Genomic DNA, 144,179 nt, shown 5'->3' with positions numbered 1-144,179 from the left:
TCTCACAGGGAAGCATGTCTTGAAGCCAGCTGTCAACTAGCTTCACTCCTATGGCAGTGAGAAGGTAGCAGTATTCTGAGTCAGGAGGTTCCAAGATTACCAGTCGACTGCACCTGGGGATACCCTCCAGGTCTGCATTGTTACCCTGCGTCTCAGAAGCCTCTGGCAAACGTCTCTACTGAAGACCTGCGAAACTCACTCTGCAGGCAGTGTCGAACTGTGAGGGACTGAGGCTGAGCTCAACTCTCAGAAGTAAGATGGTTTTGGACAAGGCGTTCAGCTACCCTCTCACATATGGAACTTAGTATGTAGCACCTGTCTACAACAAGAATTACTGGGAAATCGTGAATTGAGCTTGGAGCACTCGTCTTGTGTGCCGGGTGATTCCAATTACCTCTCCCAGCACTTCCGTCAAACAGCGAGCCTAGGCCTTTTAGAAGCCAAGGGTACCAGCAGGCTGGATGTGGAGGTATAGGCCATAAGCTCAACTCTCAGAAGTGTGTATCCATGGGAGGCAGATGTCTGCTACCCACTCGGACATGGGAGTTGGAACCTAGCTACACTGTGATTGAAGAAGGCCATTGGAAATCGCTGTATTCAACTCAGATACACGGGAGTTCAGGCCCAGTGCTCACACATGCTTTTCCCGGAACCTCTCCCAGCCACTAACTTTAGGATATTAGCAGCTACTCCTACAGTCAGGCAGGATGCGGGAGGGTTCTGCCCTGTCCTCAGCTCTCACAGGGAAGCATGTCTTGAAGCCAGCTGTCAACTAGCTGCATTCCTATGGCAGTGAGAAGGTATCAGTACTCTGAGTCAGGAGGTTCCAAGATTACCACTCTACTGCACCTGGAGATACCCTCCAGGTCTGCATTGTTAACTTGTACTCAGAAGCCTCTGGCAATCGTCTCTGGTGAAGACGTGTGAAACTCACTCTGCAAGCAGTGTGGAAGTGTGAGGGACTTAGGGTGTGCTCAACTCTCAGAAGTAAGATGCTTTTGGACAAGGCGTTCAGCTACCTTCTCACATATGGAACTTAGTATGTAGCACCTGTCTACCACAAGAATTACTGGAAAATCGTGAATTGAGCTTGGAGGCACTCGTCTTGTGTGCCGGGAGATTCCAATTACCTCTCGCAGCACTTCCGTCAAACAGCGAGCCTAGGCCTTTTAGAAGCCAAGGGTACCTGCAGGCTGGATGTGGAGGTACAGGCCATAAGCTCAACTCTCAGAAGTGTGTATGCATGGGAGGCAGATGTCTGCTACCCGCTCGTACATGGGATTTGGAACCTAGCTACACTCTGGTTGAGGAAAGCCGATGGAAATCGCTGTATTCAACTCAGATACACGGGAGTTCAGACCCAGTGCTCACACATGCTTTTCCCGCAACCTCTCCAAGCCACTAACATAAGGATATTAGCAGCTACTCCTACAGTCAGGCAGGATGCGGGAGGGTTCTGCCCTGTCCTCAGCTCTCACAGGGAAGCATGTCTTGAAGCCAGCTGTAAACTAGCTGCATTGCTATGGCAGTGCGATGGTAGCAGTACTCTGAGTCAGGAGGTTCCAAGATTACCACTCTACTGCACCTGGAGATACCCTCCAGGTCTGCATTGTTAACTTGTACTCAGAAGCCCCTGGCAATCGTCTCTGGTAAAGACGTGTGAAACTCACTCTGCAGGCAGTGTGGAAGTGTGAGGGACTGAGGGTGTGCTCAAGTCTCAGAAGTAAGATGCTTTTGGACAAGGCGTTCACCTACCTTCTCACATATGTAACTTAGTATGTAGCACCTGTCTCCCCCAAGAATTACTTGGAAATCGGGAATTGAGCTTGGAGGCACTCGTCTTGTGTGCCGGGAGATTCCAATTACCTCTCCCAGCACTTCCGTCAAACAGCGAGCCTAGGCCTTTTAGAAGCCAAGGGTACCAGCAGGCTGCCTGTGGAGGTACAAGCCATAAGCTCAACACTCAGAAGTGTGTATGCATGGAGGCAGATGTCTGCTACCCGCTCGTACATGGGATTTGGAACCTAGCTACACTCTGGTTGAGGAAAGCCGTTGGAAATCGCTGTATTCAACTCAGGTACACGGGAGTTCAGGCCCAGTGCTCACACATGCTTTTCCCGCAACCTCTCCCAGCCACTAACATAAGGATGTTAGCAGCTACTCCTACAGTCAGGCAGCATGCGGGAGGGTTCTGCCCTGTCCTCAGCTTCACAGGGAAGCATGTCTTGAAGCCAGCTGTCAACTAGCTGCATTCCTATGGCAGTGAGAAGGTAGCAGTATTCTGAGTCAGGAGGTTCCAAGATTACCAGTCGACTGCACCTGGGGATACCCTCCAGGTCTGCATTGTTACCCTGCGTCTCAGAAGCCTCTGGCAAACGTCTCTGCTGAAGACCTGCGAAACTCACTCTGCAGGCAGTGTGGAACTGTGAGGGACTGAGGCTGAGCTCAACTCTCAGAAGTAAGATGGTTTTGGACAAGGCGTTCAGCTACCCTCTCACGTATGGAACTTAGTATGTAGCAGCAGTCTACCACAGGAATTACTAGGAAATCGCTGAACTGAGCTTGGAGGCACTAGTCTTGTGTGCCGGGTGATTCCAATTACCTCTCCCAGCACTTCCGTCAAACAGCGAGCCTAGGCCTTTTAGAAGCCAAGGGTACCAGCAGGCTGGATGTGGAGGTACAGGCCATAAGCTCAACTCTCAGAAGTGTGTATGCATGGGAGGCAGATGTCTGCTACCCACTCGGACATGGGAGTTGGAACCTAGCTACACTGTGATTGAAGAAGGCCATTGGAAATCGCTGTATTCAACTCAGATACACGGTCGTTCAGGCCCAGTGCTCACACATGCTTTTCCCGCAACCTCTCCCAGCCACTAACATTAGGATGTTAGCAGCTATTCCTACAGTCAGGCAGGATGCGGGAGGGTTCTGCCCTGTCCTCAGCTCTCACAGGGAAGCATGTCTTGAAGCCAGCTGTCAACTAGCTGCATTCCTATGGCAGTGAGAAGGTAGTAGTACTCTGAGTCAGGAGGTTCCAAGATTACCACTCTACTGCACCTGGAGATACCCTCCAGGTCTGCATTGTTAACTTGTACTCAGAAGCCTCAGGCAATCGTCTCTGGTGAAGACGTCTGAAACTCATTCTGCAGGCAGTGTGGAAGTGTGAGGGACTGAGGGTGGGCTCAACTCTCAGAAGTAAGATGCTTTTGGATAAGGCGTTCAGCTACCTTCTCACATATGGAACTTAGTATGTAGCACCTGTCTACCACAGGAATTACTAGGAAATCGCTGAACTGAGCTTGGAGGCACTAGTCTTGTGTGCCGGGAGATTCCAATTACCTCTCCCAGCACTTGCGTCAAACAGCGAGCCTAGGCCTTTTAGAAGCCAAGGGTACCAGCAGGCTGCCTGTGGATGTACAGGCCATAAGCTCAACTCTCAGAAGTGTGTATGCATGGGAGGCAGATGTCTGCTACCCGCTCGTACAAGGGATTTGGAACCTAGCTACACTCTGGTTGAGGAAAGCCGTTGGAAATCGCTGTATTCACCTCAGATACACGGGAGTTCAGGCCCAGTGCTCACACATGCTTTTCCCGCAACCTCTCCCAGCCACTAACATAAGGATGTTAGCAGCTACTCCTACAGTCAGGCAGCATGCGGGAGGGTTCTGCCCTGTCCTCAGCTCTCACAGAGAAGCATGTCTTGAAGCCAGCTGTCAACTAGCTTCATTCCTATGGCAGTGAGAAGGTAGCAGTATTCTGAGTCAGGAGGTTCCAAGATTACCAGTCGACTGCACCTGGGGATACCCTCCAGGTCTGCATTGTTACCCTGCGTCTCAGAAGCCTCTGGCAAACGTCTCTGCTGAAGACCTGCGAAACTCACTCTGCAGGCAGTGTCGAACTGTGAGGGACTGAGGCTGAGCTCAACTCTCAGAAGTAAGATGGTTTTGGACAAGGCGTTCAGCTACCCTCTCACGTATGGAACTTAGTATGTAGCACCAGTCTACCACAGGAATTACTAGGAAATCGCTGAACTGAGCTTGGAGGCACTAGTCTTGTGTGCCGGGTGATTCCAATTACCTCTCCCAGCACTTCCGTCAAACAGCGAGCCTAGGCCTTTTAGAAGCCAAGGGTACCAGCAGGCTGGCTGTGGAGGTACAGGCCATAAGCTCAACTCTCAGAAGTGTGTATGCATGGGAGGCAGATGTCTGCTACCCACTCGGACATGTGAGTTGGAACCTAGCTACACTGTGATTGAAGAAGGCCATTGGAAATCGCTGTATTCAACTCAGATACACGGGAGTTCAGGCCCAGTGCTCACACATGCTTTTCCCGCAACCTCTCCCAGCCACTAACATAAGGATGTTAGCAGCTACTCCTACAGTCAGGCAGGATGCGGGAGAGTTCTGCCCTGTCCTCAGCTCTCATAGGGAAGCATGTCTTGAAGCCAGCTGTCAATTAGCTGCATTCCTATGGCAGTGAGAAGGTAGCAGTACTCTGAGTCAGGAGGTTCCAAGATTACCACTCTACTGCACCTGGAGATACCCTCCAGGTCTGCATTGTTAGCTTGTACTCAGAAGCCTCTGGTAATCGTCTCTGGTGAAGACGTGTGAAACTCAATCTGCAGGCAGTGTGGAACTCTGAGGGACTGAGGGTGGGCTCAACTCTCAGAGTAAGATGCTTTTGGACAAGGCGTTCAGCTACCATCTCACATATGGAACTTAGTATGTAGCACCTGTCTACCACAAGAATTACTGGGAAATCGTGAATTGAGCCTGGAGGCACTCGTCTTGTGTGCCGGGAGATTCCAATTACCTCTCGCAGCACTTCCGTCAAACAGCGAGCCTAGGCCTTTTAGAAGCCAAGGGTACCAGCAGGCTGGCTGTGGAGGTACAGGCCATAAGCTCAACTCTCAGAAGTGTGTATGCATGGGAGGCAGATGTCTGCTACCCGCTCGTACATGGGATTTGGAACCTAGCTACACTGTGGTTGAGGAAAGCCGTTGGAAATCGCTGTATTCAACTCAGATACACGGGAGTTCAGTCCCAGTGCTCACACATGCTTTTCCCGCATCATCTCCCAGCCACTAATATTAGGATGTTAGCAGCTACTCCTACAGTCAGGCAGCATGCGGGAGGGTTCTGCCCTGTCCTCAGCTCTCTCAGGGAAGCATGTCTTGAAGCCAGCTAGCTGTCAACTAGCTGCATTCCTATGGCAGTGAGAAGGTAGCAGTATTCTGAGTCAGGAGGTTCCAAGATTACCAGTCGACTGTACCTGGGGATACCCTCCAGGTCTGCATTGTTACCCTGCGTCTCAGAAGCCTCTGGCAAACGTCTCTGCTGAAGACCTGCGAAACTCACTCTGCAGGCAGTGTCGAACTGTGAGGGACTGAGGCTGAGCTCAACTCTCAGATGTAAGATGGTTTTGGACAAGGCGTTCAGCTACCCTCTCACGTATGGAACTTAGTATGTAGCACCAGTCTACCACCGGAATTACTAGGAAATCGCTGAACTGAGCTTGGAGGCACTAGTCTTGTGTGCCGGGTGATTCCAATTACCTCTCCCAGCACTTCCGTCAAAAAGCGAGCCTAGGCCTTTTAGAAGCCAAGGGTACCAGCAGGCTGGATGTGGAGGTACAGGCCATAAGCTCAACTCTCAGAAGTGTGTATGCATGGGAGGCAGATGTCTGCTACCCACTCGGACATGGGAGTTGGAACCTAGCTACACTGTGATTGAAGAAGGCCATTGGAAATCGCTCTATTCAACTCACATACGCGGGAGTTCAGGCCCAGTGCTCACACATGCTTTTCCCGCAACCTCTCCCAGCCACTAACATTAGGATATTAGCAGCTACTCCTACAGTCAGGCAGGATGCGGGAGGGTTCTGCCCTGTCCTCAGCTCTCACAGGGAAGCATGTCTTGAAGCCAGCTGTCAACTAGCTGCATTCCTATGGCAGTGAGAAGGTAGCAGTATTCTGAGTCAGGAGGGTCCAAGATTACCAGTCGACTGCACCTGGGGATACCCTCCAGGGCTGCATTGTAACCCTGCGTCTCAGAAGCCTCTGGCAAACGTCTCTGCTGAAGACCTGCGAAACTCACTCTGCAGGCAGTGTGGAACTGTGAGGGACTGAGGCTGAGCTCAACTCTCAGAAGTAAGATGGTTTTGGACAAGGCGTTCAGCTACCCTCTCACGTATGGAAATTAGTATGTAGCACCAGTCTACCACAGGAATTACTAGGAAATCGCTGAACTGAGCTTGGAGGCACTAGTCTTGTGTGCCGGGTGATTCCAATTACCTCTCCCAGCACTTCCGTCAAACAGCGTGCCTAGGCCTTTTAGAAGCCAAGGGTACCAGCAGGCTGGATGTGGAGGTACAGGCCATAAGCTCAACTCTCAGAAGTGTGTATGCATTGGAGGCAGATGTCTGCTACCCGCTCGTACATGGGATTTGTAACCTAGCTACACTCTGGTTGAGGAAAGCCGTTGGAAATCGCTGTATTCAACTCAGATACACGGGAGTTCAGGCCCAGTGCTCACACATGCTTTTCCCGCAACCTCTCCCAGCCACTAACATTAGGATGTTAGCAGCTACTCCTACAGTCAGGCAGGATGCGGGAGGGTTCTGCCCTGTCCTCAGCTCTCACAGGGAAGCATGTCTTGAAGCCAACTGTCAACTAGCTGCATTCCTATAGCAGTGAGAAGGTAGCAGTATTCTGAGTCAGGAAGTCCAAGATTACCACTCTACTGCACCTGGAGATACCCTCCAGGTCTGCATTGTTAACTTGTACTCAGAAGCCTCTGGCAATCGTCTCTGCTGAAGACCTGCGAAACTCACTCTGCAGGCAGTGTGGAACTGTGAGGGACTGAGGCTGAGCTCAACTCTCAGAAGTAAGATGATTTTGGACAAGGCGTTCAGCTACCTTCTCACGTATGGAACTTAGTATGTAGCACCTGCCTACCACAAGAATTACTGGGAAATCGTGAATTGAGCTTGGAGGCACTAGTCTTATGTGCCGTGTGATTCCAATTACCTCTCCCAACATATCCGTCAAACAGCGAGTCTAGGCCTTTTAGAAGCCAAGGGTACCAGCAGGCTGGATGTGGAGGTACAGGCCACAAGATCAACTCTCAGAAATGTGTATGCATGGGAGGCAGATGTCTGCTACCCACTCGGACATGGGAGTTGGAAACTAGCTACACTGTGATTGAAGAAGGCCATTGGAAATCGCTGTATTCAGCTCAGATACACGGGAGTTCAAGCCCAGTGCTCACACATGCTTTTCCCGCAACCTCTCCCAGCCACTAACATAAGGATGTTAGCAGCTACTCCCAGAGTCAGGCAGGATGCGGGAGGGTTCTGCCCTGTCCTCAGCTCTCACAGGGAAGCATGTCTTGAAGCCAGCTGTCAACTGGCTGCATTCCTCTGGCAGTGAGAAGGTAGCAGTACTCTGAGTCAGGAGGTTCCAAGATTACCACTCTACTGCACCTGGAGATACCCTCCAGGTCTGCATTGTTAACTTGTACTCAGAAGCCTCTGGCAATCGTCTCTGGTGAAGACGTGTGGAACTCACTCTGCAGGTAGTGTGGAACTATGAGGGACTGAGGGTGAGCTCAACTCTCAGAAGTAGATGCTTTCGGACAAGGCGTTCAGCTACCTTCTCACATATGGAACTTAGTATGTAACACCTGTCTACCACAAGAATTACTGGGAAATCGTGAATTGAGCTTGGAGGCACTCGAATTGTGTGCCGGGAAATTCCAATTACCTCTCCCAGCACTTCAGTCAAACAGCGAGCCTAGGCCTTTATAAGCCAAGGGTACCAGCAGGCTGGATGTGGAGGTACAGGCCATAAGCTCAACTCTCAGAAGTGTGTATGCATGGGAGGCAGATGTCTGCTACCCGCTCGTACATGGGATTTGGAAACTAGCTACACTCTGGTTGAGGAAAGCCGTTGGAAATCGCTGTATTCAACTCAGATACACGGGAGTTCAGGCCCAGTGCTCACACATGCTTTTCCCGCAACCTCTCCCAGCCACTAACATTAGGATGTTAGCAGCTACTCCTACAGTCAGGCAGGATGCGGGAGGGTTCTGCCCTGTCCTCAGCTCTCACAGGGAAGCATGTGTTGAAGCCAGCTGTCAACTAGCTGCATTCCTATGGTAGTGAGAAGGTAGCAGTATTCTGAGTCAGGAGGTTCCAAGATTACCAGTCTACTGCACCTGGGGATACCCTCCAGGTCTGCATTGTTACCCTGCGTCTCAGAAGCCTCTGGCAAACGTCTCTGCTGAAGACCTGCGAAACTCACTCTGCAGGCAGTGTAGAACTGTGAGGGACTGAGGGTGAGCTCAACTCTCAGAAGTAAGATGCTTTTGGACAAGGCGTTCAGCTACCCTCTCACGTATGGAACTTAGTATGTAGCACCAGTCTACCACAGGAATTACTAGGAAATCGCTGGACTCAGCTTGGAGGCACTAGTCTTGTGTGCCGGTTGATTCCAATTACCTCTCCCAACACTTCCGTCAAACAGCGAGGCTAGGGCTTTTAGAAGCCAAGGGTACCAGCAGGCTGGATGTGGAGGTACAGGCCATAAGCTCAACTCTCAGAAGTGTGTATGCATGGGAGGCAGATGTCTGCTACCCGCTCGTACATGGGATTTGTATCCTAGCTACACTCTGGTTGATGAAAGCCGTTGGAAATCGCTGTATTCAACTCAGATACACGGGAGTTCAGGCCCTGTGCTCACACACGCTTTTCCCGCAACCTCTCCCAGCCACTAACATTAGGATGTTAGCAGCTACTCCTACAGTCAGGCAGGATGCGGGAGGGTGCTGCCCTGTCCTCAGCACTCACAGGGAAGCATGTCTTGAAGCCAGCTGTGAACTAGCTGCATTCCTATGGCAGTGAGAAGGTAGCAGTATTCTGAGTCAGGAGGTTCCAAGATTACGAGTCTACTGCACCTGGGGTTATACTCCAGGTCTGCATTGTTGCCCTGCGTCTCAGAAGCCTCTGGCAAACGTCTCTGCTAAAGACCTGCGAAACTCACTCTGCAGGCAGTGTGGAACTGTGAGGGACTGAGGATGAGCTCAACTCTCAGAAGTAAGATGCTTTTGGACAAGGCGTTCAGCTAACTTCTCACATATGGAACTTAGTTTGTAGCACCTGTCTACCACAAGAATTACTGGGAAATCGTGAATTGAGCTTGGAGGCACTCGTCTTGTGTGCCGGGAGATTCCAATTACCTCTCCCAGCACTTCCGTCAAACAGCGAGCCTAGGCCTCTTAGAAGCCAAGGGTACCAGCAGGCTTGATGTGGAGGTACAGGCCATAAGCTCAACACTCAGAAGTGTGTATGCATGGGAGGCAGATGTCTGCTACCCGCTCGTACATGGGATTTGGACCCTAGCTACACTCTGGTTGAGGAAAGCCGTTGGAAATCGCTGTATTCAACTCAGATACACGGGAGTTCAGGCCCAGTGCTCACACATGCTTTTCCCGCAACCTCTCCCAGCCACTAACATTAGGATGTTGGCAGCTACTCCTACAGTCAGGCAGGATTTGGGAGGGTTTGCCCTGTCCTCAGCTCTCACAGGGAAGCATGTCTTGAAGTCAGCTGTCAACTAGCTGCATTCCTATGGCAGTGAGACGGTAGCAGTACTCTGAGTCAGGAGGTTCCAATATTACCACTCTACTGCACCTGGAGATACCCTCCAGGTCTGCATTGTTACCCTGCGTCTCAGAAGCCTCTGGTAATCGTCTCTGGTGAAGACGTGTGAAACTCACTCTGCAGGCAGTGTGGAACTGTGAGGGACTGAGCCTGAGTTCAACTCTCAGAAGTAAGATGCTTTTGGACAAGGCGTTCAGCTACCTTCTCACATATGGAATTAGTATGTAGCACCTGTCTACCACAAGAATTACTGGGAAATCGCTGGACTGTGCTTGGAGGCACTAGTCTTGTGTGCCGGGTGATTCCAATTAGCTCTCCCAGCACTTCCGTCAAACAACGAGGCTAGGCCTTTTAGAAGCCAAGGGTACCAGCAGGCTGGCTGTGGAGGTACAGGCCATAAGCTCAACTCTCAGAAGTGTGTATGCATGGGAGGCAGATATCTGCTACCCACTCGGACATGGGAGTTGGAAACTAGCTACACTGTGATTGAAGAAGGCCATTGGAAATCGCTGTATACAACTCAGATACACGGGAGTTCAGGCCCAGTGCTCACACATGCTTTTCCCGCAACCTCTCCCAGCCACTAACATAAGGATATTAGCAGCTACTCCTACAGTCAGGCAGGATGCGGGTGGGTTCTGCCCTGTCCTCAGCTCTCACAGGGAAGCATGTCTTGAAGCCATCTGTCAACTAGCTGCATTCCTATGGCAGTGAGAATGTAGCAGTATTCTGAGTCAGGAGGTTCCAAGATTACCACTCTACTGCACCTGGAGATACCTCCAGGTCTGCATTGTTAACTTGTACTCAGAAGCCTCTGGTAATCATCTCTGGTGAACACGTGTGAAACTCACTCTGCAGGCAGTGTGGAACTGTGAGGGACTGAGGCTGAGCTCAACTCTCAGAAGTAAAATGCTTTTGGACAAGGCGTTCAGCTACTTTCTCACATATGGAACTTAGTATGTAGCACCTGTCTACCACAAGAATTACTGGGAAATCGTGAATTGAGCTTGGAGGCACTCGTCTTGTGTGCCGGGAGATTCCAATTACCTCTCCCAGCACTTCCGTCAAACAGCGAGCCTAGGCCTTTTAGAAGCCAAGGGTACCAGCAGGCTGGATGTGGAGGTACAGGCCATAAGCTCAACTCTCAGAAGTGTGTATGCATGGGAGGCAGATGTCTGCTACCCGCTCGTACATGCGATTTGGAAACTAGCTACCCTCTGGTTGAGGAAAGCCGTTGGAAGTCGCTGTATTCAACTCAGATACACGGGAGTTCAGGCCCAGTGCTCACGCATGCTTTTCCCGCAACCTCTCCCAGGCACTAACATTAGGATGTTAGCAGCTACTCCTACAGTCAGGCAGGATGCGGGAGGGTTCTGCCCTGTCCTCAGCTCTCACAGGGAAGCATGACTTGAAGCCAGCTGTCAACTAGCTGCATTCCTATGGCAGAGAGAAGGTAGCAGTATTCTGAGTCAGGATGTTCGAAGATTACGAGTCTACTGCACCTGGGGATACTCTCCAGGTCTGCATTGTTACCCTGCGTCTCAGTAGCCTCTGGCAAACGTCTCTGCTGAAGACCTGCGAAACACACTCTGCAGGCAGTGTGGAAATGTGAGGGACTGAGGCTGAGCTCAACTCTCAGAAGTAAGATGCTTTTGGACAAGGCGTTCAGCTACCCTCTCAAATATGGAACTTAGTATGTAGCACCAGTCTACCACAGGAATTACTAGGAAATCGCTGGACTGAGCTTGGAGGCACTAGTCTTGTGTGCCGGGTGATTCCAATTACCTCTCCCAACACTTCCGTCAAACAGCGAGCCTAGGCCTTTTAGAAGCCAAGGGTACCAGCAGGCTGGCTGTGAAGGTACAGGCCATAAGCTCAACTCTCAGAAGTGTGTATGCATGGGAGGCAGATGTCTGCTACCCACTCGGACATGGGAGTTGAAACCTAGCTACACTGTGATTGAAGAAGGCCATTGGAAATCGCTGTATTCAACTCAGATACAGGGGAGTTCAGGCCCAGTGCTCACACATGCTTTTCCCGCAACCTCTCCCAGCCACTAACATTAGGAGGTTAGCAGCTACTCCTACAGTCAGGCAGCATGCGGGAGGGTTCTGCCCTGTCCTCAGCTCTCACAGGGAAGCATGTCTTGAAGCCAGCTAGCTGTCAACTAGCTGCATTCCTATGGCAGTGAGAAGGTAGCAGTATTCTGAGTCAGGAGGTTCCAAGATTACCACTCTACTGCACCTGGAGATACGCTCCAGGTCTGCATTGTTAACTTGTACTCAGAAGCCTCTGGCAATCGTCTCTGCTGAAGACCTGCGAAACTCACTCTGCAGGCAGTGTGGAACTGTGAGGGACTGAGGCTGAGCTCAACTCTCAGAAGTAAGATGCTTTTGGACAAGGCGTTCAGCTACCTTCTCACATATGGAACTTAGTTTGTAGCACCTGTCTACCACAGGAATTACTGGGAAATCGTGAATTGAGCTTGGAGGCACTCGTCTTGTGTGTCGGGAGATTCCAATTACCTCTCCCAGCACTTCCGTCAAACAGCGAGCCTAGGCCTTTTAGAAGCCAAGGGTACCAGCAGGCTTGATGTGGAGGTACAGGCCATAAGCTCAACACTCAGAAGTGTGTATGCATGGGAGGCAGATGTCTGCTACCCGCTCGTACATGGGATTTGGACCCTAGCTACACTCTGGTTGAGGAAAGCCGTTGGAAATCGCTGTATTCAACTCAGATACACGGGAGTTCAGGCCCAGTGCTCACACATGCTTTTCCCGCAACCTCACCCAGCCACTAACATTAGGATGTTGGCAGCTACTCCTACAGTCAGGGAGGATTTGGGAGGGTTTGCCCTGTCCTCAGCTCTCACAGGGAAGCATGTCTTGAAGTCAGCTGTCAACTAGCTGCATTCCTATGGCAGTGAGACGGTAGCAGTACTCTGAGTCAGGAGGTTCCAATATTACCACTCTACTGCACCTGGAGATACCCTCCAGGTCTGCATTGTTACCCTGCGTCTCAGAAGCCTCTGGTAATCGTCTCTGGTGAAGACGTGTGAAACTCACTCTGCAGGCAGTGTGGAACTGTGAGGGACTGAGCCTGAGTTCAACTCTCAGAAGTAAGATGCTTTTGGACAAGGCGTTCAGCTACCTTCTCACATATGGAACTTAGTATGTAGCACCTGTCTACCACAAGAATTACTGGGAAATCGCTGGACTGTGCTTAGAGGCACTAGTCTTGTGTGCCGGGTGATTCCAATTAGCTCTCCCAGCACTTCCGTCAAACAACGAGGCTAGGCCTTTTAGAAGCCAAGGGTACCAGCAGGCTGGATGTGGAGGTACAGGCCATAAGCTCAACTCTCAGAAGTGTGTATGCATGGGAGGCAGATGTCAGCTACCCGCTCGTACATGGGATTTGGATCCTAGTTACACTCTGGTTGAGGAAAGCCGTTGGAAATCGCTGTATTCAACTCAGATACACGGGAGTTCAGGCCCAGTGCTCACACATGCTTTTCCCGCAACCTCTCCAAGACACTAACATTAGGATGTTAGCAGCTACTCCTACAGTCAGGCAGGATGCGGGAGGGTTCTGCCCTGTCCTCAGCTCTCACAGGGAAACATGTCTTGAAGCCAGCTGTCAACTAGCTGCATTCCTATGGCAGTGAGAAGGTAGCAGTACTCTGAGTCAGGAGGTTCCAAGATTACCACTCTACTGCACCTGGAGATACCCTCCAGGTCTGCATTGTTAACTTGTACTCAGAAGCCTCTGGCAATCGTCTCTGGTGAAGACGTGTGAAACTCACTCTGCAGGCAGTGTGGAACTGTGAGGGAGTGAGGGTGGGCTCAACTCTCAGAGTAAGATGCTTTAGGACAAGGCGTTCAGCTACCTTCTCACATATGGAACTTAGAATGTAGCACCTGTCTACCACAAGAATTACTGGGAAATCGTGAATTGAGCTTGGAGGCACTCGTCTTGTGTGCCGGGAGATTCCAATTACCTCTCGCAGCACTTCCGTCAAACAGCGAGCCTAGGCCTTTTAGAAGCCAAGGGTACCAGCAGGCTGGATGTGGAGGTACAGGCCATAAGCTCAACTCTCAGAAGTGTGTATGCATGGTACGCAGTGTCTGCTACCCGCTCGTACATGGGATTTGGAACCTAGCTACACTGTGGTTGAGGAAAGCCGTTGGAAATCGCTGTATTCAACTCAGATACACGGGAGTTCAGGCCCAGTGCTCACACATGCTTTTCCCGCAACCTCTCCCAGCCACTAACATAAGGATGTTAGCAGCTACTCCTACAGTCAGGCAACATGCGGTAGGGTTCTGCCCTTTCCTCAACTCTCACAGGGAAGCATGTCTTGAAGCCAGCTGTCAACTAGCTGCATTCCTATGGCAGTGAGAAGGTAGCAGTATTCTGAGTCAGCAGGGTCCAAGATTACCAGTCGACTGCACCTGGGGATACCCTCCAGGTCTGCATTGTTACCCTGCGTCTCAGAAGCCTCTGGCAAACGTCTCTGCTGAAGACCTGCGAAACTCACTCTGCAGGCAGTGTCGAACTGTGAGGGACTGAGGCTGAGCTCAACTCTCAGAAGTAAGATGGTTTTGGACAAGGCGTTCAGCTACCCTCTCACGTATGGAAATTAGTATGTAGCACCAGTCTACCACAGGAATTACTAGGAAATCGCTGAACTGATCTTGGAGGCACTAGTCTTGTGTGCCGGGTGATTCCAATTACCTCTCCCAGCACTTCCGTCAAACAGCGTGCCTAGGCCTTTTAGAAGCCAAGGGTACCAGCAGGCTGGATGTGGAGGTACAGGCCATAAGCTCAACTCTCAGAAGTGTGTATGCATGGGAGGCAGATGTCTGCTACCCACTCGGACATGGGAGTTGGAACCTAGCTACACTGTGATTGAAGAAGGCCATTGGAAATCGCTCTATTCAACTCAGATACACAGGAGTTCAGGCCCAGTGCTCACACATGCTTTTCCCGCAACCTCTCCCAGGCACTAACATTAGGATGTTAGAGGCTACTCCTACAGTCAGGCAGGATGCGGGAGGCTTCTGCCCTGTCCTCAGCTCTCACAGGGAAGCATGTCTTGAAGCCAGCTGTCAACTAGCTGCATTCCTATGGCAGTGAGAAGGTAGCAGTACTCTGAGTCAGGAGGTTCCAAGATTACCACTCTACTGCACCTGGAGATACCCTCCAGGTCTGCATTGTTAACTTGTACTCAGAAGCCTCTGGCAATCGTCTCTGGTGAAGACGTGTGAAACTCACTCTGCAGGCAGTGTGGAAGTGTGAGGGACTGAGGGTGTGCTCAACTCTCAGAAGTAAGATGCTTTTGGACAAGGCGTTCAGCTACCTTCTCACATATGGAACTTAGAATGTAGCACCTGTCTACCACAAGAATTACTGGGAAATCGTGAATTGAGCTTGGAGGCACTCGTCTTGTGTGCCGGGAGATTCCAATTACCTCTCCCAGCACTTCCGTCAAACAGCGAGCCTAGGCCTTTTAGAAGCCAAGGGTATCAGCAGGGTGGATGTGGAGGTAAAGGCCATAAGCTCAACTCTCAGAAGTGTGTATGCATGGGAGGCAGATGTCTGCTACCCACTCGGACATGGGAGTTGGAAACTAGCTACACTGTGATTGAAGAAGGCCATTGGAAATCGCTGTATTCAACTCAGATACACGGGAGTTCAGGCCCAGTGCTCACACATGCTTTTCCCGCAACCTCTCCCAGCCACTAACATTAGGATGTTAGCAGCCTTCCTACAGTCAGGCAGGATGCGGGAGGGCTCTGCCCTGTCCTCAGCTCTCACAGGGAAGCATGTCTTGAAGCCAGCTGTCAACTAGCTGCATTCCTATGGCAGTGAGAAGGTAGCAGTATTCTGAGTCAGGAGGTTCCAAGATTACCAGTCTACTGCACCTTGGGATACCCTCCAGGTCTGCATTGTTACTCTGCGTCTCAGAAGCCTCTGGCAAACGTCTCTGCTGAAGACCTGCGAAACTCACTCTGCAGGCAGTGTGGAACTGTGAGAGACTGAGGCTGAGCTCAACTCTCAGAAGTAAGATGCTTTTGGACAAGGCGTTCAGCTACCCTCTCACGTATGGAACTTAGTATGTAGCACCAGTCTACCACAGGAATTACTAGGAAATCGCTGGACTGAGCTTGGAGGCACTAGTCTTGTGTGCCGGGTGATTCCAATTAACTCTCCCAACACTTCCGTCAAACAGCGAGCCTAGGCCTTTTAGAAGCCAAGTGTACCAGCAGGGTGGATGTGGAGGTAAAGGCCATAAGCTCAACTCTCAGAAGTGTGTATGCATGGGAGGCAGATGTCTGCTACCCACTCGGACATGGGAGTTGCAACCTAGCTACACTGTGATTGAAGAAGGCCATTGGAAATCGCTGTATTCAACTCAGATACACGGGAGTTCATGCCCAGTGCTCACACATGCTTTTCCCGCAACCTCTCCCAGCCACTAACATTAGGATGTTAGCAGCTACTCCTACAGTCAGGCAGGATGCGGGAGGGTTCTGCCCTGTCCTCAGCTCTCACAGGGAAGCATGTCTTGAAGCCAGCTGTCAACTGGCTGCATTCTTCTGGCAGTGAGAAGGTAGCAGTACTCTAGTCAGGAGGTTCCAAGATTACCACTCTACTGCACCTGGAGATACCCTCCAGGTCTGCATTGTTACCCTGCGTCTCAGAAGCCTCTGGTAATCGTCTCTGGTGAAGACGTGTGTAACTCACTCTGCAGGTAGTGTGGAACTGTGAGGGACTGAGGCTGAGCTCAACTCTCAGAAATAAGATGCTTTTGGACAAGGCGTTCAGCTACCTTCTCACATAAGGAACTTAGTATGTAGCACCTGTCTACCACAAGAATTACTGGGAAATCGCTGGACTGAGCTTGGAGGCTCTAGTCTTGTGTGCAGGGTGATTCCAATTACCTCTCCCAGCACTTCAGTCAAACAGCGAGCCTAGGCATTTTAGAAGCCAAGGGTACCAGCAGGCTGGATGTGGAGGTACAGGCCATAAGCTCAACTCTCAGAAGTGTGTATGCATTGGAGGCAGATGTCTGCTACCCGCTCGTACATGGGATTTGGAACCTAGCTACACTCTGGTTGAGGAAAGCCGTTGGAAATCGCTGTATTCAACTCAGATACACGGGAGTTCACGCCCAGTGCTCACACATGCTTTTCCCGCAACCTCTCCCAGCCACTAACATTAGGATGTTAGAGCTACTCCTACAGTCAGGCAGCATGCGGGAGGGTTCTGCCCTGTCCTCAGCTCTCACAGGGAAGCAGGTCTTGAAGCGAGCTGTCAACTAGCTGCATTCCTATAGCAGTGAGAAAGTAGCAGTTTTCTGAGTCAGGATGTCCAAGATTACCACTCTACTGCACCTGGAGATACCCTTCAGGTCTGCATTGTTAACTTGTACTCAGAAGCCTCTGGCAATCGTCTGCTGAAGACCTGCGAAACTCACTCTGAAGGCAGTGTGGAACTGTGAGGGACTGAGGCTGAGCTCAACTCTCAGAAGTAAGATGCTTTTGGACAAGGCGTTCAGCTACCTTCTCACGTATGGAACTTAGTATGTAGCACCTGTCTACCACAAGAATTACTGGGAATCGTGAATTGAGCTTGGAGGCACTAGTCTTTTTTGCCGGGTAATTCCAATTACCTCTCCCAACACTTCCGTCAAACAGCGAGCCTAGGCCTTTTAGAAGCCAAGGGTACCAGCAGGCTGGATGTGGAGGTACAGGCCATAAGCTCAACTCTCAGAAGTGTGTATGCATGGGAGGCAGATGTCTGCTACCCGCGCGTACATGGGATTTGGAACATAGCTACACTCTGGTTGAGGAAAGCCGATGGAAATCGCTGTATTCAACTCAGATACACGGGAGTTCAGGCCCAGTGCTCACACATGCTTTTCCCGCAACCTCTCCCAGCCACTAACATAAGGATGTTAGCAGCTACTCCTACAGTCAGGCAGGATGCGGGAGGGTTCTGCCCTGTCCTCAGCTCTCCCAGGGAAGCATGTCTTGAAGTCAGCTGTCAACTAGCTGCATTCCTATGGCAGTGAGAAGGTAGCAGTACTCTGAGACAGGAGATTCCAAGATTACCACTCTACTGCACCTGGAGATACCCTCCAGGTATGCATTGTTACCCTGCGTCTCAGAAGCCTCTGGTAATCGTCTCTGGTGAAGACGTGTGAAACTCACTCTGCAGGCAGTGTGGAACTGTGAGGGACTGAGGCTGAGCTCAACTCTCAGAAGTAAGATGCTTTTGGACAAGGCGTTCAGCTACCTTCTCACGTATGGAACTTAGTATGTAGCACCTGTCTACCACAAGAATTACTGGAAAATCGTGAATTGAGCTTGGAGGCACTCGTCTTGTGTGCCGGGATATTCCAATTACCTCTCCCAGCACTTCCGTCAAACAGCGAGCCTAGGCCTTTTAGAAGCCAAGGGTACCAGCAGGGTGGATGTGGAGGTAAAGGCCATAAGCTCAACTCTCAGAAGTGTGTATGCATGGGAGGCAGATGTCTGCTACCCACTCGGACATGGGAGTTGGAACCTAGCTACACTGTGATTGAAGAAGGCCATTGGAAATCGCTGTATTCAACTCAGATACACGGGAGTTCAGGCCCAGTGCTCACACATGCTTTTCCCGCAACCTCTCCCAGCCACTAACATTAGGATGTTAGCAGCTACTCCTACAGTCAGGCAGGATGCGGGAGGGTTCTGCCCTGTCCTCAGCTCTCACAGGGAAGCATGTCTTGAAGCCAGCTGTCAACTAGCTGCATTCCTATAGCAGTGAGAAGGTAGCAGTATTCTGAGTCAGGAGGTGCCAAGATTACCACTCTACTGCACCTGGAGACACCCTCCAGGTCTGCATTGTTAACTTGTACTCAGAAACCTCTGGCAATCATCTCTGCTGAAGACCTGCGAAACTCACTCTGCAGGCAGTGTGGAACTGTGAGTTACTGAGGCTGAGCTCAACTCTCAGAAGTAAGATGCTTTTGGTCAAGGCGTTCAGCTACCTTCTCACGTATGGAACTTAGTATGCAGCACCTGTCTACCACAAGAATTACAGGGAAACCGTGAATTGAGCGCGGAGGCACTAGTCTTGTGTGCCGGGTGATTCCAATTACCTCTCCCAACACTTCCGTCAAACAGCGAGCCTAGGCCTTTTAGAAGCCAAGGGTACCAGCAGGCTGGATGTGGAGGTACAGGCCATAAGCTCAACTCTCAGAAGTGTGTATGCATGGGAGGCAGATGTCTGCTTCCCGCTCGTACATGGGATTTGGAACCTAGCTACACTCTGGTTGAGGAAAGCCGTTGGAAATCGCTGTATTCACCTCAGATACACGGGAGTTCAGGCCCAGTGCTCACACATGCTTTTCCCGCAACCTCTCCCAGCCACTAACATAAGGATGTTAGCAGCTACTCCTACAGTCAGGCAGGATGCGGGATGCTTCTGCCCTGACCTCAGCTCTCACAGGGAAGCATGTCTTGAAGCCAGCTGTCAACTAGCTGCATTCCTATGGCAGTGAGAAGGTAGCAGTATTCTGAGTCAGGAGGTTCCAAGATTACCAGTATACTGCACCTGGGGATACCCTCCAGGTCTGCATTGTTACTATGCGTCTCAGAAGCCTCTGGCAAACGTCTCTGCTGAAGACCTGCGAAACTCACTCTGCAGGCAGTGTGGAACTGTGAGGGACTGAGGCTGAGCTCAACTCTCAGAAGTAAGATGCTTTTGGACAAGGCGTTCAGCTACCCTCTCACGTATGGAACTTAGTATGTAGCACCAGTCTACCACAGGAATTACTAGGAAATCGCTGGACTGAGCTTGGTGGCACTAGTCTTGTGTGCCGGGTGATGCCAATTAACTCTCCCAACACTTCCGTCAAACAACGAGCCTAGGCCTTTTAGAAGCCAAGGGTACCAGCAGGCAGGCTGTGGAGGTACAGGCCATCAGCTCAACTCTCAGAAGTGTGTATGCATGGGAGGCAGATGTCTGCTACCCACCCGGATATGGGAGTTGGAATCTAGATACACTGTGATTGAAGAAGGCCATTGGAAATCGCTGTATTCAGCTCAGATACACGGGAGTTCAGGCCCAGTGCTCACACATGCTTTTCCCGCAACCACTCCCAGCCACTAACATAAGGATGTTAGCAGCTACTCCTACAGTCAGGCAGGATGCGGGAGGGTTCTGCCCTGTCCTCAGCTCTCACAGGGAAGCATGTCTTGAAGCCAGCTGTCAACTAGCTGCATTACTATGGCAGTTAGAAGGTAGCAGTACTCTGAGTCAGGAGGTTCCAAGATTACCACTCTACTGCACCTGGAGATACCCTCCAGGTCTGCATTGTTAACTTGTACTCAGAAGCCTCTGGCAATCGTCTCTGGTGAAGACGTGTGAAACTCACATTGCAGGCAGTGTGGAAGTGTGAGGGACTGAGGGTGGGCTCAACTCTCAGAAGTAAGATGCTTTTGGACAAGACGTTCAGCTACAATCTCACATATGGAACTTAGTATGTAGCACCTGTCTACCACAAGAATTACTGGGAAATCGTGAATTGAGCTTGGAGACACTCGTCTTGTGTGCCGGGAGATTCCAATTACCTCTCCCAGCACTTCCGACAAACAGCGAGCCTAGGCCTTTTAGAAGCCAAGGGTACCAGCAAGCTTGCTGTGGAGGTACAGGCCATAAGCTCAACTCTCAGAAGTCTGTATGCATGGGAGGCAGATGTCTGCTACCCGCTCGTACATGGGATTTGGAACCTAGATACACTTTGGTTGAGGTAAGCCGTTGGAAATCGCTGTAATAAACTCAGATACACGGGAGTTCAGGCCCAGTGCTCACACATACTTTTCCCGCAACCTCTCCCAGCCACTAACATAAGGATGTTAGCAGCTACTCCTACAGTCAGGCAGCATGCGGGAGGGTTCTGCCCTGTCCTCAGCTCTCACAGGGAAGCAGGTCTTTAATCCAGCTGTCAACTAGCTGCATTCCTATGGCAGTGAGAAGGTAGCAGTATTCTGAGTCAGGAGGTTCCAAGATTACCAGTCGACTGCACCTGGGGATACCCTCCAGGTCTGCATTGTTACCCTGCGTCTCAGAAGCCTCTGGCAAACGTCTCTGCTGAAGACCTGCGAAACTCACTCTGCAGGCAGTGTGGAAGTGTGAGGGACTGAGGCTGAGCTCAACTCTCAGAAGTAAGATGGTTTTGGACAAGGCGTTCAGCTACCCTCTCACGTATGGAACTTAGTATGTAGCACCAGTCTACCACAGGAATTACTAGGAAATCGCTGAACTGAGCTTGGAGGCACTAGTCTTGTGTGCCGGGTGATTCCAATGACCTCTCCCAGCACTTCCGTCAAACAGCGAGCCTAGGCCTTTTATAAGCCAAGGGTACCAGCAGGCTGGCTGTGGAGGTACAGGCCATAAGCTCAACTCTCAGAAGTGTGTATGCATGGGAGGCAGATATCTGTTACCCGCTTGTACATGGGATTTGGAACCTAGCAACACTCTGGTTGAGGAAAGCCGTTGGAAATCGCTGTATTCAACTCAGATACACGGGAGTTCAGGCCCAGTGCTCACACATGCTTTTCCCGCAACCTCTCCCAGCCACTAACATAAGGAGGTTAGCAGATACTCCTACAGTCAGGCAGCATGCGGGAGGGTTCTGCCCTGTCCTCAGCTCTCACAGGGAAGCATGTCTTGAAGCCAGCTGTCAACTAGCTTCATTCCTATGGCAGTGAGAAGGTAGCAGTATTCTGAGTCAGGAGGTTCCAAGATTACCAGTCGACTGCACCTGGGGATAACCTCCAGGTCTGCATTGTTACCCTGCGTCTCAGAAGCCTCTGGCAAACGTCTCTGCTGAAGACCTGCGAAACTCACTCTGCAGGCAGTGTGGAACTGTGAGGGACTGAGGCTGAGCTCAACTCTCAGAAGTAAGATGGTTTTGGACAAGGAGTTCAGCTACCCTCTCACGTATGGAACTTAGTATGTAGCACCAGTCTACCACAGGAATTACTAGGAAATCGCTGAACTGAGCTTGGAGGCACTAGTCTTGTGTGCCGGGTGATTCCAATTACCTCTCCCAGCACTTCCGCCAAACAGCGAGCCTAGGCCTTTTAGAAGCCAAGGGTACCAGCAGGCTGGATGTGGAGGTACAGGCCATAAGCTCAACTCTCAGAAGTGTGTATGCATGGGAGGCAGATGTCTGCAACCCACTCGGACATGGGAGTTGGAACCTAGCTACACTGTGATTGAAGAAGGCCATTGGAAATCGCTGTATTCAACTAAGATACACGGGAGTTCAGGCCCAGTGCTCACACATGCTTTTCCGCAACCTCTCCCAGCCACTAACATTAGGATGTTAGCAGCTACTCCTACAGTCAGGCAGCATGCGGGAGGGTTCTGCCCTGTCCTCAGCTCTCACAGGGAAGCATGTCTTGAAGCCAGCTGTCAACTAGCTGCATTCCTATGGCAGTGAGAAGGTAGCAGTACTCTGAGTCAGGAGGTTCCAAGATTACCACTCTACTGCACCTGGAGATACCCTCCAGGTCTGCATCGTTAACTTGTACTCAGAAGCCTCTGGCAATCGTCTCTGGTGAAGACGTGTGAAACTCACTCTGCAGGCAGTGTGGAACTGTGAGGGTCTGAGGGTGAGCTCAACTCTCAGAAGTAAGATGCTTTTGGACAAGGCGTTCAGCTACCTTCTCACATATGGAACTTAGAATGTAGCACCTGTCTACCACAAGAATTACTGGGAAATCGTGAATTGAGCTTGGAGGCAACTCGTCTTGTGTGCCGGGAGATTCCAATTACCTCTCCCAGCACTTCCGTCAAAGAGCGAGCCTAGGCCTTTTAGAAGCCATAGGTACCAGCAGGCTGGATGTGGAGGTACAGGCCATAAGCTCAACTCTCAGAAGTGTGTATGCATGGGAGGCAGATGTCTGCTACCCGCTCGTACATGGGATTTGGAACCTAGCTACACTCTGGTTGAGGAAAGCCGTTGGAAATCGCTGTATTCAACTCAGATACACGGGAGTTCAGGCCCAGTGCTCACACATGCTTTTCCCGCAACCTCTCCCAGCCACTAACATTAGGATGTTAGCAGCTACTCCTACAGTCAGGCAGGATGCGGGAGGGTTCTGCCCTGTCCTCAGCTCTCACAGGGAAGCATGTCTTGAAGCCAGCTGTCAACTAGCTGCATTCCTATGGCAGTGAGAAGGTAGCAGTATTCTGAGTCAGGAGGTTCCAAGATTACCAGTCTACTGCACCTGGGGATACCCTCCAGGTCTGCATTATTACCCTGCGTCTCAGAAGCCTCTGGCAAACGTCTCTGCTGAAGACCTGCGAAACTCACTCTGCAGGCAGTGTGGAACTGTGAGGGACTGAGGGTGAGCTCAACTCTCAGAAGTAAGATGCTTTTGGACAAGGCGTTCAGCTACCCTCTCACGTATGGAACTTAGTATGTAGCACCAGTCTACCACAGGAATTACTAGGAAATCGCTGGACTGAGCTTGGAGGCACTAGTCTTGTTTGCCGGTTGATTCCAATTACCTCTCCCAACACTTCCGTCAAACAGCGAGCCTAGGCCTTTTAGAAGCCAAGGGTACCAGCAGGCTGGATGTGGAGGTACAGGCCATAAGATCAACTCTCAGAAGTGTGTATGCATGGGAGGCAGATGTCTGCTACCCACTCGTACATGGGAGTTGGAAACTAGCTACACTGTGATTGAAGAAGGCCATTGGAAATCACTGTATTCAACTCAGATACACGGGAGTTCAGGCCCAGTGCTCACACAGGCTTTTCCCGCAACCTCTCCCAGCCACTAACATAAGGATGTTAGCAGCTACTCCTACAGTCAGGCAGGATGCGGGAGGGTTCTGCCCTGTCCTCAGCTCTCACAGGGAAGCATGTTTTGAAGCCAGCTGTCAACTGGCTGCATTCCTATGGCAGTGAGAAAGTAGCAGTATTCTGAGTCGATAGGTTCCAAGATTACCAGTCTACTGCACCTGGGGATACCCTGCAGGTCTGCATTGTTACCCTGCGTCTCAGAAGCCTCTGGCAAACGTCTCTGCTGAAGACCTGCGTAACTCACTCTGCAGGCAGTGTGGAACTGTGAGGGACTGAGGCTGAGCTCAACTCTCAGAAGTAAGATGCTTTTGGACAAGGTGTTCAGCTACCCTCTCACGTATGGAACATAGTATGTACCACCAGTCTACCACAGGAATTACTAGGAAATCTCTGGACTGAGCCTGGAGGCACTAGTCTTGTGTGCCGGGTGATTCCAATTACCTCTCCCAACACTTCCGTCAAACAACGAGCCTAGGCCTTTTAGAACCCAAGGGTACCAGCAGCTGGATGTGGAGGTACAGGCCATAAGCTCAACTCTCAGAAGTGTGTATGCATGGGAGGCAGATGTCTGCTACCCACTCGGACATGGGAGTTGGAAACTAGCTACACTGTGATTGAAGAAGGCCATTGGAAATCGCTGTATTCAACTCAGATACACTGGAGTTCAGACCCAGTGCTCACACATGCTTTTCCCGCAACCTCTCCCAGCCACTAACATAAGGATGTTAGCAGCTACACCTACAGTCAGGCAGGATGCGGGAGGGTTCTGCCCTGTCCTCAGCTCTCACAGGGAAGCATGTCTTGAAGCCAGCTGTCAACTGGCTGCATTCCTACGGCAGTGAGAATGTAGAAGTACTCTGTGTCAGGAGGTTCCAAGATTACCACTCTACTGCACCTGTAGATACCCTCCAGGTCTGCATTGTTAACTTGTACTCAGAAGCCTCTGGCAATCGTCTCTGGTGAAGACGTGTGAAACTCACTCTGCATGCAGTGTAGAACTGTGAGGGACTGAGGGTGAGCTCAACTCTCAGAAGAAAGATGCTTTTGGACAAGGCGTTCAGGTACCTTCTCACATATGGAACTTAGTATGTAGCACCTGTCTACCACAAGAATTACTGGGAAATCGTGAATTGAGCTTGGAGGCACTCGTCTTGTGTGCCGGGAGATTCCAATTACCTCTCCCAGCACTTTCGTCAAACAGCGAGCCTAGGCCTTTTAGAAGCCAAGGGTACCAGTAGGCTGGATGTGGAGGTACAGGCCATAAGCTCAACTCTCAGAAGTGTGTATGCATGGGAGGCAGATGTCTGCTACCCACTCGGACATGGGAGTTGGAACCTACCTACACTGTGATTGAAGAAGGCTATTGGAAATCGCTGTATTCAACTCAGATACACGGGAATTCAGGCCCAGTGCTCACACATGCTTTTCCCGCAACCTCTCCCAGCCACTAACATTAGGATGTTAGCAGCTACTCCTACAGTCAGGCAGGATGCGGGACGGTTCTGCCCAGTCCTCAGCTCTCACAGGGAAGCATGTCTTGAAGTCAGCCTTCAACTAGCTGCATTCCTATGGCAGTGAGAAGGTAGCAGTACTCTGAGTCAGGAGGTTCAAAGATTACCACTCTACTGCACCTGGAGATACCCTCCATGTCTGCATTGTTAACTTGTACTCAGAAGCCTCTGGCAATCGTCTCTGATGAAGACGTGTGAAACTCACTCTGCAGCAGTGTGGAACTGTGAGGGACTGAGGCTGAGCTCAACTCTCAGAAGTAAGATGCTTTTGGACAAGGCGTTCAGCTACCTTCTCACATATGGAACTTAGTTTGTAGCACCTGTCTACCACAAGAATTACTGGGAAATCGTGAATTGAGCTTGGAGGCACTCGTCTTGTGTGCCGGGAGATTCCAAATACCTCTCCCAGCACTTCCGTCAAACAGCGAGCCTAGGCCTTTTAGAAGCCAAGGGTACCAGCAGGCTTGATGTGGAGGTACAGGCCATAAGCTCAACACTCAGAAGTGTGTATGCATGGGAGGCAGATGTCTGCTACCCGCTCGTACATGGGATTTGGACCCTAGCTACACTCTGGTTGAGGAAAGCCGTTGGAAATCGCTGTATTCAACTCAGATACACGGGAGTTCAGGCCCAGTGCTCACACATGCTTTTCCCGCAACCTCTCCCAGCCACTAACATTAGGATGTTGGCAGCTACTCCTACAGTCAGGCAGGATTTGGGAGGGTTTGCCCTGTCCTCAGCTCTCACAGGGAAGCATGTCTTGAAGTCAGCTGTCAACTAGCTGCATTCCTATGGCAGTGAGACGGTAGCAGTACTCTGAGTCAGGAGGTTCCAATATTACCACTCTACTGCACCTGGAGATACCCTCAAGGTCTGCATTGTTAACATGTACTCAGAAGCCTCTGGCAATCGTCTCTGGTGAAGACGTGTGAAACTCACTCTGCAGGCAGTGTGGAACTGTGAGGGACTGAGGGTGGGCTCAACTCTCAGAAGTAAGATGCTTTTGGACAAGGCGTTCAGCTACCATCTCACATATGGAACTTAGTATGTAGCACCTTTATACCACAAAAATTACTGGGGAATCGTGAATTGAGCTTGGAGGCACTCGTCTTGTGTGCCGGGAGATTCCAATTACCTCTCGCAGCACTTCCGTCAAACAGCGAGCCTAGGCCTTTTAGAAGCCAAGGGTACCAGCAGGCTGGATGTGGAGGTACAGGCCATAAGCTCAACTCTCAGAAGTGTGTATGCATGGGAGGCAGATGTCTGCTACCCGCTCGTACATGGGATTTGTATCCTAGCTACACTCTGGTTGAGGAAAGCCGTTGGAAATCGCTGTATTCAACTCAGATACACGGGAGTTCAGGCCCTGTGCTCACACACGCTTTTCCCGCAACCTCTCCCAGCCACTAACATTAGGATGTTAGCAGCTACTCCTACAGTCAGGCAGGATGCGGGACGGTTCTGCCCAGTCCTCAGCTCTCACAGGGAAGCATGTCTTGAAGTCAGCCTTCAACTAGCTGCATTCCTATGGCAGTGAGAAGGTAGCAGTACTCTGAGTCAGGAGGTTCCAAGATTACCACTCTACTGCAACTGGAGATACCCTCCAGGTCTGCATTGTTAACTTGTACTCAGAAGCCTCTGGCAATCGTCTCTGATGAAGACGTGTGAAACTCACTCTGCAGGCAGTGTGGAACTGTGAGGGACTGAGGCTGAGCTCAACTCTAAGAAGTAAGATGCTTTTGGACAAGGCGGTCAGCTACCTTCTCACATATGGAACTTATTATGTAGCACCTGTCTACCACAAGAATTACTGGGAAATCGCTGGACTGAACTTGGAGGCACTAGTCTTGTGTGCCGGGTGATTCCAATTACCTCTCCCAGCACTTCCGTCAAACAGCGAGGCTAGGGCTTTTAGAAGCCAAGGGTACCAGCAGGCTGGATGTGGAGGTACAGGCCATAAGCTCAACTCTCAGAAGTGTGTATGCATGGGAGGCAGATGTCTGCTACCCGCTCGTACATGGGATTTGTATCCTAGCTACACTCTGGTTGAGGAAAGCCGTTGGAAATCGCTGTATTCAACTCAGATACACGGGAGTTCAGGCCCTGTGCTCACACACGCTTTTCCCGCAACCTCTCCCAGCCACTAACATTAGGATGTTAGCAGCTACTCCTACAGTCAGGCAGGATGCGGGAGGGTGCTGCCCTGTCCTCAGCTCTCACAGGGAAGCATGTCTTGAAGCCAGCTGTGAACTAGCTGCATTCCTATGGCAGTGAGAAGGTAGCAGTATTCTGAGTCAGGAGGTTCCAAGATTACGAGTCTACTGCACCTGGGGATATACTCCAGGTCTGCATTGTTGCCCTGCGTCTCAGAAGCCTCTGGCAAACTTCTGTGCTGAAGACCTGCGAAACTCACTCTGCAGGCAGTGTGGAACTGTGAGGGCCTGAGGCTGAGCAAAACTCTCAGAAGTAAGATGCTTTTGGACAAGGCGTTCAGCTACCTTCTCACATATGGAACTTAGTTTGTAGCACCTGTCTACCACAAGAATTACTGGGAAATCGTGAATTGAGCTTGGAGGCACTCATCTTGTGTGCCGGGAGATTCCAATTACCTCTCCCAGCACTTCCGTCAAACAGCGAGCCTAGGCCTTTTAGAAGCCAAGGGTACCAGCAGGCTTGATGTGGAGGTACAGGCCATAAGCTCAACACTCAGAAGTGTGTATGCATGGGAGGCAGATGTCTACTACCCGCTCGTACATGGGATTTGGACCCTAGCTACACTCTGGTTGAGGAAAGCCGTTGGAAATCGCTGTATTCAACTCAGATACACGGGAGTTCAGGCCCAGTGCTCACACATGCTTTTCCCGCAACCTCTCCCAGCCACTAACATTAGGATGTTGGCAGCTACTCCTACAGTCAGGCAGGATTTGGGAGGGTTTGCCCTGTCCTCAGCTCTCACAGGGAAGCATGTCTTGAAGTCAGCTGTCAACTAGCTGCATTCCTATGGCAGTGAGACGGTAGCAGTACTCTGAGTCAGGAGGTTCCAATATTAGCACTCTACTGCACCTGGAGATACCCTCAAGGTCTGCATTGTTAACATGTACTCAGAAGCCTCTGGCAATCGTCTCTGGTGAAGACGTGTGAAACTCACTCTGCAGGCAGTGTGGAACTGTGAGGGACTGAGGGTGGGCTCAACTCTCAGAAGTAAGATGCTTTTGGACAAGGCGTTCAGCTACCATTTCACATAGGGAACTTAGTATGTAGCAACTTTATACCTCAAAAATTACTGGGAAATCGTGAATTGAGCTTGGAGGCACTCGTCTTGTGTGCCGGGAGATTCCATTTACCTCTCGCAGCACTTCCGTCAAACAGCGAGCCTAGGCCTTTTAGAAGCCAAGGGTACCAGCAGGCTGGATGTGGAGGTACAGGCCATAAGCTCAACTCTCAGAAGTGTGTATGCATGGGAGGCAGATGTCAGCTACCCGCTCGTACATGGGATTTGGAACCTAGCTACACTCTGGTTGAGGAAAGCCTTTGGAAATCGCTGTATTCAACTCAGATACACGGGAGTTCAGGTCCAGTGCTCACACATGCTTTTCCCGCAACATCTCCCAGCCACTAACATTAGGATGTTAGCAGCTACTCCTACAGTCAGGCAGCATGCGGGAGGGTTCTGCCCTGTCTTCAGCTCTCTCAGGGAAGCAGGTCTTGAAGCCAGCTAGCTGTCAACTAGCTGCATTCCTATGGCAGTGAGAAGGTAGCAGTATTCTGAGTCAGGAGGTTCCAAGATTAACAGTCGACTGCACCTGGGGATACCCTCCAGGTCTGCATTGTTACCCTGCGTCTCAGAAGCCTCTGGCAAACGTCTCTGCTGAAGACCTGGGAAACTCACTCTGCAGGCAGTGTGGATCTGTGAGGGCCTGAGGCTGAGCTCAACTCTCAGAAGTAAGATGGTTATGGACAAGGCGTTCACCTACCCTCTCACGTATGGAACATAGTATGTACCACCAGTCTACCACAGGAATTACTAGGAAATCTCTGGACTGAGCCTGGAGGCACTAGTCTTGTGTGCCGGGTGATTCCAATTACCTCTCCCAACACTTCCGTCAAACAGCGAGCCTAGGCCTTTTAGAACCCAAGGGTACCAGCAGCTGGATGTGGAGGTACAGGCCATAAGCTCAACTCTCAGAAGTGTGTATGCATGGGAGGCAGATGTCTGCTACCCACTCGGACATGGGATTTGGAAACTAGCTACACTGTGATTGAAGAAGGCCATTGGAAATCGCTGTATTCAACTCTGATACACGGGAGGTCAGACCCAGTGCTCACACATGCTTTTCCCGCAACCTCTCCCAACCACTAACATAAGGATGTTAGCAGCTACACCTACAGTCAGGCAGGATGCGGGACGGTTCTGCCCAGTCCTCAGCTCTCACAGGGAAGCATGTCTTGAAGTCAGCCTTCAACTAGCTGCATTCCTATGGCAGTGAGAAGGTAGCAGTACTCTGAGTCAGGAGGTTCCAAGATTACCACTCCTCTGCACCTGGAGATACCCTCCAGGTCTGCATTGTTAACTTGTACTCAGAAGCCTCTGGCAATCGTCTCTGGTGAAGACGTGTGAAACTCACTCTGCAGGCAGTGTGGAACTGTGAGGGACTGAGGCTGAGCTCAACTCTAAGAAGTAAGATGCTTTTGGACAAGGCGGTCAGCTACCTTCTCACATATGGAACTTATTATGTAGCACCTGTCTACCACAAGAATTACTGGGAAATCGCTGGACTGAACTTGGAGGCACTAGTCTTGTGTGCCGGGTGATTCCAATTACCTCTCCCAGCACTTCCGTCAAACAGCGAGGCTAGGGCTTTTAGAAGCCAAGGGTACCAGCAGGCTGGATGTGGAGGTACAGGCCATAAGCTCAACTCTCAGAAGTGTGTATGCATGGGAGGCAGATGTCTGCTACCCGCTCGTACATGGGATTTGTATCCTAGCTACACTCTGGTTGAGGAAAGCCGTTGGAAATGGCTGTATTCAACTCAGATACACGGGAGTTCAGGCCCTGTGCTCACACACGCTTTTCCCGCAACCTCTCCCAGCCACTAACATTAGGATGTTAGCAGCTACTCCTACAGTCAGGCAGGATGCGGGAGGGTGCTGCCCTGTCCTCAGCTCTCACAGGGAAGCATGTCTTGAAGCCAGCTGTGAACTAGCTGCATTCCTATGGCAGTGAGAAGGTAGCAGTATTCTGAGTCAGGAGGACCCAAGATTACGAGTCTACTGCACCTGGGGATATACTCCAGGTCTGCATTGTTGCCCTGCGTCTCAGAAGCCTCTGGCAAACGTCTCTGCTGAAGACCTGCGAAACTCACTCTGCAGGCAGTGTGGAACTGTGAGGGACTGAGGCTGAGCTCAACTCTCAGAAGTAAGATGCTTTTGGACAAGGCGTTCAGCTACCTTCTCACATATGGAACTTAGTTTGTAGCACCTGTCTACCACAAGAATTACTGGGAAATCGTGAATTGAGCTTGGAGGCACTCGTCTTGTGTGCCGGGAGATTCCAATTACCTCTCCCAGCACTTCCGTCAAACAGCGAGCCTAGGCCTTTTAGAAGCCAAGGGTACCAGCAGGCTTGATGTGGAGGTACAGGCCATAAGCTCAACACTCAGAAGTGTGTATGCATGGGAGGCAGATGTCTGCTACCCGCTCGTACATGGGATTTGGACCCTAGCTACACTCTGGTTGAGGAAAGCCGTTGGAAATCGCTGTATTCAACTCAGATACACGGGAGTTCAGGCCCAGTGCTCACACATGCTTTTCCCGCAACCTCTCCCAGCCACTAACATTAGGATGTTGGCAGCTACTCCTACAGTCAGGCAGGATTTGGGAGGGTTTGCCCTGTCCTCAGCTCTCACAGGGAAGCATGTCTTGAAGTCAGCTGTCAACTAGCTGCATTCCTATGGCAGTGAGACGGTAGCAGTACTCTGAGTCAGGAGGTTCCAAGATTACCACTCTACTGCACCTGGAGATACCCTCCAGGTCTGCATTGTTACCCTGCGTCTCAGAAGCCTCTGGTAATCGTCTCTGGTGAAGACGTGTGAAACTGACTCTGCAGGCAGTGTGGAACTGTGAGGGACTGAGCCTGAGTTCAACTCTCAGAAGTAAGATGCTTTTGGACAAGGCGTTCAGCTACCTTCTCACATATGGAACTTAGTATGTAGCACCTGTCTACCACAAGAATTACTGGGAAATCGCTGGACTGTGCTTGGAGGCACTAGTCTTGTGTGCCGGGTGATTCCAATTAGCTCTCCCAGCACTTCCGTCAAACAGCGAGCCTAGGCCTTTTAGAAGCCAAGGGTACCAGCAGGCTGGCTGTGGAGGTACAGGCTATAAGCTCAACTCTCAGAAGTGTGTATGCATGGGAGGCAGATATCTGCTACCCACTCGGACATGGGAGTTGGAAACTAGCTATACTGTGATTGAAGAAGGCCATTGGAAATCGCTGTATACAACTCAGATACACGGGAGTTCAGGCCCAGTGCTCACACATGCTTTTCCCGCAACCTCTCCCAGCCACTAACATAAGGATGTTAGCAGCTACTCCTAAGTCAGGCAGGATGCGGGTGGGTTCTGCCCTGTCCTCAGCTCTCACAGGGAAGCATGTCTTGAAGCCATCTGTCAACTAGCTGCATTCCTATGGCAGTGAGAATGTAGCAGTATTCTGAGTCAGGAGGTTCCAAGATTACCAATCTACTGCACCTGGAGATACCTCCAGGTCTGGATTGTTAACTTGTACTCAGAAGCCTCTGGTAATCATCTCTGGTGAAGAAGTGTGAAACTCACTCTGCAGGCAGTGTGGAACTGTGAGGGACTGAGGCTGAGCTCAACTCTCAGAAGTAAGATGCTTTTGGACAAGGCGTTCAGCTACCTTCTCACATATGGAACTTAGTATGTAGCACCTGTCTACCACAAGAATTACTGGGAAATCGTGAATTGAGCTTGGAGGCACTCGTCTTGTGTGCCGGGAGATTCCAATTACCTCTCCCAGCACTTCCGTCAAACAGCGAGCCTAGGCCTTTTAGAAGCCAAGGGTACCAGCAGGCTGGATGTGGAGGTACAGGCCATAAGCTCAACTCTCAGAAGTGTGTATGCATGGGAGGCAGATGTCTGCTACCCGCTCGTACATGCGATTTGGAAACTAGCTACACTCTGGTTGAGGAAAGCCGTTGGAAGTCGCTGTATTCAACTCAGATACACGGGAGTTCAGGCCCAGTGCTCACGCATGCTTTTCCCGCAACCTCTCCCAGGCACTAACATTAGGATGTTAGCAGCTACTCCTACTGTCAGGCAGGATGCGGGAGGGTTCTGCCCTGTCCTCAGCTCTCACAGGGAAGCATGACTTGAAGCCAGCTGTCAACTAGCTGCATTCCTATGGCAGAGAGAAGGTAGCAGTATTCTGAGTCAGGATGTTCGAAGATTACCAGTCTACTGCACCTGGGGATACTCTCCAGGTCTGCATTGTTACCCTGCGTCTCAGTAGCCTCTGGCAAACGTCTGTGCTGAAGACCTGCGAAACACACTCTGCAGGCAGTGTGGAAATGTGAGGGACTGAGGCTGAGCTCAACTCTCAGAAGTAAGATGCTTTTGGACAAGGCGTTCAGCTACCCTCTCAAGTATGGAACTTAGTATGTAGCACCAGTCTACCACAGGAATTACTAGGAAATCGCTGGACTGAGCTTGGAGGCACTAGTCTTGTGTGCCGGGTGATTCCAATTACCTCTCCCAACACTTCCGTCAAACAGCGAGCCTAGGCCTTTTAGAAGCCAAGGGTACCAGCAGGCTGGCTGTGAAGGTACAGGCCATAAGCTCAACTCTCAGAAGTGTGTATGCATGGGAGGCAGATGTCTGCTACCCACTCGGACATGGGAGTTGAAACCTAGCTACACTGTGATTGAAGAAGGCCATTGGAAATCGCTGTATTCAACTCAGATACACGGGAGTTCAGGCCCAGTGCTCACACATGCTTTTCCCGCAACCTCTCCCAGCCACTAACGTTAGGATGTTAGCAGCTACTCCTACAGTCAGGCAGCATGCGGGAGGGTTCTGCCCTGTCCTCAGCTCTCACAGGGAAGCATGTCTTGAAGCCAGCTAGCTGTCAACTAGCTGCATTCCTATGGCAGTGAGAAGGTAGCAGTATTCTGAGTCAGGAGGTTCCAAGATTACCAGTCGACTGCACCTGGGGATACCCTCCAGGTCTGCATTGTTACCCTGCGTCTCAGAAGGCTCTGGCAAACGTCTCTGCTGAAGACCTGCGAAACTCACTCTGCAGGCAGTGTGGAACTGTGAGGGACTGAGGCTGAGCTCAACTCTCAGAAGTAAGATGGTTTTGGACAAGGCGTTCAGCTACACTCTCACGTATGGAACTTAGTATGTAGCACCAGTCTACCACAGGAATTACTAGGAAATCGCTGAACTGAGCTTGGAGGCACTAGTCTTGTGTGCCGGGTGATTCCAATTACCTCTCCCAGCACTTCCGTCAAACAGCGAGCCTAGGCCTTTTAGAAGCCAAGGGTTCCAGCAGGCTGGATGTGGAGGTACAGGCCATAAGCTCAACTCTCAGAAGTGTGTATGCATGGGAGGCAGATGTCTGCTACCCACTCGGACATGGGAGTTGGAACCTAGCTACACTGTGATTGAAGAAGGCCATTGGAAATCGCTATATTCAACTCAGATATACGGGAGTTCAGGCCCAATGCTCACACATGCTTTTCCCGCAACCTCTCCCAGCCACTAACATTAGGATGTTAGCAGCTACTCCTACAGTCAGGCAGGATGCGGGAGGGTTCTGCCCTGTCCTCAGCTCTCACAGGGAAGCATGTCTTGAAGCCAGCTGTCAACTAGCTGCATTCCTATGGCAGTGAGAAGGTAGCAGTACTCTGAGTCAGGAGGTTCCAAGATTACCACCCTACTGCACCTGGAGATACCCTCCAGGTCTGCATTGTTAACTTGTACTCAGAAGCCTCTGGCAATCGTCCTGGTGAAGACGTGTGAAACTCACTCTGCAGGCAGTGTGGAAATGTGAGGGACTGAGGCTGAGCTCAACTCTCAGAAGTAAGATGGTTTTGGACAAGGCGTTCAGCTACCCTCTCACGTATGGAACTTAGTATGTAGCACCAGTCTACCACAGGAATTACTAGGAAATCGCTGAACTGAGCTTGGAGGCACTAGTCTTGTGTGCCGGGTGATTCCAATTACCTCTCCCAGCACTTCCGTCAAACAGCGAGCCTAGGCCTTTTAGAAGCCAAGGGTACCAGCAGGCTGGCTGTGGAGGTACAGGCCATAAGCTCAACACTCAGAAGTGTGTATGCATGGGAGGCAGATGTCTGCTACCCGCTCGTACATGGGATTTGGACCCTAGCTACACTCTGGTTGAGGAAAGCCGTTGGAAATCGCTGTATTCAACTCAGATACACGAGAGTTCAGGCCCAGTGCTCACACATGCTTTTCCCGCAACCTCTCCCAGCCACTAACATAAGGATGTTAGCAGCTACTCCTACAGTCAGGCAGCATGCGGGAGGGTTCTGCCCTGTCCTCAGCTCTCACAGGGAAGCATGTCTTGAAGCCAGCTGTGAACTAGCTGCATTCCTATGGCAGTGACAAGGTAGCATTATTCTGAGTCAGGAGGTTCCAAGATTACCAGTCGACTGCACCTGGGGATACCCTCCAGGTCTGCATTGTTACCCTGCGTCTCAGAAGCCTCTGGCAAACGTCTCTGCTGAAGACCTGCGAAACTCACTCTGCAGGCAGTGTCGAACTGTGAGGGACTGAGGCTGAGCTCAACTCTCAGAAGTAAGATGGTTTTGGACAAGGCGTTCAGCTACCCTCTCACGTATGGAACTTAGTATGTAGCACCAGTCTACCACAGGAATTACTAGGAAATCACTGAACTGAGCTTGGAGGCACTAGTCTTGTGTGCCGTGTGATTCCAATTACCTCTCCCAGCACTTCCGTCAAACAGCGAGCCTAGGCCTTTTAGAAGCCAAGGGTACCAGCAGGCTGGATGTGGAGGTACAGGCCATAAGCTCAACTCTCAGAAGTGTGTATGCATGGGAGGCAGATGTCTGCTACCCACTCGGACATGGGAGTTGGAACCTATCTACACTGTGATTGAAGAAGGCCATTGGAAATCGCTCTATTCAACTCAGATACACAGGACTTCAGGCCCAGTGCTCACACATGCTTTTCCCGCAACCTCTCCCAGGCACTAACATTAGGATGTTAGAGGCTACTCCTACAGAAAGGCAGGATGCGGGAGGGTTCTGCCCTGTCCTCAGCTCTCACAGGGAAGCATGTCTTGAAGCCAGCTGTCAACAAGCTGCATTCCTATGGCAGTGAGAAGGTAGCAGTACTCTGAGTCAGGAGGTTCCAAGATTACCACTCTACTGCACCTGGAGATACCCTCCAGGTCTGCATTGTTAACTTGTACTCAGAAGCCTCTGGCAATCGTCTCTGGTGAAGACGTGTGAAACTCACTCTACAGGCAGTGTGGAAGTGTGAGGGACTGAGGGTGTGCTCAACTCTCAGAAGTAAGATGCTTTTGGACAAGGCGTTCAGCTACCTTCTCACATATGGAACTTAGAATGTAGCACCTGTCTACCACAAGAATTACTGGGAAATCGTGAATTGAGCTTGGAGGCACTCGTCTTGTGTGCCGGGAGATTCCAATTACCTCTCGCAGCACTTCCGTAAAACAGCGAGCCTAGGCCTTTTAGAAGCCAAGGGTACCAGCAGGGTGGATGTGGAGGTACAGGCCATAAGCTCTACTCTCAGAAGTGTGTATGCATGGGAGGCAGATGTCTGCTACCCGCTCGTACATGGGATTTGGAACCTAGCTACACTCTGGTTGAGGAAAGCCGTTGGAAATCGCTGTGTTCAACTCAGATACACGGGAGTTCAGGCCCAGTGCTCACACATGCTTTTCCCGCAACCTCTCCCAGCCACTAACATAAGGATGTTAGCAGCTACTCCTACAGTCAGGCAGCATGCGGGAGGGTTCTGCCCTGTCCTCAGCTCTCACAGGGAAGCATGTCTTGAAGCCAGCTAGCTGTCAACTAGCTGCATTCCTATGGCAGTGAGAAGGTAGCAGTATTCTGAGTCAGGAGGTTGCAAGATTACCAGTCGACTGCACCTGGGGATACCCTCCAGGTCTGCATTGTTACCCTGCGACTCAGAACCCTCTGGCAAACGTCTCTGCTGAAGACCTGCGAAACTCACTCTGCAGGCAGTGTGGAACTGTGAGGGACTGAGGCTGAGCTCAACTCTCAGAAGTAAGATGGTTTTGGACAAGGCGTTCAGCTACCCTCTCACGTATGGAACTTAGTATGTAGCACCAGTCTACCACAGGAATTACTAGGAAATCGCTGAACTGAGCTTGGAGGCACTAGTCTTGTGTGCCGGGTGATTCCAATTACCTCTCCCAGCACTTCCGTCAAACAGCGAGCCTAGGCCTTTTAGAAGCCAAGGGTACCAGCAGGCTGGCTGTGGAGGTACAGGCCATAAGCTCAACACTCAGAAGTGTGTATGCATGGGAGGCAGATGTCTGCTACCCGCTCGTACATGGGATTTGGACCCTAGCTACACTCTGGTTGAGGAAAGCCGTTGGAAATCGCTCTATTCAACTCAGATACACGGGAGTTCAGGCCCAGTGCTCACACATGCTTTTCCCGCAACCTCTCCCAGCCACTAACATAAGGATGTTAGCAGCTACTCCTACAGTCAGGCAGCATGCGGGAGGGTTCTGCCCTGTCCTCAGCTCTCACAGGGAAGCATGTCTTGAAGCCAGCTGTCAACTAGCTGCATTCCTATGGCAGTGAGAATGTAGCAGTATTCTGAGTCAGGAGGTTCCAAGATTACCAGTCGACTGCACCTGGGGATACCCTACAGGTGTGCATTGTTACCCTGCGTCTCAGAAGCCTCTCGCAAACGTCTCTGCTGAAGACCTGCAAAACTCACTCTGCAGGCAGTGTCGAACTGTGAGGGACTGAGGCTGAGCTCAACTCTCAGAAGTAAGATGGTTTTGGACAAGGCGTTCAGCTACCCTCTCACGTATGGAACTTAGTATGTAGCACCAGTCTACCAAAGGAATTACTAGGGATCGCTGGACTGAGCTTGGAGGCACTAGTATTGTGTGACTTGTGATTCCAATTACCTCTCACAACACTTCCGTCAAACAGCGAGCCTAGGCCTTTTAGAAGCCAAGGGTACCAGCAGGCTGGCTGTGGAGGTACAGGCTATAAGCTCAACTCTCAGAAGTGTGTATGCATGGGAGGCAGATATCTGCTACCCACTCGGACATGGGAGTTGGAAACTAGCTATACTGTGATTGAAGAAGGCCATTGGAAATCGCTGTATACAACTCAGATACACGGGAGTTCAGGCCCAGTGCTCACACATGCTTTTCCCGCAACCTCTCCCAGCCACTAACATAAGGATGTTAGCAGCTACTCCTAAGTCAGGCAGGATGCGGGTGGGTTCTGCCCTGTCCTCAGCTCTCACAGGGAAGCATGTCTTGAAGCCATCTGTCAACTAGCTGCATTCCTATGGCAGTGAGAATGTAGCAGTATTCTGAGTCAGGAGGTTCCAAGATTACCAATCTACTGCACCTGGAGATACCTCCAGGTCTGGATTGTTAACTTGTACTCAGAAGCCTCTGGTAATCATCTCTGGTGAAGACGTGTGAAACTCACTCTGCAGGCAGTGTGGAACTGTGAGGGACTGAGGCTGAGCTCAACTCTCAGAAGTAAGATGCTTTTGGACAAGGCGTTCAGCTACCTTCTCACATATGGAACTTAGTATGTAGCACCTGTCTACCACAAGAATTACTGGGAAATCGTGAATTGAGCTTGGAGGCACTCGTCTTGTGTGCCGGGAGATTCCAATTACCTCTCCCAGCACTTCCGTCAAACAGCGAGCCTAGGCCTTTTAGAAGCCAAGGGTACCAGCAGGCTGGATGTGGAGGTACAGGCCATAAGCTCAACTCTCAGAAGTGTGTATGCATGGGAGGCAGATGTCTGCTACCCGCTCGTACATGCGATTTGGAAACTAGCTACACTCTGGTTGAGGAAAGCCGTTGGAAGTCGCTGTATTCAACTCAGATACACGGGAGTTCAGGCCCAGTGCTCACGCATGCTTTTCCCGCAACCTCTCCCAGGCACTAACATTAGGATGTTAGCAGCTACTCCTACTGTCAGGCAGGATGCGGGAGGGTTCTGCCCTGTCCTCAGCTCTCACAGGGAAGCATGACTTGAAGCCAGCTGTCAACTAGCTGCATTCCTATGGCAGAGAGAAGGTAGCAGTATTCTGAGTCAGGATGTTCGAAGATTACCAGTCTACTGCACCTGGGGATACTCTCCAGGTCTGCATTGTTACCCTGCGTCTCAGTAGCCTCTGGCAAACGTCTGTGCTGAAGACCTGCGAAACACACTCTGCAGGCAGTGTGGAAATGTGAGGGACTGAGGCTGAGCTCAACTCTCAGAAGTAAGATGCTTTTGGACAAGGCGTTCAGCTACCCTCTCAAGTATGGAACTTAGTATGTAGCACCAGTCTACCACAGGAATTACTAGGAAATCGCTGGACTGAGCTTGGAGGCACTAGTCTTGTGTGCCGGGTGATTCCAATTACCTCTCCCAACACTTCCGTCAAACAGCGAGCCTAGGCCTTTTAGAAGCCAAGGGTACCAGCAGGCTGGCTGTGAAGGTACAGGCCATAAGCTCAACTCTCAGAAGTGTGTATGCATGGGAGGCAGATGTCTGCTACCCACTCGGACATGGGAGTTGAAACCTAGCTACACTGTGATTGAAGAAGGCCATTGGAAATCGCTGTATTCAACTCAGATACACGGGAGTTCAGGCCCAGTGCTCACACATGCTTTTCCCGCAACCTCTCCCAGCCACTAACGTTAGGATGTTAGCAGCTACTCCTACAGTCAGGCAGCATGCGGGAGGGTTCTGCCCTGTCCTCAGCTCTCACAGGGAAGCATGTCTTGAAGCCAGCTAGCTGTCAACTAGCTGCATTCCTATGGCAGTGAGAAGGTAGCAGTATTCTGAGTCAGGAGGTTCCAAGATTACCAGTCGACTGCACCTGGGGATACCCTCCAGGTCTGCATTGTTACCCTGCGTCTCAGAAGGCTCTGGCAAACGTCTCTGCTGAAGACCTGCGAAACTCACTCTGCAGGCAGTGTGGAACTGTGAGGGACTGAGGCTGAGCTCAACTCTCAGAAGTAAGATGGTTTTGGACAAGGCGTTCAGCTACACTCTCACGTATGGAACTTAGTATGTAGCACCAGTCTACCACAGGAATTACTAGGAAATCGCTGAACTGAGCTTGGAGGCACTAGTCTTGTGTGCCGGGTGATTCCAATTACCTCTCCCAGCACTTCCGTCAAACAGCGAGCCTAGGCCTTTTAGAAGCCAAGGGTTCCAGCAGGCTGGATGTGGAGGTACAGGCCATAAGCTCAACTCTCAGAAGTGTGTATGCATGGGAGGCAGATGTCTGCTACCCACTCGGACATGGGAGTTGGAACCTAGCTACACTGTGATTGAAGAAGGCCATTGGAAATCGCTATATTCAACTCAGATATACGGGAGTTCAGGCCCAATGCTCACACATGCTTTTCCCGCAACCTCTCCCAGCCACTAACATTAGGATGTTAGCAGCTACTCCTACAGTCAGGCAGGATGCGGGAGGGTTCTGCCCTGTCCTCAGCTCTCACAGGGAAGCATGTCTTGAAGCCAGCTGTCAACTAGCTGCATTCCTATGGCAGTGAGAAGGTAGCAGTACTCTGAGTCAGGAGGTTCCAAGATTACCACCCTACTGCACCTGGAGATACCCTCCAGGTCTGCATTGTTAACTTGTACTCAGAAGCCTCTGGCAATCGTCCTGGTGAAGACGTGTGAAACTCACTCTGCAGGCAGTGTGGAAATGTGAGGGACTGAGGGTGTGCTCAACTCTCAGAAGTAAGATGGTTTTGGACAAGGCGTTCAGCTACCCTCTCACGTATGGAACTTAGTATGTAGCACCAGTCTACCACAGGAATTACTAGGAAATCGCTGAACTGAGCTTGGAGGCACTAGTCTTGTGTGCCGGGTGATTCCAATTACCTCTCCCAGCACTTCCGTCAAACAGCGAGCCTAGGCCTTTTAGAAGCCAAGGGTACCAGCAGGCTGGCTGTGGAGGTACAGGCCATAAGCTCAACACTCAGAAGTGTGTATGCATGGGAGGCAGATGTCTGCTACCCGCTCGTACATGGGATTTGGACCCTAGCTACACTCTGGTTGAGGAAAGCCGTTGGAAATCGCTGTATTCAACTCAGATACACGAGAGTTCAGGCCCAGTGCTCACACATGCTTTTCCCGCAACCTCTCCCAGCCACTAACATAAGGATGTTAGCAGCTACTCCTACAGTCAGGCAGCATGCGGGAGGGTTCTGCCCTGTCCTCAGCTCTCACAGGGAAGCATGTCTTGAAGCCAGCTGTGAACTAGCTGCATTCCTATGGCAGTGACAAGGTAGCATTATTCTGAGTCAGGAGGTTCCAAGATTACCAGTCGACTGCACCTGGGGATACCCTCCAGGTCTGCATTGTTACCCTGCGTCTCAGAAGCCTCTGGCAAACGTCTCTGCTGAAGACCTGCGAAACTCACTCTGCAGGCAGTGTCGAACTGTGAGGGACTGAGGCTGAGCTCAACTCTCAGAAGTAAGATGGTTTTGGACAAGGCGTTCAGCTACCCTCTCACGTATGGAACTTAGTATGTAGCACCAGTCTACCACAGGAATTACTAGGAAATCACTGAACTGAGCTTGGAGGCACTAGTCTTGTGTGCCGTGTGATTCCAATTACCTCTCCCAGCACTTCCGTCAAACAGCGAGCCTAGGCCTTTTAGAAGCCAAGGGTACCAGCAGGCTGGATGTGGAGGTACAGGCCATAAGCTCAACTCTCAGAAGTGTGTATGCATGGGAGGCAGATGTCTGCTACCCACTCGGACATGGGAGTTGGAACCTATCTACACTGTGATTGAAGAAGGCCATTGGAAATCGCTCTATTCAACTCAGATACACAGGACTTCAGGCCCAGTGCTCACACATGCTTTTCCCGCAACCTCTCCCAGGCACTAACATTAGGATGTTAGAGGCTACTCCTACAGTCAGGCAGGATGCGGGAGGGTTCTGCCCTGTCCTCAGCTCTCACAGGGAAGCATGTCTTGAAGCCAGCTGTCAACAAGCTGCATTCCTATGGCAGTGAGAAGGTAGCAGTACTCTGAGTCAGGAGGTTCCAAGATTACCACTCTACTGCACCTGGAGATACCCTCCAGGTCTGCATTGTTAACTTGTACTCAGAAGCCTCTGGCAATCGTCTCTGGTGAAGACGTGTGAAACTCACTCTACAGGCAGTGTGGAAGTGTGAGGGACTGAGGGTGTGCTCAACTCTCAGAAGTAAGATGCTTTTGGACAAGGCGTTCAGCTACCTTCTCACATATGGAACTTAGAATGTAGCACCTGTCTACCACAAGAATTACTGGGAAATCGTGAATTGAGCTTGGAGGCACTCGTCTTGTGTGCCGGGAGATTCCAATTACCTCTCGCAGCACTTCCGTAAAACAGCGAGCCTAGGCCTTTTAGAAGCCAAGGGTACCAGCAGGGTGGATGTGGAGGTACAGGCCATAAGCTCTACTCTCAGAAGTGTGTATGCATGGGAGGCAGATGTCTGCTACCCGCTCGTACATGGGATTTGGAACCTAGCTACACTCTGGTTGAGGAAAGCCGTTGGAAATCGCTGTGTTCAACTCAGATACACGGGAGTTCAGGCCCAGTGCTCACACATGCTTTTCCCGCAACCTCTCCCAGCCACTAACATAAGGATGTTAGCAGCTACTCCTACAGTCAGGCAGCATGCGGGAGGGTTCTGCCCTGTCCTCAGCTCTCACAGGGAAGCATGTCTTGAAGCCAGCTGTCAACTAGCTGCATTCCTATGGCAGTGAGAATGTAGCAGTATTCTGAGTCAGGAGGTTCCAAGATTACCAGTCGACTGCACCTGGGGATACCCTACAGGTGTGCATTGTTACCCTGCGTCTCAGAAGCCTCTCGCAAACGTCTCTGCTGAAGACCTGCAAAACTCACTCTGCAGGCAGTGTCGAACTGTGAGGGACTGAGGCTGAGCTCAACTCTCAGAAGTAAGATGGTTTTGGACAAGGCGTTCAGCTACCCTCTCACGTATGGAACTTAGTATGTAGCACCAGTCTACCACAGGAATTACTAGGAAATCGCTGAACTGAGCTTGGAGGCACTAGTCTTGTTTGCCGGGTGATTCCAATTACCTCTCCCAGCACTTCCGTCAAACAGCGAGCCTAGGCCTTTTAGAAGCCAAGGGTACCAGAAGGCTGGCTGTGGAGGTACAGGCCATAAGCTCAACTCTCAGAAGTGTGTATGCATGGGAGGCAGATGTCTGCTACCCGCTCGTACATGGGATTTGGAACCTAGCTACAATCTGGTTGAGGAAAGCCGTTGGAAATCGCTGTATTCAACTCAGATACACGGGAGTTCAGGCCCAGTGCTCACACATGCTTTTCCCGCAACCTCTCCCAGCCACTAACATAAGGATGTTAGCAGCTACTCCTACAGTCAGGCAGCATGCGGGAGGGTTCTGCCCTGTCCTCAGCTCTCACAGGGAAGCATGTCTTGAAGCCAGCTGTCAACTAGCTGCATTCCTATGGCAGTGAGAAGGTAGCAGTATTCTGAGTCAGGAGGTTCCAAGATTACCAGTCGACTGCACCTGGGGATACGCTCCAGGTCTGCATTGTTACCCTGCGTCTCAGAAGCCTCTGGCAAACGTCTCTGCTGAAGACCTGCGAAACTCACTCTGCAGGCAGTGTCGAACTGTGAGGGACTGAGGCTGAGCTCAACTCTCAGAAGTAAGATGGTTTTGGACAAGGCGTTCAGCTACCCTCTCACGTATGGAACTTAGTATGTAGCACCGGTCTACCACAGGACTTACTAGGAAATCGCTGAACTGAGCTTGGAGGCACTAGTCTTGTGTGCCGGGTGATTCCAATTACCTCTCCCAGCACTTCCGTCAAACAGCGAGCCTAGGCCTTTTAGAATCCAAGGGTACCAGCAGGCTGGCTGTGGAGGTACAGGCCATAAGCTCAACTCTCAGAAGTGTGTATTCATGGGAGGCAGATGTCTGCTACCCACTCGGAAATGGGAGTTGGAACCTAGCTACACTGTGATTGAAGAAGGCCATTGGAAATCGCTGTATTCAACTCAGATACACGGGAGTTCAGGCCCAGTGCTCACACATGCTTTTCCCGCAACCTCTCCCAGCCACTAACATAGGGATGTTAGCAGCTACACCTACAGTCAGGCAGCATGCGGGAGGGTTCTGCCCTGTCCTCAGCTCTCACAGGGAAGCATGTCTTGAAGCCAGCTGTCAACTAGCTGCATTCCTGTGGCAGTGAGAAGGTAGCAGTACTCTGAGTCAGGAGGTTCCAAGATTACCACTCTACTGCACCTGGAGATACCCTCCAGGTCTGCATTGTTAACTTGTACTCAGAAGCCTCTGGCAATCGTCTCTGGTGAAGACGTGTGAAACTCACTATGCAGTCAGTGTGGAAGTGTGAGGGAAAAAGGGTGTGCTCAACTCTCAGAAGTAAGATGCTTTTGGACAAGGCGTTCAGCTACCTTCTCACATATGGAACTTAGTATGTAGCACCTGTCTACCACAAGAATTACTGGGAAATCGTGAATTGAGCTTGGAGGCACTCATCTTGTGTGCCGGGAGATTCCAATTACCTCTCGCAGCACTTCCGTCAAACAGCGAGCCTAGGCCTTTTAGAAGCCAAGGGTACCAGCAGGCTGGATGTGGAAGTACAGGCCATAAGCTCAACTCTCAGAAGTGTGTATGCATGGGAGGCAGATATCTGCTACCCGCTCGTACATGGGATTTGGAACCTAGCTACACTCTGGTTGAGGAAAGCCGTTGGAAATCGCTGTATTCAACTCAGATACACGGGAGTTCAGGCCCAGTGCTCACACATGCTTTTCCTGCAACCTCTCCCAGCCACTAACATAAGGATGTTAGCAGCTACTCCTACAGTCAGGCAGCATGCGGGAGGGTTCTGCCCTGTCCTCAGCTCTCACAGGGAAGCATGTCTTGAAGCCAGCTGTCAACTAGCTGCATTCCTATGGCAGTGAGAAGGTAGCAGTATTCTGAGTCAGGAGGTTCCAAGATTACCAGTCGACTGCACCTGGGGATACCCTCCAGGTCTGCATTGTTACCCTGCGTCTCAGAAGCCTCTGGCAAACGTCTCTGCTGAAGACCTGCGAAACTCACTCTGCAGGCAGTGTGGAACTGTGAGGGACTGAGGCTGAGCTCAACTCTCAGAAGTAAGATGGTTTTGGACAAGGCGTTCAGCTACCCTCTCACGTATGGAACTTAGTATGTAGCACCAGTCTACCACAGGAATTACTAGGAAATCGCTGAACGGAGCTTGGAGGCACTAGTCTTGTGTGCCGGGTGATTCCAATTACCTCTCCCAGCACTTCCGCCAAACAGCGAGCCTAGGCCTTTTAGAACCCAAGGGTACCAGCAGCTGGATGTGGAGGTACAGGCCATAAGCTCAACTCTCAGAAGTGTGTATGCATGGGAGGCAGATGTCTGCTACCCACTCGGACATGGGAGTTGGAATCTAGCTACACTGTGATTGAAGAAGGCCATTGGAAATCGCTGTATTCAACTCAGATACACGGGAGTTCAGGCCCAGTGCTCACACATGCTTTTCCCGCAACCTCTCCCAGCCACTAACATAAGAATGTTAGCAGCTACACCTACAGTCAGGCAGGATGCGGGACGGTTCTGCCCAGTCCTCAGCTCTCACAGGGAAGCATGTCTTGAAGTCAGCCTTCAACTAGCTGCATTCCTATGGCAGTGAGAAGGTAGCAGTACTCTGAGTCAGGAGGTTCCAAGATTACCACTCTACTGCACCTGGAGATACCCTCCAGGTCTGCATTGTTAACTTGTACTCAGAAGCCTCTGGCAATCGTCTCTGGTGAAGACGTGTGAAACTCACTCTGCAGGCTGTGTGGAACTGTGAGGGACTGAGGCTGAGCTCAACTCTAAGAAGTAAGATGCTTTTGGAAAAGGCGGTCAGCTACCTTCTCACATATGGAACTTATTATGTAGCACCTGTCTACCACAAGAATTACTGGGAAATCGCTGGACTGAACTTGGAGGCACTAGTCTTGTGTGCCGTGTGATTCCAATTACCTCTCCCAGCACTTCCGTCAAACAGCGAGGCTAGGGCTTTTAGAAGCCAAGGGTACCAGCAGGCTGGATGTGGAGGTACAGGCCATAAGCTCAACTCTCAGAAGTGTGTATGCATGGGAGGCAGATGTCTGCTACCCGCTCGTACATGGGATTTGTATCCTAGCTACACTCTGGTTGAGGAAAGCCGTTGGAAATCGCTGTATTCAACTCAGATACACGGGAGTTCAGGCCCTGTGCTCACACACGCTTTTCCCGCAACCTCTCCCAGCCACTAACATTAGGATGTTAGCAGCTACTCCTACAGTCAGGCAGGATGCGGGAGGGTGCTGCCCTGTCCTCAGCTCTCACAGGGAAGCATGTCTTGAAGCCAGCTGTGAACTAGCTGCATTCCTATGGCAGTGAGAAGGTAGCAGTATTCTGAGTCAGGAGGATCCAAGATTACGAGTCTACTGCACCTGGGGATATACTCCAGGTCTGCATTGTTGCCCTGCGTCTCAGAAGCCTCTGGCAAACGTCTCTGCTGAAGACCTGCGAAACTCACTCTGCAGGCAGTGTGGAACTGTGAGGGACTGAGGCTGAGCTCAACTCTCAGAAGTAAGATGCTTTTGGACAAGGCGTTCAGCTACCTTCTCACATATGGAACTTAGTTTGTAGCACCTGTCTACCACAAGAATTACTGGGAAATCGTGAATTGAGCTTGGAGGCACTCGTCTTGTGTGCCGGGAGATTCCAATTACCTCTCCCAGCACTTCCGTCAGACAGCGAGCCTAGGCCTTTTAGAAGCCAAGGGTACCAGCAGGCTTGATGTGGAGGTACAGGCCATAAGCTCAACACTCAGAAGTGTGTATGCATGGGAGGCAGATGTCTGCTACCCGCTCGTACATGGGATTTGGACCCTAGCTACACTCTGGTTGAGGAAAGCCGTTGGAAATCGCTGTATTCAACTCAGATACACGGGAGTTCAGGCCCAGTGCTCACACATGCTTTTCCCGCAACCTCTCCCAGCCACTAACATTAGGATGTTAGCAGCTACTCCTACAGTCAGGCAGGATTTGGGAGGGTTTGCCCTGTCCTCAGCTCTCACAGGGAAGCATGTCTTGAAGTCAGCTGTCAACTAGCTGCATTCCTATGGCAGTGAGACGGTAGCAGTACTCTGAGTCAGGAGGTTCCAAGATTACCACTCTACTGCACCTGGAGATACCCTCCAGGTCTGCATTGTTACCCTGCGTCTCAGAAGCCTCTGGTAATCGTCTCTGGTGAAGACGTGTGAAACTCACTCTGCAGGCAGTGTGGAACTGTGAGGGACTGAGCCTGAGTTCAACTCTCAGAAGTAAGATGCTTTTGGACAAGGCGTTCAGCTACCTTCTCACATATGGAACTTAGTATGTAGCACCAGTCTACCAGAAGAATTACTGGGAAATCGCTGGACTGTGCTTGGAGGCACTAGTCTTGTGTGCCGGGAGATTCCAATTAGCTCTCGCAGCACTTCCGTCAAACAGCGAGGCTAGGCCTTTTAGAAGCCAAGGGTACCAGCAGGCTGGATGTGGAGGTACAGGCCATAAGCTCAACTCTCAGAAGTGTGTATGCATGGGAGGCAGATGTCAGCTACCCGCTCGTACATGGGATTTGGATCCTAGCTACACTCTGGTTGAGGAAAGCCGTTGGAAATGGCTGTATTCAACTCAGATACACGGGAGTTCAGGCCCAGTGCTCACACATGCTTTTCCCGCAACCTCTCCCAGCCACTAACATTAGGATGTTAGCAGCTACTCCTACAGTCAGGCAGGATGCGGGAGGGTTCTGCCCTGTCCTCAGCTCTCACAGGGAAGCATGTATTGAAGCCAGCTGTCAACTAGCTGCATTCCTATGGCAGTGAGAAGGTAGCAGTATTCTGAGTCAGGAGGTTCCAAGATTACGAGTCTACTGCACCTGGGTATACCTTCCAGGTCTGCATTGTTTCCTTCGTCTCAGAAGCCTCTGGCAAACGCCTCGGCTGAAGACCTGCGAAACTCACTCTGCAGGCAGTGTGGAACTGTGAGGGACTGAGGCTGAGCTCAACTCTCAGAAGTAAGATGCTTTTGGACAAGGCGTTCAGCTACCCTCTCACGTATGGAACTTAGTATGTAGCACCAGTCTACCAAAGGAATTACTAGGGAATCACTGGACTGAGCTTGGAGGCACTAGTATTGTGTGACTTGTGATTCCAATTACCTCTCACAACACTTCCGTCAAACAGCGAGCCTAGGCCTTTTAGAAGCCAAGGGTACCAGCAGGCTGGCTGTGGAGGTACAGGCCATAAGCTCAACTCTCAGAAGTGTGTATGCATGGGAGGCAGATATCTGCTACCCACTCGGACATGGGAGTTGGAAACTAGCTATACTGTGATTGAAGAAGGCCATTGGAAATCGCTGTATACAACTCAGATACACGGGAGTTCAGGCCCAGTGCTCACACATGCTTTTCCCGCAACCTCTCCCAGCCACTAACATAAGGATGTTAGCAGCTACTCCTACAGTCAGGCAGGATGCGGGTGGGTTCTGCCCTGTCCTCAGCTCTCACAGGGAAGCATGTCTTGAAGCCATCTGTCAACTAGCTGCATTCCTATGGCAGTGAGAATGTAGCAGTATTCTGAGTCAGGAGGTTCCAAGATTACCACTCTACTGCACCTGGAGATACCTCCAGGTCTGGATTGTTAACTTGTACTCAGAAGCCTCTGGTAATCATCTCTGGTGAAGACGTGTGAAACTCACTCTGCAGGCAGTGTGGAACTGTCAGGGACTGAGGCTGAGCTCAACTCTCAGAAGTAAGATGCTTTTGGACAAGGCGTTCAGCTACCTTCTCACATATGGAACTTAGTATGTAGCACCTGTCTACCACAAGAATTACTGGGAAATCGTGAATTGAGCTTGGAGGCACTCGTCTTGTGTGCCGGGAGATTCCAATTACCTCTCCCAGCACTTCCGTCAAACAGCGAGCCTAGGCCTTTTAGAAGCCAAGGGTACCAGCAGGCTGGATGTGGAGTTACAGGCCATAAGCTCAACTCTCAGAAGTGTGTATGCATGGGAGGCAGATGTCTGCTACCCGCTCGTACATGCGATTTGGAAACTAGCTACACTCTGGTTGAGGAAAGCCGTTGGAAGTCGCTGTATTCAACTCAGATACACGGGAGTTCAGGCCCAGTGCTCACGCATGCTTTTCCCGCAACCTCTCCCAGGCACTAACATTAGGATGTTAGCAGCTACTCCTACTGTCAGGCAGGATGCGGGAGGGTTCTGCCCTGTCCTCAGCTCTCACAGGGAAGCATGACTTGAAGCCAGCTGTCAACTAGCTGCATTCCTATGGCAGAGAGAAGGTAGCAGTATTCTGAGTCAGGATGTTCGAAGATTACCAGTCTACTGCACCTGGGGATACTCTCCAGGTCGGCATTGTTACCCTGCGTCTCAGTAGCCTCTGGCAAACGTCTGTGCTGAAGACCTGCGAAACACACTCTGCAGGCAGTGTGGAAATGTGAGGGACTGAGGCTGAGCTCAACTCTCAGAAGTAAGATGCTTTTGGACAAGGCGTTCAGCTACCCTCTCAAGTATGGAACTTAGTATGTAGCACCAGTCTACCACAGGAATTACTAGGAAATCGCTGGACTGAGCTTGGAGGCACTAGTCTTGTGTGCCGGGTGATTCCAATTACCTCTCCCAACACTTCCGTCAAACAGCGAGTCTAGGCCTTTTAGAAGCCAAGGGTACCAGCAGGCTGGCTGTGAAGGTACAGGCCATAAGCTCAACTCTCAGAAGTGTGTATGCATGGGAGGCAGATATCTGCTACCCACTCGGACATGGGAGTTGAAACCTAGCTACACTGTGATTGAAGAAGGCCATTGGAAATCGCTGTATTCAACTCAGATACAGGGGAGTTCAGGCCCAGTGCTCACACATGCTTTTCCCGCAACCTCTCCCAGCCACTAACGTTAGGATGTTAGCAGCTACTCCTACAGTCAGGCAGCATGCGGGAGGGTTCTGTCCTGTCCTCAGCTCTCACAGGGAAGCATGTCTTGAAGCCAGCTAGCTGTCAACTAGCTGCATTCCTATGGCAGTGAGAAGGTAGCAGTATTCTGAGTCAGGAGGTTCCAAGATTACCAGTCGACTGCACCTGGGGATACCCTCCAGGTCTGCATTGTTACCCTGCGTCTCAGAAGGCTCTGGCAAACGTCTCTGCTGAAGACCTGCGAAACTCACTCTGCAGGCAGTGTGGAACTGTGAGGGACTGAGGCTGAGCTCAACTCTCAGAAGTAAGATGGTTTTGGACAAGGTGTTCAGCTACACTCTCACGTATGGAACTTAGTATGTAGCACCAGTCTACCACAGGAATTACTAGGAAATCGCTGAACTGAGCTTGGAGGCACTAGTCTTGTGTGCCGGGTGATTCCAATTACCTCTCCCAGCACTTCCGTCAAACAGCGAGCCTAGGCCTTTTAGAAGCCAAGGGTTCCAGCAGGCTGGATGTGGAGGTACAGGCCATAAGCTCAACTCTCAGAAGTGTGTATGCATGGGAGGCAGATGTCTGCTACCCACTCGGACATGGGAGTTGGAACCTAGCTACACTGTGATTGAAGAAGGCCATTGGAAATCGCTTTATTCAACTCAGATATACGGGAGTTCAGGCCCAATGCTCACACATGCTTTTCCCGCAACCTCTCCCAGCCACTAACATTAGGATGTTAGCAGCTACTCCTACAGTCAGGCAGGATGCGGGAGGGTTCTGCCCTGTCCTCAGCTCTCACAGGGAAGCATGTCTTGAAGCCAGCTGTCAACTAGCTGCATTCCTATGGCAGTGAGAAGGTAGCAGTACTCTGAGTCAGGAGGTTCCAAGATTACCACCCTACTGCACCTGGAGATACCCTCCAGGTCTGCATTGTTAACTTGTACTCAGAAGCCTCTGGCAATCGTCCTGGTGAAGACGTGTGAAACTCACTCTGCAGGCAGTGTGGAAATGTGAGGGACTGAGGCTGAGCTCAACTCTCAGAAGTAAGATGGTTTTGGACAAGGCGTTCAGCTACCCTCTCACGTATGGAACTTAGTATGTAGCACCAGTCTACCACAGGAATTACTAGGAAATCGCTGAACTGAGCTTGGAGGCACTAGTCTTGTGTGCCGGGTGATTCCAATTACCTCTCCCAGCACTTCCGTCAAATAGCGAGCCTAGGCCTTTTAGAAGCCAAGGGTACCAGCAGGCTGGCTGTGGAGGTACAGGCCATAAGCTCAACACTCAGAAGTGTGTATGCATGGGAGGCAGATGTCTGCTACCCGCTCGTACATGGGATTTGGACCCTAGCTACACTCTGGTTGAGGAAAGCCGTTGGAAATCGCTGTATTCAACTCAGATACACGAGAGTTCAGGCCCAGTGCTCACACATGCTTTTCCCGCAACCTCTCCCAGCCACTAACATAAGGATGTTAGCAGCTACTCCTACAGTCAGGCAGCATGCGGGAGGGTTCTGCCCTGTCCTCAGCTCTCACAGGGAAGCATGTCTTGAAGCCAGCTGTGAACTAGCTGCATTCCTATGGCAGTGACAAGGTAGCATTATTCTGAGTCAGGAGGTTCCAAGATTACCAGTCGACTGCACCTGGGGATACCCTCCAGGTCTGCATTGTTACCCTGCGTCTCAGAAGCCTCTGGCAAACGTCTCTGCTGAAGACCTGCGAAACTCACTCTGCAGGCAGTGTCGAACTGTGAGGGACTGAGGCTGAGCTCAACTCTCAGAAGTAAGATGGTTTTGGACAAGGCGTTCAGCTACCCTCTCACGTATGGAACTTAGTATGTAGCACCAGTCTACCACAGGAATTACTAGGAAATCACTGAACTGAGCTTGGAGGCACTAGTCTTGTGTGCCGTGTGATTCCAATTACCTCTCCCAGCACTTCCGTCAAACAGCGAGCCTAGGCCTTTTAGAAGCCAAGGGTACCAGCAGGCTGGATGTGGAGGTACAGGCCATAAGCTCAACTCTCAGAAGTGTGTATGCATGGGAGGCAGATGTCTGCTACCCACTCGGACATGGGAGTTGGAACCTAGCTACACTGTGATTGAAGAAGGCCATTGGAAATCGCTCTATTCAACTCAGATACACAGGACTTCAGGCCCAGTGCTCACACATGCTTTTCCCGCAACCTCTCCCAGGCACTAACATTAGGATGTTAGAGGCTACTCCTACAGTCAGGCAGGATGCGGGAGGGTTCTGCCCTGTCCTCAGCTCTCACAGGGAAGCATGTCTTGAAGCCAGCTGTCAACAAGCTGCATTCCTATGGCAGTGAGAAGGTAGCAGTACTCTGAGTCAGGAGGTTCCAAGATTACCACTCTACTGCACCTGGAGATACCCTCCAGGTCTGCATTGTTAACTTGTACTCAGAAGCCTCTGGCAATCGTCTCTGGTGAAGACGTGTGAAACTCACTCTACAGGCAGTGTGGAAGTGTGAGGGACTGAGGGTGTGCTCAACTCTCAGAAGTAAGATGCTTTTGGACAGGCGTTCAGCTACCTTCTCACATATGGAAATTAGTATGTAGCACCTGTCTCCCACAAGAATTACGGGGAAATCGTGAATTGAGCTTGGAGGCACTCGTCTTTTGTGCCGGGAGATTCCAATTACCTCTCCCAGCACTTCCGTCAAACAGCGAGCCTAGGCCTTTTAGAAGCCAAGGGTACCAGCAGGCTGGCTGTGGAGGTACAGGCCATAAGCTCACCTCTCAGAAGTGTGCATGCATGGAGGGCAGATGTCTGCTACCCGCTCGTACATGGGATTTGGAACCTAGCTACACTCTGGTTGAGGAAAGCCGTTGGAAATCGCTGTATTCAACTCAGATACACGGGAGTTCAGGCCCAGTGCTCACACATGCTTTTCCCGCAACCTCTCCCAGCCACTAACATAAGGATGTTAGCAGCTACTCCTACAGTCAGGCAGCATGCGGGAGGGTTCTGCCCTGTCCTCAGCTCTCACAGGGAAGCATGTCTTGAAGCCAGCTAGCTGTCAACTAGCTGCATTACTATGGCAGTGAGAAGGTAGCAGTATTCTGAGTCAGGAGGTTGCAAGATTACCAGTCGACTGCACCTGGGGATACCCTCCAGGTCTGCATTGTTACCCTGCGACTCAGAACCCTCTGGCAAACGTCTCTGCTGAAGACCTGCGAAACTCACTCTGCAGGCAGTGTGGAACTGTGAGGGACTGAGGCTGAGCTCAACTCTCAGAAGTAAGATGGTTTTGGACAAGGCGTTCAGCTACCCTCTCACGTATGGAACTTAGTATGTAGCACCAGTCTACCACAGGAATTACTAGGAAATCGCTGAACTGAGCTTGGAGGCACTAGTCTTGTGTGCCGGGTGATTCCAATTACCTCTCCCAGCACTTCCGCCAAACAGCGAGCCTAGGCCTTTTAGAAGCCAAGGGTACCAGCAGGTGGCTGTGGAGGTACACGCCATAAGCTCAACTCTCAGAAGTGTGTATGCATGGGAGGCAGATGTCTGCTACCCGCTCGTACATGGGATTTGGAACCTAGCTACACTCTGATTGAGGAAAGCCGTTGGAAATCGCTGTATTCAACTCAGGTACACGAGAGTTCAGGCCCAGTGCTCACACATGCTTTTCCCGCAACCTCTCCCAGCCACTAACATAAGGATGTTAGCAGCTACTCCTACAGTCAGGCAGCATGCGGGAGGGTTCTGCCCTGTTCTCAGCTCTCACAGGGAAGCATGTCTTGAAGCCAGCTGTCAACTAGCTTCATTCCTATGGCAGTGAGAAGGTAGCAGTACCCTGAGTCAGGAGGTTCCAAGATTACCACTCTACTGCACCTGGAGATACCCTCCAGGTCTGCATTGTTAACTTGTACTCAGAAGCCTCTGGCAATCGTCCTGGTGAAGACGTGTGAAACTCACTCTGCAGGCAGTGTGGAATGTGAGGGACTGAGGGTGTGCTCAACTTCAGAAGTAAGATGCTTTTGGACAAGGCGTTCAGCTACCTTCTCACATATGGAACTTAGTATGTAGCACCTGTCTACCACAAGAATTACTGCGAAATCGTGAATTTAGCTTGGAGGCACTCGTCTTGTGTGCCGGGTGATTCCAATTACCTTTCCCAGCACTTCCGTCAAACAGCGATCCTAGGCCTTTTAGAAACCAAGGGTACCAGCAGGCTGGCTGTGGAGGTACAGGCCATAACCTCAACTCTCAGAAGTGTGTATGCATGGGAGCCAGATGTCTGCTACCCGCTCGTACATGGGATTTGGAACCTTGCTACACTCTGGTTGAGGAAAGCCGTTGGAAATCGCTGTATTCAACTCAGATACACGGGAGTTCAGGCCCAGTGCTCACACATGCTTTTCCCGCAACCTCTCCCAGCCACTAACATAAGGATGTTAGCAGCTACTCCTACAGTCAGGCAGCATGCGGGAGGGTTCTGCCCTGTCCTCAGCTCTCACAGGGAAGCATGTCTTGAAGCCAGCTGTCAACTAGCTGTATTCCTATGGCAGTGAGAAGGTAGCAGTATTCTGAGTCAGGAGGTTCCAAGATTACCAGTCGACTGCACCTGGGGATACCCTCCAGGTCTGCATTGTTACCCTGCGTCTGAGAAGCCTCTGGCAAACGTCTCTGCTGAAGACCTGCGAAACTCACTCTGCAGGCAGTGTGGAACTGTGAGGGACTGAGGCTGAGCTCAACTCTGAGAAGTAAGATGGTTTTGGACAAGGCGTTCAGCTACCCTCTCACGTATGGAACTTAGTATGTAGCACCAGTCTACCACAGGAATTACTAGGAAATCGCTGAACTGAGCTTGGAGGCACTAGTCTTGTGTGCCGGGTGATTCCAATTACCTCTCCCAGCACTTCCATCAAACAGCGAGCTTAGGCCTTTTAGAAGCCAAAGGTACCAGCAGGCTGGATGTGGAGGTACAGGCCATAAGCTCAACTCTCAGAAGTGTGTATGCATGGGAGGCAGATGTCTGCTACCCACTCGGACATGGGATTTGGAACCTAGCTACACTGTGATTGAAGAAGGCCATTGGATATCGCTGTATTCAACTCAGATACACGGGAGTTCAGGCCCAGTGCTCACACATGCTTTTCCCGCAACCTCTCCCAGCCACTAACATAAGGATGTTAGCAGCTACTCCTACAGTCAGGCAGGATGCGGGAGGGTTCTGCCCTGTCCTCAGCTCTCACAGGGAAGCATGTCTTGAAGCCAGCTGTCAACTAGCTGCATTCCTATGGCAGTGAGAAGGTAGCAGTACTCTGAGTCAGGAGGTTCCAAGATTACCACTCTACTGCACCTGGAGATACCCTCCAGGTCTGCATTGTTAACTTGTACTCAGAAGCCTCTGGCAATCGTGTCTGGTGAAGACGTGTGAAACTCACTCTGCAGGCAGTGTGGAAGTGTGAGGGACTGAGGGTGTGCTCAACTCTCAGAAGTAAGATGCTTTTGGACAAGGCGTTCAGCTACCTTCTCACATATGGAACTTAGTATGTAGCACCTGTCTACCACAAGAATTACTGGAAATCGTGAATTGAGCTTGGAGGCACTCGTCTTGTGTGCCGGGAGATTCCAATTACCTCTCCCAGCACTTCCGTCAAACAGCGAGCCTAGGCCTTTTAGAAGCCAAAGGTACCAGCAGGCTGGCTGTGGAGGTACAGGCCATAAGCTCAAATCTCAGAAGTGTGTATGCATGGGAGGCAGATGTCTGCTACCCGCTCGTACATGAGATTTGGAACCTAGCTACACTCTGGTTGAGGAAAGCCGTTGGAAATCGCTGTATTCACCTCAGATACACGGGAGTTCAGGCCCAGTGCTCACACATGCTTTTCCCGCAACCTCTCCCAGCCACTAACATAAGGATGTTAGCAGCTACTCCTACAGTCAGGAAGCATAAGGGAGGGTTCTCCCCTGTCCTCAGCTCTCACAGGGAAGCATGTCTTGAAGCCAGCTGTCAACTAGCAGCATTCCTATGGCAGTGAGAAGGTAGCAGTATTCTGAGTCAGGAGGTTCCAAGATTACCAGTCGACTGCACCTGGGGATACCCTCCAGGTCTGCATTGTTACCCTGCGTCTCAGAAGCCTCTGGCAAACGTCTCTGCTGAAGACCTGCGAAACTCACTCTGCAGGCAGTGTCGAACTGTGAGGGACTGAGGCTGAGCTCAACTCTCCGATGTAAGATGGTTTTGGACAAGGCGTTCAGCTACCCTCTCACGTATGGAACTTAGTATGTAGCACCAGTCTACCACAGGAATTACTAGGAAATCGCTGAACTGAGCTTGGAGGCACTAGTCTTGTGTGCCGGGTGATTCCAATTACCTCTCCCAGCACTTCCGTCAAACAGCGAGCCTAGGCCTTTTAGAAGCCAAGGGTACCAGCAGGCTGGATGTGGAGGTACAGGCCATAAGCTCAACTCTCAGAAGTGTGTATGCATGGGAGGCAGATGTCTGCTACTCACTCGGACATGGGAGTTGGAACCTAGCTACACTGTGATTGAAGAAGGCCATTGGAAATCGCTGTATTCAACTCAGATACACGGGAGTTCAGGCCCAGTGCTCACACATGCTTTTCCCGCAACCTCTCCCAGCCACTAACATTTGGATGTTAGCAGCTACTCCTACAGTCAGGCAGCATGCGGGAGGTTTCTGCCCTGTCCTCAGCTCTCACAAGGAAGCATGTCTTGAAGCCAGCTGTCAACTGGCTGCATTCCTATGGCAGTGAGAAGGTAGCAGTACTCTGAGTCAGGAGGTTCCAAGATTACCACTCTACTGCACCTGGAGATACCCTCCAGTTCTGCATTGTTAACTTGTACTCAGAAGCCTCTGGCAATCGTCTCTGGTGAAGACGTGTGAAACTCACTCTGCAGGCAGTGTGGAAGTGTGAGGGACTGAGGGTGTGCTCATCTCTCAGAAGTAAGATGCTTTTGGACAAGGCCTTCAGCTACCTTCTCACATATGGAACTTAGTATGTAGCACCTGTCTACCACAAGAATTACTGGGAAATCGTGAATTGAGCTTGGAGGCACTGGTCTTGTGTGCCGGGAGATTCCAATTACCTCTCCCAGCACTTCCGTCAAACAGCGAGCCTAGGCCTTTTAGAAGCCAAGGGTACCAGCAGGCTGGCTGTGGAGGTACAGGCCATAAGCTCAACTCTCAGAAGTGTGTATGCATGGGAGGCAGATGTCTGCTACCCGCTCGTACATGGGATTTGGACCCTAGCTACACTCTGGTTGAGGAAAGCCGTTGTAAATCGCTGTATTCAACTCAGATATACGGGAGTTCAGGCCCAGTGCTCACACATGCTTTTCCCGCAACCTCTCCCAGCCACTAACATAAGGATGTTAGCAGCTACTCCTACAGTCAGGCAGCATGCGGGAGGGTTCTGCCCTGTCCTCAGCTCTCACAGGGAAGGATGTCTTGAAGCCAGCTGTCAACTAGCTGTATTCCTATGGCAGTGAGAAGGTAGCAGTATTCTGAGTCAGGAGGTTCCAAGATTACCAGTCGACTGCACCTGGGGATACCCTCCAGGTCTGCATTGTTACCCTGCGTCTCAGAAGCCTCTGGCAAACGTCTCTGCTGAAGACCTGCGAAACTCACTCTGCAGGCAGTGTCAAACTGTGAGGGACTGAGGCTGAGCTCAACTCTGAGAAGTAAGATGGTTTTGGACAAGGCGTTCAGCTACCCTCTCACGTATGGAACTTAGTATGTAGCACCAGTCTACCACAGGATTTACTAGGAAATCGCTGAACTGAACTTGGAGGCACTAGTCTTGTGTGCCGGGTGATTCCAATTACCTCTCCCAGCACTTCCGTCAAACAGCGAGCCTAGGCCTTTTAGAAGCCAAGGGTACCAGCAGGCTGGATGTGGAGGTACAGGCCATAAGCTCAACTCTCAGAAGTGTGTATGCATTGGAGGCAGATGTCTGCTACCCACTCGGACATGGGAGTTGGAACCTAGCTACACTGTGATTGAAGAAGGCCATTGGAAATCGCTGTATTCAACTCAGATACACGGGAGTTCAGGCCCAGGGCTCACACATGCTTTTCCCGCAACCTCTCCCAGCCACTAACATAAGGATGTTAGCAGCTACTCCTACAGTCAGGCAGGATGCGGGAGGTTTCTGCCCTGTCCTCAGCTCTCACAGGGAAGCATGTCTTGAAGCCAGCTGTCAACTAGCTGCATTCCTATGACAGTGAGAAGGTAGCAGTACTCTGAGTCAGGAGGTTCCAAGATTACCACTCTACTGCACCTGGAGATACCCTCCAGGTCTGCATTGTTAACTTGTACTCAGAAGCCTCTGGCAATCGTGTCTGGTGAAGACGTGTGAAACTCACTCTGCAGGCAGTGTGGAAGTGTGAGGGACTGAGGGTGTGCTCAACTCTCAGAAGTAAGATGCTTTTGGACAAGGCGTTCAGCTACCTTCTCACATATGGAACTTAGTATGTAGAACCTGTCTACCACAAGAATTACTGGGAAATCGTGAATTGAGCTTGGAGGCACTCGTCTTGTGTGCCGGGAGATTCCAATTACCTCTCCCAGCACTTCCGTCAAACAGCGAGCCTAGGCCTTTTAGAAGCCAAAGGTAACAGCAGGCTGGCTGTGGAGGTACAGGCCATAAGCTCAACTCTCAGAAGTGTGTATGCATGGGAGGCAGATGTCTGCTTCCCGCTCGTACATGGGATTTGGAACCTAGCTACACTCTGGTTGAGGAAAGCCGTTGGAAATCGCTGTATTCAACTCAGATACACGGGAGTTCAGGCCCAGTGCTCACACATGCTTTTCCCGCAACCTCTCCCAGCCACTAACATAAGGATGTTAGCAGCTACTCCTACAGTCAGGCAGCATAAGGGAGGGTTCTGCCCTGTCCTCAGCTCTCACAGGGAAGCATGTCTTGAAGCCAGCTGTCAACTAGCTGCATTCCTATGGCAGTGAGAAGGTAGCAGTATTCTGTGTCAGGAGGTTCCAAGATTACGAGTCGAATGCACCTGGGGATACCCTCCAGGTCTGCATTGTTACCCTGCGTCTCAGAAGCCTCTGGCAAACGTCTCTGCTGAAGACCTGCGAAACTCACTCTGCAGGCAGTGTGGAACTGTGAGGGACTGAGGCTGAGCTCAACTCTCAGAAGTAAGATGGTTTTGGACAAGGCGTTCAGCTACCCTCTCACGTTTGGAACTTAGTATGTAGCACCAGTCTACCACAGGAATTACTAGGAAATCGCTGAACTGAGCTTGGAGGCACTAGTCTTGTGTGCCGGGTGATTCCAATTACCTCTCCCAGCACTTCCGTCAAACAGCGAGCCTAGGCCTATTAGAAGCCAAGGGTACCAGCAGGTTGGCTGTGGAGGTACAGGCCATAAGCTCAACTCTCAGAAGTGTGTATGCATGGGAGGCATATGTCTGCTACCCGCTCGTACATGGGATTTGGAACCTAGCTACACTCTGGTTGAGGAAAGCCGTTGGAAATCGCTGTATTCACCTCAGATACACGGGAGTTCAGGCCCAGTGCTCACACATGCTTTTCCCGCAAACTCTCCCAGCCACTAACATAAGGATGTTAGCAGCTACTCCTACAGTCAGGCAGCATAAGGGAGGGTTCTCCCCTGTCCTCAGCTCTCACAGGGAAGCATGTCTTGAAGCCAGCTGTCAACTAGCTGCATTCCTATGGCAGTGAGAAGGTAGCAGTATTCTGAGTCAGGAGGTTCCAAGATTACCAGTCGACTGCACCTGGGGATACCCTCCAGGTCTGCATTGTTACCCTGCGTCTCAGAAGCCTCTGGCAAACGTCTCTGCTGAAGACCTGCGAAACTCACTCTGCAGGCAGTGTGGAACTGTGAGGGACTGAGGCTGAGCTCAACTCTCAGAAGTAAGTTGGTTTTGGACAAGGCGTTCAGCTACCCTCTCACGTATGGAACTTAGTATGTAGCACCAGTCTACCACAAGAATTACTAGGAAATCGCTGAACTGAGCTTGGAGGCACTAGTCTTGTGTGCCGGGTGATTCCAATTACCTCTCCCAGCACTTCCGCCAAACAGCGAGCCTAGGCCTTTTAGAAGCCAAGGGTACCAGCAGGCTGGCTGTGGAGGTACAGGCCATAAGCTCAACTCTCAGAAGTGTGTATGCATGGGAGGCAGATGTCTGCTACCCGCTCGTACATGGGATTTGGAACCTAGCTACACTCTGGTTGAGGAAAGCCGTTGGAAATCGCTGTATTCAACTCAGATACACGGGAGTTCATGCCCAGTGCTCACACATGCTTTTCCCGCAACCTCTCCCAGCCACTAACATAAGGATGTTAGCAGCTACTCCTACAGTCAGGCAGGATGCGGGAGGTTTCTGCCCTATCCTCAGCTCTCACAGGGAAGCATGTCTTGAAGCCAGCTGTCAACTAGCTGCATTCCTATGGCAGTGAGAAGGTAGCAGTACTCTGAGTCAGGAGGTTCCAAGATTACCACTCTACTGCACCTGGAGATACCCTCCAGGTCTGCATTGTTAACTTGTACTCAGAAGCCTCTGGCAATCGTCTCTGGTGAAGACGTGTGAAACTCACTCTGCAGGCAGTGTGGAAGTGTGAGGGACTGAGGGTGTGCTCAACTCTCAGAAGTAAGATGCTTTTGGACAAGGCGTTCAGCTACCTTCTCACATATGGAACTTAATATGTAGCACCTGTCTACCACAAGAATTACTGGGAAATCGTGAATTGAGCTTGGAGGCACTCGTCTTGTGTGCCGGGAGATTCCAATTACCTCTCCCAGCACTTCCGTCAAACAGCGAGCCTAGGACTTTTAGAAGCCAAGGGTACCAGCAGGCTGGATGTGGAGGTACAGGCCATAAGCTCAACTCTCAGAAGTGTGTATGCATGGGAGGCAGATGTCTGCTACCCGCTCGTACATGGGATTTGGAAACTAGCTACACTCTGGTTGAGGAAAGCCGTAGGAAATCGCTGTATTCAACTCAGATACACGGGAGTTCAGGCCCAGTGCTCACACATGCTTTTCCCGCAAACTCTCCCAGCCACTAACATAAGGATGTTAGGAGCTACTCCTACAGTCAGGCAGCATGCGGGAGGGTTCTGCCCTGTCCTCAGCTCTCACAGGGAAGCATGTCTTGAAGCCAGCTGTCAACTAGCTGCATTCCTATGGCAGTGAGAAGGTAGCAGTATTCTGAGTCAGGAGGTTCCAAGATTACCAGTCGACTGCACCTGGGGATACCCTCCAGGTCTGCATTGTTACCCTGCGTCTCAGAAGCCTCTGGCAAACGTCTCTGCTGAAGACCTGCGAAACTCACTCTGCGGGCAGTGTGGAACTGTGAGGGACTGAGGCTGAGCTCAACTCTCAGAAGTAAGATGGTTTTGGACAAGGCGTTCCGCTACCCTCTCACGTATGGAACTTAGTATGTAGCACCAGTCTACCACAGGAATTACTAGGAAATCGCTGAACTGATCTTGGAGGCACTAGTCTTGTGTGCCGGGTGATTCCAATTACCTCTCCCAGCACTTCCGTCAAACAGCGAGCCTAGGCCTTTTAGAAGCCAAGGGTACCAGCAGGCTGGATGTGGAGGTACAGGCCATAAGCTCAACTCTCAGAAGTGTGTATGCATGGGAGGCAGATGTCTGCTACCCACTCGGACATGGGAGTTGGAAGCTAGCTACACTGTGATTGAAGAAGGCCATTGGAAATCGCTGTATTCAACTCAGATATACGGGAGTTCAGGCCCAGTGCTCACACATGCTTTTCCCGCAACCTCTCCCAGCCACTAACATTAGGATGTTAGCAGCTACTCCTACAGTCAGGCAGGATGCGGGAGAGTTCTGCCCAGTCCTCAGCTCTCACAGGGAAGCATGTCTTGAAGCCAGCTGTCAACTAGCTGCATTCCTATGGCAGTGAGAAGGTAGCAGTACTCTGAGTCAGGAGGTTCCAAGATTACCACTCTACTGCACCTGGAGAAACCCTCCAGGTCTGCATTGTTAACTTGTACTCAGAAGCCTCTGGCAATCGTCCTGGTGAAGACGTGTGAAACTCAATCTGCAGGCAGTGTGGAAGTGTGAGGGACTGAGGGTGTGCTCAACTCTCAGAAGTAAGATGCTTTTGGACAAGGCGTTCAGCTACCTTCTCACATATGGAACTTAGTATGTAGCACCTGTCTACCACAAGAATTACTGGGAAATCGTGAATTGAGCTTGGAGGCACTCGTCTTGTGTGCCGGGAGATTCCAATTACCTCTCCCAGCACTTCCGTCAAACAGCGAGCCTAGGCCTTTTAGAAGCCAAGTGTACCAGCAGGCTGGCTGTGGAGGTACAGGCCATAAGCTCAACTCTCAGAAGTGTGTATGCATGGGAGGCAGATGTCAGCTACCCGCTCGTACATGGGATTTGGAACCTAGCTACACTCTGGTTGAGGAAAGCCGTTGGAAATGGCTGTATTCAACTCAGATACACGGGAGTTCAGGCCCGTGCTCACACATGCTTTTCCCGCAACCTCTCCCAGCCACTAACATAAGGATGTTAGCAGCTACTCCTACAGTCAGGCAGCATGCGGGAGGGTTCTGCCCTGTCCTCAGCTCTCACAGGGAATCATGTCTTGAAGCCAGCTGTCAACTAGCTGCATTCCTATGGCAGTGAGAAGGTAGCAGTATTCTGAGTCAGGAGGTTCCAAGATTACCAGTCGACTGCACCTGGGGATACCCTCCAGGTCTGCATTGTTACCCTGCGTCTCAGAAGCCTCTGGCAAACGTCTCTGCTGAAGACCTGCGAAACTCACTCTGCAGGCAGTGTGGAACTGTGAGGGACTGAGGCTGAGCTCAACTCTCAGAAGTAAGATGGTTTTGGACAAGGCGTTCACCAACCTCTCACGTATGGAACTTAGTATGTAGCACCAGTCTACCACAGGAATTACTAGGAAATCGCTGAACTGAGCTTGGAGGCACTAGTCTTGTGTGCCGGGTGATTCCAATTACCTCTCCCAGCACTTCCGTCAAACAGCGAGCCTAGGCCTTTTAGAAGCCAAGGGTACCAGCAGGCTGGCTGTGGAGGTACAGGCCATAAGCTCAACTCTCAGAAGTGTGTATGCATGGGAGGCAGATGTCTGCTACCCACTCGGACATGGGAGTTGGAACCTAGCTACACTGTGATTGAAGAAGGCCATTGGAAATCGCTGTATTCAACTCAGATACAAGGGAGTTCAGGCCCAGTGCTCACACATGCTTTTCCCGCAACCTCTCCCAGCCACTAACATAAGGATGTTAGCAGCTACTCCTACAGTCAGGCAGCATGCGGGAGGGTTCTGCCCTGTCCTCAGCTCTCACAGGGAAGCATGTCTTGAAGCCAGCTGTCAACTAGCTGCATTCCTATGGCAGTGAGAAGGTAGCAGGACTCTGAGTCAGGAGGTTCCAAGATTACCACTCTACTGCACCTGGAGATACCCTCCAGGTCTACATTGTTAACATGTACTCAGAAGCCTCTGGCAATCGTCTCTGGTGAAGACGTGTGAAACTCACTCTGCAGGCAGTGTGGAACTGTGAGGGACTGAGGGTGGGCTCAACTCTCAGAAGTAAGATGCTTTTGGACAAGGCGTTCAGCTACCATCTCACATATGGAACTTAGTATGTAGCACCTTTCTACGACAAAAATTACTGGGAAATCGTGAATTGAGTTGGAGGCACTCGTCTTGTGTGCCGGGAGATTCCAATTACCTCTCGCAGCACTTCCGTCAAACAGCGAGCCTAGGCCTTTTAGAAGCCAAGGGTACCAGCAGGCTGGATGTGGAGGTACAGGCCATAAGCTCAACTCTCAGAAGTGTGTATGCATTGGAGGCAGATGTCAGCTACCCGCTCGTACTTGGGATTTGGAACCTAGCTACACTCTGGTTGAGGAAAGCCATTGGAAATCGCTGTATTCAACTCAGATACACGGGAGTTCAGGCCCAGTGCTCACACATGCTTTTCCCGCAACATCTCCCAGCCACTAACATTAGGATGTTAGCCGCTACTCCTACAGTCAGGCAGCATGCGAGAGGGTTCTGCCCTGTCCTCAGCTCTCTCAGGGAAGCATGTCTTGAAGCCAGCTACCTGTCAACTAGCTGCATTCCTATGGCAGTGAGAAGGTAGCAGTATTCTGAGTCAGGAGTGTCCAAGATTAACAGTCGACTGCACCTGGGGATACCCTCCAGGTCTGCATTGTTACCCTGCGTCTCAGAAGCCTCTGGCAAACGTCTCTGCTGAAGACCTGCGAAACTCACTCTGCAGGCAGTGTGGATGTGTGAGGGCCTGAGGCTGAGCAAAACTCTCAGAAGTAAGATGGTTTTGGACAAGGCGTTCACCTACCCTCTCACGTATGGAACTTAGTATGTAGCACCAGTCTACCACAGGAATTACAAGAAATCGCTGAACTGAGCTTGAAGGCACTAGTCTTGTGTGCCGGGTGATTCCAATTACCACTCCCAGCACTTCCGTCAAACAGCGAGCCTAGGCCTTTTAGAAGCCAAGGGTACCAGCAGGCTGGATGTGGAGGTACAGGCCATAAGCTCAACTCTCAGAAGTGTGTATGCATGGGAGGCAGATGTCTGCTACCCACTCGGACATGGGAGTTGGAACCTAGCTACACTGTGATTGAAGAAGGCCATTGGAAATCGCTGTATTCAACTCAGATACACGGGAGTTCAGGCCCAGTGCTCACACATGCTTTTCCCGCATCCTCTCCCAGCCACTAACATTAGGATGTTAGCAGCTACTCCTACAGTCAGGCAGGATGCGGGAGGGTTCTGCCCTGTCCTCAGCTCTCACAGGGAAGCATGTCTTGAAGCCAGCTGTCAACTAGCTGCATTCCTATGGCAGTGAGAAGGTAGCAGTACTCTGAGTCAGGAGGTTCCAAGATTACCACTCTACTGCACCTGGAGTACCCTCCAATTCTGCATTGTTAACTTGTACTCAGAAGCCTCTGGCAATCGTCTCTGGTGAAGACGTGTGAAACTCACTTTGCAGGCAGTGTGGAAGTGTGAGGGACTGAGGGAGGGCTCAACTCTCAGAAGTAAGATGGTTTTGGACAAGGCGTTCAGCTACCTTCTCACATATGGAACTTAGTATGTAGCCCCTGTCTACAACAAGAATTACTGGGAAATCGTGAATTGAGCTTGGAGGCACTCGTCTTGTGTGCCGGGAGATTGCAATTACCTCTCCCAGCACTTCCGTCAAACAGCGAGCCTAGGCCTTTTAGAAGCCAAGGGTACCAGCAGGCTGGATGTGGAGGTACAGGCCATAAGCTCAACACTCAGAAGTGTGTATGCATGGGAGGCAGATGTCTGCTACCCGCTCGTACATGGGATTTGGAACCTAGCTACACTCTGGTTGAGGAAAGCCGTTGGAAATCGCTGTATTCAACTCAGATACACGGGAGTTCAGGCCCAGTGCTCACACATGCTTTTCCCGCAACCTCTCCCAGCCACTAACATAAGGATGTTAGCAGCTACTCCTACAGTCAGGCAGCATGCGGGAGGGTTCTGCCCTGTCCTCAGCTCTCACATGGAAGCATGTCTTGAAGCCAGCTGTCAACTAGCTGCATTCCTATGGCAATGAGAAGGTAGCAGTATTCTGAGTCAGGAGGTTCCAAGATTACCAGTCGACTGCACCTGGGGATACCCTCCAGGTCTGCATTGTTACCCTGCGTCTCAGAAGCCTCTGGCAAACGTCTCTGCTGAAGACCTGCGAAACTCACTCTGCAGGCAGTGTGGAACTGTGAGGGACTGAGGCTGAGCTCAACTCTCAGAAGTAAGATGGTTTTGGACAAGGCGTTCAGCTACCCTCTCACGTATGGAACTTAGTATGTAGCACCAGTCTACCACAGGAATTACTAGGAAATCGCTGAACTGAGCTTGGAGGCACTAGTCTTGTGTGCCGGGTGATTCCAATTACCTCTCCCAGCACTTCCGTCAAACAGCGAGCCTAGGCCTTTTAGAAGCCAAGGGTACCAGCAGGCTGGCTGCGGAGGTACAGGCCAAAAGCTCAACTCTCAGAAGTGTGTATGCATGGGAGGAATATGTCTGCTACCCGCTCGTACATGGGATTTGGAACCTAGCTACACTCTGGTTGAGGAAAGCCGTTGGAAATCGCTGTATTCACCTCAGATACACGGGAGTTCAGGCCCAGTGCTCACACATGCTTTTCCCGCAACCTCTCCCAGCCACTAACATAAGGATGTTAGCAGCTACTCCTACAGTCAGGCAGCATGCGGGAGGGTTCTGCCCTGTCCTCAGCTCTCACAGGGAAGCATGTCTTGAAGCCAGCTCTCAACTAGCTGCATTCCTATGGCAGTGAGAAGGTAGCAGTATTCTGAGTCAGGAGGTTCCAAGATTACCAGTCGACTGCACCTGGGAATACCCTCCAGGTCTGCATTGTTACCCTGCGTCTCAGAAGCCTCTGGCAAACGTCTCTGCTGAAGACCTGCGAAACTCACTCTGTGGGCAGTGTGGAACTGTGAGGGACTGAGGCTGAGCTCAACTCTCAGAAGTAAGATGGTTTTGGACAAGGCGTTCCGCTACCCGCTCACGTATGGAACTTAGTATGTAGCACCAGTCTACCACAGGAATTACTAGGAAATCGCTGAACTGATCTTGGAGGCACTAGTCTTGTGTGCCGGGTGATTCCAATTACCTCTCCCAGCACTTCCGTCAAACAGCGAGCCTAGGCCTTTTAGAAGCCAAGGGTACCAGCAGGCTGGATGTGGAGGTACAGGCCATAAGCTCAACTCTCAGAAGTGTGTATGCATGGGAGGCAGATGTCTGCTACCCACTCGGACATGGGAGTTGGAAGCTAGCTACACTGTGATTGAAGAAGGCCATTGGAAATCGCTGTATTCAACTCAGATATATGGGAGTTCAGGCCCAGTGCTCACACATGCTTTTCCCGCAACCTCTCCCAGCCACTAACATTAGGATGTTAGCAGCTACTCCCACAGTCAGGCAGGATGCGGGAGGGTTCTGCCCAGTCCTCAGCTCTCACAGGGAAGCATGTCTTGAAGCCAGCTGTCAACTAGCTGCATTCCTATGGCAGTGAGAAGGTAGCAGTACTCTGAGTCAGGAGGTTCCAAGATTACCACTCTACTGCACCTGGAGAAACCCTCCAGGTCTGCATTGTTAACTTGTACTCAGAAGCCTCTGGCAATCGTCCTGGTGAAGACGTGTGAAACTCAATCTGCAGGCAGTGTGGAAGTGTGAGGGACTGTGGGTGTGCTCAACTCTCAGAAGTAAGATGCTTTTGGACAAGGCGTTCAGCTACCTTCTCACATATGGAACTTAGTATGTAGCACCTGTCTACCACAAGAATTACTGGGAAATCGTGAATTGAGCTTGGAGGCACTCGTCTTGTGTGCCGGGAGATTCCAATTACCTCTCCCAGCACTTCCGTCAAACAGCGAGCCTAGGCCTTTTAGAAGCCAAGTGTACCAGCAGGCTGGCTGTGGAGGTACAGGCCATAAGCTCAACTCTCAGAAGTGTGTATGCATGGGAGGCAGATGTCAGCTACCCGCTCGTACATGGGATTTGGAACCTAGCTACACTCTGGTTGAGGAAAGCCGTTGGAAATGGCTGTATTCAACTCAGATACACGGGAGTTCAGGCCCGTGCTCACACATGCTTTTCCCGCAACCTCTCCCAGCCACTAACATAAGGATGTTAGCAGCTACTCCTACAGTCAGGCAGCATGCGGGAGGGTTCTGCCCTGTCCTCAGCTCTCACAGGGAAGCATGTCTTGAAGCCAGCTGTCAACTAGCTGCATTCCTATGGCAGTGAGAAGGTAGCAGTATTCTGAGTCAGGAGGTTCCAAGATTACCAGTCGACTGCACCTGGGGATACCCTCCAGGTCTGCATTGTTACCCTGCGTCTCAGAAGCCTCTGGCAAACGTCTCTGCTGAAGACCTGCGAAACTCACTCTGCAGGCAGTGTCGAACTGTGAGGGACTGAGGCTGAGCTCAACTCTCAGAAGTAAGATGGTTTTGGACAAGGCGTTCACCTACCCTCTCACGTATGGAACTTAGTATGTAGCACCAGTCTACCACAGGAATTACTAGGAAATCGCTGAACTGAGCTTGGAGGCACTAGTCTTGTGTGCCGGGTGATTCCAATTACCTCTCCCAGCACTTCCGTCAAACAGCGAGCCTAGGCCTTTTAGAAGCCAAGGGTACCAGCAGGCTGGCTGTGGAGGTACAGGCCATAAGCTCAACTCTCAGAAGTGTGTATGCATGGGAGGCAGATGTCTGCTACCCACTCGTACATGGGAGTTGGAAGCTAGCTACACTGTGATTGAAGAAGGCCATTGGAAATCGCTGTATTCAACTCAGATACAAGGGAGTTCAGGCCCAGTGCTCACACATGCTTTTTGCGCAACCTCTCCCAGCCACTAACATAAGGATGTTAGCAGCTACTCCTACAGTCAGGCAGCAAGCGGGAGGGTTCTGCCCTGTCCTCAGCTCTCACAGGGAAGCATGTCTTGAAGCCAGCTGTCAACTAGCTGCATTCCTATGACAGTGAGAAGGTAGCAGGACTCTGAGTCAGGAGGTTCCAAGATTACCACTCTACTGCACCTGGAGATACCCTCCAGGTCTACATTGTTAACATGTACTCAGAAGCCTCTGGCAATCGTCTCTGGTGAAGACGTGTGAAACTCACTCTGCAGGCAGTGTGGAACTGTGAGGGACTGAGGGTGGGCTCAACTCTCAGAAGTAAGATGCTTTTGGACAAGGCGTTCAGCTACCATCTCACATATGGAACTTAGTATGTAGCACCTTTCTACGACAAAAATTACTGGGAAATGTGAATTGAGTTGGAGGCACTCGTCTTGTGTGCCGGGAGATTCCAATTACCTCTCGCAGCACTTCCGTCAAACAGCGACCCTAGGCCTTTTAGAAGCCAAGGGTACCAGCAGGCTGGATGTGGAGGTACAGGCCATAAGCTCAACTCTCAGAAGTGTGTATGCATGGGAGGCAGATGTCAGCTACCCGCTCGTACATGGGATTTGGAACCTAGCTACACTCTGGTTGAGGAAAGCCATTGGAAATCGCTGTATTCAACTCAGATACACGGGAGTTCAGGCCCAGTGCTCACACATGCTTTTCCCGCAACATCTCCCAGCCACTAACATTAGGATGTTAGCAGCTACTCCTACAGTCAGGCAGCATGCGAGAGGGTTCTGCCCTGTCCTCAGCTCTCTCAGGGAAGCATGTCTTGAAGCCAGCTACCTGTCAACTAGCTGCATTCCTATGGCAGTGAGAAGGTAGCAGTATTCTGAGTCAGGAGGTTCCAAGATTAACAGTCGACTGCACCTGGGGATACCCTCCAGGTCTGCATTGTTACCCTGCGTCTCAGAAGCCTCTGGCAAACGTCTCTGCTGAAGACCTGCGAAACTCACTCTGCAGGCAGTGTGGATCTGTGAGGGCCTGAGGCTGAGCAAAACTCTCAGAAGTAAGATGGTTTTGGACAAGGCGTTCACCTACCCTCTCACGTATGGAACTTAGTATGTAGCACCAGTCTACCACATGAATTACAAGAAATCGCTGAACTGAGCTTGAAGGCACTAGTCTTGTGTGCCGGGTGATTCCAATTACCACTCCCAGCACTTCCGTCAAACAGCGAGCCTAGGCCTTTTAGAAGCCAAGGGTACCAGCAGGCTGGATGTGGAGGTACAGGCCATAAGCTCAACTCTCAGAAGTGTGTATGCATGGGAGGCAGATGTCTGCTACCCACTCGGACATGGGAGTTGGAAACTAGCTACACTGTGATTGAAGAAGGCCATTGGAAATCGCTGTATTCAACTCAGATACACGGGAGTTCTGGCCCAGTGCTCACACATGCTTTTCCCGCATCCTCTCCCAGCCACTAACATTAGGATGTTAGCAGCTAATCCTACAGTCAGGCAGGATGCGGGAGGGTTCTGCCCTGTCCTCAGCTCTCACAGGGAAGCATGTCTTGAAGCCAGCTGTCAACTAGCTGCATTCCTATGGCAGTGAGAAGGTAGCAGTACTCTGAGTCAGGAGGTTCCAAGATTACCACTCTACTGCACCTGGAGTACCCTCCAAGTCTGCATTGTTAACTTGTACTCAGAAGCCTCTGGCAATCGTCTCTGGTGAAGACGTGTGAAACTCACTTTGCAGGCAGTGTGGAAGTGTGAGGGACTGAGGGAGGGCTCAACTCTCAGAAGTAAGATGCTTTTGGACAAGGCGTTCAGCTACCTTCTCACATATGGAACTTAGTATGTAGCACCTGTCTACAACAAGAATTACTGGGAAATCGTGAATTGAGCTTGGAGGCACTCGTCTTGTGTGCCGGGAGATTGCAATTACCTCTCCCAGCACTTCCGTCAAACAGCGAGCCTAGGCCTTTTAGAAGCCAAGGGTACCAGCAGGCTGGATGTGGAGGTACAGGCCATAAGCTCAACACTCAGAAGTGTGTATGCATGGGAGGCAGATGTCTGCTACCCGCTCGTACATGGGATTTGGAACCTAGCTACACTCTGGTTGAGGAAAGCCGTTGGAAATCGCTGTATTCAACTCAGATACACGGGAGTTCAGGCCCAGTGCTCACACATGCTTTTCCCGCAACCTCTCCCAGCCACTAACATAAGGATGTTAGCAGCTACTCCTACAGTCAGGCAGGATGCGGGAGGGTTCTGCCCTGTCCTCAGCTCTCACAGGGAAGCATGTCTTGAAGCCAGCTGTCAACTAGCTGCATTCCTATGGCAGTGAGAAGGTAGCAGTACTCTGAGTCAGGAGGTTCCAAGATTACCACTCTACTGCACCTGGAGATACCCTCCAGGTCTGCATTGTTAACTTGTACTCAGAAGCCTCTGGCAATCGTGTCTGGTGAAGACGTGTGAAACTCACTCTGCAGGCAGTGTGGAAGTGTGAGGGACTGAGGCTGAGCTCAACTCTCAGAAGTAAGATGGTTTTGGACAAGGCGTTCAGCTACCCTCTCACGTATGGAACTTAGTATGTAGCACCAGTCTACCACAGGAATTACTAGGAAATCGCTGAACTGAGCTTGGAGGCACTAATCTTGTGTGCCGGGTGATTCCAATTACCTCTCCCAGCACTTCCGTCAAACAGCGAGACTAGGCCTTTTAGAATCCAAGGGTACCAGCAGGCTGGATGTGGAGGTACAGGCCATAAGCTCAACTCTCAGAAGTGTGTATGCATGGGAGGAAGATGTCTGCTACCCACTCGGACATGGGAGTTGGAACCTAGCTACACTGTGATTGAAGAAGGCAATTGGAAATCGCTGTATTCAACTCAGATACACGGGAGTTCAGGCCCAGTGCTCACACATGCTTTTCCCGCAACCTCTCCCAGCCACTAACATAGGGATGTTAGCAGCTACTCCTACAGTCAGGCAGCATGCGGGAGGGTTCTGCCCTGTCCTCAGCTCCCACAGGGAAGCATGTCTTGAAGCCAGCTGTCAACTAGCTGCATTCCTATGGCAGTGAGAAGGTAGCAGTACTCTGAGTCAGGAGGTTCCAAGATTACCACTCTACTGCACCTGGAGATACCCTCCAGGTCTGCATTGTTAACTTGTACTCAGAAGCCTCTGGCAATCGTCCCTGGTGAAGACGTGTGAAACTCACTCTGCAGGCAGTGTGGAAGTGTGAGGGAATGAGGGTGTGCTCAACTCTCAGAAGTAAGATGCTTTTGGACAAGGCGTTCAGCTACCTTCTCACATATGGAACTTAGTATGTAGCACCTGTCTACAACAAGAATTACTGGGAAATCGTGAATTGAGCTTGGAGGCACTCGTCTTGTGTGCCGGGAGATTCCAATTACCTCTCCCAGCACTTCCGTCAAACAGCGAGCCTAGGCCTTTTAGAAGCCAAGGGTACCAGCAGGCTGGCTGTGGAGGTACAGGCCATAAACTCAACTCTCAGAAGTGTGTATGCATGGGAGGCAGATGTCTGCTACCCGCTCGTACATGGGATTTGGAAACTAGCTACACTCTGGCTGAGGAAAGCCGTTGGAAATCGCTGTATTCACCTCAGATACACGGGAGTTCAGGCCCAGTGCTCACACATGCTTTTCCCGCAACCTCTGCCAGCCACTAACATAAGGATGTTAGCAGCTACTCCTACAGTCAGGCAGCATAAGGGAGGGTTCTCCCCTGTCCTCAGCTCTCACAGGGAAGCATGTCTTGAAGCCAGCTGTCAACTAGCTGCATTCCTATGGCAGTGATAAGGTAGCAGTATTCTGAGTCAGGAGGTTCCAAGATTACCAGTCGACTGCACCTGGGGATACCCTCCAGGTCTGCATTGTTACCCTGCCTCTCAGAAGCCTCTGGCAAACGTCTCTGCTGAAGACCTGCGAAACTCACTCTGCAGGCAGTGTCGAACTGTGAGGGACTGAGGCTGAGCTCAACTCTCCGAAGTAAGATGGTTTTGGACAAGGCGTTCAGCTAACCTCTCACGTATGGAACTTAGTATGTAGCACCAGTCTACCACAGGAATTACTAGAAAATCGCTGAACTGAGCTTGGAGGCACTAGTCTTGTGTGCCGGGTGATTCCAATTACCTCTCCCAGCACTTCCGCCAAACAGCGAGCCTAGGCCTTTTAGAAGCCAAGGGTACCAGCAGGCTGGCTGTGGAGGTACAGGCCATAAGCTCAACTCTCAGAAGTGTGTATGCATGGGAGGCAGATGTCTGCTACCCGCTCGTACATGGGATTTGGAACCTAGCTACACTCTGGTTGAGGAAAGCCGTTGGAAATCGCTGTATTCAACTCAGGTACACGGGAGTTCAGGCCCAGTGCTCACACATGCTTTTCCCGCAACCTCTCCCAGCCACTAACATAAGGATGTTAGCAGCTACTCCTACAGTCAGGCAGCATGCGGGAGGGTTCTTCCCTGTCCTCAGCTCTCACAGGGAAGCATGTTTTGAAGCCAGCTGTCAACTAGCTGCATTCCTATGGCAGTGAGAAGGTAGCAGTATTCTGAGTCAGGAGGTTCCAAGATTACCAGTCGACTGCACCTGGGGAATACCCTCCAGGTCTGCATTGTTACCCTGCGTCTCAGAAGCCTCTGGCAAACGTCTCTGATGAAGACCTGCGAAACTCACTCTGCAGGCAGTGTCGAACTGTGAGGGACTGAGGCTGAGCTCAACTCTCAGAAGTAAGATGGTTTTGGACAAGGCGTTCAGCTACCCTCTCACGTATGGAACTTAGTATGTAGCACCAGTCTACCACAGGAATTACTAGGAAATCGCTGAACTGAGCTTGGAGGCACTAGTCTTGTGTGCCGGGTGATTCCAATTACCTCTCCCAGCACTTCCGTCAAACAGTGAGCCTAGGCCTTTTAGAAGCCAAGGGTACCAGCAGGCTGGATGTGGAGGTACAGGCCATAAGCTCAACTCTCAGAAGTGTGTATGCATGGGAGGCAGATGTCTGCTACCCGCTCGTACATGGGATTTGGAACCTAGCTACACTCTGGTTGAGGAAAGCCGTTGGAAATCGCTGTATTCAACTCAGATACACGGGAGTTCAGGCCCAGTTCTCACACATGCTTTTCCCGCAACCTCTCCCAGCCACTAACATAAGGATGTTAGCAGCTACTCCTACAGTCAGGCAGCATGCGGGAGGGTTCTGCCCTGTCCTCAGCTCTCACAGGGAAGCATGTCTTGAAGCCAGCTGTCAACTAGCTGCATTCCTATGGCAGTGAGAAGGTAGCAGTATTCTGAGTCAGGAGGTTCCAAGATTACCAGTCGAATGCACCTGGGGATACCCTCCAGGTCTGCATTGTTACCCTGCGTCTCAGAAGCCTCTGGCAAACGTCTCTGCTGAAGACCTGCGAAACTCACTCTGCAGGAAGTGTCGAACTGTGAGGGACTGAGGCTGAGCTCAACTCTCAGAAGTAAGATGGTTTTGGACAAGGCGTTCAGCTACCCTCTCAAGTATGGAACTTAGAATGTAGCACCAGTCTACCTCAGGAATTACTAGGAAATGGCTGAACTGAGCTTGGAGGCACTAGTCTTGTGTGACCGGTGATTCCAATTACCTCTCCCAGGACTTCCGTCAAACAGCGAGCCTAGGCCTTTTAGAAGCCAAGGGTACCAGCAGGCTGGCTGTGGAGGTACAGGCCATAAACTCAACTCTCAGAAGTGTGTATGCATGGGAGGCAGATGTCTGCTACCCGCTCGTACATGGGATTTGGAAACTAGCTACACTCTGGCTGAGGAAAGCCGTTGGAAATCGCTGTATTCACCTCAGATACACGGGAGTTCAGGCCCAGTGCTAACACATGCTTTTCCCGCAACCTCTGCCAGCCACTAACATAAGGATGTTAGCAGCTACTCCTACAGTCAGGCAGCATAAGGGAGGGTTCTCCCCTGTCCTCAGCTCTCACAGGGAAGCATGTCTTGAAGCCAGCTGTCAACTAGCTGCATTCCTATGGCAGTGATAAGGTAGCAGTATTCTGAGTCAGGAGGTTCCAAGATTACCAGTCGACTGCACCTGGGGATACCCTCCAGGTCTGCATTGTTACCCTGCCTCTCAGAAGCCTCTGGCAAACGTCTCTGCTGAAGACCTGCGAAACTCACTCTGCAGGCAGTGTTGAACTGTGAGGGACTGAGGCTGAGCTCAACTCTCCGAAGTAAGATGGTTTTGGACAAGGCGTTCAGCTAACCTCTCACGTATGGAACTTAGTATGTAGCACCAGTCTACCACAGGAATTACTAGGAAATCGCTGAACTGAGCTTGGAGGCACTAGTCTTGTGTGCCGGGTGATTCCAATTACCTCTCCCAGCACTTCCGCCAAACAGCGAGCCTAGGCCTTTTAGAAGCCAAGGGTAGCAGCAGGCTGGCTGTGGAGGTACAGGCCATAAGCTCAACTCTCAGAAGTGTGTATGCATGGGAGGCAGATGTCTGCTACCCGCTCGTACATGGGATTTGGATCCTAGCTACACTCTGGTTGAGGAAAGCCGTTGGAAATCGCTGTATTCAACTCAGGTACACGGGAGTTCAGGCCCAGTGCTCACACATGCTTTTCCCGCAACCTCTCCCAGCCACTAACATAAGGATGTTAGCAGCTACTCCTACAGTCAGGCAGCATGCGGGAGGGTTCTTCCCTGTCCTCAGCTCTCACAGGGAAGCATGTTTTGAAGCCAGCTGTCAACTAGCTGCATTCCTATGGCAGTGAGAAGGTAGCAGTATTCTGAGTCAGGAGGTTCCAAGATTACCAGTCGACTGCACCTGGGGATACCCTCCAGGTCTGCATTGTTACCCTGCGTCTCAGAAGCCTCTGGCAAACGTCTCTGCTGAAGACCTGCGAAACTCACTCTGCAGGCAGTGTCGAACTGTGAGGGACTGAGGCTGAGCTCAACTCTCAGAAGTAAGATGGTTTTGGACAAGGCGTTCAGCTACCCTCTCACGTATGGAACTTAGTATGTAGCACCAGTCTACCACAGGAATTACTAGGAAATCGCTGAACTGAGCTTGGAGGCACTAGTCTTGTGTGCCGGGTGATTCCAATTACCTCTCCCAGCACTTCCGTCAAACAGCGAGCCTAGGCCTTTTAGAAGCCAAGGGTACCAGCAGGCTGGATGTGGAGGTACAGGCCATAAGCTCAACTCTCAGAAGTGTGTATGCATGGGAGGCAGATGTCTGCTACCCAGTCGGACATGGGAGTTGGAACCTAGCTACACTGTGATTGAAGAAGGCCATTGGAAATCGCTGTATTCAACTCAGATACACGGGAGTTCAGGCCCAATGCTCACACATGCTTTTCCCGCAACCTCTCCCAGCCACTAACATTAGGATGTTAGCAGCTACTCCTACAGTCAGGCAGGATGCGGGAGGGTTCTGCCCTGTCCTCAGCTCTCACAGGGAAGCATGTCTTGAAGCCAGCTGTCAACTAGCTGCATTCCTATGGCAGTGAGAAGGTAGCAGTACTCTGAGTCAGGAGGTTCCAAGATTACCACTCTACTGCACCTGGAGATACCCTCCAGGTCTGCATTGTTAACTTGTACTCAGAAGCCTCTGGCAATCGTACTGGTGAAGACGTGTGAAACTCACTCTGCAGGCAGTGTGGAAGTGTGAGGGACTGAGGGTGTGCTCAACTCTCAGAAGTAAGATGCTTTTGGACAAGGCGTTCAGCTACCTTCTCACATATGGAACTTAGTATGTAGCACCTGTCTACCACAAGAATTACTGGGAAATCGTGAATTGAGCTTGGAGGCACTCGTCTTGTGTGCCGGGAGATTCCAATTACCTCTCCCAGCACTTCCGTCAAACAGCGAGCCTAGGCCTTTTAGAAGCCAAGGGTACCAGGAGGCTGGATGTGGAGGTACAGGCCATAAGCTCAACTCTCAGAAGTGTGTATGCATGGGAGGCAGATGTCTGCTACCCGCTCGTACATGGGATTTGGAACCTAGCTACACTCTGGTTGAGGAAAGCCGTTGGAAATCGCTGTATTCAACTCAGATACACGGGAGTTCAGGCCCAGTGCTCACACATGCTTTTCCCGCAACCTCTCCCAGCCAATAACATAAGGAGGTTAGCAGCTACTCCTACAGTAAGGCAGCATGCGGGAGGGTTCTGCCCTGTCCTCAGCTCTCACAGGGAAGCATGTCTTGAAGCCAGCTGTCAACTAGCTGCATTCCTATGGCAGTGAGAAGGTAGCAGTATTCTGAGTCAGGAGGTTCCAAGATTACCAGTCGACTGCACCTGGGGATACCCTCCAGGTCTGCATTGTTACCCTGCGTCTCAGAAGCCTCTGGCAAACGTCTCTGCTGAAGACCTGCGAAACTCACTCTGCAGGCAGTGTGGAACTGTGAGGGACTGAGGCTGAGCTCAACTCTCAGAAGTAAGATGGTTTTGGACAAGGCGTTCAGCTACCCTCTCACGTGTGGAACTTAGTATGTAGCACCAGTCTACCACAGGAATTACTAGGAAATCGCTGAACTGAGGTTGGAGGCACTAGTCTTGTGTGCCGGGTGATTCCAATTACCGCTCCCAGCACTTCCGTCAAACAGCGAGCCTAGGCCTTTTAGAAGCCAAGGGTACCAGCAGGCTGGCTGTGGAGGTACAGGCCATAAGCTCAACTCTCAGAAGTGTGTATGAATGGGAGGCAGATATCTGCTACCCTCTCGTACATGGGATTTGGAACCTAGCTACACTCTGGTTGAGGAAAGCCGTTGGAAATCGCTGTATTCAACTCAGATACACGGGAGTTCAGGCCCAGTGCTCACACATGCTTTTCCCGCAACCTCTCCCAGCCACTAACATAAGAATGTTAGCAGCTACTCCTACAGTCAGGCAGCATGCGGGAGGGTTCTGCCCTGTCCTCAGCTCTCACAGGGAAGCATGTCTTGAAGCCAGCTGTCAACTAGCTGCATTCCTATGGCAGTGAGAATGTAGCAGTATTCTGAGTCAGGAAGTTCCAAGATTACCAGTCGACTGCACCTGGGGATACCCTCCAGGTCTGCATTGTTACCCTGCGTCTCAGAAGCCTCTGGCAAACGTCTCTGCTGAAGACCTGCGAAACTCACTCTGCAGGCAGTGTGGAACTGTGAGGGACTGAGGCTGAGCTCAACTCTCAGAAGTAAGATGGTTTTGGACAAGGCGTTCAGCTACCCTCTCACGTATGGAACTTAGTATGTAGCACCAGTCTACCACAGGAATTACTAGGAAATCGCTGAACTGAGCTTGGAGGCACTAGTCTTGTGTGCCGGGTGATTCCAATTACCTCTCCCAGCACTTCCGTCAAACAGCGAGCCTAGGCCTTTTAGAAGCCAAGGGTACCAGCAGGCTGGATGTGGGGGTACAGGCCATAAGCTCAACTCTCAGAAGTGTGTATGCATGGGAGGCAGCTGTCTGCTACCCCCTCGGACATGGGAGTTGGAAGCTAGCTACACTGTGATTGAAGAAGGCCATTGGAAATCGCTCTATTCAACTCAGATACACGGGAGTTCAGGCCCAGTGCTCACACATTCTTTTCCCGCAACCTCTCCCAGCCACTAACATTAGGATGTTAGCAGCTACTCCTACAGTCAGGCAGGATGCGGGAGGGTTCTGCCCTGTCCTCAGCTCTCACAGGGAAGCATGTCTTGAAGCCAGCTGTCAACTAGCTGCATTCCTATGGCATTGAGAAGGTAGCAGTACTCTGAGTCAGGAGGTTCCAAGATTACCACTCTACTGCACCTGGAGATACCCTCCAGGTCTGCATTGTTAACTTGTACTCAGAAGCCTCTGGCAATCGTCTCTGGTGAAGACGTGTGAAACTCACTCTGCAGGCAGTGTGGAATTGTGAGGGACTGAGGGTGTGCTCAACTCTCAGAAGTAAGATGCTTTTGGACAAGGCGTTCAGCTACCTTCTCACATATGGAACTTAGTATGTAGCACCTGTCTACCACAAGAATTACTGGGAAATCGTGAATTGAGCTTGGAGGCACTCGTCTTGTGTGCCGGGAGATTCCAATTACCTCTCCCAGCACTTCCGTCAAACAGCGAGCCTAGGCCTTTTAGAAGCCAAGGGTACCAGGAGGCTGGATGTGGAGGTACAGGCCATAAGCTCAACTCTCAGAAGTGTGTATGCATGGGAGGCAGATGTCTGCTACCCGCTCGTACATGGGATTTGGAACCTAGCTACACTCTGTTTGAGGAAAGCCGTTGGAAATCGCTGTATTCAACTCAGATACACGGGAGTTCAGGCCCAGTGCTCACACATGCTTTTCCCGCAACCTCTCCCAGCCAATAACATAAGGAGGTTAGCAGCTACTCCTACAGTCAGGCAGCATGCGGGAGGGTTCTGCCCTGTCCTCAGCTCTCACAGGGAAGCATGTCTTGAAGCCAGCTGTCAACTAGCTGCATTCCTATGGCAGTGAGAAGGTAGCAGTATTCTGAGTCAGGAGGTTCCAAGATTACCAGTCGACTGCACCTGGGGATACCCTCCATGTCTGCATTGTTACCCTGCGTCTCAGAAGCCTCTGGCAAACGTCTCTGCTGAAGACCTGCGAAACTCACTCTGCAGGCAGTGTTGAACTGTGAGGGACTGAGGCTGAGCTCAACTCTCAGAAGTAAGATGGTTTTGGACAAGGCGTTCAGCTACCCTCTCACGTATGGAACTTAGTATGTAGCACCAGTCTACCACAGGAATTACTAGGAAATCGCTGAACTGAGAAGGAGGCACTAGTCTTGTGTGCCGGGTGATTACAATTACCTCTCCCAGCACTTCCGTCAAACAGCGAGCCTAGGCCTTTTAGAAGCCAAGGGTACCAGCAGGCTGGCTGTGGAGGTACAGGCCATAAGCTCAAATCTCAGAAGTGTGTATGCATGGGAGGCAAATATCTGCTACCCGCTCGTACATGGGATTTGGTACCTAGCTACCCCCTGGTTTAGGAAAGCCGTTGGAAATCGCTGTATTCAACTCAGATACACGGGAGTTCAGGCCCAGTGCTCACACATGCTTTTCCCGCAACCTCTCCCAGCCACTAACATAAGGATGTTAGCAGCTACTCCTACAGTCAGGCAGCATGCGGGAGGGTTCTGCCCTGTCCTCAGCTCTCACAGGGAAGCATGTCTTGAAGCCAGCTGTCAACTAGCTGCATTCCTATGGCAGTGAGAAGGTAGCAGTACTCTGAGTCAGGAGGTTCCAAGATTACCACTCTACTGCACCTGGAGATACCCTCCAGGTCTGCATTGTTAACTTGTACTCAGAAGCCTCTGGCAATCGTCCTGGTGAAGACGTGTGAAACTCACTCTGCAGGCAGTGTGGAACTGTGAGGGACTGAGGGTGGTCTCAACTCTCAGAAGTAAGATGCTATTGGACAAGGCGTTCAGCTACCATCTCCCATATGGAACTTAGTATGTAGCACTTGTCTACCACAAGAATTACTGGGAAATCGTGAATTGAGCTTGGAGGCACTCGTCTTGTGTGCCGGGAAATTCCAATTACCTCTCCCAGCACTTCCGTCAAACAGCGAGCCTAGGCCTTTTAGAAGCCAAGGGTACCAGCAGGCTGGCTGTGGAGGTACAGGGCATAAGCTCAACTCTCAGAAGTGTGTATGCATGGGAGGCAGATGTCTGCTACCCGCTCGTACATGGGATTTGGAACCTAGCTACACTCTGGTTGAGGAAAGCCGTTGGAAATCACTGTATTCAACTCAGATACACGGGAGTTCAGGCCCAGTGCTCACACATGCTTTTCCCGCAACCTCTCCCAGCCACTAACATTAGGATGTTAGCAGCTACTCCTACAGTCAGGCAGCATGCGGGAGGGTTCTGCCCTGTCCTCAGCTCTCTCAGGGAAGCATGTCTTGAATCCAGCTAGCTGTCAACTAGCTGCATTCCTATGGCAGTGAGAAGGTAGCAGTATTCTGAGTCAGGAGGTTCCAAGATTACCAGTCGACTGAACCTGGGGATACCCTCCAGGTCTGCATTGTTACCCTGCGTCTCAGAAGCCTCTGGCAAACGTCTCTGCTGAAGACCTGCGAAACTCACTCTGCAGGCAGTGTGGAACTGTGAGGGACTGAGGCTGAGCTCAACTCTCAGAAGTAAGGGTTTTGGACAAGGCGTTCAGCTACCCTCTCACGTATGGAACTTAGTATGTAGCACCAGTCTACCACAGGAATTACTAGGAAATCGCTGAACTGAGCTTGGAGGCACTAGTCTTGTGTGCCGGGTGATTCCAATTACCTCTCCCAGCACTTCCGTCAAACAGCGAGCCTAGGCCTTTTAGAAGCCAAGGGTACCAGCAGGCTGGATGTGGGTGTACAGGCCATAAGCTCAACTCTCAGAAGTGTGTATGCATGTGAGGCAGATGTCTGCTACCCACTCGGACATGGGAGTTGGAACCTAGTTACACTGTGATTGAAGAAGGCCATTGGAAATCGCTGTATTCAACTCAGATACACGGGAGTTCAGGCCCAGTGCTCACACATGCTTTTCCCGCAACTTCTCCCAGCCACTAACATTAGGATGTTAGCAGCTACTCCTACAGTCAGGCAGGATGCGGGAGGGTTCTGCCCTCTCCTCAACTCTCACAGGGAAGCATGTCTTGAAGCCAGCTGTCAACTAGCTGCATTCCTATGGCAGTGAGAAGGTAGCAGTACTCTGAGTCAGGAGGTTCCAAGATTACCACTCTACTGCACCTGGAGATACTCTCCAGGTCTGCATTGTGAACTTGTACTCAGAAGCCTCTGGCAATCGTCTCTGGTGAAGACGTGTGAAACTCACTCTGCAGGCAGTGTGGAAGTGTGAGGGACTGAGGGTGTGCTCAACTCTCAGAAGTAAGATGCTTTTGGACAAGGCGTTCAGCTACCTTCTCACATATGGAACTTAGTATGTAGCACCTGTCTACCACAAGAATTACTGGGAAATCGTGAATTGAGCTTGGAGGCACTCGTCTTGTGTGCCGGGAGATTCCAATTACCTCTCCCAGCACTTCCGTCAAACAGCGAGGCTAGGCCTTTTAGAAGCCAAGGGTACCAGCAGGCTGGCTGTGGAGGTACAGGCCATAAGCTCAACTCTCTGAAGTGTTTATGCATGGGAGGCAGATGTCTGCTACCCGCTCGTACATGGGATTTGGAAACTAGCTACACTCTGGTTGAGGAAAGCCGTTGGAAATCGCTGTATTCAACTCAGATACACGGGAGTTCAGGCCCAGTGCTCACACATGCTTTTCCCGCAACCTCTCCCAGCCACTAACATAAGGATGTTAGCAGCTACTCCTACAGTCAGGCAGGATGCGGGAGGGTTCTGCCCTGTCCTCAGCTATCACAGGGAAGCATGTCTTGAAGCCAGCTGTCAACTAGCTGCATTCCTATGGCAGTGAGAAGGTAGCAGTATTCTGAGTCAGGAGGTTCCAAGATTACCAGTCGACTGCACCTGGGGATACCCTCCAGGTCTGCATTGTTACCCTGCGTCTCAGAAGCCTCTGGCAGACGTCTCTGCTGAAGACCTGCGAAACTCACTCTGCAGGCAGTGTGGAACTGTGAGGGACTGAGGGTGAGCTCAACTCTCAGAAGTAAGATGCTTTTGGACAAGGCGTTCAGCTACCCTCTCACGTATGGAACATATTATGTAGCACCAGTCTACCACAGGACTTACTAGGAAATCGCTGAACTGAGCTTGGAGGCACTAGTCTTGTGTGCCGGGTGATTCCAATTACCTCTCCCAGCACTTCCGTCAAACAGCGAGCCTAGGCCTTTTAGAAGCCAAGGGTACCAGCAGGCTGGATGTGGAGGTACAGGCCATAAGCTCAACTCTCAGAAGTGTGTATGCATGGGAGGCAGATGTCTGCTACCCACTCGGACATGGGAGTTGGAACCTAGCTACACTGTGATTGAAGAAGGCCATTGGAATTCGCTGTATTCAACTCAGATACACGGGAGTTCAGGCCCAGTGCTCACACATGCTTTTCCCGCAACCTCTCCCATCCACTAACATTAGGATGTTAGCAGCTACTCCTACAGTCAGGCAGGATGCGGGAGGGTTCTGCCCTGTCCTCAGCTCTCACAGGGAAGCATGTCTTGAAGCCAGCTGTCAACTAGCTGCATTCCTATGGCAGTGAGAAGGTAGCAGTACTCTGAGTCAGGAGGTTCCAAGATTACCACTCTACTGCACCTGGAGATACCCTCCAGGTCTGCATTGTTAACTTGTACTCAGAAGCCTCTGGCAATCGTCTCTGGTGAAGACGTGTGAAACTCACTCTGCAGGCAGTGTGGAAGTGTGAGGGACTGAGGGTGTGCTCAACTCTCAGAAGTAAGATGCTTTTGGACAAGGCGTTCAGCTACCTTCTCACATATGGAACTTAGTATGTAGCACCTGTCTACCACAAGAATTACTGGGAAATCGTGAATTGAGCTTGGAGGCACTCGTCTTGTGTGCCGGGAGATTCCAATTACCTCTCCCGGCACTTCCGTCAAACAGCGAGCCTAGGCCTTTTAGAAGCCAAGGGTACCAGCAGGCTGGCTGTGGAGGTACAGGCCATAAGCTCAACTCTCAGAAGTGTGTATGCATGGGAGGCAGATGTCTGCTACCCGCTCGTACATGGGATTTGGAACCTAGCTACACTCTGGTTGAGGAAAGCCGTTGGAAATCGCTGTATTCAACTCAGATACACGGGAGTTCAGGCCCAGTGCTCACACATGCTTTTCCCGCAACCTCTCCCAGCCACTAACATAAGGATGTTAGCAGCTACTCCTACAGTCAGGCAGCATGCGGGAGGGTTCTGCCCTGTCCTCAGCTCTCACAGGGAAGCATGTCTTGAAGCCAGCTGTCAACTAGCTGCATTCCTATGGCAGGGAGAAGGTAGCAGTATTCTGAGTCAGGAGGTTCCAAGATTACCAGTCGACTGCACCTGGGGATACCCTCCAGGTCTGCATTGTTACCCTGCGTCTCAGAAGCCTCTGGCAAACGTCTCTGCTGAAGACCTGCGAAACTCACTCTGCAGGCAGTGTGGAACTGTGAGGGACTGAGGCTGAGCTCAACTCTCAGAAGTAAGATGGTTTTGGACAAGGCGTTCAGCTACCCTCTCACGTATGGAACTTAGTATGTAGCACCAGTCTACCACAGGAATTACTAGGAAATCGCAGAACTGAGCTTGGAGGCACTAGTCTTGTGTGCCGGGTGATTCCAATTACCTCTCCCAGCACTTCCGACAAACAGCGAGCCTAGGCCTTTTAGAAGCCAAGGGTACCAGCAGGCTGGCTGTGGAGGTACAGGCCATAAGCTCAACTCTCAGAAGTGTGTATGCATGGGATGCAGATGTCTGCTACCCGCTCGTACATGGGATTTGGAACCTAGCTACACTCTGGTTGAGGAAAGCCGTTGGAAATCGCTGTATTCAACTCAGGTACACGGGAGTTCAGGCCCAGTGCTCACACATGCTTTTCCCGCAACCTCTCCCAGCCACTAACATAAGGAGGTTAGCAGCTACTCCTACAGTCAGGCAGCATGCGGGAGGGTTCTGCCCTGTCCTCAGCTCTCACAGGGAAGCATGTCTTGAAGCCAGCTGTCAACTAGCTGCATTCCTATGGCAGTGAGAAGGTAGCAGTATTCTGAGTCAGGAGGTTCCAAGATTACCAGTCGACTGCACCTGGGGATACCCTCCAGGTCTGCATTGTTACCCTGCGTCTCAGAAGCCTCTGGCAAACGTCTCTGCTGAAGACCTGCGAAACTCACTCTGCAGGCAGTGTGGAACTGTGAGGGACTGAGGCTGAGCTCAACTCTCAGAAGTAAGATGGTTTTGGACAAGGCGTTCAGCTACACTCTCACGTATGGAACTTAGTATGTAGCACCAGTCTACCACAGGAATTACTAGGAAATCGCTGAACTGAGCTTGGAGGCACTAGTCTTGTGTGCCGGGTGATTCCAATTACCTCTCCCAGCACTTCCGTCAAACAGCGAGCCTAGGCCTTTTAGAAGCCAAGGGTACCAGCAGGCTGGATGTGGAGGTACAGGCCATTAGCTCAACTCTCAGAAGTGTGTATGCATGGGAGGCAGATGTCTGCTACCCACTCGGACATGGGATTTGGAACCTAGCTACACTGTGATTGAAGAAGGCCATTGGAAATCGCTGTATTCCACTCAGATACACGGGAGTTCAGGCCCAGTGCTCACACATGCTTTTCCCGCCACCTCTCCCAGCCACTAACATAAGGATGTTAGCAGCTACTCCTACAGTCAGGCAGCATGCGGGAGGGTTCTGCCCTGTCCTCAGCTCTCACAGGGAAGCATGTCTTGAAGCCAGCTGTCAACTAGCTGCATTCCTATGGCAGTGAGAAAGTAGCAGTACTCTGAGTCAGGAGGTTCCAAGATTACCACTCTACTGCACCTGGAGATACCCTCCAGGTCTGCATTGTTAACTTGTACTCAGAAGCCTCTGGCAATCGTCTCTGGTGAAGACGTGTGAAACTCACTCTGCAGGCAGTGTGGAAGTGTGAGGGACTGAGGGTGTGCTCAACTCTCAGAAGTAAGATGCTTTTGGACAAGGCGTTCAGCTACCTTCTCACATATGGAACTTAGTATGTAGCACCTGTCTACCACAAGAATTACTGGGAAATCGTGAATTGAGCTTGGAGGCACTCGTCTTGTGTGCCGGGAGATTCCAATTACCTCTCCCAGCACTTCCGTCAAACAGCGAGCCTAGGCCTTTTAGAAGCCAAGGGTACCAGCAGGCTGGCTGTGGAGGTACAGGCCATAAGCTCAACTCTCAGAAGTGTGTATGCATGGGAGGCAGATGTCTGCTACCCGCTCGTACATGGGATTTGGAACCTAGCTACACTCTGGTTGAGGAAAGCCGTTGGAAATCGCTGTATTCAACTCAGATACACGGGAGTTCAGGCCCAGTGCTCACACATGCTTTTCCCGCAACCTCTCCCAGCCACTAACATAAGGATGTTAGCAGCTACTCCTACAGTCAGGCAGCATGCGGGAGGGTTCTGCCCTGTCCTCAGCTCTCACAGGGAAGCATGTTTTGAAGCCAGCTGTCAACTAGCTGCATTCCTATGGCAGTGAGAAGGTAGCAGTATTCTGAGTCAGGAGGTTCCAAGATTACCAGTCGACTGCACCTGGGGATACCCTCCAGGTCTGCATTGTTACCCTGCGTCTCAGAAGCCTCTGGCAAACGTCTCTGCTGAAGACCTGCGAAACTCACTCTGCAGGCAGTGTGGAACTGTGAGGGACTGAGGCTGAGCTCAACTCTCAGAAGTAAGATGGTTTTGGACAAGGCGTTCAGCTACCCTCTCACTTATGGAACTTAGTAGGTAGCACCAGTCTACCACAGGAATTTCTAGGAAATCGCTGAACTGAGCTTGTAGGCACTAGTCTTGTGTGCCGGGTGATTCCAATTACCTCTCCCAGCACTTCCGCCAAACAGCGAGCCTAGGCCTTTTAGAAGCCAAGGGTACCAGCAGGCTGGCTGTGGAGGTACAGGCCATAAGCTCAACTCTCAGAAGTGTGTATGCATGGGAGGCAGATGTCTGCTACCCGCTCGTACATGGGATTTGGAACCTAGCTACACTCTGGTTGAGGAAAGCCGTTGGAAATCGCTGTATTCAACTCAGGTACACGGGAGTTCAGGCCCAGTGCTCACACATGCTTTTTGCGCAACCTCTCCCAGCCACTAACATAAGGATGTTAGCAGCTACTCCTACAGTCAGGCAGCATGCGGGAGGGTTCTGCCCTGTCCTCACCTCTCACAGGGAAGCATGTTTTGAAGCCAGCTGTCAACTAGCTGCATTCCTATGGCAGTGAGAAGGTAGCAGTATTCTGAGTCAGGAGGTTCCAAGATTACCAGTCGACTGCACCTGGGGATACCCTCCAGGTCTGCATTGTTACCCTGCGTCTCAGAAGCCTCTGGCAAACGACTCTGCTGAAGACCTGCGAAACTCACTCTGCAGGCAGTGTGGAACTGTGAGGGACTGAGGCTGAGCTCAACTCTCAGAAGTAAGATGGTTTTGGACAAGGCGTTCAGCTACCCTCTCACGTATGGAACTTAGTATGTAGCACCAGTCTACCACAGGAATTACTAGGAAATCGCAGAACTGAGCTTGGAGGCACTAGTCTTGTGTGCCGGGTGATTCCAATTACCTCTCCCAGCACTTCCGACACACAGCGAGCCTATGCCTTTTAGAAGCCAAGGGTACCAGCAGGCTGGCTGTGGAGGTACAGGCCATAAGCTCAACTCTCAGAAGTGTGTATGCATGGGAGGCAGATGTCTGCTACCCGCTCGTACATGGGATTTGGAACCTAGCTACACTCTGGTTGACGAAAGCCGTTGGAAATCGCTGTATTCAACTCAGGTACACGGGAGGTCAGGCCCAGTGCTCACACATGCTTTTCCCGCAACCTCTCCCAGCCACTAACATAAGGATGTTAGCAGCTACTCCTACAGTCAGGCAGCATGCGGGAGGGTTCTGCCCTGTCCTCAGCTCTCACAGGGAAGCATGTCTTGAAGCCAGCTGTCAACTAGCTGTATTCCTTGGCAGTGAGAAGGTAGCAGTATTCTGAGTCAGGAGGTTCCAAGATTACCAGTCGACTGCACCTGGGGATAACCTCCAGGTCTGCATTGTTACCCTGCGTCTCAGAAGCCTCTGGCAAACGTCTCTGCTGAAGACCTGCGAAACTCACTCTGCAGGCAGTGTGGAACTGTGAGGGACTGAGGCTGAGCTCAACTCTCAGAAGTAAGATGGATTTGGACAAGGCGTTCAGCTACCCTCTCACGTATGGAACTTAGTATGTAGCACCAGTCTACCACAGGAATTACTAGGAAATCGCAGAACTGAGCTTGGAGGCACTAGTCTTGTGTGCCGGGTGATTCCAATTACCTCTCCCAGCACTTCCGCCAAACAGCGAGCCTAGGCCTTTTAGAAGCCAAGGGTACCAGCAGGCTGGCTGTGGAGGTACAGGCCATAAGCTCAACTCTCAGAAGTGTGTATGCATGGGAGGCAGATATCTCCTACCCGCTCGTACATGGGATTTGGAAACTAGCTACACTCTGGTTGAGGAAAGCCGTTGGAAATCGCTGTATTCAACTCAGGTACACGGGAGTTCAGGCCCAGTGCTCACACATGCTTTTCCCGCAACCTCTCCCAGCCACTAACATAAGGAGGTTAGCAGCTACTCCTACAGTCAGGCAGCATGCGGGAGGGTTCTGCCCTGTCCTCAGCTCTCACAGGGAAGCATGTCTTGAAGCCAGCTGTCAACTAGCTGCATTCCTATGGCAGTGAGAAGGTAGCAGTATTCTGAGTCAGGAGGTTCCAAGATTACCAGTCGACTGCACCTGGGGATACCCTCCAGGTCTGCATTGTTACCCTGCGTCTCAGAAGCCTCTGGCAAACGTCTCTGCTGAAGACCTGCGAAACTCACTCTGCAGGCAGTGTGGAACTGTGAGGGACTGGGGCTGAGCTCAACTCTCAGAAGTAAGATGGTTTTGGACAAGGCGTTCAGCTACCCTCTCACGTATGTAACTTAGTATGTAGCACCAGTCTACCACAGGAATTACTAGGAAATCGCTGAACTGAGCTTCGAGGCACTAGTCTTGTGTGCCGGGTGATTCCAATTACCTCTCCCAGCACTTCCGTCAAACAGCGAGCCTAGGCCTTTTAGAAGCCAAGGGTACCAGCAGGCTGGCTGTGGAGGTACAGGCCATAAGCTCAACTCTCAGAAGTGTGTATGCATGGGAGGCAGATATCTTCTACCCGCTCGTACATGGGATTTGGAACCTAGCTACATTCTGGTTGAGGAAAGCCGTTGGAAATCGCTGTATTCAACTCAGATACACGGGAGTTCAGGCCCAGTGCTCACACATGCTTTTCCCGCAACCTCTCCCAGCCAGTAACATAAGGATGTTAGCAGCTACTCCTACAGTCAGGCAGCATGCGGGAGGGTTCTGCCCTGTCCTCAGCTCTCACAGGGAAGCATGTCTTGAAGCCAGCTGTCAACTAGCTTCATTCCTATGGCAGTGAGAAGGTAGCAGTATTCTGAGTCAGGAGGTTCCAAGATTACCAGTCGACTGCACCTGGGGATACCCTCCAGGTCTGCATTGTTACCCTGCGTCTCAGAAGCCTCTGGCAAACGTCTCTGCTGAAGACCTGCGAAACTCACTCTGCAGGCAGTGTGGAACTGTGAGGGACTGAGGCTGAGCTCAACTCTCAGAATTAAGATGGTTTTGGACAAGGCGTTCAGCTACCCTCTCACGTATGGAACTTAGTATGTAGCACCAGTTTACCACAGGAATTACTGGGAAATCGTGAATTGAGCTTGGAGGCACTCGTCTTGTGTGCCGGGAGATTCCAATTACCTCTCCCAGCACTTCCGCCAAACAGCGAGCCTAGGCCTTTTAGAAGCCAAGGGTACCAGCAGGCTGGATGTGGAGGTACAGGCCATAAGCTCAACTCTCAGAAGTGTGTATGCATGGGAGGCAGATGTCTGCTACCCACTCGGACATGGGATTTGGAACCTAGCTACACTGTGATTGAAGAAGGCCATTGGAAATCGCTGTATTCAACTCAGATACACGGGAGTTCAGGCCCAGTGCTCACACATGCTTTTCCCGCAACCTCTCCCAGCCACTAACATTAGGATGTTAGCAGCTACTCCTACAGTCAGGCAGAATGCGGGAGGGTTCTGCCCTGTCCTCAGCTCTCACAGGGAAGCATGTCTTGAAGCCAGCTGTCAACTAGCTGCATTCCTATGGCAGTGAGAAGGTAGCAGTACTCTGAATCAGGAGGTTCCAAGATTACCACTCTACTGCACCTGGAGATACTCTCCAGGTCTGCATTGTTAACTTGTACTCAGAAGCCTCTGGCAATCGTCCTGGTGAAGACGTGTGAAACTCACTCTGCAGGCAGTGTGGAAGTGTGAGGGACTGAGGGTGGGCTCAACTCTCAGAAGTAAGATGCTTTTGGACAAGGCCTTCAGCTACCTTCTCACATATGGAACTTAGTATGTAGCACCTGTCTACCACAAGAATTACTGGGAAATCGTGAATTGAGCTTGGAGGCACTCGTCTTGTGTGCCGGGAGATTCCAATTACCTCTCCCAGCACTTCCGTCAAACAGCGAGCCTAGGCCTTTTAGAAGCCAAGGGTACCAGGAGGCTTGCTGTGGAGGTACAGGCCATAAGCTCAACTCTCAGAAGTGTGTATGCATGGGAGGCAGATGTCTGCTACCCGCTCGTACATGGGATTTGGAACCTAGCTACACTGTGGTTGAGGAAAGCCGTTGGAAATCGATGTATTCAACTCAGATACACGGGAGTTCAGGCCCAGTGCTCACACATGCTTTTCCCGCAACCTCTCCCAGCCACTAACATAAGGATGTTAGCAGCTACTCCTACAGTCAGGCAGCATGCGGGAGGGTTCTGCCCTGTCCTCAGCTCTCACAGGGAAGCATGTCTTGAAGCCAGCAGTCAACTAGCTGTATTCCTATGGCAGTGAGAAGGTAGCAGTACTCTGAATCAGGAGGTTCCAAGATTACCAGTCGACTGCACCTGGGGATACCCTCCAGGTCTGCATTGTTACCCTGCGTCTCAGAAGCCTCTGGCAAACGTCTCTGCTGAAGACCTGCGAAACTCACTCTGCAGGCAGTGTGGAACTGTGAGGGACTGAGGCTGAGCTCAACTCTCAGAAGTATGACGGTTTTGGACAAGGCGTTCAGCTACCCTCTCACGTATGGAACTTAGTATGTAGCACCAGTCTACCACAGGAATTACTAGGAAATCGCTGAACTGAGCTTGGAGGCACTAGTCTTGTGTGCCGGGTGATTCCAATTACCTCTCCCAGCACTTCCGTCAAACAGCGAGCCTAGGCCTTTTAGAAGCCAAGGGTACCAGCAGGCTGAATGTGGAGGTACAGGCCATAAGCTCAACTCTCAGAAGTGTGTATGCATGGGAGGCAGATGTCTGCTACTCGCTCGTACATGGGATTTGGACACTAGCTACACTCTGGTTGAGGAAAGCCGTTGGAAATCGCTGTATTCAACTCAGATACACGGGAGTTCAGGCCCAGTGCTCACACATGCTTTTCCCGAAACCTCTCCCAGCCACTAACGTTAGGATGTTAGCAGCTACTCCTACAGTCAGGCAGCATGCGGGAGGGTTCTGCCCTGTCCTCAGCTCTCTCAGGGAAGCATGTCTTGAAGCCAGCTAGCTGTCAACTAGCTGCATAACTTGGCAGTGAGAAGGTAGCAGTACTCTGAGTCAGGAGGTTCCAAGATTACCACTCTACTGCACCTGGCGATACCCTCCAGGTCTGCATTGTTAACTTGTACTCAGAAGCCTCTGGCAATCGTCCTGGTGAAGACGTGTGAAACTCACTCTGCAGGCAGTGTGGAAGTGTGAGGGACTGAGGGTGTGCTCAACTCTCAGAAGTAAGATGCTTTTGGACAAGGCGTTCAGCTACCTTCTCACATATGGAACTTAGTATGTAGCACCTGTCTACCACAAGAATTACTGGGAAATCGTGAATTGACCCTGGGGGCAATCGTCTTGTGTGCTGGGAGATTCCAATTACCTCTCGCAGCACTTCCGTCAAACAGCGAGCCTAGGCCTTTTAGAAGCCAAGGGTACCAGCAGGCTGGCTGTGGTGGTACAGGCCATAAGCTCAACTCTCAGAAGTGTGTATGCATGGGAGGCAGATGTCTGCTACCCACTCGTACATGGGATTTGGAACCTAGCTACACTCTGGTTGAGGAAAGCCGTTGGAAATCGCTGTATTCAACTCAGGTACACGGGAGTTCAGGCCCAGTGCTCACACATGCTTTTCCCGCAACCTCTCCCAGCCACTAACATAAGGATGTTAGCAGCTACTCCTACAGTCAGGCAGCATGCGGGAGGGTTCTCCCCTGTCCTCAGCTCTCACAGGGAAGCATGTCTTGAAGCCAGCTGTCAACTAGCTGCATTCCTATGGCAGTGAGAAGGTAGCAGTATTCTGAGTCAGGAGGTTCCAAGATTACCAGTCGACTGCACCTGGGGATACCCTCCAGGTCTGCATTGTTACCCTGCGTCTCAGAAGCCTCTGGCAAACGTCTCTGCTGAAGACCTGCGAAAATCACTCTGCAGGCAGTGTCGATCTGTGAGGGACGGAGGCTGAGCTCAACTCTCAGAAGTAAAATGATTTTGGACAAGGCGTTCAGCTACCCTCTCACGTATGGAACTTAGTATGTAGCACCAGTCTACCACAGGAATTACTAGGAAATGGCTGAACTGAGCTTGGAGGCACTAGTCTTGTGTGCCGGGTGATTCCAATTACCTCTCCCAGCACTTCCATCAAACAGCGAGCCTAGGCCTTTTAGAAGCCAAGGGTACCAGCAGGCTGGCTGTGGAGGTACAGGCCATAAGTTCAACTCTCAGAAGTGTGTATGCATGGGAGGCAGATGTCTGCTACCCGCTCGTACATGGGATTTGGAACCTAGCTACACTCTGGTTGAGGAAAGCCGTTGGAAATCGCTGTATTCAACTCAGATACATGGGAGTTCAGGCCCAGTGCTCACACATGCTTTTCCCGCAACCTCTCCCAGCCACTAACATAAGGATGTTAGCAGCTACTCCTACAGTCAGGCAGCATGCGGGAGGGTTCTGCCCTGTCCTCAGCTCTCACAGGGAAGCATGTCTTGAAGCCAGCTGTCAACTAGCTGCATTCCTATGGCAGTGAGAAGGTAGCAGTATTCTGAGTCAGGAGGTTCCAAGATTACCAGTCGACTGCACCTGCGGATACCCTCCTGGTCTGCATTGTTACCCTGCGTCTCAGAAGCCTCTGGCAAACATCTCTGCTGAAGACCTGCGAAACTCACTCTGCAGGCAGTGTGGAACTGTGAGGGACTGAGGCTGAGCTCAACTCTCAGAAGTAAGATGATTTTGGACTAGGCGTTCAGCTACCCTCTCACGTATGGAACTTAGTATGTAGCGCCAGTCTACCACAGGAATTACTAGGAAATCGCTGAACTGAGCTTGGAGGCACTAGTCTTGTGTGCCGGGAGATTCCAATTACCTCTCCCAGCACTTCCGTCAAACAGCGAGCCTAGGCCTTTTAGAAGCCAAGGGTACCAGCAGGCTGGCTGTGGAGGTACAGGCCATAAGCTCAACTCTCAGAAGTGTGTATGCATGGGAGGCAGATGTCTGCTACCCGCTCGTACATGGGATTTGGAACCTAGCTACACTCTGGTTGAGGAAAGCCGTTGGAAATCGCTGTATTCAACTCAGATACACGGGAGTTCAGGCCCAGTGCTCACACATGCTTTTCCCGCAACCTCCTCCAGCCACTAACATAAGGATGTTAGCAGCTACTCCTACAGTCAGGCAGCATGCGGGAGGGTTCTGCCCTGTCCTCAGCTCTCACAGGGAAGCATGTCTTGAAGCCAGCTGTCAACTAGCTGCATTCCTATGGCAGTGAGAAGGCAGCAGTATTCTGAGTCAGGAGGTACCAAGATTACCAGTCGACTGCACCTGCGGATACCCTCCAGGTCTGCATTGTTACCCTGCGTCTCAGAAGCCTCTGGCAAACGTCTCTGCTGAAGACCTGCGAAACTCACTCTGCAGGCAGTGTCGAACTGTGAGGGACTGAGGCTGAGCTCAACTCTCAGAAGTAAGATGGTTTTGGACAAGGCGTTCAGCTACCCTCTCACGTATGGAACTTAGTATGTAGCACCAGTCTACCACAGGAATTACTAGGAAATCGCTGAACTGAGCTTGGAGGCACTAGTCTTGTGTGCCGGGTGATTCCAATTACCTCTCCCAGCACTTCCGTCAAACAGCGAGCCTAGGCCTTTTAGAAGCCAAGAGTACCAGAAGGCTGGATGTGGAGGTACAGGCCATAAGCTCAACTCTCAGAAGTGTGTATGCATGGGAGGCAGATGTCTGCTACCCACTCGGACATGGGTGTTGGAACCTAGCTACACTGTGATTGAAGAAGGCCATTGGAAATCGCTGTATACAACTCAGATACACGGGAGTTCAGGCCCAGTGCTCACACATGCTTTTCCGGCAACCTCTCCCAGCCACTAACATTAGGATGTTAGCAGCTACTCCTACAGTCAGGCAGGATGCGGGAGGGTTCTGCCCTGTCCTCAGCTCTCACAGGGAAGCATGTCTTGAAGCCAGCTGTCAACTAGCTGCATTCCTATGGCAGTGAGAAGGTAGCAGTACTCTGAGTCAGGAGGTTCCAAGATTACCACTCTACTGCACCTGGAGATACCCTCCAGGTCTGCATTGTTAACTTGTACTCAGAAGCCTCTGGCAATCGTCCTGGTGAAGACTTGTGAAACTCACTCTGCAGGCAGTGTGGAAGTGTGAGGGACTGAGGGTGTGCTCAACTCTCAGAAGTAAGATGCTTTTGGACAAGGCGTTCAGCTACCTTCTCACATATGGAACTTAGTATGTAGCACCTGTCTACCACAAGAATTACTAGGAAATCGTGAATTGAGCTTGGAGGCACTCGTCTTGGGTGCCGGGAGATTCCAATTACCTCTCCCAGCACTTCCGTCAAACAGCGAGCCTAGGCCTTTTAGAAGCCAAGGGTACCAGCAGGCTGGCTGTGGAGGTACAGGCCATAAGCTCAACTCTCAGAAGTGTGTATGCATGGGAGGCAGATGTCTGCTACCCGCTCGTACATGGGATTTGGAACCTAGCTACACTCTGGTTGAGGAAAGCCGTTGGAAATCGCTGTATTCAACTCAGATACACGGGAGTTCAGGCCCAGTGCTCACACATGCTTTTCCCGCAACATCTCCCAGCCACTAACATTAGGATGTTAGCAGCTACTCCTACAGTCAGGCAGCATGCGGGAGGGTTCTGCCCTGTCCTCAGCTCTCTCAGGGAAGCATGTCTTGAAGCCAGCTATCTGTCAACTAGCTGCATTCCTATGGCAGTGAGAAGGTAGCAGTATTCTGAGTCAGGAGGTTCCAAGATTACCAGTCGACTGCACCTGGGGATACCCTCCAGGTCTGCATTGTTACCCTGCGTCTCAGAAGCCTCTGGCAAACGTCTCTGCTGAAGACCTGCGAAATTCACTCTGCAGGCAGTGTGGAACTGTGAGGGACTGAGGCTGAGTTCAACTCTCAGAAGTAAGATGGTTTTGCACAAGGCGTTCACCTACCCTCTCACGTATGGAACTTAGTATGTAGCACAAGTCTACCACAGAAATTACTAGGAAATCGCTGAACTGAGCTTGGAGGCACTAGTCTTGTGTGCCGGGTGATTCCAATTACCTCTCCCAGCACTTCCGTCAAACAGCGAGCCTAGGCCTTTTAGAACCCAAGGGTACCAGCAGGCTGGATGTGGAGGTACAGGCCATAAGCTCAACTCTCAGAAGTGTGTATGCATGGGAGGCAGATGTCTGCTACCCGCTCGTACATGGGATTTGGAACCTAGCTAAACTCTGGTTGAGGAAAGCCGTTGGAAATCGCTGTATTCAACTCACATATACGGGAGTTCAGGCCCAGTGCTCACACATGCTTTTCCCGCAACCTCTCCCAGCCACTAACATTAGGATGTTAGCAGCTACTCCTACAGTCAGGCAGGATGCTGAGGGTTCTGCCCTGTCCTCAGCTCTCACAGGGAAGCATGTCTTGAAGCCATCTGTCAACTAGCTGCATTCCTATGGCAGTGAGAAGGTAGCATTACTCTGAGTCAGGAGGTTCCAAGATTACCACTCTACTGCACCTGGAGATACCCTCCAGGTCTGCGTTGTTAACTTGTACTCAGAAGCCTCTGGCAATCGTCTCTGGTGAAGACGTGTGAAACTCACTCTGCAGGCAGTGTTGAAGTGTGAGGGCCTGAGGGTGTGCTCAACTCTCAGAAGTAAGATGCTTTTGGACAAGGCGTTCAGCTACCTTCTCACATATGGAACTTAGTATGTAGCACCTGTCTCCCACAAGAATTACTGGGAAATCGTGAATTGAGCTTGGAGGCACTCGTCTTGTGTGCCGGGAGATTCCAATTACCTCTCCCAGCACTTCCGTCAAACAGCGAGCCTAGGCCTTTTAGAAGCCAAGGGTACCAGCAGGCTGGCTGTGGAGGTACAGGCCATAAGCTCAACTCTCAGAAGTGTGTATGCATGGGAGGCAGATGTCTGCTACCCGCTCGTACATGGGATTTGGAACCTAGCTACACTCTGGTTGAGGAAAGCCGTTGGAAATCGCTGTATTCAACTCAGGTACACGGGAGTTCAGGCCCAGTGTTCACACATGCTTATCCCGCAACCTCTCCCAGCCGCTAACATAAGGATGTTAGCAGCTACTCCTACAGTCAGGCAGCATGCGGGAGGGTTCTGCCCTGTCCTCAGCTCTCACAGGGAAGCATGTCTTGAAGCCAGCTGTCAACTAGCTGCATTCCTATGGCAGTGAGAAGGTAGCAGTATTCTGAGTCAGGAGGTTCCAAGATTACCAGTCGACTGCACCTGGGGATACCCTCCAGGTCTGCATTGTTACCCTGCGTCTCAGAAGCCTCTGGCAAACGTCTCTACTGAAGACCTGCGAAACTCACTCTCCAGGCAGTGTGGAACTGTGAGGGACTGAGGCTGAGCTCAACTCTCAGAAGTAAGATGGTTTGGGACAAGGCGTTCAGCTACCCTCTCACGTATGGAACTTAGTATGTAGCACCAGTCTACCACAGGAATTACTAGGAAATCGCTGAACTGAGCTTGGAGGCACTAGTCTTGTGTGCCGGGTGATTCCAATTACCTCTCCCAGCACTTCCGTCAAACAGCGAGCCTAGGCCTTTTAGAAGCCAAGGGTACCAGCAGGCTGGATGTGCAGGTACAGGCCATAAGCTCAACTCTCAGAAGTGTGTATGCATGGGAGGCAGATGTCTGCTACCCACTCGGACATGGGAGTTGGAACCTAGCTACACTGTGATTGAAGAAGGCCATTGGAATTCGCTGTATTCAACTCAGATACACGGGAGTTTAGGCCCAGTGCTCACACGTGCTTTTTCCGCAACCTCTCCCAGCCACTAACATTAGGATGTTAGCAGCTACTCCTACAGTCAGGCAGGATGCGGGAGCGTTCTGCCCTGTCCTCAGCTCTCACAGGGAAGCATGTCTTGAAGCCAGCTGTCAACTACCTGCATTCCCCTGGCAGTGAGAAGGTAGCAGTACTCTGAGTCAGGAGGTTCCAAAATTACCACTCTACTGCACCTGGAGATACCCTCCAGGTCTGCATTGTAACTTGTACTCAAAAGCCTCTGGCAATCGTCTCTGGTGAAGACTTGTGAAACTCACTCTGCAGGCAGTGTGGAAGTGTGAGGGCCTGAGGGTGAGCTCAACTCTCAGAAGTAAGATGCTTTTGGACAAGGCGTTCAGCTACCTTCTCACATATGTAACTTAGTATGTAGCACCTGTCTCCCACAAGAATTACTGGGAAATCGTGAATTGAGCTTGGAGGCACTCGTCTTGTGTGCCGGGAGCTTCCAATTACCTCTCCCAGCACTTCCGTCAAACAGCGAGCCTAGGCCTTTTAGAAGCCAAGGGTACCAGCAGGCTGGCTGTGGAGGTACAGGCCATAAGCTCAACTCTCAGAAGTGTGTATGCATGGGAGGCAGATGTCTGCTACCCGCTCGTACATGGGATTTGGAACCTAGCTACACTCTGGTTGAGGAAAGCCGTTGGAAATCGCTGTATTCAACTCAGATACACGGGAGTTCAGGCCCAGTGCTCACACATGCTTTTCCCGCAACCTCTCCCAGCCACTAACATAAGGATGTTAGCAGCTACTCCTACAGTCAGGCAGCATGCGGGAGGGTTCTGCCCTGTCTTCAGCTCTCACAGGGAAGCATGTCTTGAAGCCAGCTGTCACCTAGCTGCATTCCTATGGCAGTGAGAAGGTAGCAGTATTCTGAGTCAGGAGGTTCCAAGATTACCAGTCGACTGCACCTGGGGATACCCTCCAGGTCTGCATTGTTACCCTGCGTCTCAGAAGCCTCTGGCAAACGTCACTGCTGAAGACCTGCGAAACTCACTCTGCAGGCAGTGTGGAACTGTGAGGGACTGAGGGTGAGCTCAACTCTCAGAAGTAAGATGGTTTTGGACAAGGCGGTCAGCTACCCTCTCACGTATGGAACTTAGTATGTAGCACCAGTCTACCACAGGAATTACTAGGAAATCACTGAACTGAGCTTGGAGGCACTAGTCTTGTGTGCCGGGTGATTCCAATTACCTCTCCCAGCACTTCCGTCAAACAGCGAGCCTAGGCCTTTTAGAACCCAAGGGTACCAGCAGGCTGGATGTGGAGGTACAGGCCATAAGCTCAACTCTCAGAAGTGTGTATGCATGGGAGGCAGATGTCTGCTACCCACTCGTACATGGGATTTGGAACCTAGCTAAACTCTGGTTGAGGAAAGCCGTTGGAAATCGCTGTATTCAACTCACATATACGGGAGTTCAGGCCCAGTGCTCACACATGCTTTTCCCGCAACCTCTCCCAGCCACTAACATTAGGATGTTAGCAGCTACTCCTACAGTCAGGCAGGATGCTGAGGGTTCTGCCCTGTCCTCAGCTCTCACAGGGAAGCATGTCTTGAAGCCAGCTGTCAACTAGCTGCATTCCTATGGCAGTGAGAAGGTAGCAGTACTCTGAGTCAGGAGGTTCCAAGATTACCACTCTACTGCACCTGGAGATACCCTCCAGGTCTGCATTGTTAACTTGTACTCAGAAGCCTCTGGCAATCGTCTCTGGTGAAGACGTGTGAAACTCACTCTGCAGGCAGTGTTGAAGTGTGAGGGCCTGAGGGTGTGCTCAACTCTCAGAAGTAAGATGCTTTTGGACAAGGCGTTCAGCTACCATCTCACATATGGAACTTAGTATGTAGCACCTGTCTCCCACAAGAATTACTGGGAAATCGTGAATTGAGCTTGGAGGCACTCGTCTTGTGTGCCGGGAGATTCCAATTACCTCTCCCAGCACTTCCGTCAAACAGCGAGCCTAGGCCTTTTAGAAGCCAAGGGTACCAGCAGGCTGGAAGTGGAGGTACAGGCCATAAGCTCAACTCTCAGAAGTGTGTATGCATGGGAGGCAGATGTCTGCTATCCGCTCGTACATGGGATTTGGAACCTAGCTACACTCTGGTTGAGGAAAGCCGTTGGAAATCGCTGTATTCAACTCAGATACACGGGAGTTCAGGCCCAGTGCTCACACATGCTTTTCCCGCAACCTCTCCCAGTCACTAACATAAGGATGTTAGCAGCTACTCCTACAGTCAGGCAGTATGCGGGAGGGTTCTGCCCTGTCCTCAGCTCTCACAGGGAAGTATGTCTTGAAGCCAGCTGTCAACTAGCTGCATTCCTATGGCAGTGAGAAGGTAGCAGTATTCTGAGTCAGGAGGTTCCAAGATTACCAGTCGACTGCACCTGGGGATACCCTCCAGGTCTGCATTGTTACCCTGCGTCTCAGAAGCTTCTGGCAAACGTCTCTGCTGAAGACCTGCGAAACTCACTCTGCAGGCAGTGTGGAACTGTGAGGGACTGAGGCTGAGCTCAACTCTCAGAAGTAAGATGGTTTTGGACAAGGCGTTCAGCTACCCTCTCACGTATGGAACTTAGTATGTAGCACCAGTCTACCACAGGAATTACTAGGAAATCGCTGAACTGAGCTTGGAGGCACTAGTCTTGTGTGCCGGGTGATTCCAATTACCTCTCCCAGCACTTCCGTCAAACAGCGAGCCTAGGCCTTTTAGAAGCCAAGGGTACCAGCAGGCTTGTTGTGGAGGTACAGGCCATAAGCTCAACTCTCAGAAGTGTGTATGCATGGGAGGCAGATGTCTGCTACCCGCTCGTAAATGGGATTTGGAACCTAGCTACACTCTGGTTGAGGAAAGCCGTTGGAAATCGCTGTATTCAAATCAGATATACGGGAGTTCAGGCCCAGTGCTCACACATGCTTTTCCCGCAACCTCTCCCAGCCACTAACATTAGGATGTTAGCAGCTACTCCTACAGTCAGGCAGCATGCGCGAGGGTTCTGCCCTGTCCTCAGCTCTCACAGGGAAGCATGTCTTGAAGCCAGCTGTCAACTAGCTGCATTCCTATGGCAGTGAGAAGGTAGCAGTACTCTGAGTCAGGAGGTTCCAAGATTACCACTCTACTGCACCTGGAGATACCCTCCAGGTCTGCGTTGTTAACTTGTACTCAGAAAACTTTGGCAATCGTCTCTGGTGAAGACGTGTGAAACTCACTCTGCAGGCAGTGTTGAAGTGTGAGGGCCTGAGGGTGTGCTCAACTCTCAGAAGTAAGATGCTTTTGGACAAGGCGTTCAGCTACCTTCTCACATATGGAACTTAGTATGTAGCACCTGTCTCCCACAAGAATTACTGGGAAATCGTGAATTGAGCTTGGAGGCACTCGTCTTGTGTGCCGGGAGATTCCAATTACCTCTCCCAGCACTTCCGTCAAACAGCGAGCCTAGGCCTTTTAGAAGCCAAGGGTACCAGCAGGCTGGATGTGGAGGTACAGGCCATAAGCTCAACTCTCAGAAGTGTGTATGCATGGGAGGCAGATGTCTGCTACCCGCTCGTACATGGGATTTGGAACCTAGCTACACTCTGGTTGACGAAAGCCGTTGGAAATCGCTGTATTCAACTCAGATACACGGGAGTTCAGGCCCAGTGCTCACACATGCTTTTCCCGCAACCTCTCCCAGCCATAACATAAGGATGTTAGCAGCTACTCCTACAGTCAGGCAGCATGCGGGAGGGTTCTGCCCTGTCCTCAGCTCTCACAGGGAAGCATGTCTTGAAGCCAGCTGTCAACTAGCTGCATTCCTATGGCAGTGAGAAGGTAGCAGTATTCTGAGTCAGGAGGTTCCAAGATTACCAGTCGACTGCACCTGGGGATACCCTCCAGGTCTGCATTGTTACCCTGCGTCTCAGAAGCCTCTGGCAAACGTCTCTGCTGAAGACCTGCGAAACTCACTCTGCAGGCAGTGTGGAACTGTGAGGGACTGAGGCTGAGCTCAACTCTCAGAAGTAAGATGGTTTTGGATAAGGCGTTCAGCTACCCTCTCACGTATGGAACTTAGTATGTAGCACCAGTCTACCACAGGAATTGCTAGGAAATCGCTGAACTGAGCTTGGAGGCACTAGTCTTGTGTGCCGGCTGATTCCAATTACCTCTCCCAGCACTTCCGTCAAACAGCGAGCCTAGGCCTTTTAGAAGCCAAGGGTACCAGCAGGCTGGCTGTGGAGGTACAGGCCATAAGCTCAACTCTCAGAAGTGTGTATGCATGGGAGGCAGATGTCTGCTACCCGCTCGTACATGGGATTTGGAACCTAGCTACATTCTGGTTGAGGAAAGCCGTTGGAAATCGCTGTATTCAACTCAGATATACGGGAGTTCAGGCCCAGTGCTCACACATGCTTTTCCCGCAACATCTCCCAGCCACTAACATTAGGATGTTAGCAGCTACTCCTACAGTCAGGCAGGATGCTGAGGGTTCTGCCCTGTCCTCAGCGCTCACAGGGAAGCATGTCTTGAAGCCAGCTGTCAACTAGCTGCATTCCTATGGCAGTGAGAAGGTAGCAGTACTCTGAGTCAGGAGGTTCCAAGATTACCACTCTACTGCACCTGGAGATACCCTCCAGGTCTGCATTGTTACCCTGCGTCTCAGAAGCCTCTGGCAAACGTCTCTACTGAAGACCTGCGAAACTCACTCTGCAGGCAGTGTGGAACTGTGAGGGACTGAGGGTGAGCTCAACTCTCAGAAGTAAGATGGTTTTGGACAAGGCGTTCAGCTACCCTATCACGTATGGAACTTAGTATGTAGCACCAGTCTACCACAGGAATTACTAGGAAATCGTGAACTGAGCTTGGAGGCACTAGTCTTGTGTGCCGGGTGATTCCAATTACCTCTCCCAGCACTTCCGTCAAACAGCGAGCCTAGGCCTTTTAGAAGCCAAGGGTACCAGCAGGCTGGATGTGGAGGTATAGGCCATAAGCTCAACTCTCAGAAGTGTGTATGCATGGGAGGCAGATGTCTGCTACCCACTCGGACATGGGAGTTGGAACCTAGCTACACTGTGATTGAAGAAGGCCATTGGAAATCGCTGTATTCAACTAAGATACACGGGAGTTCAGGCCCAGTACTCACACATGCTTATCCCGCAACCTCTCCCAGCCACTAACATTAGGATGTTAGCAGCTACTCCTACAGTCAGGCAGGATGCGGGAGGGTTCTGCCCTGTCCTCAGCTCTCACAGGGAAGCATGTCTTGAAGCCAGCTGTCAACTAGCTGCATTCCTATGGCAGTGAGAAGGTAGCAGTACTCTGAGTCAGGAGGTTCCAAGATTACCACTCTACTGCACCTGGAGATACCCTCCAGGTCTGCATTGTTAACTTGTACTCAGAAGCCTCTGGCAATCATCTCTGGTGAAGACATGTGAAACTCACTCTGCAGGCAGTGTGGAACTGTGAGGGAATGAGGGTGGGCTCAACTCTCAGAAGTAAGATGCTTTTGGACAAGGCGTTCAGCTACCTTCTCACATATGGAACTTAGTATGTAGCACCTGTCTACCACAAGAATTACTGGGAAATCGTGAATTGAGCTTGGAGGCACTCGTCTTGTGTGCCGGGAGATTCCAATTACCTCTCCCAGCACTTCCGTCAAACAGCGAGCCTAGGACTTTTAGAAGCCAAGGGTACCAGCAGGCTGGCTGTGGAGGTACAGGCCATAAGCTCAACTCTCAGAAGTGTGTATGCATGGGAGGCAGATGTCTGCTACCCGCTCGTACATGGGATTTGGAACCTAGCTACACTCTGGTTGAGGAACGCCGTTGGAAATCGCTGTATTCAACTCAGATATACGGGAGTTCAGGCCCAGTGCTCACACATGCTTTTCCCGCAACCTCTCCCAGCCACTAACATAAGGATGTTAGCAGCTACTCCTACAGTCAGGCAGCATGCGGGAGGGTTCTGCCCTGTCCTCAGCTCTCACAGGGAAGCATGTCTTGAAGCCAGCTGTCAACTAGCTGCATTCCTATGGCAGTGAGAAGGTAGCAGTATTCTGAGTCAGGAGGTTCCAAGATTACCAGGCGACTGCACCTGGGGATACCCTCCAGGTCTGCATTGTTACCCTGCGTCTCAGAAGCCTCTGGCAAACGTCTCTGCTGAAGACCTGCGAAACTCACTCTGCAGGCAGTGTGGAACTGTGAGGGACTGAGGCTGAGCTCAACTCTCAGAAGTAAGATGGTTTTGGACAAGGCGTACAGCTACCCTCTCACGTATGGAACTTAGTATGTAGCACCAGTCTACCACAGGAATTACTAGGAAATCGCTGAACTGAGCTTGGAGGCACTAGTCTTGTGTGCCGGGAGATTCCAATTACCTCTCCCAGCACTTCCGTCAAACAGCGAGCCTAGGCTTTTTAGAAGCCAAGGGTACCAGAAGGCTGGATGTGGAGGTACAGGCCATAAGCTCAACTCTCAGAAGTGTGTATGCATGGGAGGCAGATGTCTGCTACCCACTCGGACATGGGAGTTGGAACCTAGCTACACTGTGATTGAAGAAGGCCATTGGAAATCGCTGTATTCAACTCAGATACACGGGTGTTCAGGCCCTGTGCTCACACATGCTTTTCCCGCAACCTCTCCCAGCCACTAACATAAGGATGTTAGCAGCTACTTCTACAGTCAGGCAGCATGCGGGAGGGTTCTGCGCTGTCCTCAGCTCTCACAGGGAAGCATGTCTTGAAGCCACCTGTCAACTAGCTGCATTCCTATGGCAGTGAGAAGGTAGCAGTACTCTGAGTCAGGAGGTTCCAAGATTACCACTCTACTGCACCTGGAGATACCCTCCAGGTCTGCATTGTAACTTGTACTGAAAAGCCTCTGGCAATCGTCTCTGGTAAAGACGTGTGAAACTCACTCTGCAGGCAGTGTGGAACTGTGAGGGACTGAGGGTGTGCTCAACTCTCAGAAGTAAGATGCTTTTGGACAAGGCGTTCAGCTACCTTCTCACATATGGAACTTAGTATGTAGCACCTGTCTACCACAAGAATTACTGGGAAATCGTGAATTAAGCTTGGAGGCACTCGTCTTGTGTGCCGGGAGCTTCCAATTACCTCTCCCAGCACTTGCGTCAAACAGCGAGCCTAGGCCTTTTAGAAGCCAAGGGTACCAGCAGGCTGGCTGTGGAGGTACAGGCCATAAGCTCAACTCTCAGAAGTGTGTATGCATGGGAGGCAGATGTCTGCTATCCGATCGTACATGGGATTTGGAACCTAGCTACACTCTGGTTGAGGAAAGCCGTTGGAAATCGCTGTATTCAACTCAGATACACGGGAGTTCAGGCCCAGTGCTCACACATGCTTTTCCCGCAACCTCTCCCAGCCACTAACATAAGGATGTTAGCAGCTACTCCTACAGTCAGGCAGCATGCGGGAGGGTTCTGCCCTGTCCTCAGCTCTCACAGGGAAGCATGTCTTGAAGCCAGCTGTCAACTAGCTGCATTCCTATGGCAGTGAGAAGGTAGCAGTATTCTGAGTCAGGAGGTTCCAAGATTACCAGTCGACTGCACCTGGGGATACCCTCCAGGTCTGCATTCTTACCCTGCGTCTCAGAAGCCTCTGGCAAACGTCTCTGCTGAAGACCTGCGAAAATCACTCTGCAGGCAGTGTGGTACTGTGAGGGACTGAGGGTGAGCTCAACTCTCAGAAGTAAGATGGTTTTGGACAAGGCGTTCAGCTACCCTCTCACGTATGGAACTTAGTATGTAGCACCACTCTACCACAGGAATTACTAGGAAATCGCTGAACTGAGCTTGGAGGCACTAGTCTTGTGTGCCAGGTGATTCCAAATACCTCTCCCAGCACTTCCGTCAAACAGCGAGCCTAGGCCTTTTAGAAGCCAAGGGTACCAGCAGGCTGGCTGTGGAGGTACAGGCCATAAGCTCAACTCTCAGAAGTGTGTATGCATGGGAGGCAGATGTCTGCTACCCGCTCGTACATGGGATTTGGAACCTAGCTACACTCTGGTTGAGGAAAGCCGTTGGAAATCGCTGTATTCAACTCAGGTACACGGGAGTTCAGGCCCAGTGTTCACACATGCTTATCCCGCAACCTCTCCCAGCCACTAACATAAGGATGTTAGCAGCTACTCCTACAGTCAGGCAGCATGCGGGAGGGTTCTGCCCTGTCCTCAGCTCTCACAGGGAAGCATGTCTTGAAGCCAGCTGTCAACTAGCTGCATTCCTATGGCAGTGAGAAGGTAGCAGTACTCTGAGTCAGGAGGTTCAAAAATTACCACTCTACTGCACCTGGAGATACCCTCCAGGTCTGCATTGTAACTTGTACTCAAAAGCCTCTGGCAATCGTCTCTGGTGAAGACGTGTGAAACTCACTCTGCAGGCAGTGTGGAAGTGTGAGGGCCTGAGGGTGAGCTCAACTCTCAGAAGTAAGATGGTTTTGGACAAGGCGGTCAGCTACCCTCTCACGTATGGAACTTAGTATGTAGCACCAGTCTACCACAGGAATTACTAGGAAATCACTGAACTGAGCTTGGAGGCACTAGTCTTGTGTGCCGGGTGATTCCAATTACCTCTCCCAGCACTTCCGTCAAACAGCGAGCCTAGGCCTTTTAGAATTCAAGGGTACGAGCAGGCTGGATGTGGAGGTACAGGCCATAAGCTCAACTCTCAGAAGTGTGTATACATTGGAGGCAGATGTCTGCTACCCACTCGGACATGGGAGTTGGAACCTAGCTACACTCTGGTTGAGGAAAGCCGTTGGAAATCGCTGTATTCAACTCAGATACACGGGAGTTCAGGCCCAGTGCTCACACATGCTTTTCCCGCAACATCTCCAAGCCACTAACATAAGGATGTTAGCAGCTTCTCCTACAGTCAGGCAGCATGCGGGAGGGTTCTGCCCTGTCCTCATCTCTCACAGGGAAGCATGTCTTGAAGCCAGCTGTCAACTAGCTGCATTCCTATGGCAGTGAGAAAGTAGCAGTATTCTGAGTCAGGAGGTTCCAAGATTACCAGTCGACTGCACCTGGGGATACCCTCCAGGTCTGCATTGTTACCCTGCGTGTCAGAAGCCTCTGGCAAACGTCTCTGCTGAAGACCTGCGAAACTCACTCTGCAGGCAGTGTGGAACTGTGAGGGACTGAGGCTGAGCTCAACTCTCAGAAGTAAGATGGTTTTGGACAAGGCGTTCAGCTACCCTCTCACGTATGGAACTTAGTATGTAGCACCAGTCTACCACAGGAATTACTAGGAAATCGCTGAACTGTGCTTGGAGGCACTAGTCTTGTGTGCCGGGTGATTCCATTTACCTCTCCCAGCACTTCCCTCAAACAGCGAGCCTAGGCCTTTTAGAAACCAAGGGTACCAGCAGGCTGGCTGTGGAGGTACAGGCCATAAGCACAACTCTCAGAAGTGTGTATGCATGGGAGGCAGATGTCTGCTACCCACTCGGACATGGGAGTTGGAAACTAGCTACACTGTGATTGAAGAAGGCCATTGGAAATCGCTGTATTCAACTCAGATACACGGGAGTTCAGGCCCAGTGCTCACACATGCTTTTCCCGCAACCTCTCCCAGCCACAAACTTTAGGATGTTAGCAGCTACTCCTACAGTCAGGCAGCATGAGGGAGGGTTCTGCCCAGTCCTCAGCTCTCTCAGCGAAGCATGTCTTGAAGCCAGCTGTCAACTAGCTGCATTCCTATGGCAGTGAGAAGGTAGCAGTACTCTGAGTCAGGAGGTTCCAAGATTACCACTCTACTGCACCTGGAGATACCCTCCAGGTCTGCATTGTTAACTTGTACTCAGAAGCCTCTGGCAATCGTCTCTGGTGAAGACGTGTGAAACTCACTCTGCAGGCAGTGTGGAACTGTGAGGGACTGAGGGTGGGCTCAACTCTCAGAAGTAAGATGCTTTTGGACAAGGCGTTCAGATACCATCTCACATATGGAACTTAGTATGTAGCACCTGTCTACCACAAGAATTACTGGGAAATCGTGAATTGAGCTTGGAGGCACTCGTCTTGTGTGCCGGGAGATTCCAATTACCTCTCCCAGCACTTCCGTCAAACAGCGAGCCTAGGCCTTTTAGAAGCCAAGGGTACCAGCAGGCTTGCTGTGGAGATACAGGCCATAAGCTCAACTCTCAGAAGTGTGTATGCATGGGAGGCAGATGTCTGCTACCCGCTCGTACATGGGATTTGGAACCTAGCTACACTCTGGTTGAGGAAAGCCGTTGGAAATCGCTGTATTCAACTCAGATACACGGGAGTTCAGGCCCAGTGCTCACACATGCTTTTCCCGCAACCTCTCCCAGCCACTAACATTAGGATGTTAGCAGCTACTCCTACAGTCAGGCAGCATGCGGGAGGGTTCTGCCCTGTCCTCAGCTCTCACAGGGAAGCATGTCTTGAAGCCAGCTAGCTGTCAACTAGCTGCATTCCTATGGCAGTGAGAAGGTAGCAGTATTCTGAGTCAGGAGGTTCCAAGATTACCAGTCGACTGCACCTGGGGATACCCTCCAGGTCTGCATTGTTACCCTGTGTCTCAGAAGCCTCTGGCAAACGTCTCTGCTGAAGACCTGCGAAACTCACTCTGCAGGCAGTGTGGAACTGTGAGGGACTGAGGCTGAGCTCTACTCTCAGAAGTAAGATTTTTTTGGACAAGGCGTTCAGCTACTCTCTCACGTATGGAACTTAGTATGTAGCACCAGTCTACCACAGGAATTACTAGGAAATCGCTGAACTGACCTTGGAGGCACTAGTCTTGTGTGCCGGGTGATTCCAAATACCTCTCCCAGCACTTCCGTCAAAAAGCGAGCCTAGGCCTTTAGAAGCCAAGGGTACCAGCAGGCTGGATGTGGAGGTACAGGCCATAAGCTCAACTCTCAGAAGTGTGTATGCATGGGAGGCAGATGTCTGCTACCCACTCAGACATGGGAGTAGGAACCTAGCTACACTGTGATTGAAGAAGGCCATTGGAAATCGCTGTATTCAACTAAGATACACGGGAGTTCAGGCCCAGTGCTCACACATGCTTTTCCCGCAACCTCTCCCAGCCACTAACATTAGGATGTTAGCAGCTATTCCTACAGTCAGGCAGCATGCGGGAGGGTTCTGCCCTGTCCTCAGCTCTCACAGGGAAGCATGTCTTGAAGCCAGCTGTCAACTAGCTGCATTCCTATGGCAGTGAGAAGGTAGCAGTATTCTGAGTCAGGAGGTTCCAAGATTACCAGTCGACTGCACCTGGGGATACCCTCCAGGTCTGCATTGTTACCCTGCGTCTCAGAAGCCTCTGGCAAACGTCTCTGCTGAAGACCTGCGAAACTCACTCTGCAGGCAGTGTGGAACTGTGAGGGACTGAGGCTGAGCTCAACTCTCAGAAGTAAGATGCTTTTGGACAAGGTGTTCAGCTACCCTCTCACGTATGGAACTTAGTATGTAGCACCAGTCTACCACAGGAATTACTAGGAAATCGCTGAACTGAGCTTGGAGGCACTAGTCTTGTGTGCCGGGTGATTCCAATTACCTCTCCCAGCACTTCCGTCAAACTGCGAGCCAAGGCCTTTTAGAAGCCAAGGGTACCAGCAGGCTGGCTGTGGAGGTACAGGCCATAAGCTCAACTCTCAGAAGTGTGTATGCATGGGAGGCAGATGTCTGCTACCCGCTCGTACATGGGATTTGGAACCTAGCTACACTCTGGTTGAGGAAAGCCGTTGGAAATCGCTGTATTCAACTCAGATACACGGGAGTTCAGGCCCAGTGCTCACACATGCTTTTCCCGCAACCTCTCCCAGCCACAAACATTAGGATGTTAGCAGCTACTCCTACAGTCAGGCAGCATGAGGGAGGGTTCTGCCCAGTCCTCAGCTCTCTCAGCGAAGCATGTCTTGAAGCCAGCTGTCAACTAGCTGCATTCCTATGGCAGTGAGAAGGTAGCAGTACTCTGAGTCAGGAGGTTCCAAGATTACCACTCTACTGCACCTGGAGATACCCTCCAGGTCTGCATTGTTAACTTGTACTCAGAAGCCTCTGGCAATCGTCTCTGGTGAAGACGTGTGAAACTCACTCTGCAGGCAGTGTGGAACTGTGAGGGACTGAGGGTGGGCTCAACTCTCAGAAGTAAGATGCTTTTGGACAAGGCGTTCAGCTACCATCTCACATATGGAACTTAGTATGTAGCACCTGTCTACCACAAGAATTACTGGGAAATCGTGAATTGAGCTTGGAGGCACTCGTCTTGTGTGCCGGGAGATTCCAATTACCTCTCCCAGCACTTCCGTCAAACAGCGAGCCTAGGCCTTTTAGAAGCCAAGGGTACCAGCAGGCTTGCTGTGGAGATACAGGCCATAAGCTCAACTCTCAGAAGTGTGTATGCATGGGAGGCAGATGTCTGCTACCCGCTCGTACATGGGATTTGGAACCTAGCTACACTCTGGTTGAGGAAAGCCGTTGGAAATCGCTGTATTCAACTCAGATACACGGGAGTTCAGGCCCAGTGCTCACACATGCTTTTCCCGCAACCTCTCCCAGCCACTAACATTAGGATGTTAGCAGCTACTCCTACAGTCAGGCAGCATGCGGGAGGGTTCTGCCCTGTCCTCAGCTCTCACAGGGAAGCATGTCTTGAAGCCAGCTAGCTGTCAACTAGCTGCATTCCTATGGCAGTGAGAAGGTAGCAGTATTCTGAGTCAGGAGGTTCCAAGATTACAGTCGTCTGCACCTGGGGATACCCTCCAGGTCTGCATTGTTACCCTGTGTCTCAGAAGCCTCTGGCAAACGTCTCTGCTGAAGACCTGCGAAACTCACTCTGCAGGCAGTGTGGAACTGTGAGGGACTGAGGCTGAGCTCAACTCTCAGAAGTAAGATGGTTTTGGACAAGGCGTTCAGCTACCCTCTCACGTATGGAACTTAGTATGTAGCACCAGTCTACCACAAGAATTACTGGGAAATCGCTGAACTGAGCTTGGAGGCACTAGTCTTGTGTGCCGGGTGATTCCAAATACCTCTCCCAGCACTTCCGTCAAACAGCGAACCTAGGCCTTTTAGAAGCCAAGGGTACCAGCAGGCTGGCTGTGGAGGTACAGGCCATAAGCTCAACTCTCAGAAGTGTGTATGCATGGGAGACAGATGTCTGCTACCCGCTCGTACATGGGATTTGGAATCTAGCTACACTCTGGTTGAGGAAAGCCGTTGGAAATCGCTGTATTCAACTCAGATACACGGGAGTTCAGGCCCAGTGCTCACACATGCTTTTCCCGCAACCTCTCCCATCCACTAACATTAGGATGTTAGCAGCTACTCCTACAGTCAGGCAGCATGCGGGAGTGGTCTGCCCTGTCCTCAGCTCTCTCAGGGAAGCATGTCTTGAAGCCAGCTAGCTGTCATCTAGCTGCATTCCTATGGCAGTGAGAAGGTAGCAGTATTCTGAGTCAGGAGGTTCCAAGATTACCAGTCGACTGCACCTGGGGATACCCTCCAGGTCTGCATTGTTACCCTGCGTCTCAGAAGCCTCTGGCAAACGTCTCTGCTGAAGACCTGCGAAACTCACTCTGCAGGCAGTGTGGAACTGTGAGGGACTGAGGCTGAGCTCAACTCTCAGAAGTAAGATGGTTTTGGACAAGGCGTTCAGCTACCCTCTCAGTATGGAACTTAGTATGTAGCACCAGTCTACCACAGGAATTACTAGGAAATCGCTGAACTGAGCTTGGAGGCACTAGTCTTGTGTGCCGGGTGATTCCAATTACCTCTCCCAGCACTTCCGTCAAACAGCGAGCCTAGGCCTTTAGAAACCAAGGGTACAAAAAGGCTGGCTGTGGAGGTACAGGCCATAAGCTCAACTCTCAGAAGTGTGTATGCATGGGAGGCAGATGTCTGCTACCCGCTCGTACATGGGATTTGGAACCTAGCTACACTCTGGTTGAGGAAAGCCGTTGGAAATCGCTGTATTCAACTCAGATACACGGGAGTTCAGGCCCAGTGCTCACACATGCTTTTCCCGCAACCTCTCCCAGCCACTAACATTAGGATGTTAGCAGCTACTCCTACAGTCAGGCAGCAGGCGGGAGGGATCTGCCCTGTCCTCAGCTCTCTCAGGGAGGCATGTCTTGAAGCCAGCTAGCTGTCAAATAGCTGCATTCCTATGGCAGTGAGAATGTAGCAGTATTCTGAGTCAGGAGGTTCCAAGATTACCAGTCGACTGCACCTGGGGATACCCTCCAGGTCTGCATTGTTACCCTGCGTCTCAGAAGCCTCTGGCAAACGTCTCTGCTGAAGACCTGCGAAACTCACTCTGCAGGCAGTGTGGAACTGTGAGGGACTGAGGCTGAGCTCAACTCTCAGAAGTAAGATGGTTTTGGACAAGGCGTTCAGCTACCCTCTCACGTATGGAACTTAGTATGTAGCACCAGTCTACCACAGGAATTACTAGGAAATCGCTGAACTGAGCTTGGAGGCACTAGTCTTGTGTGCCGGGTGATTCCAATTACCTCTCCCAGCACTTCTGACAAACAGCGAGCCAAGGCCTTTTAGAAGCCAAGGGGACCAGCAGGCTGGCTGTGGAGGTACAGGCCATAAGCTCAACTCTCAGAAGTGTGTATGCATGGGAGGCAGATGTCTGCTACCCGCTCGTACATGGGATTTGGAACCTAGCTACACTCTGGTTGAGGAAAGCCGTTGGAAATCGCTGTATTCAACTCAGATACACGGGAGTTCAGGCCCAGTGCTCACACATGCTTTTCCCGCAACCTCTCCCAGCCACTAACATTAGGATGTTAGCAGCTACTCCTACAGTCAGGCAGCAGGCGGGAGGGATCTGCCCTGTCCTCAGCTCTCTCAGGGAGGCATGTCTTGAAGCCAGCTAGCTGTCAAATAGCTGCATTCCTATGGCAGTGAGAATGTAGCAGTATTCTGAGTCAGGAGGTTCCAAGATTACCAGTCGACTGCACCTGGGGATACCCTCCAGGTCTGCATTGTTACCCTGCGTCTCATAAGCCTCTGGCAAACGTCTCTGCTGAAGACCTGCGAAACTCACTCTGCAGGCAGTGTGGAACTGTGAGGGACTGAGGCTGAGCTCAACTCTCAGAAGTAAGATGGTTTTGGACAAGGCGTTCAGCTACCCTCTCACGTATGGAACTTAGTATGTAGCACCAGTCTACCACAGGAATTACTAGGAAATCGCTGAACTGAGCTTGGAGGCACTAGTCTTGTGTGCCGGGTGATTCCAATTACCTCTCCCAGCATTTCCGTCAAACAGCGAGCCTAGGCCTTTAGAAGCCAAGGGTACCAGCAGGCTGGATGTGGAGGTACAGGCCATAAGCTCAAATCTCAGAAGTGTGTATGCATGGGAGGCAGATGTCTGCTAACCACTCGGACATGGGAGTTGGAACCTAGCTACACTGTGATTGAAGAAGGCCATTGGAAATCGCTGTATTCAACTCAGATACACGGGAGTTCAGGCCCAGTGCTCACACATGCTTTTCCCGCAACCTCTCCCAGCCACTAACATAAGGATGTTAGCAGCTACTCCTACAGTCAGGCAGCATGCGGGAGGGTTCTGCCCTGTCCTCAGCTCTCACAGGGAAGCATGTCTTGAAGCCAGCTGTCAACTAGCTGCATTCCTATGGCAGTGAGAAGGTAGCAGTACTCTGAGTCAGGAGGTTCCAAGATTACCACTCTACTGCACCTGGAGATACCCTCCAGGTCTGCAGTGTAAATTGTACTCAGAAGCCTCTGGCAATCGTCTCTGGTGAAGACGTGTGAAACTCACTCTGCAGGCAGTGTGGAAGTGTGAGGGACTGAGGGTGTGCTCAACTCTCAGAAGTAAGATGCTTTTGGACAAGGCGTTCAGCTACCTTCTCACATATGGAACTTAGTATGTAGCACCTGTCTACCATAAGAATTACTGGGAAATCGTGAATTGAGCTTGGAGGCACTCGTCTTGTGTGCCGGGACATTCCAATTACCTCTCCCAGCACTTCCGTCAAACAGCGAGCCTAGGCCTTTTAGAAGCCAAGGGTACCAGCAGGCTGGCTGTGGAGGTACAGTCCATAAGCTCAACTCTCAGAAGTGTGTATGCATGGGAGGCAGATGTCTGCTACCCGCTCGTACATGGGATTTGGAACCTAGCTACACTCTGGTTGAGGAAAGCCGTTGGAAATCGCTGTATTCAACTCAGATACACGGGAGTTCAGGCCCAGTGCTCACACATGCTTTTCCCGCAACCTCTCCCAGCCACTAACATTAGGATGTTAGCAGCTACTCCTACAGTCAGGCAGCATGCGGGAGGGTTCTGCCCTGTCCTCAGCTCTCTCAGGGATGCATGTCTTGAAACCAGCTAGCTGTCAACTAGCTGCATTCCTATGGCAGTGAGAATGTAGCAGTATTCTGAGTCAGGAGGTTCCAAGATTACCAGTCGACTGCACCTGGGGATACCCTCCAGGTCTGCATTGTTACCCTGCGTCTCAGAAGCCTCTGGCAAACGTCTCTGCTGAAGACCTGCGAAACTCACTCTGCAGGCAGTGTGGAACTGTGAGGGACTGAGGCTGAGCTCAACTCTCAGAAGTAAGATGGTTTTGGACAAGGCGTTCAGCTACCCTCTCACGTATGGAACTTAGTATGCAGCACCAGTCTACCACAGGAATTACTAGGAAATCACTGAACTGAGCTTGGAGGCACTAGTCTTGTGTGCCGGGTGATTCCAATTACCTCTCCCAGCAATTCCGTCAAACAGCGAACCTAGGCCTTTAGAAGCCAAGGGTACCAGCAGGCTGGATGTGGAGGTACAGGCCATAAACTCAACTCTCAAAAGTGTGTATGCATGGGAGGCAGATGTCTGCTACCCACTCGGACATGGGAGTTGGAACCTAGCTACACTGTGATTGAAGAAGGCCATTGGAAATCGCTGTATTCAACTCAGATACACGGGAGTTAAGGCCCAGTGCTCACACATGCTTTTCCCGCAACCTCTCCCAGCCACTAAAATAAGGATGTTAGCAGCTACTCCTACAGTCAGGCAGCATGCGGGAGGGTTCTGCCCTGTCCTCAGCTCTCACAGGGAAGCATGTCTTGAAGCCAGCTGTCAACTAGCTGCATTCCTATGGCAGTGAGAAGGTAGCAGTACTCTGAGTCAGGAGGTTCCAAGATTACCACTCTACTGCACCTGGAGATACCCTCCAGGTCTGCAGTGTAACTTGTACTCAGAAGCCTCTGGCAATCGTCTCTGGTGAAGACGTGTGAAACTCACTCTGCAGGCAGTGTGGAACTGGGAGGGACTGAGGGTGGGCTCAACTCTCGGAAGTAAGATGCTTTTGGACAAGGCGTTCAGCTACCATCTCACATATGGAACTTAGTATGTAGCACCAGTCTACCACAAGAATTACTGGGAAATCGTGAATTGAGCTTGGAGGCACTCGTCTTGTGTGCCGGGAGATTCCAATTACCTCTCACAGCACTTCCGTCAAACAGCGAGCCTAGGCCTTTTACAAGCCAAGGGTACCAGCAGGCTGGATGTGGAGGTACAGGCCATAAGCTCAACTCTCAGAAGTGTGTATGCATGGGAGGCAGATGTCTGTTACCCGCTCGTACATGGGATTTGGAACCTAGCTACACTCTGGTTGAGGAAAGCCGTTGGAAATCGCTGTATTCAACTCAGATACACGGGAGTTCAGGCCCAGTGCTCACACATGCTTTTCCCGCAACCTCTCCCAGCCACTAACATTAGGATGTTAGTAGCTACTCCTACAGTCAGGCAGCATGCGGGAGGGTTCTGCCCTGTCCTCAGCTCTCTCAGGGAGGCATGTCTTGAAGCCAGCTAGCTGTCAACTAGCTGCATTCCTATGGCAGTGAGAAGGTAGCAGTATTCTGAGTCAGGAGGTTCCAATTATTACCAGTCGACTGCACCTGGGGATACCCTCCAGGTGTGCATTGTTACCCTGCGTCTCAGAAGCCTCTGGCAAACGTCTCTGCTGAAGACCTGCGAAACTCACTCTGCAGGCAGTGTGGAACTGTGAGGGACTGAGGCTGAGCTCAACTCTCAGAAATAAGATGGTTTTGGACAAGGCGTTCAGCTACACTCTCACGTATGGAACTTAGTATGTAGCACCAGTCTACCACAGGAATTACTAGGAAATCGCTGAACTGAGCTTGGAGGCACTAGTCATGTGTGCCGGGTGATTCCAATTTCCTCTCAAGCACTTCCGTCAAACAGCGAGCCTAGGCCTTTTAGAAGCCAAGGGTACCAGCAGGCTGGCTGTGGAGGTACAGAACATAAGCTCAACTCTCAGAAGTGTATATGCATGGGAGACAGATGTCTGCTACCCACTCGTACATGGGAGTTGGAACCTAGCTACACTGTGATTGAAGAAGGCCATTGGAAATCGCTGTATTCAACTCAGATACACGGGAGTTCAGGCCCAGTGCTCACACATACTTTTCCCGCAACCTCTCCCAGCCACTAACATTAGGATGTTAACAGCTACTCCTACAGTCAGGCAGGATGCGGGAGGGTTCTTCCCTGTCCTCAGCTCTCACAGGGAAGCATGTCTTGAAGCCAGCTGTCAACTAGCTGCATTCCTATGGCAGTGAGAAGGTAGCAGTACTCTGAGTCAGGAGGTTCCAAGATTACCACTCTACTGCACCTGGAGATACCCTCCAGGTCTGCATTGTTAACTTGTACTCAGAAGCCTCTAGCAATCGTCTCTGGTGAAGACGTGTGAAACTCACTCTGCAGGCAGTGTGGAACTGGGAGGGACTGAGGGTGGGCTCAACTCTCAGAAGTAAGATGCTTTTGGACAAGGCGTACAGCTACCATCTCACATATGGAACTTAGTATGTAGCACCTGTCTACCACAAGAATTACTGGGAAATCGTGAATTGAGCTTGGAGGCACTAGTCTTGTGTGCCGGGAGATTCCTATTACCTCTCCCAGCACTTCCGTCAAACAGCGAGCCTAGGCCTTTTAGAAGCCAAGGGTACCAGCAGGCTGGCTGTGGAGGTACAGGTCATAAGCTCAACTCTCAGAAGTGTGTATGCATGGGAGGCAGATGTCTGCTACCCGCTCGTACATGGGATTTGGAACCTAGCTACACTCTGGTTGAGGAAAGCCGTTGGAAATCGCTGTATTCAACTCAGATACACGGGAGTTCAGGCCCAGTGCTCACACATGCTTTTCCGGCAACCTCTCCCAGCCACTAACATAAGGATGTTAGCAGCTACTCCTACAGTCAGGCAGCATGCGGGAGGGTTCTGCCCTGTCCTCAGCTCTCACAGGGAAGCATGTCTTGAAGCCAGCTGTCAACTAGCTGCATTCCTATGGCAGTGAGAATGTAGCAGTACTCTGAGTCAGGAGGTTCCAAGATTACCACTCTACTGCACCTGGAGATACCCTCCAGGTCTGCATTGTTAACGTACTCAGAAGCCTCTGGCAATCGTCTTGAAGCCAGCTGTCAACTAGCTGAGTCAGGAGGTTCCAAGATTACCAGTCGACTGCACCTGGGGATACCCTCCAGGTCTGCATTGTTACCCTGCGTCTCAGAAGCCTCTGGCAAACGTCTCTGCTGAAGACCTGCGAAACTCACTCTGCAGGCAGTGTGGAACTGTGAGGGACTGAGGCTGAGCTCAACTCTCAGAAGTAAGATGGTTTTGGACAAGGCGTTCAGCTACCCTCTCACGTATGGAACTTAGTATGTAGCACCAGTCTACCACAGGAATTACTAGGAAATCGCTGAACTGAGCTTGGAGGCACTAGGCTTGTGTGCCGGGTGATTCCAATTACCTCTCCCAGCATTTCCGTCAAACAGCGAGCCTAAGCCTTTAGAAGCCAAGGGTACCAGCAGGCTGGATGTGGAGGTACAGGTCATAAGCTCAACTCTCAGAAATGTGTATGCATGGGAGGCAGATGTCTGCTACCCACTCGGACATGGGAGTTGGAACCTAGCTACACTGTGATTGAAGAAGGCCATTGGAAACCGCTGTATTCAACTCAGATACACGGGAGTTCAGGCCCAGTGCTCACACATGCTTTTCCCGCAACCTCTCCCAGCCACTAATATAAGGATGTTAGCAGCTACTCCTACAGTCAGGCAGCATGCGGGAGGGTTCTGCCCTGTCCTCAGCTCTCACAGGGAAGCATGTCTTGAAGCCAGCTGTCAACTAGCTGCATTCCTATGGCAGTGAGAAGGTAGCAGTACTCTGAGTCAGGAGGTTCCAAGATTACCACTCTACTGCACCTGGAGATACCCTCCAGGTCTGCAGTGTAACTTGTACTCAGAAGCCTCTGGCAATCGTCTCTGGTGAAGACGTGTGAAACTCACTCTGCAGGCAGTGTGGAAGTGTGAGGGACTGAGGGTGTGCTCAACTCTCAGAAGTAAGATGCTTTTGGACAAGGCGTTCAGCTACCTTCTCACATATGGAACTTAGTATGTAGCACCTGTCTACCACAAGAATTACTGGGAAATCGTGAATTGAGCTTGGAGGCACTCGTCTTGTGTGCCGGGAGATTCCAATTACCTCTCCCAGCACTTCCGTCAAACAGCGAGCCTAGGCCTTTTAGAAGCCAAGGGTACCAGCAGGCTGGATGTGGAGGTACAGGCCATAAGCTCAACTCTCAGAAGTGTGTATGCATGGGAGGCAGATGTCTGCTACCCGCTCGTACATGGGATTTGGAACCTAGCTACACTCTGGTTGAGAAAAGTCGTTGGAAATGGCTGTATTCAAATCAGATACACGGGAGTTCAGGCCCAGTGCTCACACATGCTTTTCCCGCAACCTCTCCCAGCCACTTACATAAGGATGTTAGCAGCTACTCCTACAGTCAGGCAGCATGCGGGAGGGTTCTGCCCTGTCCTCAGCTCTCACAGGGAAGCATGTCTTGAAGCCAGCTGTCAACTAGCTGCATTCCTATGGCAGTGAGAAGGTAGCAGTATTCTGAGTCAGGAGGTTCCAAGATTACCAGTCGACTGCACCTGGGGATACCCTCCAGGTCTGCATTGTTACCCTGCGTCTCAGAAGCCTCTGGCAAACATCTCTGCTGAAGACCTGCGAAACTCACTCTGCAGGCAGTGTGGAACTCTGAGGGACTGAGGGTGGGCTCAACTCTCGGAAGTAAGATGGTTTTGGACAAGGCGTTCAGCTACCCTCTCACGTATGGAACTTAGTATGTAGCACCAGTCTACCACAGGAATTACTAGGAAATCGCTGAACTGAGCTTGGAGGCACTAGTCTTGTGTGCCGGGTGATTCCAATTACCTCTCCCAGCACTTCTGTCAAACAGCGAGCCAAGGCCTTTTAGAAGCCAAGGGTACCAGCAGGCTGGCTGTGGAGGTACAGGCCATAAGCTCAACTCTCAGAAGTGTGTATGCATGGGAGGCAGATGTCTGCTACCCGCTCGTACATGGGATTTGGAACCTAGCTACACTCTGGTTGAGGAAAGCCGTTGGAAATCGCTGTATTCAACTCAGACACACGGGATTTCAGGCCCAGTGCTCACACATGCTTTTCCCGCAACCTCTCCCAGCCACTAACATTAGGATGTTAGCAGCTACTCCTACAGTCAGGCAGCATGCGGGAGGGTTCTGCCCTGTCCTCAGCTCTCTCAGGGAGGCATGTCTTGAAGCCAGCTAGCTGTCAACTAGCTGCATTCCTATGGCAGTGAGAATGTAGCAGTATTCTGAGTCAGGAGGTTCCAAGATTACCAGTCGACTGCACCTGGGGATACCCTCCAGGTCTGCATTGTTACCCTGCGTCTCAGAAGCCTCTGGCAAACGTCTCTGCTGAAGACCTGCGAAACTCACTCTGCAGGCAGTGTGGAACTGTGAGGGACTGAGGCTGAGCTCAACTCTCAGAAGTAAGATGGTTTTGGACAAGGCGTTCAGCTACCCTCTCACGTATGGAACTTAGTATGTAGCACCAGTCTACCACAGGAATTACTAGGAAATCGCTGAAATGAGCTTGGAGGCACTAGTCTTGTGTGCCGTGTGATTCCAATTACCTCTCCCAGCATTTCCGTCAAACAGCGAGCCTAGGCCTTTAGAAGCCAAGGGTACCAGCAGGCTGGATGTGGAGGTACAGGCCATAAGCTCAACTCTCAGAAGTGTGTATGCATGGGAGGCAGATGTCTGCTACCCGCTCGTACATGGGATTTGGAACCTAGCTACACTCTGGTTGAGGAAAGCCATTGGAAATCGCTGTATTCAACTCAGATACACGGGAGTTCAGGCCCAGTGCTCACACATGCTTTTCCCGCAACCTCTCCCAGCCACTAACATAAGGATGTTAGCAGCTACTCCTACAGTCAGGCAGCATGCGGGAGGGTTCTGCCCTGTCCTCAGCTCTCACAGGGAAGCATGTCTTGAAGTCAGCTGTCAACTAGCTGCATTCCTATGGCAGTGAGAAGGTAGCAGTATTCTGAGTCAGGAGGTCCCAAGATTACCAGTCGACTGCACCTGGGTATACCCTCCAGGTCTGCATTGTTACCCTGCGTCTCAGAAGCCTCTGGCAAACGTCTCTGCTGAAGACCTGCGAAACTCACTCTGCAGGCAGTGTGGAACTGTGAGGGACTGAGGCTGAGCTCAACTCTCAGAAGTAAGATGGTTTTGGACAAGGCGTTCAGCTACCCTCTCACGTATGGAACTTAGTATGTAGCACCAGTCTACCACAGGAATTACTAGGAAATCGCTGAACTGAGCTTCGAGGCACTAGTCTTGTGTGCCGGGTGATTCCAATTACCTCTCCCAGCACTTCCGTCAAACAGCGAGCCTAGGCCTTTTAGAAGCCAAGGGTACCAGCAGGCTGGATGTGGAGGTACAGGCCATAAGCTCAACTCTCAGAAGTGTGTATGCATGGGAGGCAGATGTCTGCTACCCACTCGGACATGGGAGTTGGGACCTAGCTACACTCTGATTGAAGAAGGCCATTGGAAATCGCTGTATTCAACTCAGATACACGGGAGTTCAGGCCCAGTGCTCACACATGCTTTTCCCGCAACCTCTCCCAGCCACTAACATAAGGATGTTAGCAGCTACTCCTACAGTCAGGCAGGATGCGGGAGGGTTCTGCCCTGTCCTCAGCTCTCAGAGGGAAGCATGTCTTGAAGCCAGCTGTCAACTAGCTGCATTCCTATGGCAGTGAGAAGGTAGCGGTACTCTGAGTCAGGAGGTTCCAAGATTACCACTCTACTGCACCTGGAGATACCCTCCAGGTCTGCATTGTTAACTTGTACTCAGAAGCCTCTGGGAATCGTCTATGGTGAAGACGTGTGAAACTCACTCTGCAGGCAGTGTGGAACTGTGAGGGCCTGAGGGTGGGCTCAACTCTCAGAAGTAAGAAGCTTTTGGACAAGGCGTTCAGCTACCATCTCACATATGGAACTTAGTATGTAGCACCTGTCTACCACAAGAATTACTGGGAAATCGTGAATTGAGCTTGGAGGCACTCGTCTTGTGTGCCGGGAGATTCCAATTACCTCTCCCAGCACTTCCGTCAAACAGCGAGCCTAGGCCTTTTAGAAGCCAAGGGTACCAGCAGGCTTGATGTGGACGTACAGGCCATAAGCTCAACTCTCAGAAGTGTGTATGCATGGGAGGCAGATGTCTGCTACCCGCTCGTACATGGGATTTGGAACCTACCTACACTATGGTTGAGGAAAGCCGTTGAAAATCGCTGTATTCTACTCAGATACACGGGAGTTCAGGCCCAGTGCTCACACATGCTTTTCCCGCAACCTCTCCCAGCCACTAACATGAGGATGTTAGCAGCTACTCCTACAGTCAGGCAGCATGCGGGAGGGTTCTGCCCTGTCCTCAGCTCTCTCAGGGAAGCATGTCTTGAAGCCAGCTAGCTGTCAACTAGCTGCATTCCTATGGCAGTGAGAAGGTAGCAGTATTCTTAGTCAGGAGGTTCCAAGATTACCAGTCGACTGCACCTGGGTATACCCTCCAGGTCTGCATTGTTAACGTACTCAGAAGCCTCTGGCAAACGTCTCTGCTGAAGACCTGGGAAACTCACTCTGCAGGCAGTGTGGAAGTGTGAGGGACTGAGGCTGAGCTCAACTCTCAGAAGTAAGATGCTTTTGGACAAGGTGTTCAGCTACCTTCTCACATATGGAACTTAGTATGTAGCACCTGTCTACCACAAGAATTACTGGGAAATCGTGAATTGAGCTTGGAGGCACTCGCCTTGTGTGCCGGGAGATTCCATTTACCTCTCCCAGCACTTCCGTCAAACAGCGAGCCTAGGCCTTTTAGAAGCCAAGGGTACCAGCAGGCTGGCTGTGGAGGTACAGGCCATAAGCTCAACTCTCAGAAGTGTGTATGCATGGGAGGCAGATGTCTGCTACCCGCTCGTACATGGGATTTGGAAACTAGCTACACTCTGGTTGAGGAAAGCCGTTGGAAATCGCTGTATTCAACTCAGATACACGGGAGTTCAGGCCCAGTGCTCACAAATGCTTTTCCCGCAACCTCTCCCAGCCACTAACATAAGGATGTTAGCAGCTACTCCTACAGTCAGGCAGCATGCGGGAGGGTTCGGCCCTGTCCTCAGCTCTCACAGGGAAGCATGTCTTGAAGCCAGCTGTCAACTAGCTGCATTCCTATGGCAGTGAGAGGGTAGCAGTATTCTGAGTCAGGAGGTTCCAAGATTACCAGTCGACTGCACCTGGGGATACCCTCCAGGTCTGCATTGTTACCCTGCGTCTCAGAAGCCTCTGGCAAACGTCTCTGCTGAAGACCTGCGAAACTCACTCTGCATGCAGTGTGGTACTGTGAGGGACTGAGGGTGAGCTCAACTCTCAGAAGTAAGATTGTTTTGGACAAGGCGTTCAGCTACCCTCTCACGTATGGAAGTTAGTATGTAGCACCAGTCTACCACAGGAATTACTAGGAAATCGCTGAACTGAGCTTAGAGGCACTAGTCTTGTGTGCTGGGTGATTCCAATTACCTCTCCCAGCACTTCCGTCAAACAGCGAGCCTAGGCCTTTTAGAAGCCAAGGGTACCAGCAGGCTGGCTGTGGAGGTACAGGCCATAAGCTCAACTCTCAGAAGTGTGTATGCATGGGAGGCAGATGTCTGCTACCCGCTCGTACATGGGATTTGGAAGCTAGCTACACTCTGGTTGAGGAAAGCCGTTGGAAATCGCTGTATTCAACTCAGGTACACGGGAGTTCAGGCCCAGTGCTCACACATGCTTTTCCCGCAACCTCTCCCAGCCACTAACATAAGGATGTTAGCAGCTACTCCTACAGTCAGGCAGCATGCGGGAGGGTTCTGCCCTGTCCTCAGCTCTCACAGGGAAACATGTCTTGAAGCCAGCTGTCAACTAGCTGCATTCCTATGGCAGTGAGAAGGTAGCAGTACTCTGAGTCAGGAGGTTCCAAGATTACCACTCTACTGCACCTGGAGATACCCTCCAGGTCTGCATTGTTAACTTGTACTCAGAAGCCTCTGGCAATCGTCTCCGGTGAAGACGTGTGAAACTCACTCTGCAGGCAGTGTGGAAGTGTGAGGGACTGAGGGTGTGCTCAACTCTCAGAAGTAAGATGCTTTTGGACAAGGCGTTCAGCTACCTTCTCACATATGGAACTTAGTATGTAGCACCTGTCTACCACAAGAATTACTGGGAAATCGTGAATTGAGCTTGGAGGCACTCGTCTTGTGTGCCGGGAGATTCTAATTACCTCTCCCAGCACTTCCGTCAAACAGCGAGCCTAGGCCTTTTAGAAGCCAAGGGTACCAGCAGGCTGGATGTGGAGGTACAGGCCATAAGCTCAACTCTCAGAAGTGTGTATGCATGGGAGGCAGATGTCTGCTACCCGCTCGTACATGGGATTTGGAACCTAGCTACACTCTGGTTGAGGAAAGCCGTTGGAAATCGCTGTATTCAACTCAGATACACGGGAGTTCAGGCCCAAGGCTCACACATGCTTTTCCCGCAACGTCTCCCCGCCACTAACATAAGGATGTTAGCAGCTACTCCTACAGTCAGGCAGCATGCGGGAGGGTTCTGCCGTGTCCTCAGCTCTCACAGGGAAGCATGTCTTGAAGCCAGCTGTCAACTAGCTGCATTCCTATGGCAGTGAGAAGGTAGCAGTATTCTGAGTCAGGAGGTTCCAAGATTACCAGTCGACTGCACCTGGGGATACCCTCCAGGTCTGCATTGTTACCCTGCGTCTCAGAAGCCTCTGGCAAACGTCTCTGCTGAACACCTGCGAAACTCACTCTGCAGGCAGTGTGGAACTGTGAGGGACTGAGGCTGAGCTCAACTCTCAGAAGTAAGATGGTTTTGGACAAGGCGTTCAGCTACCCTCTCACGTATGGAACTTAGTATGTAGCACCAGTCTACCACAGGAATTACTAGGAAATCGCTGAACTGAGCTTGGAGGCACTAGTCTTGTGTGCCGGGTGATTCCAATTACCTCTCCCAGCACTTCCGTCAAACAGCGAGCCTAGGTCTTTAGAAGCCAAGGGTACCAGCAGGCTGGCTGTGGAGGTACAGGCCATAAGCTCAACTCTCAGAAGTGTATATGCATGGGAGGCAGATGTATGCTACCCACTCGGACATGGGAGTTGGAACCTAGCTACACTGTGATTGAAGAAGGCCATTGGAAATCGCTGTATTCAACTCAGATACACGGGAGTTCAGGCCCAGTGCTCACACATGCTTTTCCCGCAACCTCTCCCAGCCACTAATATTAGGATGTTAGCAGCTACTCCTACAGTCAGGCAGCATGCGGGAGGGTTCTGCCCTGTCCTCAGCTCTCACAGGGAAGCATGTCTTGAAGCCAGCTGTCAACTAGCTGCATTCCTATGGCAGTGAGAAGGTAGCAGTACTCTGAGTCAGGAGGTTCCAAGATTACCACTCTACTGCACCTGGAGATACCCTCCAGGTCTGCATTGTTAACTTGTACTCAGAAGCCTCTGGCAATCGTCTCTGGTGAAGACGTGTGAAACTCACTCTGCAGGCAGTGTGGAACTGTGAGGGACTGAGGGTGGGCTCAACTCTCAGAAGTAAGATGCTTTTGGACAAGGCGTTCAGCTACCATCTCACATATGGAACTTAGTGTGTAGCACCTGTCTACCACAAGAATTACTGGGAAATCGTGATATGAGCTTGGAGGCACTCGCCTTGTGTGCCGGGAGATTCCAATTACCTCTCCCAGCACTTCCGTCAAACAGCGAGCCTAGGCCTTTTAGAAGCCAAGGGTACCAGCAGGCTGGATGTGGAGGTACAGGCTATAAGCTCAACTCTCAGAAGTGTGTATGCATGGGAGGCAGATGTCTGCTACCCGCTCGTACATGGGATTTGGAACCTAGCTACACTCTGGTTGAGGAAAGCCGTTGGAAATCGCTGTATTCAACTCAGATACACGGGAGTTCAGGCCCAGTGCTCACACATGCTTTTCCCGCAACCTCTCCAAGCCACTAACATAAGGATGTTAGCAGCTACTCCTACAGTCAGGCAGGATGCGGGAGGGTTCTGCCCTGTCCTCAGCTCTCACAGGGAAGCATGTCTTGAAGTCAGCTGTCAACTAGCTGCATTCCTATGGCAGTGAGAAGGTAGCAGTACTCTGAGTCAGGAGGTTCCAAGATTACCACTCTACTGCACCTGGAGATACCCTCCAGGTCTGCATTGTTAACGTACTCAGAAGCCTCTGGCAATCGTCTCTGGTGAAGACGTGTGAAACTCACTCTGCAGGCAGTGTGGAAGTGTGAGGGACTGAGGGTGTGCTCAACTCTCAGAAGTAAGATGCTTTTGGACAAGGCGTTCAGCTACCTTCTCACAAATGGAACTTAGTATGTAGCACCTGTCTACCACAAGAATTACTGGGAAATCGTGAATTGAGCTTGGAGGCACTCGTCTTGTGTGCCGGGAGATTCAAATTACCTCTCCCAGCACTTCCGTCAAACAGAGATCCTAGGCCTTTTAGAAGCCAAGGGTACCAGCAGGCTGGATGTGGAGGTACAGGCCATAAGCTCAACTCTCAGAAGTGTGTATGCATGGGAGGCAGATGTCTGCTACCCGCTCGTACATGGGATTTGGAACCTAGCTACACTCTGGTTGAGGAAAGCCGTTGGAAATCGCTGTATTCAACTCAGATACACGGGAGTTCAGGCCCAGTGCTCACACATGCTTTTCCCGCAATCTCTCCCAGCCACTAACATAAGGATGTTAGCAGCTACTCCTACAGTCAGGCAGCATGCGGGAGGGTTCTGCCCTGTCCTCAGCTCTCACAGGGAAGCATGTCTTGAAGCCAGCTGTCAACTAGCTGCATTCCTATGGCAGTGAGAAGGTAGCAGTATTCTGAGTCAGGAGGTTCCAAGATTACCAGTCGACTGCACCTGGGGATACCCTCCAGGTCTGCATTGTTACCCTGCGTCTCAGAAGCCTCTGGCAAACGTCTCTGCTGAAGACCTGCGAAACTCACTCTGCAGGCAGTGTGGAACTGTGAGGGACTGAGGCTGAGCTCAACTCTCAGAAGTAAGATGGTTTTGGACAAGGCGTTCAGCTACCCTCTCACGTATGGAACTTAGTATGTAGCACCAGTCTAACACAGGAATAACTAGGAAATCGCTGAACTGAGCTTGGAGGCACTAGTCTTGTGTGCCGGGTGATTCCAATTACCTCTCCCAGCACTTCCGTCAAACAGGGAGCCAAGGCCTTTTAGAAGCCAAGGGTACCAGCAGGCTGGCTGTGGAGGTACAGGCCATAAGCTCAACTCTCAGAAGTGTATATGCATGGGAGGCAGATGTCTGCTACCCACTCGGACATGGGAGTTGGAACCTAGCTACACTGTGATTGAAGAAGTCCATGGAAATCGCTGTATTCAACTCAGATACACGGGAGTTCAGGCCCAGTGCTCACACATGCTTTTCCCGCAACCTCTCCCAGCCACTAACATAAGGATGTTAGCAGCTACTCCTACAGTCAGGCAGCATGCGGGAGGGTTCTGCCCTGTCCTCAGCTCTCACAGGGAAGCATGTCTTGAAGCCAGCTGTCAACAAGCTGCATTCCTATGGCAGTGAGAAGGTAGCAGTACTCTGAGTCAGGAGTTTCCAAGATTACCACTCTACTGCACCTGGAGATACCCTCCAGGTCTGCATTGTTAACTTGTACTCAGAAGCCTCTGGCAATCGTCTCCGGTGAAGACGTGTGAAACTCACTCTGCAGGCAGTGTGGAACTGTGAGGGACTGAGGGTGGGCTCAACTCTCAGAAGTAAGATGCTTTTGGACAAGGCGTTCAGCTACCATCTCACATATGGAACTTAGTATGTAGCACCTGTCTACCACAAGAATTACTGGGAAATCGTGAATTGAGCTTGGAGGCACTCGCCTTGTGTGCCGGGAGATTGCAATTACCTCTCCCAGCACTTCCGTCAAACAGCGAGCCTAGGCCTTTTAGAAGCCAAGGGTACCAGCAGGCTGGCTGTGGAGGTACAGGCCATAAGCTCAACTCTCAGAAGTGTGTATGCATGGGAGGCAGATGTCTGCTACCCGCTCGTACATGGGATTTGGAACCTAGCTACACTCTGGTTGAGGAAAGCCGTTGGAAATCGCTGTATTCAACTCAGATACACGGGAGTTCAGGCCCAGTGCTCACACATGCTTTTCCCGCAACCTCTCCCAGCCACTAACATAAGGATGTTAGCAGCTACTCCTACAGTCAGGCAGCATGCGGGAGGGTTCTGCCCTGTCCTCAGCTCTCACAGGGAAGCATGTCTTGAAGCCAGCTGTCAACTAGCTGCATTCCTATGGCAGTGAGAAGGTAGCAGTACTCTGAGTCAGGAGGTTCCAAGATTACCACTCTACTGCACCTGGAGATACCCTCCAGGTCTGCATTGTTAACTTGTACTCAGAAGCCTCTGGCAATCGTCTCTGGTGAAGACGTGTGAAACTCACTCTGCAGACAGTGTGGAAGTGTGAGGGACTGAGGGTGTGCTCAACTCTCAGAAGTAAGATGCTTTTGGACAAGGCGTTCAGCTACTTTCTCACATATGGAACTTAGTATGTAGCACCTGTCTACCACAAGAATTACTGGGAAATCGTGAATTGAGCTTGGAGGCACTCGTCTTGTGTGCCGGGAGATTCCAATTACCTCTCCCAGCACTTCCATCAAACAGCGAGCCTAGGCCTTTTAGAAGCCAAGGGTACCAGCAGGCTGTATGTGGAGGTACAGGCCATAAGCTCAACTCTCAGAAGTGTGTATGCATGGGAGGCAGATGTCTGCTACCCGCTCGTACATGGGATTTGGAACCTAGCTACACTCTGGTTGAGGAAAGCCGTTGGAAATCGCTGTATTCAACTCAGATACACGGGAGTTCAGGCCCAGTGCTCACACATGCTTTTCCCGCAACCTCTCCCAGCCACTAACATAAGGATGTTAGCAGCTACTCCTACAGTCAGGCAGCATGCGGGAGGGTTCTGCCCTGTCCTCACCTCTCACAGGGAAGCATGTCTTGAAGCCAGCTGTCAACTAGCTGCATTCCTATGGCAGTGAGAAGGTAGCAGTACTCTGAGTCAGGAGGTTCCAAGATTACCACTCTACTGCACCTGGAGATACCCTCCAGGTCTGCATTGTTAACTTGTACTCAGAAGCCTCTGGCAATCGTCTCTGGTGAAGACGTGTGAAACTCACTCTGCAGGCAGTGTGGAAGTGTGAGGGACTGAGGGTGTGCTCAACTCTCAGAAGTAAGATGCTTTTGGACAAGGCGTTCAGCTACCTTCTCACATATGGAACTTAGTATGTAGCACCTGTCTACCACAAGAATTACTGGGAAATCGTGAATTGAGCTTGGAGGCACTCGTCTTGTGTGCCGGGAGATTCCAATTACCTCTCCCAGCACTTCCGTCAAACAGAGAGCCTAGGCCTTTAAGAAGACAAGGGTACCAGCAGGCTGGATGTGGAGGTACAGGCCATAAGCTCAACTCTCAGAAGTGTGTATGCATGGGAGGCAGATGTCTGCTACCCGCTCGTACATGGGATTTGGACCTAGCTACACTCTGGTTGAGGAATGCCGTTGGAAATCGCTGTATTCAACTCAGATACACGGGAGTTCAGGCCCAGTGCTCACACATGCTTTTCCCGCAACCTCTCCCAGCCACTAACATAAGGATGTTAGCAGCTACTCCTACAGTCAGGCAGCATGCGGGAGGGTTCTACCCTGTCCTCAGCTCTCACAGGGAAGCATGTCTTGAAGCCAGCTGTCAACTAACTGCATTCCTATGGCAGTGAGAAGGTAGCAGTATTCTGAGTCAGGAGGTTCCAAGATTACCAGTCGACTGCACCTGGGGATACCCTCCAGGTCTGCATTGTTACCCTGCGTCTCAGAAGCCTCTGGCAAACGTCTCTGCTGAAGACCTGCGAAACTCACTCTGCAGGCAGTGTGGAACTGTGAGGGACTGAGGCTGAGCTCAACTCTCAGAAGTAAGATGGTTTTGGACAAGGCGTTCAGCTACCCTCTCACGTATGGAACTTAGTATGTAGCACCAGTCTACCACAGGAATAACTAGGAAATCGCTGAACTGAGCTTGGAGGCACTAGTCTTGTGTGCCGGGTGATTCCAATTACCTCTCCCAGCACTTCCGTCAAACAGCAAGCCTAGGCCTTTTAGAAGCCAAGGGTACCAGCAGGCTGGCTGTGGAGGTACAGGCCATAAGCTCAACTCTCAGAAGTTTGTATGCATGGGAGGCAGATGTCTGCTACCCGCTCGTACATGGGATTTGGAACCTAGCTACACTGTGGTTGAGGAAAGCCGTTGGAAATCGCTGTATTCAACTCAGATACACGGGAGTTCAGGCCCAGTGCTCACACAAGCTTTTCCCGCAACCTCTCCCAGCCACCAACATAAGGATGTTAGCAGCTACTCCTACAGTCAGGCAGCATGCGGGAGGGTTCTGCCCTGTCCTCAGCTCTCACAGGGAAGCATGTCTTGAAGCCAGCTGTCAACTAGCTGCATTCCTATGGCAGTGAGAAGGTAGCAGTATTCTGAGTCAGGAGGTTCCAAGATTACCAGTCGACTGCACCTGGGGATACCCTCCAGGTCTGCATTGTTACCCTGCGTCTCAGAAGACTCTGACAAACGTCTCTGCTGAAGAACTGCGAAACTCACTCTGCAGGCAGTGTGGAACTGTCAGGGAGTGAGGCTGAGCTCAACTCTCAGAAGTAAGATGGTTTTGGACAAGGCGTTCAGCTACCCTCTCACGTATGGAACTTAGTATGTAGCACCAGTCTACCACAGGAATTACTGGGAAATCGCTGAACTGAGCTTGGAGGCACTAGTCTTGTGTGCCGGGTGATTCCAATTACCTCTCCCAGCACTTCCGTCAAACAGCGAGCCTAGGCCTTTTAGAAGCCAAGGGTACCAGCAGGCTGGATGTGGAGGTACAGGCCATAAGCTCAACTCTCAGAAATGTGTATGCATGGGAGGCAGATGTCTGCTACCCACTCGGACATGGGAGTTGGAACCTAGCTACACTGTGATTGAAGAAGGCCATTGGAAATCGCTGTATTCAACTCAGATACACGGGAGTTCTCGCCCAGTGCTCACACATGCTTTTCCCGCAACCTCTCCCAGCCACTAACATTAGAATGTTAGCAGCTACTCCTACAGTCAGGCAGCATGCGGGAGGGCTCTGCCCTGTCCTCAGCTCTCACAGGGAATCATGTCTTGAAGCCAGCTGTCAACTAGCTGCATTCCTATGGCAGTGAGAAGGTAGCAGTACTCTGAGTCAGGAGGTTCCAAGATTACCACTCTACTGCACCTGGAGATACCCTCCAGGTCTGCATTGTTAACTTGTACTCAGAAGCCTCTGGCAATCGTCTCTGGTGAAGACGTGTGAAACTCACTCTGCAGGCAGTGTGGAAGTGTGAGGGACTGAGGGTGTGCTCAACTCTCAGAAGTATAATGCTTTTGGACAAGGCGTTCAGCTACCTTCTCACATATGGAAATTAGTATGTAGCACCTGTCTACCACAAGAATTACTGGGAAATCGTGAATTGAGCTTGGAGGCACTCGTCTTGTGTGCCGGGAGATTCCAATTACCTCTCCCAGCACTTCCGTCAAACAGCGAGCCTAGGCCTTTTAGAAGCCAAGGGTACCAGCAGGCTGGCTGTGGAGGTACAGGCCATAAGCTCAACTCTCAGAAGTGTGTATGCATGGGAGGCAGATGTCTGCTACCCGCTCGTACATGGGATTTGGAACCTAGCTACACTCTGGTTGAGGAAAGCCGTTGGAAATCGCTGTATTCAACTCAGATACACGGGAGTTCAGGCCCAGTGCTCACACATGCTTTTCCCGCAACCTCTCCCAGCCACAAACATAAGGATGTTAGCAGCTACTCCTACAGTCAGGCAGCATGCGGGAGGGTTCTGCCCTGTCCTCAGCTCTCACAGGGAAGCATGTCTTGAAGCCAGCTGTCAACTAGCTGCATTCCTATGGCAGTGAGAAGGTAGCAGTATTCTGAGTCAGGAGGTTCCAAGATTACCAGTCGACTGCACCTGGGGATACCCTCCAGGTCTGCATTGTTACCCTGCGTCTCAGAAGCCTCTGGCAAACGTCTCTGCTGAAGACCTGCGAAACTCACTCTGCAGGCAGTGTCGAACTGTGAGGGACTGAGGCTGAGCTCAACTCTCAGAAGTAAGATGGTTTTGGACAAGGCGTTCAGCTAACCTCTCACGTATGGAACTTAGTATGTAGCACCAGTCTAACACAGGAATTACTAGGAAATCGCTGAACTGAGCTTGGAGGCACTAGTCTTGTGTGCCGGGTGATTCCAATTACCTCTCCCAGCACTTCCGTCAAACAGCGAGCCTAGGCCTTTTAGAAGCCAAGTGTACCAGCAGGCTGGATGTGGAGGTACAGGCAATAAGCTCAACTCTCAGAAGTGTATATGCATGGGAGGAAGATGTCTGCTACCCACTCGGACATGGGAGATGGAACCTAGCTACACTGTGATTGAAGAAGGCCATTGGAAATCGCTGTATTCAACTCAGATACACGGGAGTTCAGGCCCAGTGCTCACACATGCTTTTCCCGCAACCTCTCCCAGCCACTAACATTAGGATGTTAGCAGCTACTCCTACAGTCAGGCAGCATGCGGGAGGGTTCTGCCCTGTCCTCAGCTCCCACAGGGAAGCATGTCTTGAAGCCAGCTGTCAACTAGCTGCATTCCTATGGCAGTGAGAAGGTAGCAGTACTCTGAGTCAGGAGGTTCCAAGATTACCACTCTACTGCACCTGGAGATACCCTCCAGGTCTGCATTGTTAACTTGTACTCAGAAGCCTCTGGCAATCGTCTCTGGTGTAGACGTGTGAAACTCACTCTGCAGGTAGTGTGGAAGTGTGAGGACTGAGGGTGTGCTCAACTCTCAGAAGTAAGATGCTTTTGTACAATGCGTTCAGCTACCTTCTCACATATGGAACTTAGTATGTAGCATCTGTCTACCACAAGAATTACTGGGAAATCGTGAATTGAGCTTGGAGGCACTCGTCTTGTGTGCCGGGAGATTCCAATTACCTCTCCCAGCACTTCCGTCAAACAGCGAGCCTAGGCCTTTTAGAAGCCAAGGGTACCAGCAGGCTGGATGTGGAGGTACAGGCCATAAGCTCAACTCTCAGAAGTGTGTATGCATGGGAGGCAGATGTCTGCTACCCGCTCGTACATGGGATTTGGAACCTAGCTACACTCTGGTTGAGGAAAGCCGTTGGAAATCGCTGTATTCAACTCAGATACACGGGAGTTCAGGCCCAGTGCTCACACATGCTTTTCCCGCAGCCTCTCCCAGCCACTAACATTAGGATGTTAGCAGCTACTCCTACAGTCAGGCAGGATGCGGGAGGGTTCTGCCCTGTCCTCAGCTCTCACAGGGAAGCATGTCTTGAAGCCAGCTGTCAACTAGCTGCATTCCTATGGCAGTGAGAAGGTAGCAGTACTCTGAGTCAGGAGGTTCCAAGATTTCCACTCTACTGCACCTGGAGATACCCTCCAGGTCTGCGTGGTTAACTTGTACTCAGAAGCCTCAGGCAATCGTCTCTGGTGAAGACGTGTGAAACTCACTCTGCAGGCAGTGTGGAAGTGTGAGGGACTGAGGGTGTGCTCAACTCTCAGAAGTAAGATGCTTTTGGACAAGGCGTTTAGCTACCTTCTCACATATGGAACTTAGTATGTAGCACCTGTCTACCACAAGAATTACTGGGAAACCGTGAATTGAGCTTGGAGGCACTCGTCTTGTGTGCCGGGAGATTCCAATTACCTCTCCCAGCACTTCCGTCAAACAGAGATCCTAGGCCTTTTAGAAGCCAAGGGTACCAGCAGGCTGGATGTGGAGGTACAGGCCATAAGCTCAACTCTCAGAAGTGTGTATGCATGGGAGGCAGATGTCTGCTACCCCCTCGTACATGGGATTTGGAACCTAGCTACACTCTGGTTGAGGAAAGCCGTTGGAAATCGCTGTATTCAACTCAGATACACGGGAGTTCAGGCCCAGTGCTCACACATGTTTTTCCCGCAACCTCTCCCAGCCACTAACATAAGGATGTTAGCAGCTACTCCTACAGTCAGGCAGCATGCGGGAGGGTTCTGCCCTGTCCTCAGCTCTCACAGGGAAGCATGTCTTGAAGCCAGCTGTCAACTAGCTGCATTCCTATGGCAGTGAGAAGGTAGCAGTATTCTGAGTTAGGAGGTTCCAAGATTACCAGTCGACTGCACCTGGGGTTACCCTCCAGGTCTGCATTGTTACCCTGCGTCTCAGAAGCCTCTGGCAAACGTCTCTGCTGAAGACCTGCGAAACTCACTCTGCAGGCAGTGTGGAACTGTGAGGGACTGAGGCTGAGCTCAACTCTCAGAAGTAAGATGGTTTTGGACAAGGCGTTCAGCTACCCTCTCACGTATGGAACTTAGTATGTAGCACCAGTCTACCACAGGAATTACTAGGAAATCGCTGAACTGAGCTTGGAGGCACTAGTCTTGTGTGCCGGGTGATTCCAATTACCTCTCCCAGCACTTCCGTCAAACAGCGAGCCTAGGCCTTTTAGAAGCCAAGGGTACCAGCAGGCTGGCTGTGGAGGTACAGGCCATAAGCTCAACTCTCAGAAGTGTGTATGCATGGGAGGCAGATGTCTGCTACCCGCTCGTACATGGGATTTGGAACCTAGCTACACTCTGGTTGAGGAACGCCGGTGGAAATCGCTGTATTCAACTCAGATACACGGGAGTTCAGGCCCAGTGCTCACACATGCTTTTCCCGCAACCTCTCCCAGCCACTAACATAAGGATGTTAGCAGCTACTCCTACAGTCAGGCAGCATGCGGGAGGGTTCTGCCCTGTCCTCAGCTCTCACAGGGAAGCATGTCTTGAAGCCAGCTGTCAACTAGCTGCATTCCTATGGCAGTGAGAAGGTAGCAGTACTCTGAGTAAGGAGGTTCCAAGATTACCACTCTACTGCACCTGGAGATACCCTCCAGGTCTGCGTTGTTAACTTGTACTCAGAAGCCTCTGGCAAACGTCTCTGCTGAAGACCTGCGAAACTCACTCTGCAGGCAGTGTGGAACTGTGAGGGACTGAGGCTGAGCTCAACTCTCAGAAGTAAGATGGTTTTGGACAATGCGTTCAGCTACCCTCTCACGTATGGAACTTAGTATGTAGCACCAGTCTACCACAGGAATTACTAGGAAATCGCTGAACTGAGCTTGGAGGCACTAGTCTTGTGTGCCGGGTGATTCCAATTACCTCTCCCAGCACTTCCGTCAAACAGCGAGCCTAGGCCTTTTAGAAGCCAAGGGTACCAGCAGGCTGGATGTGGAGGTACAGGCCATAAGCTCAACTCTCAGAAGTGTGTATGCATGGGAGGCAGATATCTGCTACCCACTCGGACATGGGAGTTGGAACCTAGCTACACTGTGATTGAAGAAGGCCATTGGAAATCGCTGTATTCAACTCAGATACACGGGAGTTCAGGCCCAGTGCTCACACATGCTTTTCCCGCAAACTCTCCCAGGCACTAACATAAGGATGTTAGCAGCTACTCCTACAGTCAGGCAGGATGCGGGAGGGTTCTGCCCTGTCCTCAGCTCTCACAGGGAAGCATGTCTTGAAGCCAGCTGTCAACTAGCTGGATTCCTATGGCAGTGAGAAGGTAGCAGTACTCTGAGTCAGGAGGTTCCAAGATTACCACTCTACTGCACCTGGAGATACCCTCCAGGTCTGCATTGTTAACGCACTCAGAAGCCTCTGGCAATCGTCTCTGGTGAAGACGTGTGAAACTCACTCAGCAGCAGTGTGGAAGTGTGAGGGACTGAGGGTGTTCTCAACTCTCAGAAGTAAGATGCTTTTGGACAAGGCGTTCAGCTACCTTCTCACATATGGAACTTAGTATGTAGCACCTGTCTACCACAAGAATTACTGGGAAATCGTGAATTGAGCTTGGAGGCACTCGTCTTGTGTGCCGGGAGATTCCAATTACCTCTCCCAGCACTTCCGTCAAACAGAGAGCCTAGGCCTTTTAGAAGCCAAGGGTACCAGCAGGCTGGCTGTGGAGGTACAGGCCATAAGCTCAACTCTCAGAAGTGTGTATGCATGGGAGGCAGATGTCTGCTACCCGCTCGTACATGGGATTTGGAACCTAGCTACACTCTGGTTGAGGAAAGCCGTTGGAAATCGCTGTATTCAACTCAGATACACGGGAGTTCAGGCCCAGTGCTCAAACATGCTTTTCCCGCAACCTCTCCCAGCCACTAACATAAGGATGTTAGCAGCTACTCCTACAGTCAGGCAGCATGCGGCAGGGTTCTGCACTGTCCTCAGCTCTCACAGGGAAGCATGTCTTGAAGCCAGCTGTCAACTAGCTGCATTCCTATGGCAGTGAGAAGGTAGCAGTATTCTGAGTCAGGAGGTTCCAAGATTACCAGTCGACTGCACCTGGGGATACCCTCCAGGTCTGCATTGTTACCCTGCGTCTCAGAAGCCTCTGGCAAACGTCTCTGCTGAAGACCTGCGAAACTGACTCTGCAGGCAGTGTGGAACTGTGAGGGACTGAGGCTGAGCTCAACTCTCAGAAGTACGATGGTTTTGGACAAGGCGTTCAGCTACCTTCTCACATATGGAACTTAGTATGTAGCACCAGTCTACCACAGGAATTACTAGGAAATCGCTGAACTGAGCTTGGAGGCACTAGTCTTGTGTGCCGGGTGATTCCAATTACCTCTCCCAGCACTCCGTCAAACAGCGAGCCTAGGCCTTTTAGAAGGCAAGGGTAGCAGCAGGCTGGATGTGGAGGTACAGGCCAAAAGCTCAACTCTCAGAAGTGTATATGCATGGGAGGCAGATGTCTGCTACCCACTCGGACATGGGAGTTGGAACATAGCTACACTGTGATTGAAGAAGGCCATTCGAAATCGCTGCATTCAACTCAGATACACGGGAGTTCAGGCCCAGTGCTCACACATGCTTTTCCCGCAACCTCTCCCAGCCACTAACATTAGGATGTTAGCAGCTACTCCTAGAGTCAGGCACGATGCGGGAGGGTTCTGCCCTGTCCTCAGCTCTCACAGGGAAGCATGTCTTGAAGCCAGCTGTCAACTAGCTGCATTCCTATGGCAGTGAGAAGGTAGCAGTACTCTGAGTCAGGAGGTTCCAAGATTACCACTCTACTGCACCTGGAGATACCCTCCAGGTCTGCGTTGTTAACTTGTACTCAGAAGCCTCTGGCAATCGTCTCTGGTGAAGACGTGTGAAACTCACTCTGCAGGCAGTGTTGAAGTGTGAGGGCCCGAGTGTGTGCTCAACTCTCAGTAGTAAGATGCTTTTGGACAAGGCGTTCAGCTACCTTCTCACATATGGAACTTAGTATGTAGCACCTGTCTACCACAAGAATTACTGGGAAATCGTGAATTGAGCTTGGAGGGACTCGTCTTGTGTGCCGGGAGACTCCAATTACCTCTCCCAGCACTTCCGTCAAACAGCGAGCCTAGGCCTTTTAGAAGCCAAGGGTACCAGCAGGCTGGATGTGGAGGTACAGGCCATAAGCTCAACTCTCAGAAGTGTGTATGCATGGGAGGCAGATGTCTGCTACCCGCTCGTACATGGGATTTGGAACCTAGCTACACTCTGGTTGAGGAAAGCCGTTGGAAGTCGCTGTATTCAACTCAGATACACGGGAGTTCAGGCCCAGTGCTCACACATGCTTTTCCCGCACCTCTCCCAGCCACTAACATAAGGATGTTAGCAGCTAATCCTAAAGTCAGGCAGCATGCGGGAGGGTTCTGCCCTGTCCTCAGCTCTCACAGGGAAGCATGTCTTGAAGCCAGCTTTCAACTAGCTGCATTCCTATGGCAGTGAGAAGGTAGCAGTATTCTGAGTCAGGAGGTTCCAAGATTACCAGTCAACTGCACCTGGGGATACGCTCCAGGTCTGCATTGTTAACCTGCGTCTCAGAAGCCTCTGGCAAACGTCTCTGCTGAAGACCTGCGAAACTCACTCTGCAGGCAGTGTCGAACTGTGAGGGACTGAGGCTGACCTCAACTCTCAGAAGTAAGATGATTTTGGACAAGGCGTTCAGCTACCTTCTCACGTATGGAACTTAGTATGTAGCACCTGTCTACCACAAGAATTACTGGGAAATCGTGAATTGAGCTTGGAGGCACTCGTCTTGTGTGCCGGGAGATTCCAATTACCTCTCCCAGCACTTCTGAAAAAACAGCGAGCCTAGGCCTTTTAGATGCCAAGTGAACCAGCAGGCTGGATGTGAAGGTACAGGCCATAAGCTCAACTCTCAGAAGTGTGTATGCATGGGAGGCAGATGTCTGCTACGCACTCGTACATGGGATTTGGAACCTAGCTACACTATGATTGAAGAAGGCCATTGGAAATCGCTGTATTCAACTCAGATACACGGGAGTTCAGGCCCAGTGCTCACACATGCTTTTCCCGCAACCTCTCCCAGCCACTAACATAAGGATGTTAGCAGCTACTCCTACAGTCAGGCAGCATGCGGGAGGGTCCTGCCCTGTCCTCAGCTCTCTCAGGGAAGCATGTCTTGAAGCCAGCTGTCAACTAGCTGCATTCCTATGGCAATGAGAAGGTAGCAGTACTCTGAGTCAGGAGGTTCCAAGATTACCACTCTACTGCACCTGGAGATACCCTCCAGGTCTGCGTTGTTAACTTGTACTCAGAAGCCTCTGGAAATCGTCTCTGGTGAAGACGTGTGAAACTCACTCTGCAGGCAGTGTTGAAGTGTGAGGGCCTGAGGGTGTGCTCAACTCTCAGAAGTAAGATGCTTTTGGACAAGGCGTTCAGCTACCATCTCACATATGGAACTTAGTATGTAGCACCTGTCTACCACAAGAATTACTGGGAAATCGTGAATTGAGCTTGGAGGGACTCGTCTTGTGTGCCGGGAGATTCCAATTACCTCTCCCAGCACTTCCGTCAAACAGCGAGCCTAGGCCTTTTAGAAGCCAAGGGTACCAGCAGGCTGGATGTGGAGGTACAGGCTATAAGCTCAACTCTCAGAAGTGTGTATGCATGGGAGGCAGATGTCTGCTACCCGCTCGTACATGGGATTTGGAACCTAGCTACACTCTGGTTGAGGAAAGCCGTTGGAAATCGCTGTATTCAACTCAGATACACGGGAGTTCAGGCCCAGTGCTCACACATGCTTTTCCCGCAACCTCTCCCAGCCACTAACATAAGGATGTTAGCAGCTACTCCTACAGTCAGGCAGCATGCGGGAGGGTTCTGCGCTGTCCTCAGCTCTCACAGGGAAGCATGTCTTGAAGCCAGCTGTCAACTAGCTGCATTCCTATGGCAGTGAGAAGGTAGCAGTATTCTGAGTCAGGAGTTTCCAAGATTACCAGTCGACTGCACCTGGGGATACCCTCCAGGTCTGCATTGTTACCCTGCGTCTCAGAAGCCTCTGGCAAACGTCTCTGCTGAAGACCTGCGAAACTCACTCTGCAGGCAGTGTGGAACTGTGAGGGACTGAGGCTGAGCTCAACTCTCAGAAGTAAGATGGTTTTGGACAAGACGTTCAGCTACCCTCTCACGTATGGAACTTAGTATGTAGCACCAGTCTACCACAGGAATTAGTAGGAAATCGCTGAACTGAGCTTGGAGGCACTAGTCTTGTGTGCCGGGTGATTCCAATTACCTCTCCCAGCACTTCCGTCAAACAGCGAGCCTAGGCCTTTTAGAAGGCAAGGGTAGCAGCAGGCTGGATGTGGAGGTACAGGCCATAAGCTCAACTCTCAGAAGTGTATATGCATGGGAGGCAGATGTCTGCTACCCACTCGGACATGGGAGTTGGACCCTAGCTACACTGTGATTGAAGAAGGCCATTCGAAATCGCTGCATTCAACTCAGATACACGGGAGTTCAGGCCCAGTGCTCACACATGCTTTTCCCGCAAACTCTCCCAGCCACTAACATTAGGATGTTAGCAGCTACTCCTACAGTCAGGCAGGATGCGGGAGGGTTCTGCCCTGTCCTCAGCTCTCACAGGGAAGCATGTCTTGAAGCCAGCTGTCAACTAGCTGCATTCCTATGGCAGTGAGAAGGTAGCAGTACTCTGAGTCAGGAGGTTCCAAGATTACCACTCTACTGCACCTGGAGATACCCTCCAGGTCTGCGTTGTTAACTTGTACTCAGAAGCCTCTGGCAATCGTCTCTGGTGAAGACGTGTGAAACTCACTCTGCAGGCAGTGTTGAAGTGTGAGGGCCTGAGGGTGTGCTCAACTCTCAGTAGTAAGATGCTTTTGGACCAGGCGTTCAGGTACCTTCTCACATATGGAACTTAGTATGTAGCACCTGTCTACCACAAGAATTACTGGGAAATCGTGAATTGAGCTTGGAGGCACTCGTCTTGTGTGCCGGGAGACTCCAATTACCTCTCCCCGCACTTCCGTCAAACAGCGAGCCTAGGCCTTTTAGAATCCAAGGGTACCAGCAGGCTGGATGTGGAGGTACAGGCCATAAGCTCAACTCTCAGAAGTGTGTATGCATGGGAAGCAGATGTCTGCTACCCGCTCGTACATGGGATTTGGAACCTAGCTACACTCTGGTTGAGGAAAGCCGTTGGAAGTCGCTGTATTCAACTCAGATACACGGGAGTTCAGGCCCAGTGCTCACACATGCTTTTCCCGCAACCTCTCGCAGCCACTAACATATGGATGTTAGCAGCTACTCCTACAGTCAGGCAGCATGCGGGAGGGTTCTGCGCTGTCCTCAGCTCTCACAGGGAAGCATGTCTTGAAGCCAGCTGTCAACTAGCAGCATTCCTATGGCAGTGAGAAGGTAGCAGTTTTCTGAGTCAGGAGGTTCCAAGATTACCAGTCGACTGCACCTGGGGATACCATCCAGGGCTGCATTGTTACCCTGCGTCTCAGAAGCCTCTGGCAAACGTCTCTGCTGAAGACCTGCGAAACTCACTCTGCAGGCAGAGTGGAACTGTGAGGGACTGAGGCTGAGCTCAACTCTCAGAAGTACGATGGTTTTGGACAAGGCGTTCAGCTACCCTCTCACGTATGGAACTTAGTATGTAGCACCAGTCTACCACAGGAATTACTAGGAAATCGCTGAACTGAGCTTGGAGGCACTAGTCTTGTGTGCCGGGTGATTCCAATTACCTCTCCCAGCACTTCCGTCAAACAGCGAGCCTAGGCCTTTTAGAAGCCAAGGGTACCAGCAGGCTGGATGTGGAGGTACAGGCCATAAGCTCAACACTCAGAAGTGTATATGCACGGGAGGCAGATGTCTGCTACCCACTCGTACATGGGATTTGGAACCTAGCTACACTGTGATTGAAGAAGACCATTGGAAATCGCTGTATTCAACTCAGATACACGGGAGTTCAGGCCCAGTGCTCACACATGCTTTTCCCGCAACCTCTCCCAGCCACTAACATAAGGATGTTAGCAGCTACTCCTACAGTCAGGCAGCATGCGGGAGGGTTCTGCCCTGTCCTCAGCTCTCACAGGGAAGCATGTCTTGAAGCCAGCTGTCAACTAGCTGCATTCCTATGGCAGTGAGAAGGTAGCAGTACTCTGAGTCAGGAGGTTCCATGATTACCACTCTACTGCCCCTGGAGATACCCTCCAGGTCTGCATTGTTAACTTGTACTCAGAAGCCTCTTGCAATCGTCTCTGGTGAAGACCTGCGAAACTCACTCTGCAGGCAGTGTGGAACTGTGAGGGACTGAGGCTGAGCTCAACTCTCAGAAGTAAGATGATTTTGGACAAGGCGTTCAGCTACCTTCTCACGTATGGAACTTAGTATGTAGCACCTGTCTACCACAAGAATTACTGGGAAATCGTGAATTGAGCTTGGAGGCACTCGTCTTGTGTGCCGGGAGATTCCAATTACCTCGCCCAGCACTTCCGTCAAACAGCGAGCCTAGGCCTTTTAGAAGCCAAGGGTACCAGCAGGCTGGATGTGGAGGTACAGGCCATAAGCTCAACTCTCAGAAGTGTGTATGCATGGGAGGTAGATGTCTGCTACCCGCTCGTACATGGGATTTGGAACCTAGCTACACTCTGGTTGAGGAAAGCCGTTGGAAATCGCTGTATTCAACTCAGATACACGGGAGTTCAGGCCCAGTGCTCACACATGCTTTTCCCGCAACCTCTCCCAGCCACTAACATAAGGATGTTAGCAGCTACTCCTACAGTCAGGCAGCATGCGGGAGGGTTCTGCCCTGTCCTCAGCTCTCTCAGGGAAGCATGTCTTGAAGCCAGCTAGCTGTCCACTAGCTGCATTCCTATGGCAGTGAGAAGGTAGCAGTATTCTGAGTCAGGAGGTTCCAAGATTACCAGTCGACTGCACCTGGGGATACCCTCCAGGTCTGCATTGTTACCCTGCGTCTCAGAAGCCTCTGGCAAACGTCTCTGCTGAAGACCTGCGAAACTCACTCTGCAGGCAGTGTGGAACTGTGAGGGACTGAGGCTGAGCTCAACTCTCAGAAGTAAGATGATTTTGGACAAGGCGTTCAGCTACCTTCTCACGTATGGAACTTAGTATGTAGCACCTGTCTACCAAAAGAATTACTGGGAAATCGTGAATTGAGCTAGGAGGCACTCGTCTTGTGTGCGGGGAGATTCCAATTACCTCTCCCAGCACTTCTGAAAAAACAGCGAGCCTAGGCCTTTTAGATGCCAAGTGAACCAGCAGGCTGGATGTGAAGGTACAGGCCATAAGCTCAACTCTCAGAAGTGTATATGCATGGGAGGCAGATGTCTGCTACGCACTCGTACATGGGATTTGGAACCTAGCTACACTATGATTGAAGAAGGCCATTGGAAATCGCTGTATTCAACTCAGATACACGGGAGTTCAGGCCCAGTGCTCACACATGCTTTTCCCGCAACCTCTCCCAGCCACTAACATAAGGATGTTAGCAGCTACTCCTACAGTCAGGCAGCATGCGGGAGGGTCCTGCCCTGTCCTCAGCTCTCTCAGGGAAGCATGTCTTGAAGCCAGCTAGCTGTCCACTAGCTGGATTCCTATGGCAGTGAGAAGGTAGCAGTATTCTGAGTCAGGAGGTTCCAAGATTACCACTCTACTGCACCTGGAGATATCCTCCAGGTCTGCATTGTTAACTTGTACTCAGAAGCCTCTGGCAATCGTCTCTGGTGAAGACGTGTGAAACTCACTCTGCAGGCAGTGTGGAAGTGTGAGGGACTGAGGGTGTGCTCAACTCTCAGAAGTAAGATGCTTTTGGACAAGGCGTTCAGCTACCCTCTCACATATGGAACTTAGTATGTAGCACCTGTCTTCCACAAGAATTACTGGGAAATCGGAACTGAGCTTGGAGGCACTCGTCTTGTGTGCCGGGAGATTCCAATTACCTCTTCCAGCACTTCCGTCAAACAGCGAGCCTAGGCCTTTTAGAAGCCAAGGGTACCAGCAGGCTGGATGTGGAGGTACAGGCCATAAGCTCAAATCTCAGAAGTGTGTATGCATGGGAGGCAGATGTCTGCTACCCGCTCGTACATGGGATTTGGAACCTAGCTACACTCTGGTTGAGGAAAGCCGTTGGAAATCGCTGTATTCAACTCAGATACACGGGAGTTCAGGCCCAGTGCTCACACATGCTTTTCCGCAACCTCTCCCAGCCACTAACATAAGGATGTTAGCAGCTACTCCTACAGTCAGGCAGCATGCGGGAGGGTTCTGCCCTGTCCTCAGCTCTCTCACGGAAGCATGTCTTGAAGCCAGCTGTCAACTAGCTGCATTCCTATGGCAGTGAGAAGGTAGCAGTTTTCTGAGTCAGGAGGTTCCAAGATTACCAGTCGACTGCACCTGGGGATACCCTCCAGGTCTGCATTGTTACCCTGCGTCTCAGAAGCCTCTGGCAAACGTCTCTGCTGAAGACCTGCGAAACTCACTCTGCAGGCAGTGTGGAACTGTGAGGGACTGAGGCTGAGCTCAACTCTCAGAAGTAAGATGGTTTTGGACAAGGCGTTCAGCTACCCTCTCACGTATGGAACTTAGTATGTAGCACCAGTCTACCACAGGAATTACTAGGAAATCGCTGAACTGAGCTTGGAGGCACAGGTCTTGTGTGCCGGGTGATTCCAATTACCTCTCCCAGCACTTCCGTCAAACAGCGAGTCTAGGCCTTTTAGAAGCCAAGTGTACCAGCAGGGTGGCTGTGGAGGTACAGGCCATAAGCTCAACTCTCAGAAGTGTGTATGCATGGGAGGCAGATGTCTGCTACACACTCGGACATGGGAGTTGGAACCTAGCAACACTGTGATTGAAGAAGGCCATTGGAAATCGCTGTATTCAACTCAGATACACGGGAGTTCAGGCCCAGTGCTCACACATGCTTTTCCCGCAACCTCTCCCAGCCACTAACATTAGGATGTTAGCAGCTACTCCTACAGTCAGGCAGCATGCGGGAGGGTTCTGCCCTGTCCTCAGCTCTCTCAGGGAAGCATGTCTTGAAGCCAGCTGTCAACTAGGTGCATTCCTATGGCAATGAGAAGGTAGCAGTACTCTGAGTCATGAGGTTCCAAGATTACCATTCTACTGCACCTGGAGATACCCTCCAGGTCTGCGTTGTTAACTTGTACTCAGAAGCCTCTGGCAATCGTCTCTGGTGAAGACGGGTGAAACTCACTCTGGAGGCAGTGTTGAAGTGTGAGGGCCTGAGGGTGTGCTCAACTCTCAGAAGTAAGATGCTTTTGGACAAGGCGTTCAGCTACCATCTCACATATGGAACTTAGTATGTAGCACCTGTCTACCACAAGAATTACTGGGAAATCGTGAATTGAGCTTGGAGGGACTCGTCTTGTGTGCCGGGAGATTCCAATTACCTCTCCCAGCACTTCCGTCAAACAGCGAGCCTAGGCCTTTTAGAAGCCAAGGGTACCAGCAGGCTGGATGTGGAGGTACAGGCTATAAGCTCAACTCTCAGAAGTGTGTATGCATGGGAGGGAGATGTCTGCTACCCGCTCGTACATGGGATTTGGAACCTAGCTACACTCTGGTTGAGGAAAGCCGTTGGAAATCGCTGTATTCAACTCAGATACACGGGAGTTCAGGCCCAGTGCTCACACATGCTTTTCCCGCAACCTCTCGCAGCCACTAACATAAGGATGTTAGCAGCTACTCCTACAGTCAGGCAGCATGCGGGAGGGTTCTGCGCTGTCCTCAGCTCTCACAGGGAAGCATGTCTTGAAGCCAGCTGTCAACTAGCTGCATTCCTATGGCAGTGAGAAGGTAGCAGTATTCTGAGTCAGGAGGTTCCAAGATTATCAGTCTACTGCACCTGGGGATACCCTCCAGGTCTGCATTGTTACCCTGCGTCTCAGAAGCCTCTGGCAAACGTCTCTGCTGAAGACCTGCGAAACTCACTCTGCAGGCAGTATGGAACTGTGAGGGACTGAGGCTGAGCTCAACTCTCAGAAGTAAGATGGTTTTGGACAAGGCGTTCAGCTACCCTCTCACGTATGGAACTTAGTATGTAGCACCAGTCTACCACAGGAATTACTAGGAAATCGCTGAACTGAGCTTGGAGGCACTAGTCTTGTGTGCCGGGTGATTCCAATTAACTCTCCCAGCACTTCCGTCAAACAGCGAGTCTAGGCCTTTTAGAAGCCAAGTGTACCAGCAGGCTGGCTGTGGAGGTACAGGCCATAAGCTCAACTCTCAGCAGTGTGTATGCATGGGAGGCAGATGTCTGCTACCCACTCGGACATGGGAGTTGGAACCTAGCTACACTGTGATTGAAGAAGGCCATTGGAAATCGCTGTATTCAACTCAGATACACGGGAGTTCAGGCCCAGTGCTCACACATGCTTTTCCCGCAACCTCTCCCAGCCACTAACATAAGGATGTTAGCAGCTACTCCTACGGTCAGGCAGCATGCGGGAGGGTTCTGCCCTGTCCTCAGCTCTCACAGGGAAGCATGTCTTGAAGCCAGCTGTCAACTAGCTGCATTCCTATGGCAGTGAGAAAGTAGCAGTACTCTGAGTCAGGAGGGTCCAAGATTACCACTCTACTGCACCTGGAGATACCCTCCGGTATGCATTGTAACTTGTACTCAGAAGCCTCTTGCAATCGTCTCTGGTGAAGACGTGTGAAACTCACTCTGCAGGCAGTGTGGAAGTGTGAGGGACTGAGGGTGTGCTGAACTCTCAGAAGTAAGATGCTTTTGGACAAGGCGTTCAGCTACCTTCTCACATATGGAACTTAGTATGTAGCTCCTGTCTAACACAAGAATTACTGGGAAATCGTGAATTGAGCTTGGAGGCACTCGTCTTGTGTGCCGGGAGATTCCAATTACCTCTCCCAGCACTTCCGTCAAACAGCGAGCCTAGGCCTTTTAGAAGCCAAGGGTACCAGCAGGCTGGCTGTGGAGGTACAGGCCATAAGCTCAACTCTCAGAAGTGTGTATGCATGGGAGGCAGATGTCTGTACCCGCTCGTACATGGGATTTGGTACCTAGTTACACTCTGGTTGAGGAAAGTCGTTGGAAATGGCTGTATTCAACTCAGATACACGGGAGTTCAGGCCCAGTGCTCACACATGCTTTTCCCGAACCTCTCCCAGCCACTAACAATAGGATGTTAGCAGCTACTCCTACAGTCAGGCAGGATGCGGGAGGGTTCTGCCCTGTCCTCAGCTCTCACAGGGAAGCATGTCTTGAAGCCAGCTGTCAACTAGCTGCATTCCTATGGCAGTGAGAAGGTAGCAGTATTCTGAGTCAGGAGGTTCCAAGATTACCAGTCGACTGCACCTGCGGATACCCTCCAGGTCTGCATTGTTACTCTTCGTCTCAGAAGACTCTAGCAAACATCTCTGCTGAAGACCTGCGAAACTCACTCTGCAGGCAGTGTGGAACTGTGAGGGACTGAGGCTGAGCTCAACTCTCAGAAGTAAGATGGTTTTGGACAAGGCGTTCAGCTACCCTCTCACGTATGGAACTTAGTATGTAGCACCAGTCTACCACAG

Source organism: Canis aureus, chromosome 20 (genome assembly GCF_053574225.1).
Source record: "Canis aureus isolate CA01 chromosome 20, VMU_Caureus_v.1.0, whole genome shotgun sequence".
Taxonomy (NCBI): Eukaryota; Metazoa; Chordata; class Mammalia; order Carnivora; family Canidae; genus Canis; species Canis aureus.
The sequence above is the reverse complement of the archived record's forward strand: the minus strand, read 5'-3'. Positions refer to the sequence as shown.